The sequence below is a fragment of the Ranitomeya imitator genome, chromosome 6 (assembly GCF_032444005.1).
Source record: "Ranitomeya imitator isolate aRanImi1 chromosome 6, aRanImi1.pri, whole genome shotgun sequence".
NCBI lineage: Eukaryota > Metazoa > Chordata > Amphibia > Anura > Dendrobatidae > Ranitomeya > Ranitomeya imitator.
The window spans coordinates 107,379,546-107,523,724 of NC_091287.1; the positions used below are offsets into that span (position 1 = coordinate 107,379,546).

The 144,179-nt window shown below is 43.8% G+C and overlaps 3 protein-coding genes across 3 annotated transcripts in view; 2 read left to right on the forward strand and 1 right to left on the reverse strand.

Annotated features, from left to right (window-relative positions):
- Positions 1 to 29,012: 29,012 nt before the first annotated feature.
- LOC138642072 (ubiquitin-conjugating enzyme E2 E1) lies at positions 29,013 to 92,677 on the forward strand. The gene is made up of 5 exons (XM_069729988.1): positions 29,013 to 29,515; positions 38,796 to 38,846; positions 62,432 to 62,564; positions 84,299 to 84,446; positions 91,952 to 92,677. The coding sequence occupies exons 1-5, from the start codon at positions 29,352 to 29,354 to the stop codon at positions 92,047 to 92,049; spliced, it is 594 nt and encodes a 197-aa protein (XP_069586089.1). The 5' UTR covers positions 29,013 to 29,351; the 3' UTR covers positions 92,050 to 92,677.
- Positions 92,678 to 103,134: 10,457 nt separating this feature from the next.
- On the reverse strand, positions 103,135 to 118,618 carry NKIRAS1 (NFKB inhibitor interacting Ras like 1). Its single transcript, XM_069732464.1, has 3 exons — positions 118,525 to 118,618; positions 105,187 to 105,428; positions 103,135 to 103,377 (listed from the first exon to the last, which is right to left on the reverse strand). The coding sequence occupies exons 1-3, from the start codon at positions 118,616 to 118,618 to the stop codon at positions 103,135 to 103,137; spliced, it is 579 nt and encodes a 192-aa protein (XP_069588565.1).
- Positions 118,619 to 138,227: 19,609 nt separating this feature from the next.
- The window catches only part of RPL15 (ribosomal protein L15), an 8,089-nt gene continuing 2,137 nt past the window's right edge, over positions 138,228 to 144,179 (forward strand). The window contains exons 1-2 of the mRNA XM_069729989.1: positions 138,228 to 138,436; positions 138,727 to 138,863. Of these exons, the coding sequence (XP_069586090.1) occupies positions 138,265 to 138,436; positions 138,727 to 138,863 (309 nt within the window). The 5' untranslated portion in view covers positions 138,228 to 138,264. The remainder of the gene's footprint in view (positions 138,437 to 138,726; positions 138,864 to 144,179) is intronic.

The following is a 144,179-nucleotide window of genomic DNA, read 5'->3' on the forward strand; positions in this document are numbered from 1 at the left end:
AAGTTGGAGTGTTTTTTTTAGATTTGGCTATCTTAGGAGGATATCTGTTTTTGCAGGTAACTATTACTGTGCAGAATTATTAGCCAACTTAATAAAAATCAAATATATTCCCATCTCACTTGTTTATTTTCACCAGGTAAACCAATATAACTGCACAAAATTTAGAAATAAACATTTCTGACATGCAAAAACAAAACCCCCCAAAATTAGTGACCAATATAGCCACCTTTCTTTATAATGACACTCAGCAGCCTTCCATCCATAGATTCTGTCAGTTGCTTGATCTGTTTACGACCAACATCACGTGCAGCAGCCACCACAGCCTCCCAGACACTGTTCCGAGAGGTGTACTGTTTTCCCATTTTATGAGGGACCACAGGTTCTCTATGGGGTTCAGATCAGGTGAACAAGGGGGCCATGTCATTTTTCCTTCTTTGAGACCTTTACTGGTCATGTTTTTTTGAATGATACCGACTTCTACCTGTACCACTGCTTGAAGAAGTTGTCTTCCAGAAACTGGCAGTAGGTCAGGGAGTTGAGCTTCACTCCATCCTCAACCCAAAAAGGTCCCACAAGTTCATCTTTGATGATGCCAGCCGATACCAGTACCCCACCTCCACCTTGCTGGCGTCTGAGTCGGAGTGAAGCTCTCTGCCCTTTACTGATCCAGCCTCTGGCCCATCCATTTGGCCCATCAAGAGTCACTCTCATTTCATCAGTCCATAAAACCTTTGAAAAGTAAATCTTAAGATATTTCTTGGCCCAGTCTTGACGCTTTATCTTATGTTTCTTGTTCTTACCTTGGCCATGTCCCTGAGTATCGCATACCTTGTGCTTTTTGTTACTCCAGTAACGTTGCAGCTCTGAAATCTGGCAAAACTGTTGGCAAATGGCATCTTGACAGCTTCACGCTTGATTTTCCTCAATTCATGGGCAGTTGTTTTGCGCCTTTTTTGCCCAACATGCTTCTTGCGACCCTGTTGGCTATTTGCCATGAGACGCTTGATTGTTCGGTGATCATGCTTCAAAAGTTTGGCAATTTCAAGACTGCTGCCTCCCTCAGCAAGATATCTCACAATTTTGGACTTTTCAGAGCCCGTCAAGTCTCTCTTTTGACCCATTTTGCCAAAGGAAAGGAAGTTGCCTAATAATTAAGCACACCTTATATAGGGTTTTGATGTCAATAGACAACACCCCTCCTCATTACAGAGATGCACATCAGCTGATTTACTTAATTGGTAGTTGGCTCTCAAGCCTGAACAGCTTGGAGTAGGACATGTATAAAAAGTATCATGTGATCAAAATACAACTTGCCTAATAATTCAGCACACAGTGTAAAGAGGTGGAAATTTGTCAAGCTAAACTCAGTCATGACTTGAACTAGACAATCTAAAGATGTGCCAGATTTATCAAACGAGCATCGACCATTATAAGAAATCTTGTTCGTGTGTTTTCTAGCAGTCTACAAGCTTACAGACAATATCCAACTCAAGCGACTTTTCAGGCAACAGGGCAGCCAATCTCTCAATATACAAGCCTCTTGCACACTTTCACAAATGTACACAGGTAAGGCTTGCATAACACACTATTCACACTTTCACAAATACTGTAAATGGATGCCTCAGGCCCCACAGGCCTTACATTTTCTTTAGCCAGCTTAGTGATGATACTCTGCCAAAACTTCGATCTGCTGCTCTGCTCCTTTTTCAACTTCATGCGCAGCTGCCACTCAAGCACAATGCCACTGCACACAAATTCCAGCTGACTGATAGCTCCTCAGTGGACGATATAAAAGCCTACTTGCTCTCAAAAGTCTCAGCAGCTCTATCAGGCACTTTATTGGCCACTTCATATAGAAGTCTACCAGTCCAATCCAAGTTAGGTACACAAAGTGCTTAGAAGATGGGGTACAAAATTACACAGTATATATACGTTATTGCATATAATCAAATTCCATATGGTCTATATATTCAAACTAAGAATATGTCTCATTTCAGTTGTCAGAAATGAGGCATGCTATACTTTTCTACATAAGAGCAGGGTGTAAAGTTTACCCACCCTTACATGCAGATTGGTGAGGCAAGTTGATGCTTATACGCAGTAAAGCATTGAAACTCTTATATGGGTAATTCATAAGAGCATTGGATGTGATCCCCTATAGATAACTATTAGCTTTGTTTACATACAGTGGGGGAAATAATTATTTGATTCCTTGCTGATTTTGTAAGTTTGCCCACTGACAAAGACATAAACAGTCTATAATTTTAAGGGTAGGTTAATTTTAATATTGAGAGATAGAATAGCAAAAACAAATTCCAGAAAATCACATTGCATAAATATTATAAATTTATGTGCATTTTGCAGAGAGAAATAAGTATTTGATCCCTGACCAACCATTAAGAGTTCTGCTACACACCAGTTAGACGCTTCTAATCAACTCACTACCTGCATTAAAGACAGCAGTCTTATTTAGTCACCTTTATAAAAGACTCCTGTCCACAGACTCAATTAATCAGTCAGACTCTAACCTCTAAAAGATGGGCAAGACCAAACAGCTTTATAAGGATGTCAGGGACAATATCATAGAACTGCACAAAGCCGGAATGGGCTACACAACCATAAGTAAGACGCTGGGTGAGAAGGAGACAACTATTGGTGCAATAATAAGAAAATGGAAGAATTACAAAATGACTGTCAATCGACATCGATCTGGGGCACCATGCAAAATCTCACCTCATGGGGTATCCTTGATCATGAGGAAGATGAGATATCAACCTAAAACTACACGGGGTTAACTTGTTAATGATCTCAAGGCAGGGGGACCACAGTCACCAAGACAGTCATTGGTAACATATTACGCCGTAAAGGTTTAAAATCCTGCAGTGCCCGCAGGATCCCTCTGCTCAAGAAGGCACATGTGCAGGCCCATCTGTAGTTTGCCAATGAACACCTGGATGATACTGTGAGTAATTGGGAGAAGGTGCTGTGGTCAGATTAGACAAAAATTGAGGTCTTTGGTATTAGCTCAACTCGCTGTGTTTGGAGGAAGAGAAATGACCCAAAGAAAACCATCCCCACTGTCAGGCATGGAGGAGGAAACATTATGTTTTGGGGGTGTTTCTCTGCTAGGACAACTTCTGCAAGTCTGCAACTTCTGCACCCCCCGGGTGTTTTCTTCTTGTGGTGTTGGTGTGATGTCATTTATTGATAATGCTCACTGTCAAAAAGTTTTTTCTAATCTGTATCTTCTCCCTTCCAGTTTTATTTCATTGCTTCTCATGTTTCCATGTGCAAATGAGAATAATGATGATCCCTCTACACTGTGACATCCCTTCAGATATTTGTAGAAAGCTATTAAGTCTCCTCTTAGCCTTCTTTTTGATAGCTAAACATCCCCAGATCCTTTAACTGTTCCTCCTGCAGTCCACTCACCATCCTGATAGCTCTTCTCTGAACTGAACTCTCCAATTTTTCGATGTCTTTTTTAAAATGTGGTGCCCAGAACTGGACACAGTATTCCAGATAAGGTCTGAACAAGGACGAGTAGAGGGAGATAAATACTTCACATGATCTTGACTCTAAGCATCTCTTAATACATCCCAGAACTGTGGTTGCCTTTTTTGCTGCTGCATCACACTGTTGACTCTTGTGCATCTGTGATCTATTAGTATACCCAAATCTTTTTCAAAGGAGCTATTACTTAGTTCTATTCCTCCCATTTTCTCCCCGTGGTTGTGTGGGTTTCCTCTAGGAACTCCAGTTTCCTCTCACACTCAAAACGCACACTGATAGGTAATTTAGATTGCTAGCCTCAATGGGGACAGTGATGCAGATGACTGTAAAGTACTGTGGAATGGATGGTGCTATATGAGTGAGTCAAATAAATAAAATTGGTCATGTGTTCAATACTCATTTCACCTGCTGGCCATATATTCTGTATATGTAAAATGTGCTTGTAGTGTATGGTCCAGATACCCATACATATATGTATATATTATTGGACCATGGACCATACACAACTAGCACATTTTACCTTTTGTGTCCCCCCTATTTCCTCACAGAATGTAAGATTCCGAACAGGGCCCTCACTCCTCTTGTTTGAATTGTTGAACACTGTATTGTTGTGAAAAATCTTATATATTTTGTACATGGCCCCTGTGATTTGTAAAGTGCTGCAGAATATGTTGGTATTATAAAAATGTAATCATTATTCTTATTTTACTTTGCACCAACAAGGAAAAGGATAAAAATATTTAAAAAATGCACTAATTGTTCCAAGAGAAACACAGAGTTCACAAGTTAAAACTTTAAGGAACCCTGGCTACACTACATGGAAGTAAGAAAGAGGAAACTATCCCCGGCTGCCTTCAGATTCCTGAGGAGGCACATGCTTAAAAGCCCTCAAATGACTGCAAAAAACCTGCAGTAACATTTCGAGACAAAAGGTGCTGAGGTTTCAGTTTGCATAATAAGGTGCATATTAAATGGTGAAGTTCTCCAAGCCCAACCTCCAAGACTTACATTTTTACTGACCCACATGCATAAGAAGTGTCCAATATTTTGAATCTCATAGAAACAAGCCACATTTGTTTTGGGTTTCTGTACCTTAGAGTGATGAAGCAGAGCTGGAACTATTCGGGCCTAAAGATCACCAGGATGTCTGGAGGAGGAAAAATAAAGTTCATGCTGAAAAGACACCCTGCCTACAGTGAAGAATGGTGGTGGCTCTGGAGCTGCTTTGTTTCTTCTGGTTCTGGAACCTTGCAATGTGTAGAGGGCATATTGAATTCAACCAAGCATAGGGAAATATTAGAATTAAATGGCATGCATGCTGTGAGGAAGCTGAAGCTTGCACATCATTAGATCTTTGAACAGGTCAGTGATCTCAAGAATCTCAAAGTCCCCTAAGGCTTGATTTCAAAAGAAATCCTAGAAGATTCTAGAATGCTCATCAATGTCACCTCACTTCACCCCTTAAGGTACCTTCACACATAACGATATCGTTAAGGATATCGTTGCAACATCACGCTTTTTTGTGACGTAGCAACGATCCCGCTAACGATATCTTTATGTGTGACAGCGACCAACGATAAGGCCCCTGCTGGGAGATCGTTGGTCGTGGGGAATGATCAGGACCTTTTTTTGGTCTAGCGATGTGTTCACCTGTAACCAGGGTAAACATCGGGTAACTAAGTGCAGGGCCGCGCTGTGCTCTGCTTTACGGCCAGCAATGACAGTCAGTGGAGGGAAGCTCTCGGCAGCAGCGCGTGCATTAGCAGCGCTCCTGCCAAAAGCAGTTTTAACCCTGTGGACGCTGGGGGACATGACAGACATCAGAATTTGAGTATGTAGTGTTTTTTTTTTTTTTACTTTTACAATGGTAACCAGGGTAAATATCGGGTTACTAAGCGCGGCTCTGCACTTAGTAACCCGATGTTTACCCTGGTTACCCAGGGACTTCGGCATCGTTGAAGACAGTTTCAACGATGCCGAAGTCTTTCCCCGGATCGTTGGTCGCTGGAGAGAGCTGTCTGTGTGACAGCTCCCCAGCGACCACACAACGACTTACCAACGATCACGGCCAGGTCGTATCGCTGGTCGTGATCGTTGGTAAATCGTTTAGTGTAATGGTACCTTTAGAATATTTTTGGTAGCAGGATTGTAGCAGTTCACTCACCACTTAATACACAATAATTGGTCCTGGTTTGCCTTTTTGCTCTGGGGAAACGCACCCCAAATCCTGGACCTTTCTACTTTTGAAAGCATTTACAACAGATGCATCCAATAAAGGATATTTACATAAATGATAGGTTTTTGCTATACTGACAGCAATGTAATCTATGGATATGAGATATTCTGAATAAATCCAAGTTAATCATCTCCACGTGCCTTTTGGGGTGCAGTTCCTTCCATTCACTAGGGATCCTACCGGCATCTAAAAGCAAAGAGAGTAGAGATCCATTAGGCCGATCTTATACAACAAGATTCATCTTCTTTATGCCAAGAACTGGCATGAAGACAAATTTATGTTTGTCATTTCACAAATATCAATTAAGCTCCAACAAAAATATTTAAAACTTTGTCATATACATTTATTACCAATTTTCACCGACCATCCCTTCCATTTTATATCAGAATATTGGATTGTAAATTGTGGGCTCATGGATAAGGATTGGGGAGGTCTTTATGATATATTTGATGTCTGAGTATATTGTTTGCTTTTTTCATTTAGGCCCACAGAGACCTTTATGAAATTATCTGAAAACACCAGAAGGAATTCAACAAATGATGATCCTACGATATGCCAAAGATGTAAAAAGATCACATTGGTGGAATTGTCTGATCTGTGATCTGAAGCACTCATGAGTTACAGATGTACAGATGTACTCTATAGAGCTCGTTAAGGCACTTTACCCAAATGACATTTGCCTATAGGCTGGAAACCTGTAAGCAAAGTGCTATTGATCTAAATGGTCCTTTTCTTAAAGTGCTGTTGAAAGGGGTTAAGAGCGCTTCAAAGATTTCATGTTCTAGAAATCAGTCCGATATGAGGTTTTCTACTTGCTTGAATGGTACACAGTATCATTGACATATACATTATTATTATTATTATTTATTTATATAGCACCATTGATTCCATGGTGCTGTACATGAGAAGGGGTTACATACAAGTTACAAATATCACATACAGTAAACAAACTAACAATGACGGACTGATACAGACGGGCGAGGACCCTGCCCTTGCGGGCTTACATTCTACAGGATTATGGGGAAGGAGACAGTAGGTTGAGGCTTGCAAGAGCTCCGGTGTTGGTGAGGCGGTAGCTCCGGTGTTGGTGAGGCGGTAGCTCCGGTGTTGGTGAGGCGGTAGCTTCGATAGTGATGAGGCAGCAGCGGTGTCAGTGCAGGCTGTAGGCTTTCCTGAAGAGATGAGTTTTCAGGTTCCGTCTGAAGGATCCGACTGTGGTTGATAGTCGGACGTGTTGGGGCAGAGTGTTCCAGAGGATGGGGGATATTCGGGAGAAGTCTTGGAGGCGATTGGATGAGGAGCGAATAAGTGTGGAGGAGAGAAGGAGGTCTTGGGAGGACCGGAGATCACGTGAGGGAAGATATCGAGAGATTAGTTCAGAGATATATGGAGGAGACAGGTTGTGGATGGCTTTGTAGGTCAGTATTAGCAATTTGAACTGGATACGCTGAGGGAATGGGAGCCAGTGAAGAGATTTGCAGAGGGGGGAAGCGGAGGAGTAGCGAGGAGAGAGATGGATTAGTCGGGCAGCAGAGTTAAGGATGGACTGGAGAGGTGCAAGGGTGTTAGCAGGGAGGCCACAGAAAAGGATGTTGCAGTAGTCAAGGCGGGAAATGATGAGGGCGTGCACAAGCATTTTAGTAGATTGGGGGTTGAGGAAAGGACGGATCCTGGAGATATTTTTGAGCTGGAGGCGACAGGAGGTGGAAAGAGCTTGGATGTGTGGTTTGAAGGACAGGGCAGAGTCGAAGGTTACTCCGAGGCAGCGGACTTCGGGTACAGGGGAAAGCATGATGTCATTCACTGCGATAGATAGGTCAGGTAAGGAAGATTTGTGGGATGGAGGAAAGATGATGAGTTCAGATTTGTCCACATTGAGTTTGAGGAAGCGAGATTCTGGACAGCAGAGCGGTGACGTCTGGGCCAGAGAGGTAGATCTGAGTGTCATCAGCATAGAGGTGGTACTGGAATCCATGGGACTTTACATATTTCCTTATCTAATGTGTATTGTAGAAGGCCTACAAATGGCATACTGAAAACAATTTGACTAGTGTTTCAGGGAATGATATGCCTTACATTAAAGTCAATAGTTCAGAAAAAGCACTAGGCCTAGGTATATGGCACTTCCAATATCAATATAACCAAAGAAGAACATATAAGGAAGTCACACGCCCAATATAAAAGTCCATACAAATGTTATTAATATATTATAACATTAACATACATGTAAATATAATTATAAAAAGGAACACAGACAAAGACACTGCCAACACGGGCATGTACCAAGAATAAGCACCATACAATATAAACAGATATTCAGTATACGTAGAAAACAGCCACTATCATAAATAAATTCACCATTGATATATCCAATAGGGGTGACATAGATCAACGTGCATAAATAAATGCTACTAGATTATACCATCATATTTAAATAAAAATATACGAGCAAAGAATATTTTGTTAAAGAGCGTATACACAATACAAGATTTATCTTGGCTACGTCTACAAAAGGTGCTAGGTGTTCAAAGTACTTAGTGCCTCTGTCAACATTATCCGCTAGCCTCAAAAAATATTTAATGCATGTGTGTCAGTAGCTCCATAACGGTAAAAAAGTGCTATAGTGCAATACATGTATGAATTTATTTATGACTAGATGGCAGCCCGATTCTAAAGAATCGGGAGTCTAGAATCCATATATACTTTATTTATTCAAATGTAAGAATAATACAATTAATAAATAATAGTAAGAAAGAACAAAAAATGGCTGCACTTACCAGCTCTTGACAATTCTTGTTAGCTCTGTGTCATTAGTATCCTTACTATTAGAGCTCATGTTGGCTAAGCTAAACAGCTTTAAGCGTGGTGGTGGCAAACAACAGGTTAATAAGAGGCAGTGTCAGGTAGTAGGAAAATAGCCAGTTAATAATAGGCAATAGTTCTTTGCAGGAATGCAGATATTAATAAATAGGCAGTTTATATTGCAGAGAAATTGCTGGGCAATAATGGACAATGTCCTTATGTGGCAAATAATAGAGCAATATACCCAATGTGGCAAAGAAGAGGTTAATAAACGGCAGTCTCTCAGTATAACAGTCAGTGAATAATAGGCAGTATATGGAGAAAACACCAAACAAAAGTTCAAAATTGGTGTGAAAATGTCACTGAACCACTTCACAACTAAATATATATAGTTTTGGTAAATGGTATTATCATTTTTTTGACGAAATTCGGCAGGAGCTTGAAGAGCAACGTCACTGGGCCCGCCTCCACGCAGTAGAAACTTGCTGTGAGGTAAAAATTCAAAAATCACACCAAAATGGCGGGCGGAGTGTGTCACAGTACGGCACGTTTCTGATTGGTCGCTCGCAGCAGGCGGCAACCAATCAGACACTGGACACTGTTGACGTCACTTATCTCCGGACATTAGCTCTGGACATTAGCTCCGGACATTATCTCCGGACATTAGCTCCGGACAGGAAGTTGGCACAAATTGCAGGAAGTAGTATTCTAGGCAATTATATATTAGATAGTGGCTGTTTTCTACATATACTGAATATCTGTTTATATTGTATGGTGCTTATTCTTGGTACATGCCCGTGTTGGCAGTGTCTTTGTCTGTGTTCCTTTTTATAATTATACTAGCTGAAGAGCCCGGCGTTGCCTGGGCATAGTAAATATCTGTGGTTAGTTATAGCACGTCACTTCTCTTATTTTCCCATCACGCCTCTCATTTTCCCAATCACATCTTTAATTTTCCCCCTCACATCTCTCATTTTCTCCCTCACACCTCTCATTTTCTCCCTCACTCCTCTCATTCCCGCCTAACACTTGTCATTTCAATCTCACATCTGTCATTTTCCGATCACTACACTATTTTCCCTCACTCCTCTCATTTTGCACTCACACCTTTTCATTTTCACCTCACACCTCTCATTTTCACCTCAGTATATACATGTTTGTCATCTCCCTTATATATAGTATACACCTGTATGTCATCTCCTGTATATAGTATATACCTGTATGTCATCTCCCCTGTATATAGTATATACCTGTATGTCATCTCCTCCTATATATAGTATATACCTGTATGTCATCTCCTCCTATATATAGTATATACCTGTATGTCATCTCCTCCTATATATAGTATATATCTGTGTGTCATCTCCTCCTGTATATAGTATATACCTGTATGTCATCTTCTATATATAGCATATACCTGTATATCATCTCCTCCTGTATATAGTATATACCTGTAGGTAATCTGCTCCTGTATATAGTATATACCTGTGTGTCATCTCCTCCTGTATATAGTATATACCTGTATGTCATCTCCTCCTGTATATAGTATGTACCTGTATGTCATCTCCTCCTTTATATAGTATATACCTGTGTGTCATCTCTCCTGTATATAGTATATATCTGTGTGTCATCTCCCCTGTATATAGTATATACCTGTGTGATCTCCTGTATTATACCTCGTTAACACGTTATTTGCTCAGTATTTTTACCTCAGTAATTGTAAGATAATTTGGCAGCCTGATAAATCCCCAGCCAACAGGAAGCCCTCCCCCTGGCAGTATATATTAGCTCACACATACACATAATAGGTTATGTGACTGACAGCTGCTGTATTTCCTATATGGTACATTTGTTGCTCTTGTAGTTTGTCTGCTTATTAATCAGAATTTTATTTTTGAAGGCTAATACCAGACTTGTGTGTGTTTTATGGCGAGTTTCGTTTGTCAAGTTGTGTGTGTTGAGTTGTGTGTGGCGACATGCATGTAGCGACTTTTGTGAGATGAGTTTTGTGTGGCAACATGCGTGTAGCAACTTTTTGTGTGTCGAGTTGCATGTGACAGGTTAGTGTAGCAAGTTGTGTGCAGCAAGTTTTGCGCATGGCGAGTTTTGCGTGTGGTGAGTTTTATGTCTGGTGCCTTTTGAGTATGTGCAAGTTTTGTGTGAGGCAACTTTTGCATGTGTTGCAAATTTTGTGCATGTGGCAATTTTTCCGCATGTGCAAGTTTTGCGTGTGGCGAGTTTTCCATGAGGTGAGTTTTGCACTTGTGGCGAGTTTTGCGTGAGCCTATTTTTTGCATGTGGCGAGTTTTGCGCGTGGTGAGTTTTGAGCGGCGACTTTTGTGTTTCGACTTTTATGTGGCGAGGTTGGTGTATGTGTGGTGAAATGTGTGCTGAGGGTGGTATATGTGTTCAAGCACGTGGTAGTGTGTGGCGCATTTTGTGTGTGTTCATATCCCCATGTGTGGTGAGTATCCCATGTCGGGGTCCCACCTTAGCAACTGTACGGTATATACTCTTTGGCGCCATCGCTCTCACTCTTTAAGTCCCCCTTTTTCACATCTGGCAGCTGTCAATTTGCCTCCAACACTTTTCCTTTCACTTTTCCCCATTATGTAGATAGGGGAAAAATAGTTTGGTGAATTGGAAAGCGCGGAGTTAAAATTTCACCTCACAACATAGCCTATGACGCTCTCAGGGTCCAGACGTGTGACTGTGCAAAATTTTGTGGCTGTAGCTGCGACGCCTCCAACACTTTTCATTTCACTTTTTCCCCATTATGTAGATAGGGGCAAAATTGTTTGGTGAATTGGAAAGTGCGGGGTTAAAATTTCACCTCACAACGTAGCCTATGACGCTCTCAGGGTCCAGACGTGTGACTGTGCAAAATTTTGTTTCTGTAGCTGCGACGCCTCCAACACTTTTCCTTTCACTTTTTTCCCCATTATGTAGATAGGGGCAAAATTGTTTGGTGAATTGGAAAGCGCGGGGTTAAAATTTCGCCTCACAATATAGCCTATGACGCTCTCGGGGTCCAGACGTGTGACTGTGCAAAATTTTGTGGCTGTAGCTGCGACGGTGCAGATGCCAATCCCGGACATACACACATACATACACACACACACACACATTCAGCTTTATATAGTAGATTTACATGTATGTTAATGTTATAATATATTAATAACATTTGTATGGATTTTTATATTGGGCGTGTGACTTCCTTATATGTTCTTCTTTGGTTATATTAAAGTCAATAGGAATGCTGATAAAGCATCAGATTCCCCTCTATGGAATCATATGATAGGGTCACATCCTTAACTTCTGGTGAAGCGTGGAGGCATCAATTCATACACATTCTACTTGTCTGGGTCAGCCTCCACCGAGCAGGTGCGTAATGGCAACCAACGGCCATGGTGGTCTCGCCAGCTGGTGGGACGTCTTCAGAATAAAAAGGGAGAAGTTGTGGAAGAGATGCAGGATCAGGCCATCTCAGTAAGAAATGTCCAGACCTCAGGTGCAATAGGGAAAAAACTCGCTTTTACTGTTATTCAGTACATTGAGCCAACAGCCCCTCATGGTGTGATGACCCCAGCTCTTTTCCGGCATTGTGGAATAGCTCTCCTCACTCCCGCTGCACATAGCACTATACGTGCACTAAAATTTCTCCTCTCAGCCTGGACTTTGGCATCTACAGCACCTCAGGCTTACAGGAAAGTACCTCAGCTCTCTTCCCACTGCTGACAAACAAGGATAGTATCAAGACATCTCTCCTCTGATCGCTAACTGGCGTCCCCTGGCAGTTGGGTACTTCTTGAACAGGGCAGGACACTATGTTCCACGTGGCTGCACAGATTTCACTGTAGTCCTTGACAGCGACCACAGGGAAGGCACTGACTGGCCGCTTTGATCTCCAGCAACGCCACTCAATCCCAGGGGTGCAGGGTTGCTTCCCCTGGCTTATTTCTCCTCTGCCTGTAAAAGGGCACCACATATTTTTGTACAGTTTCTTGTGCAACAAGCCTTTGTCTAAATATCCAATCCAGCTGTCAGATAAAACATGTAGCTGAAATAATGGCCTCACTGACATTTGTTACTTTTTATATCATGTAGTAGCGGAATCTTAACTTTTTAGGATATCATGATGTATGGGCTGCGCTCATGGAAAGAAGATCCAAAGATTTTTTTTGCAGCAAAACCTGCACTCTTGGCACGAAAGAAGCAGCGTCAAAAAGGCATGTTTTTGTGCATTCTTTTATGCGATTTACAGGATCTCAAAATTCAACTTTGCTTCCACCACAGAAGCATGAACACAGGTCACCAATACAAGACATACGGTATGTTCATGAAAAAGTACACACACAAATGTAACAGCTGAGGGAGGTGAATTAAGGCCCCTTCACATTTAGCGACGCTGCAGCGATACCGACAACGATCCGAATCGCTGCAGCGTCGCTGTTTGGTCGCTGGAGAGCTGTCACACAGACCGCTCTCCAGCGACCAACGATGCCGGTAACCAGGGTAAACATCGGGTAACTAAGCGCAGGGCCGCGCTTAGTAACCCGATGTTTACCCTGGTTACCATGCTAAAAGTAAAAAAAAACAAACAGTACATACTTACCTACAGCCGTCTGTCCTCCAGCGCTGCGCTCTGCTTCTCTGCTCTCCTCCTGTACTGTCTGGGAGCCGGAAAGCAGAGCGGTGACGTCACCGCTCTGCTTTCCGGCTCACAGCCAGTACAGGAGGAGTGCAGAGCACAGCGCTGGAGGACAGACGGCTGTAGGTAAGTATCTAGTGTTTGTTTTTTTTTACTTTTAGCATGGTAACCAGGGTAAACATCGGGTTACTAAGCGCGGCCCTGCGCTTAGTTACCCGATGTTTACCCTGGTTACCAGTGAAGACATCGCTGGATCGGTGTCACACACGCCGATCCAGCGATGTCTCCAGGGAGTCCAGCGACGAAATAAAGTTCTGGACTTTATTCAGCGACCAACGATCTCCCAGCAGGGGCCTGATCGTTGGTCGCTGTCACACAGAACGATTTCATTAACGATATCGTTGCTACGTCACAAATAGCAACGATATCGTTAACAATATCGTTATGTGTGATGGTACCTTTAGTTTGGAATAATGTACCTAAGACACTGGCAGTGCATTGAGTTTGTAGGACACTATTTAACTTTCACACTTTGGTCTGCCATTTAGTTGCCCATTGTTCAATCTCATGCCTTGGTCAGCCACAGGCTTTGTTCAATCTCACACCTATGTTGGCCAATGTTTACTTTTTTACACATCACTAATTTTATTAAACTGTACTAATCCCAACTGCCATCTTAGGTGACCAAGACAAGATGGTAAACCTGGAAAAATCACAAAAATAAATGGGTTTCTTATACTGCTGTACTTCCTTTTTTTCGTTACCAATTGTTTTCAATGGGTGAAAAATAAAAAAGTGACATGCTCTATGTCCCCAAAATCATGCAAAGCACAAAATACTGATGACAAAAAACAAACAAACAATGTTTGTGCATGACATTTCTGAAATCTCGTAAGCTTTGCTGGTACTGTAAAACGTAGTCGAAAATTAGCATAACAAAAACCCACATAAAAAAACACAGCAAAAACGCCTAGTGTAAACCTAGCCTAAAAAAGTTTTTTTTTTATTTACTACAAGGAATTTTAGAGGCAGATCAGCGTCTTTCTCACAGTAAAAAAAAACAAATGACCTTTACCTTGAGAAAGTCGCTGGTCCTGCCCCAAAATGCATTGAGGCGAACAACAAACCTTGCTTAAACTCTACAGATGTCCCATTTCGTGAGCACAGTCCAAACAACATCATATTCTCCTCTTTCCCAAACTGCTATCTGGTCGATACTCCTCCACAGCCCATCAGGCTTCTATAGGTGTTGTGTCCTCACACAACCCCTACAGGAGAGCACTACCATCACCCTCACCTCCATTTTGCTCCTTAGGCCATGGTCACACTTGCGAGTTCAATTCGAGAAACTTGCGCATTAAGTCCCGGAACTGCCACCGGCACTCGGGACCGAAACGTGCGGCTGTATGTATTTCTATACAGCTGAACGCTCCAGTCCCAAGTGCCGGCGGCAGTGCCAGGACTTGATGCGAGAGACTCACGCGAGTTTCTCACATTGAACTCGCAAGTGTGACCCCGGCCTTACGGTACTGCCCTATCTGTGTGCCTTTCTCCCATTCAGATCTTCCTAACTTTTTCAGCTGCACACAGCCAAATACTTTGTCCTTGGGGCATCACCTCATTTAGCAATGATAAATACAGAATTCCTGCCCTGGCCATTATAGATACAGCTCCCCATACGCCTGTCTGGCTACTCTGCTGTTTAATAACCAATGGATGGATGTGGAGGTTATGTGACATTGCATTTTAGGACCTCTGGAAACTGAAATATAACCTATCCACGTGAGCTGGTGTAATGGTTACGATACTGGTCGCCACCCAGCTCTCCTGGAAAGAGGTAAACATTGGGCAAGACTCCTTATACATCATTCTTGTGGAATCTGTTCTTATGAATGTTTTTTAAAAGTGTATTCTCGTTTGAAAATGATTCCCTATCCAAGAAACAGGGTATGCCTTCTACTGCACTGGAGGTTTGCCTGTTTGCTGCCAACAACTGAGGCTCTGAAGAGCTCTGTGTGAATGACCTGGCGGTGGATCGTGAACACTGCTAATCCATTCATTCTTAATGGGACCCCCAGGGATAGCCTTGGCCTTCAGCACTCCCATAAGAATGAATAGAACGGCAGTGAACATGATCGACCACCGCTTCATTCACAATAGGCTGTTCAGAGCCCAGTTCTCAGGATCAGTGGGGTCCCAGTCATAGAATCATAGAATTGGAAGGGACCTCCTGGGTCATCTGGTCCAACCCCCTGCTCAAAGCAGGATTCACTAAATCATCCCAGACAGATGTTTGCCCAGCCTCAGTTTGAAGACTTCCATGTAAGGATGTAAGGAGAACTCACCACCTCTCGTGGCAGCCTATTCCACTCATTGATCACCCTGTCAAAAAGTTTCTTCTAATAACTAATCTGTGTCTCCTCCCATTCAGTTTCATCCCATTGCTTCTAGTCTTTGTGCAAATGAGAATAAAGATGATCCTTCTGCAATGTGACAGCCCTTGAGATATTTGTAGTCTAAATAGTCTAAAAAAACTTGGCACTCACTATATCCTTTTGACATCAACTATAATAATGGCTATTGTTTTTATATATTTTCCTGTGCATTATTTGATTCATAATTTGATTTTTTTTTTCTTTTGTACCTATATGTATAAATCCTCACCCTGATAAAAGTTTGTTCTGAAGAAGGTCCAAGGAAGGACCGAAAACATTCAACTATTATTGTCTGGATTTATAATAAATGAACCACTTTTTTCTTAGAATTTTGAGTGCCAAGTTTTTTTAGACTATTGATTACGGGCCGGATACCCTACTTGTGCACCAACAGCATTTCAACAACGGAGTGCCGTGTTTTTCTTATATGACTTGAGATATTTGTAGATAGCTATTAAGTCTCCTCTCAGTCTTCTTTTTTGCAAGTTAAACATTCCCAAATCTTGTAACCGTTCCTAATAGGACATGATTTGCAGACCGGTCACCATTCTGGTCGTTCTTCTCTGAACTTACTCCAGTTTGTTGATTTTTTTTTTTAAATGTGGTGCCCAGAACTGGACACAGTATTCCAGGTGAGGTCTGACCAAAGAGGAGTAGAGGGCAATAATGACTTCACGTGATCTAGACTGTATGCTTCTGTTAATACATTCCAGAATTGCATTTGCCATTTTTGCTGCTGCATCACACTGTTGACTCATGTTAAGTTTATGATCTATTAGTATACCAATGCCTATTGGTATACCCAAGTCAGTGGTCAGACCCCCATTGATTGCAAAGTTGTCCCCAATCCCATGAAAAGGGAATAAATGGATACATTTTAAGCTTGATGATTCCTCTTTAAATCAAAAAGTAGGATCAGATCTTGACATATGATAGGATGAAAGCGATCCAAAAGGAGGGTTGTCCATTTTAAAAGAAATCCGTACAGAAGAGGTGTTACATCTTCTACTCAAATGTTCACATTAAAATTTTTACATCACATTTTGCTTATGCGAAAGACCCATGAGCCAAGATTAAGAATTTGTCAAGAGATTATTAAATAATGATCTATGAACTCTATCCGTTTACTCGTCGTACATGATTGTTAATGGAAATAATTTACCACAGATAAATACACAGGCCTCAATTCATCATTTGCGTTTAAGTTATTTTTTTTCTTTCCATTTCTGCTGGCAAACTTTGTGCCAAACTCTTCAAAATGGGCGCATAATGTTTGTGAATTGGCACAATTCCAAAGATGCTTTTTTTTGGCTTGGCTCTTTTGTGATCATGTTGCACAATCCTTTCAAAAAGCTACGTAAAGTCAAGGCAAAAAAAAAAATAGAAATTATAAACATGCAAATAAAACAAAGTCCCTATTAAAGCCATTTTTATTCCAGATAAAAGCAGTGATGTACCGATCCCATAACGTACAGGAGGCGTAAGCAGAATAGAAAACATGGCAGCTGTACAGAAAAGGACATTGAGTTATCTGATTCATATCAGAAAGATCCTGGCACCAAAACCTGTGCACAGGGAGGTATCAAAGAAACCCAAGTAGCTATTGTGCCATCATCACCCTCTTCTTAGGAACATGTGAACCCAAGGTGGCAAATCAGAGTAAGGCCAGGGTCACACTTGGGAGTTCAATGCGAGAAACTCGTGTGAGTCTCTCGCATTAAGTCCCAGCACTGGCACTCTGGATCGGAGTGTGCAGCTGCATGTATTTCTATGCAACTGAATGCTCTGGCCCCGAGTGCTGGAGGCAGTGCCGGGACTTGATGCAAGAGACTCGCGCAAATTTTTCTCATTGAACTCGCAAGTGTGACTCCGGCCTAACAATTTCAACTGGGGAACAGAGGATCACGCCACCCTTACCTCCCATGAGAAATGGTAGTGGGAAGAGGGAACACAAGTCGCAGGATCATGAAGACAAATGTAATTCTTCCCTACAGAGATCTCCCCGTTATTACAGGAACATTTCAGCTCCATTTGTGCAGACATCTATTTTCTCCTGTAGGAAAAGGCTGAGTGTAGTGTTCAGTATGGGGCAGTGGCACCTCCTCCCTCTCCTCTCATTTCTGCTGAAGACTTTGCCTCTTTCTTTAAACAGAAGATCGATACGATCAGTGAAAGCGCCCAATGCCCCTCTTAGCTTCTCAGCCCTGTTCCTCCAAAACCACCATCTCCACCATGACCGAAGATCAGCTCTCCACCTTCCTGTCAAGATCACACCTCACCACTTGCACGCTTGACCAGCTCCCATCCCACCTCATCCCTAACTTCACCAGTCTTCATCCCAGCTCTAACACACCTCTTTAACCTCTCACTTACAAATGGTGTCTTTCCCTCATCCTTCAAACATGCCTCGATCACACCCATCCTCACCCAGCTATCACCGATATCTCTTCTCCCTTATGCCTCAAAACTACTGGAACAGCATGTCCATCTTGAACTGTCATCCCATCTCTCCTCCTGCTCCCTCTTTGACCGGTTACAATCTGGCTTCCAAATGCATCACTCAACTGAAACTACCCTAACTAAAGTCACCAACGACCTACTAACCGCCAAGAGCAAGTGACACTACTCTGTCCTCCTTCTACTGGACCTGTCTTCTGCCTTCAACACTGTGGATCATTCCCTTCTGCTACAGATTCTCTCATCTCTTGGCGTCACAGACTTGGCCCTATCCTGGATCTCGTCATATCTAACAGACCGGACATTCAGTGTCTCCCTCTCCCACACCACCTCCTCTCCTCTTGTCTGTCGGTGTTCCCCAAGGCTCAGTTCTAGGACTCCTCAGGAAGGAAGGAAACTTCCGAAACACGCGTCGGGGAGGGCGGGATATTGCGTGACTCCCTGCTGCATACCACTACGTACATTACTTTTAGGATGATATTGATTTATGAACTGTTGTTAGTACCATCTGGGGACCTATAACCTATATTATTGTATAGCTGTGGCCATCATGCTGTCTAACTCCACCTATTACTGTGCAGCATTGCTTGTCACTTTTTAGCCATGTTTGTTGTCAATTGATGTTTTTTGTACTAATAAATGTATTTTTTGCAATATATTTTTTATTTACTTTTTGGACTCTGTTCCACTGAAATTTTGCTTGTGGTGTTTTTCCTCTCCTTCAAGCCACATATCCAAGCCCTTGACTCCTCCTGCTGTCTCAAACTCAAAAATATTTTTCGTATCCACGCATTCCTTGACCACGAAACCTCAAAAACACTAGTGCACGGCATTATCATCTCCCGCCTCGACTACTGCAACCTCCTACTCTCTGGGCCCCCTCTATCACTCTGGCACCTCTCCAATCCATCCTACACTCTGCTGCCCGACTAATACACCTATCTCCCCGCTATTCCCCAGCCTCTCCCCTCTGCCAAGCCCTTGACTGACTTCCTATTGTCCAGAGGCTCCAGTTCAAATCCCTAACTATGACATACAAAGCCATCCACAACCTGTCTCCTCCATACATCTGTGACATGGCCTCCTGGTACTTACCTACATGCAACCTTCGATCCTCTCAAAATCTCCTCCTCTACTCCCCTCTCATCTCTTCTTCCCACAACCACATACAAGACTTCTCCCGTGCTTCCCCCATACTGTGGAACTCTCTACCCCAACACATCAGACTCTCACCTACCACGGAAACTTTCAACTAGAACCTGAAGGCCCACCTCTTCTGACAAGCCTACAGCCTGCAGTGATCCTCAACCTACTGAACCGCCACATGCCCATCTCTATCCTCTCCTAGTGTATCCTCACCCATCCCCTGTAGACTGTGAGCCCTCGCGGGCAGGGTCCTCCCTCCTCCTGTACTTGTGTGTGCCTTGTTTTTGCTCATTTTTATTGTACTTGGTTATATTTGCCCCTTTTTATATGTAAAGCGCCATGTAATAAATGGCACTATAAAAATGTCTAATAATAATATAGGACGGACTATGGGGATATTATGGGTGTTTATTAGCGACCCGAATAAATATGTGCCCCCCTCACTACTGTATCCCATGTAGCAACACAACCCAAGGAGAGAAAAAGAGCAGTCTAGAGTCCAGTTATATGCAAATAAACAAATAATCTTTATTGGAAGTAACAGGTGAACAAACAACAAGGAATGGATCAATCTGTTTTCCACTATTAAGGATCTTTATCTTTTCGCCAGGTCATTGCTGTTCAGGAGGTACCATTTTAATAATGAACTACATATGTTATTCCCCACAGAGGAAGTACAGAGTGCACTAAGAATCTTGGAGGAATTGGCGGTGGAGCATCGCCACGATGGAGGTAAGGTTCCTCCATCTATCCGCCCACATTCCAGTAGGTTCCCACCATTATCCTCTTGTACCAACATAGATCTGTTTGTTCGGGTGGTGACGGAGGACCTTAATCACATCCGTAATTTTGTTGTACATGATAATCTTTCAAGGGGTGAGAGGGAAAGATTGCAATTTTTAAAAGATCTGCCGGATGTGGTTATAAAACCAGCAGATAAAGGTGGTAACGTCGTCCTGTGGCCCGTGGAGATGTATGAGAGGCTTACAGACAATTAGATAACAACGTCTGTTATAAAAAACTAACTTATAATCCACTCTCAGCATTTACTGGACAATTAGAGTCCATTATTCAGAGGGCACTACAGGACGACGTTATCACCAATGATCTTGCATTGGCGTTGTTGGTTAAGGAACCAACAATACCAACTTTATATCTACTACCAAAAATACACAAGGGTCTTCCGTCTCCACCCGGCAGACCTATAATCTCGGGTAGAGGGAACCTGCTGGAAAATGTCAACAGGTGGATAGATTTTCACCTCCAGCCACTTGTTACTAGCCTTCCATCCTTCCTGAAAGATACTGGGGACTTACTTCGCAGGGTCGACGGATTGTGTTTAGAGGGTGAGATTCTATTGGTTTCAGCGGATGTGGAATCTCTCTACACCAATATAAGACACAAAGATGGCATTCATGCGGTACGGCATTTTCTGAATACTTCCACACTATCCAGAGGTATGAGAGCGCTTCTGCTGGAGCTTCTAGAGTTCACCCTCACCCACAATTTTTTTGTATTTAAGAGGTCTTTTTACCTGCAGCTCCAGGGCACCGCCATGGGCGCGGCCTTTGCGCCCGCCTATGCCGGGCTCTTCCTGGGGCTGTGGGAGAGGGACCTCCTCCTGTCAGACGAACAGGGATCAATAGACCGTGTCCCTTTGTGGACACGGTATATTGATATCTTCTTCGTCTGGCAGGGCACATCCGTCGACCTTGCGAAGTACATGGTGCTCCTGAACAGCAATGCCATGAATATTCATCTTTCCTTTGTATCTGATGGTGAATCTATTGACTTTCTGGACGTTACAATTAAGAAGGATCATACGGGGATGTTAAATACCGACATCTACCGTAAAAAAACGTCCACAAATACATTACTACATGCCACTTCGGGGCACCCAAAACATATGATCAAATCTATCCCGGTGGGGCAGTTTCTCCATCTCAAACGGATCTGCTCCACTGGGGTAGATTTTGAGAGACGGGCTACTGAGCTTAAGATGCGGTTTAAAGCTTGTGGCTATAGTGGGAGATCAATTAAAAAAATCCTATTTGAGAGCTAAACACACCCCACGCGAGAAGTTACTGTATGGGGCCCCGGACAGTGCTAGGGGACGTAACAATAGTAATGACAGTAAAGTAAGATTCATTACCACCTTCAGTTCGAGGGCTGATGAGGTACGGAGGGTTATAGAAAGGGCATGGTCAATCCTAATGGTGGATCCCACCATGAAAAAATGCCTTCCAACTCGGCCATCAATAACGTTCAGGAGGGCCAGGAACCTTAGGGATCATTTAGTTAGAAGCCATTATGGAAGCCAACGCCCCACAACATTTCTGGATAGATTTAAGCCAGGGCCTGGATGCACTCCGTGTGGTCATTGTGTCGCCTGCCCCAATGCTGAAAGGTGTAATTCCTTTCTTAATTCTAAAGGTTCCAAATTGTATACAATTAGGCAACATATTACGTGTACTACACGATATGTTGTCTACTATGCTACGTGTCCCTGCGGGTTGATCTACGTTGGCTTGACTACCCGCCAACTTAAGGTACGGATCAGGGAACACGTACTTGGGATACAGGCATGCCTTTGGCCACACGGATGGGTCAATGCTCAAAACCCTGCCGACGCATTTCTGGGAGTTTCATGACTGCAATTCATTGTTATTAAAAGTTCAGGGCATCGATGCCCTGAAAATTAACATTAGAGGCGGTCAGCTATCCAAGCGGTTGGGAAAATTAGAGACACAGTGGATATGGCGCCTCCAGACCGTCCAACCGGACGGTCTGAATGAAAATTTATCTTTTGTCCCATATCTATAGTCCGCAGGTTGCTGTGTTTTCCCACCATGGCATCCTTTTCTCGTATGTTTTTATTACATGTTTTTAAAGGATTTTTATATCTTCTCTAGTAATTCTGTTGTGGCATCGTAAGTAGGGGCTATCTATCGAATACTATGAGGATATCAACATCGTTGGACCATGAATTTGCCATCTTCGGTGGATATGAAATTAGTGGGATGTGCACATATGCGGATACATAGATAAAATAATATATATGTATATTTGGATATTATCTCTGTCGTACCATAGTATGTATATTTAGTGGGATCAATATACTGTAATTGTATGGACACTTGTCATGATACTATGTATGAATATCTGCAATGTGTTTATATCGATACCCATGAGATTGATGTCTTACTTTATATGTACAGTAGATATATACATGTCATCTGAGATATACGGTATATGAGATATCCGCATACATTGAATAGTGAAATATGTGCAATGTGTGTCCTCTATTGTATGTTTACATTTATATCATGCCTATCGGTCCTTAGTCGTGGCTTTTTGTAATATGTATTTATATATCCCCTTTTCTTTTGTTCTTCCCTATTTTCATATGTATGTGTTTTATGAATATTTTTGTTGTTCTGTGTTCCACAATATACGATTCGGCCTAATTATGTACCTAATATTTGCTCCGGATATGTGCTTTGTTGCTGCCTCTATGTTATCGAGCTACTGGTAATGGGACATGTCTACCCCAATTGATAGTATGATACTATATGCACTATCACTTAATATATACCGCCATTACTATGCGGTCTTTTATACATTGTATATAGCGGTATCCCTGTCCTATACCAAGATGGCTGCATGATAGAGTCTCCTTTACTAATATGGCGCCGGATCAGCACTATGCGCATGTGTGTGCACGTCATTTCCGGTCTCGGACGCTGCAGGGCTGGTGACCCTGGATCACATGGGCCCATATGTTTCCGGTGTCGCCGCACTGGATGCACTGGTGACTAGTCCTGATGACGCAATAGGATGGGGCTTTTTGGCGCAAATCCGCATTTCCCGGGAGCTATAAATTAAATCCGTGAGTACAATATGTCACCCCTTGAAAAAGGCATCTTCCGAAACGCGCGTCGGGGTGGGCGCGGTAGCGAGTGCACAGTGACCCATATTTCCATCTATGGGTATGTACCATCCTTACATTTATGACTGACTCTGATACATGTGATCTATACTACTTGGCAGCTATATTCTTATATGTATGGTACATTGTCTTTAATATCGGTTATTCATATGTGCACCTACCTGTGCCCTGTTTATGCGTGTTGAGGTTGCCATGGGGGATCCATTCCCTGCTGTTTGTTCACCTGTTACTTCCAATAAAGATTGTTTATTTGCATATAACTGGACTCTAGACTGCTCTTTTTCTCTCCTTGAGTTGTGTTGCCATATTGTATTGCAGTTTGTTCATTAAAGTCCGACCCAGTGCTAGGATTTATTTTACCTTACAGTATCCATATTTATGATTTTGTGTTATATTTACTGGTATGTTTTCTACTATTTATTATTGTATCCCATGTAGGACAGACGGTGGGGGATATTATGGGTGTTATTAGTGATCTGGATAAATATGTGCCCCCCTCACTACTGTATTCCATATAGGACGGATTGTGGTGGATATTATGAGCATTTATAATAGATCCAGATAAATATGTGCCCCCTCAATACTGTATCCCTTGTAGGACGGACTGTGGGGGATATTATGGGTATCTCACCTATTGTATCCTCACCCATCCCTTGTAGATTGTGAGCCCTCGCGGGCAGGGTCCTCTCTCCTACTGTACCAGCTGTGACTTGTATTGTTTAAGATTACTGTACTTGTTTTTACTATGTATACCTCTCCTCACATGTAAAGCGCCATGGAATAAATGACGCTATAATAATAAATAATAATATTTATAAGAGATCCAGATAAATATGTGCCCCTCACTACTGTATCCCTTATAGGATGCACTGCGGTGGACATTATGGGTATTTACTAGTGATCCGGATAAATATGTGCCCCTCACTACTGTATCCCATATAGGTTGGACTGTGGTGGATATTATGGGTATTTATTAGTGATCCGGATAAATATGTGCCCCCCTCACTACTCTATCCCATATAGGACGGACTGTGGGGGATATTATGGGTATTTATTAGTGATCCGGATAAATATGTGCCCCCCTTACTACTATATCCCATATAGGACGGACTGTGGTGGATATTATGGGTGTTTATTAGTGATCTGGATAAATATGTGCCCCCCTCACTACTATATCCCATATAGGACGGACTGTGGTGGATATTATGGGTATTTACCAGTGATCCGGATAAATATGTGCCCCTCTCACTACTCTATCCCATATAGGACGGACTGTGGGGGATATTATGGGTATTTATTAGTGATCCGGATAAATATGTGCCCCCCTCACTACTATATCCCATATAGGACGGACTGTGGTGGATATTATGGGTGTTTATTAGTGATCAGGATAAATATGTGCCCCCCTCACTACTGTATCCCTTATAGGACGGACTGCGGTGGACATTATTGGTATTTACTAGAGATCCAGATAAATATGTGCCCCCTCACTACTGTATACCACATATACCTCTCTGGTCTCAGTCTACCACCCTACCCGTGCCCTCCGCTCCGCTAATGACCTCAAGTTAGCATCCTCAATAATCAGAACCTCCCACTCCCGTCTCCAAGACTTTACATGTGCTGCGCCGATTCTTTGGAATGCACTACCTAGGTTAATACGATTAATCCCCAATCCCCACAGTTTTAAGCGTACCCTAAAAACTCATTTGTTCAGACTGGCCTACCGCCTCAACGCATTAACCTAACGATCCCTGTGTGGCCTATTTAAAAAAAAAAAAAAAAAGCCCTCTGTGTCTGTACTGCTACATACTTAGGCAGTGAACTGGTTCATGCAGCTTTACATGAACACCTGAGCCTTACACTATGGCTGGTCCGAATAACTAAAGCAATTGTTACCATCCACCTCTCGTGTCTCCCCTTTTCCTCATAGTTTGTAAGCTTGCGAGCAGGGCCCTCACTCCTCCTGGGATCTGTTTTGAACTGTATTTCTGTTATGCTGTAATGTCTATTGTCTGTACAAGTCCCCTCTATAATTTGTAAAGCGCTGCGGAATATGTTGGCGCTATATAAATAAAAATTATTATTATTATTAGGATGGACTGCGGTGGATATTATGGGTATTTATTAGTGATCCGGATAAATATGTGCCCCCCTCACTACTGTATCCCATATAGGACGGACTGTGGGGGATATTATGGGTATTTATTAGTGATCCGGATAAATATGTGCCCCCCTCACTACTGTATATCATATAGGATGGACTGTGGGGGATATTATGGGTATTTACCAGTGATTCAGATAAATATGTGCCCCCCTCACTACTGTATCCCATATAGTACAGACTGTGGTGGATATTATGGGTATTTATTAGTGATCCGGATAAATATGTGCCCCCCTCACTACTGTATCCCATATAGTACAGACTGTGGGGGATATTATGGGTATTTATTAGTGATTCAGATAAATATGTGCCCCCTCACTACTGTATGCCATATAGGATGGACTGTGGGGGATATTATGGGTATTTACCAGTGATTCAGATAAATATGTGCCCCCCTCACTACTGTATGCCATATAGGATGGACTGTGGGGGATATTATGGGTATTTATTAGTGATCCGGATAAATATGTGCCCCCCTCACTACTGTATCCCATATAGGACGGACTGTGGGGGATATTATGGGTATTTACCAGTGATTCAGATAAATATGTGCCCCCCTCAATACTGTATCCCATATAGGACGGACTGTGGGGGATATTATGGGTATTTATTAGTGATCCGGATAAATATGTGCCCCCTCACTACTATATCCCATATAGGACGGACTGTGGGGGATATTATGGGTATTTACTAGTGATCCGGATAAATATGTGCCCCCCTCAATACTGTATCCCATATAGGACGGACTGTGGGGGATATTATGGGTATTTATTAGTGATCCGGATAAATATGTGCCCCCTCACTACTCTATCCCATATAGGACGGACTGTGGGGGATATTATGGGTATTTATTAGTGATCCGGATAAATATGTGCCCCCCTCACTACTGTATCCCATATAGTACAGACTGTGGGGGATATTATGGGTATTTATTAGTGATTCAGATAAATATGTGCCCCCTCACTACTGTATGCCATATAGGATGGACTGTGGGGGATATTATGGGTATTTACCAGTGATTCAGATAAATATGTGCCCCCCTCACTACTGTATGCCATATAGGATGGACTGTGGGGGATATTATGGGTATTTATTAGTGATCCGGATAAATATGTGCCCCCCTCACTACTGTATCCCATATAGGACGGACTGTGGGGGATATTATGGGTATTTATTAGTGATCCGGATAAATATGTGCCCCCTCACTACTGTATGCCATATAGGATGGACTGTGGGGGATATTATGGGTATTTACCAGTGATCCGGATAAATATGTGCCCCCCTCACTACTGTATGCCATATAGGATGGACTGTGGGGGATATTATGGGTATTTATTAGTGATCCGGATAAATATGTGCCCCCCTCACTACTGTATCCCATATAGGACAGACTGTGGGGGATATTATGGGTATTTATTAGTGATCCGGATAAATATGTGCCCCCCTCACTACTGTATCCCATATAGGACGGACTGTGGGGGATATTATGGGTATTTACCAGTGATCCGGATAAATATGTGCCCCCCTCACTACTGTATGCCATATAGGATGGACTGTGGTGGATATTATGGGTATTTACCAGTGATTCAGATAAATATGTGCCCCCCTCACTACTGTATATCATATAGGACGGACTGTGGGGGATATTATGGGTATTTATTAGTGATCCGGATAAATATGTGCCCCCTCACTACTGTATGCCATATAGGATGGACTGTGGGGGATATTATGGGTATTTATTAGTGATCCGGATAAATATGTGCCCCCTCACTACTGTATGCCATATAGGATGGACTGTGGGGGATATTATGGGTATTTACCAGTGATCCGGATAAATATGTGCCCCCCTCACTACTGTATATCATATAGGATGGACTGTGGGGGATATTATTGGTATTTACCAGTGATTCAGATAAATATGTGCCCCCCTCACTACTGTATATCATATAGGACGGACTGTGGGGGATATTATGGGTATTTATTAGTGATCCGGATAAATATGTGCCCCCCTCACTACTGTATGCCATATAGGATGGACTGTGGGGGATATTATGGGTATTTACCAGTGATTCAGATAAATATGTGCCCCCCTCACTACTGTATCCCATATAGGACGGACTGTGGTGGATATTATGGGTATTTATTAGTGATCCGGATAAATATGTGCCCCCCTCACTACTGTATGCCATATAGGATGGACTGTGGGGGATATTATGGGTATTTACCAGTGATCCGGATAAATATGTGCCCCCCTCACTACTGTATATCATATAGGATGGACTGTGGGGGATATTATTGGTATTTACCAGTGATTCAGATAAATATGTGCCCCCCTCACTACTGTATATCATATAGGACGGACTGTGGGGGATATTATGGGTATTTATTAGTGATCCGGATAAATATGTGCCCCCTCACTACTGTATCCCATATAGGACGGACTGTGGTGGATATTATGGGTATTTATTAGTGATCCGGATAAATATGTGCCCCCCTCACTACTGTATGCCATATAGGATGGACTGTGGGGGATATTATGGGTATTTACCAGTGATCCGGATAAATATGTGCCCCCCTCACTACTGTATCCCATATAGGACGGACTGTGGGGGATATTATGGGTATTTATTAGTGATCCGGATAAATATGTGCCCCCTCACTACTGTATATCATATAGGACGGACTGTGGGGGATATTATGGGTATTTATTAGTGATCCGGATAAATATGTGCCCCCTCACTACTGTATATCATATAGGACGGACTGTGGGGGATATTATGGGTATTTATTAGTGATCCGGATAAATATGTGCCCCCCTCACTACTGTATATCATATAGGACGGACTGTGGGGGATATTATGGGTATTTACCAGTGATCCGGATAAATATGTGCCCCCTCACTACTGTATATCATATAGGACGGACTGTGGGGGATATTATGGGTATTTACCAGTGATCCGGATAAATATGTGCCCCCTCACTACTGTATGCCATATAGGATGGACTGTGGGGGATATTATGGGTATTTACCAGTGATCCGGATAAATATGTGCCCCCTCACTACTGTATATCATATAGGACGGACTGTGGGGGATATTATGGGTATTTATTAGTGATCCGGATAAATATGTGCCCCCTCACTACTGTATGCCATATAGGACGGACTGTGGGGGATATTATGGGTATTTATTAGTGATCCGGATAAATATGTGCCCCCTCACTACTGTATGCCATATAGGACGGACTGTGGGGGATATTATGGGTATTTATTAGTGATCCGGATAAATATGTGCCCCCTCACTACTGTATATCATATAGGACGGACTGTGGGGGATATTATGGGTATTTATTAGTGATCCGGATAAATATGTGCCCCCCTCACTACTGTATGCCATATAGGACGGACTGTGGGGGATATTATGGGTATTTATTAGTGATCCGGATAAATATGTGCCCCCTCACTACTGTATATCATATAGGACGGACTGTGGGGGATATTATGGGTATTTATTAGTGATCCGGATAAATATGTGCCCCCTCACTACTGTATATCATATAGGACGGACTGTGGGGGATATTGTGGGTATTTACCAGTGATCCGGATAAATATGTGCCCCCTCACTACTGTATATCATATAGGACGGACTGTGGGGGATATTGTGGGTATTTACCAGTGATCCGGATAAATATGTGCCCCCTCACTACTGTATCCCATATAGGATGGACTGTGGGGGATATTATGGGTATTTACCAGTGATCCGGATAAATATGTGCCCCTCTCCCCACTGTTCCCCATACACAGGTGACTGGGGCATATTTTGGGCATTTCCAGTGGCCCCCAGTGCTCAGCAGCCTGTAGCTCCCGGCGGGGGGCTGCTCCCCGCATTGTGCCGGTGTCTCTCCGCCGTACATTGTGGTGTTGGGGTGGGGGAGGATATTACATCTGGTCGCCCTCCTCCTCCTCCTCCTCGCTGCAGGCTGCTGTGTGTGATCTCGCTATGTCGGATGACGATTCCAGGGCCAGCACCAGCTCCTCTTCCTCCAGCGCCTCCAGCCAGCACATAGACCGGGAGCCGGCCAGCCAGCACCACAGCGCCAGGAAGAAGGACAGCAAAGTCAGCATGAGCAAGAACTCCAAACTCCTGTCCACCAGCGCCAAGAGGTAAGGCAGCGGCTAGCCTCCATGCCCAGGATGGCAGCGGGTGATGGTGCCAGGCCGCGCTGGCGAACCTCCTGCTAACAAAGGCTCCTCGGCCACACGGCGCCGGGCACACGGGGACAATGGCCGCGGATCTGCTCCTCGGTACTATCACCGGAGGAAAAAGTGCGGCCCCTTTAAGTCTGGCTTTATCGTCAACAATCCTCGTTAACCCTTTCTGCCCCTTCACCCGGCAAGGAAGGGGTGGCGCGGCTCATTTGCATTCCAGGGTGCCACCCACGACGCCTCATTTACATGTTAGCTTTTGGGGGTGACTGTGTGACTCTGAGCGGTCCTTTATAGGGGGTCTCAGCACAGGGGGCCCCAAAAGCTCTGCAGCTTTGGTGGGGTCGTAAAAGAGCGAGTTATCGGGGAGGAGAGGACGAGGGCTGCGGCGGCCATGATGTGCCCCCCGGGGTGTGTGAGGGGGACATGGGCTGTACTGTGCCCCCGTGTGCAGGGGGCTGACAGGTCGGGGGGATTTATTATCCAGGCAGACAATGCATCTGCCGAGCACTCTGGTAGCAACAATCGTCTGTGGGATGGTGGGGACCCCCCCAGGGAATCTGAGGGGATCGTGATAGAATAGTGGGGAGATAATGGGGTGACACCGTGTAATAGTGGGAGATTATGATATAATGGGGTGATAATCGTGTAATAGTGGGGAGCAGTGGTATATTGGGGTGATCATGTAATAGTGGGGAGAGAATTCTATAATGGGGTGATAGTGGGGGACAATGATATAATAGTGTAATAGTGGGGTAATAATATAATGGGGTGATAATCATGTAATAGTGGGGGACAATGATATGATGGGGTGATAATGGTGTAATAGTCGGGGGACCAAAGATATAATGGTGTAATAGTGGGGGGGGGGGGGAAGACAATCATGTAATGGTGTAATAGTGGGGGGACCAAAGACATAATGGGGTGACATGTAATAGTGGGGTAATAATGATATAACGGGTGTAGTAAAGGGCATTCCTGTCTGGCGTCACCCCGGGCACACCCAGCAGACACTGATTGCACAGATTTCTGTCTGCTGTACCTGGAGATTGGCCACAATTTGTGGGGCACGTGGTGATAATCGGAGGTGGCAGATGCTTCCATGTAATGGCTCAGTCCTGTGATTGCACCCTCGGAGTCCTGTGATCGCACCCTCGGAGTCCTGTGATCGCACCCTCGGAGTCCTGTGATCGCACCCTCGGAGTCCTGTGATCGCACCCTCGGAGTCCTGTGATTGCACCCTCGGAGTCCTGTGATTGCACCCTCGGAGTCCTGTGATTGCACCCTCGGAGTCCTGTGATTGCACCCTCGGAGTCCTGTGATTGCACCCTCGGAGTCCTGTGATCGCACCCTCGGAGTCCTGTGATTGCACCCTCGGAGTCCTGTGATTGCACCCTCGGAGTCCTGTGATTGCACCCTCGGAGTCCTGTGATTGCACCCTCGGAGTCCTGTGATTGCACCCTCGGAGTCCTGTGATTGCACCCTCGGAGTCCTGTGATTGCACCCTCGGTCTCTTCTAATAGGTGCCGTGATGGGATCGGCGGCGGCGTTTTACCATCAGGACCTTACCGGCCTCTTCTATTTCCGGTCTCCCCTCCTACGGGTTTCCTAGAGGCTCCAGCATTATTACTACTCGGGGAGCTGTAATGTCCCTGTGGTCGGTGACATAACAGCAGACCGCACCGAGCTGTCAGATACACGCATGGTTGCTTTACTTTACACTAAGACTTTGGCGCTCACCACACATAAATGTAGAGCAATGTGAAGGATTATTCCCATCGGTAGATGTTTCTCTTTAGGATAGGGGGTAATTTCTGACCGCTGGGCTCTGAAGTGCCCCCTCTGAATGGAGCGGTGGTCAGACATGCACACAACCGCTCCGATCATTGTCTTTGGGACTGTCAGGAAAAGCTGAGCGCTGCACCATCTCCTTAGTCCCATAGAGAATGAGTGGGGAACCCCGGTATATAGAACTGTATACATGTGAAGCTCTGTGGATGGGATACATAGGGCCATGCTTCCATAGCATGAGTGCGGCTGTGTTCTGTATGAGACCACCTACCAGAATTGTCTGACAGCGGCATACCCCTTGGAGAACAAATGGATCGGCTATCTGAAACTGGACTTGCCGGATTCTTCTCTCTCCTGCCATCATCTGTCGGGACCCACATGCACATTAGACTGTCGGCCTATCGCTGAGATCTGCAGGTTCATCCAATGTGTATGGGGCCTTACCGATACACAGTATCGCGTGTCCGCTCAGAGCGTGGAGTCTCCAGCCGGGATTCTCACCTGTTAGTGATCAGGCCCTAAGGACCAGGCTCAGGACGTAGTAGTTCACAAATCCATTGCTCCTTTTACGCTCTCGTTTAGACATTCTCATTTTCAAGCCAATTATAAAATTAAACTGGCTCCAGTAAGAGGCAAACTGGTCGGAGGGTCACTTGTCCGGCTCTGCTTTGCGCACTGAGAGGTTTTGCATTATACAGTTGGAAGAATCTTTTCATTAAAATAATTGATGCTGATCCTCCTCTGATTATTGCTGTCCGGGGGGCTGTGACCTTAGTCTGGAAGTGCGACCCCCCTGTAAGAGGAGCTGAAGACTTTACATGCTTGTATATAGAAAATGAGGATAATTCTAGAATAATGAGCGATATTCTCCTGGAAATGATGGCACGGGGTGAGCGCGCCATGTGCCCCTTCCTGCAGCCTTTATACTAAATAAATCTATTGCACAGAAGAAGGTTATAACCAGTGCAGATCTTTCATAAATGCGTCATCTGCCATTACTCCAACATGCATCGCTCCACTTTTCCAGCAAAGTTCATTTGATAAATGTTATTAGACTACAAAATGACACGCACTGTCCTCTACAGACATTCCCTTTTAGATTGGGGGCTCTTTCACTTAAAGGGGTTGTCCGGTCTTTAAATAAGTGTCCAATCTACGCCACTGCAGAAGTCTGAATCCTGGTGCTGCGCATTGTGCTCACTGTCAGGATTCAACGGTATTGCTGTGAGAGCGGGTGGTCACATGGCTGCAGCTTGCAAGTAGGCAATTTGCATACGTGAGGTCACTTGACAGCTACATGTGCTCCGCCTCTTATTTCATGTCACTGTATGGCTAGTCGGAATGTGACCGTCAGTCACGTGACTGCCCGTTCTAACCATCCACACCGATAAATCCTGACAGCATGGACATTACACACTGTCAGGATTAAAGTCTGCAGTTTTAGAAAAGTGTGACTGCAGACTTTTATCAGAATACCAAACAACCTCTTTTAAAGAGAAGGGTCACTTGCTCCTATATACCTTGAAAACATCCCTGAGCTTTCCCGTTTCTGCCGCCCTGTTGTTTTCTGCTGCGTTGCTCCATTGCAGAGTCATTCACATTAGTTGCTTTTGCAGAGCATTATGTGAAATCTCTGCTTGCAGGCCCTACTGGGCGTGTCTTCAGAGCTGACTCTGGGGGCGGGCACTCGCATTCATCTGGGCATGGTCTAGACTGCGCTAATTACCCTGTGAGCCACGCCCCCTTGAAAAGAACTTAACATTAGCACTCAATAAAAAAGGCCTCTATCTGCAAACGTATGGGGGATTTATTTTAAAAAAAAAGTAAACATCAGGAATATAATAAGAGCAAAAAAAAAGATTATTTTATGAGGAATGCAAATGTTCACTTTATTATGCATTAAAAACCAGGACAAAAGCGGGCAGCAATATGCCATTTTTTTTTTTAAGAAGTTGTCCACTGCTTGGACAACTCCTTGTCATTCCCCACGCTTGGCCCCAATAAAATAAAAAAGCCTATACTCATCTCCTGTGCCGGCGCCGATCCTGTGGTGTCGGCACTCGCTCCCCCCGGGGCTCCCGTACAGTTGTTGTGACATGGGACCCTGGTGGCGTCACGGTCTCCGCCTTCAGACAGATTGAACATGAAGGGGAATTCTGGACTGCAGCTGGTCCCTGACTTCGTCTTCATGTTCGTAAGAAGGCGGAAACAGTGATGCCAGCGCTGATTGTGCGCCGGCACCATGTGTAATGCAACCACACAAAGGCCCCAGGACTGTGAGTGCTTCCACTGCGGTAACGGCCCTGGCACAGGAGGGGAGTATAGGCCTTTCTATTTTATCGGGGCCAAGCGTAGGGTATAAGAAAGGGTTGTCCTAGTAGTGGACAACCCCTTTAATATACACGATACAGTTCCACAGATGTGGACCTTTTATTTACTGTTACTTTTATTTTTTCCAGGGGGTGTGGCTTACAGCTTCCTCTGGGGCGTGTCTTTAGTCTGCTCTGCATTATTACACTGAGCCACGCCCCCTTCATAAAGACCAAATTGGCACTAAATAAAAAGATCAATATTTCTAGAACTTTATGGATGATTAACAAAAAACCAAGAGATTATTCAGAGGAGCAATGGGAATAAAATAAGAATAAAAATTGTCCACTCTTGTGCTGGTGATCGGTCGCCTGTGTCTGGCCACAACAGATTGATAAGCTATCCATAGGATGTCTGTGGGGGCTAACACCCAGAACCCCCCCAATTCCCACACCCGGTCACTTGATTTGCTATGGTGGCTGCGGGCTGTAATCAGTTTTCAGTGTCTCGGGTACTACAGCTCCGCTCCTAGTCTTTCGATGGCCACTACACATTATACGGATCTGCGCTTTGCATCTTTAGTCTAAGCAACGATTTGCAATTTATTAAAGTCCATTTTCTTTTTTTTTTTCTTGTGGTGTTCGCTAATGCTTTTTGTGCCAAATACCTCAAACTGGCTCATGAGTTATGAATTTAGAGCAATATAAAAAATGCTCTTTATTTTCGTCATTAATTGACTTTTCATCACCGAAAGTTGCAAATCCTCCAGAGATCTTACTCCAGCGAGGGGCTGGAGTGAGATGTTAAAAAAAAGTGACATTTGGTGAAAATCGCATTTCATAGATCCATAGATCTGTCTAAAACATCTAGATAAGCATATTAAAATTATATATATTATTGCTATGCTGTAATGTCTATTGTCTGTACAAATCCCCTCTATGATTGTAAAGCGCTGCGGAATATGTTGGTGCTATATAAATAAAATTATTATTATTATTAGGTGTTGAGGGGAAAAAGAAAGACCTCTTAAAAAGTGGCACAAAACATATAGAGGCAAAGGCGTAAAAGCCTAAAACCGCTAAAATGGAAGACATTGATCCAGAATTGTGGCCCTTGGGGCAGATAATAGCCGATTTGTCGGTGGGGTGTTGGACACTCACTGATCTGATTTTAGTGACATAAGCCATGGATAGATCGTCAGAATGAACAACTCCTTTAAGTTCTTACACAAAGCGTGTAAAAAGAGCTGTTAAGACGATTCGCTCACAATCTGTAAATGTCAAACTTTTAGGAAATGGAGCCATGTACTTGGTGATCGTTTGGCAGACACTTTGTTGGACTTCATGTCAGTCATCCAAATGAAGAACATTGGAATCAGTCTCTGCTCCTTAAAGGGGTTGTCCTGGACTAGCCCCTTGTATTTGCATAGTTGATCTGCAGTCCCCCGGTGCAGCCACTACACACTGTACATACTGTTTTATACCATATACTTTAGATTGCACGTTGTCACTGCTCAGTACTGACACACGGGGAGAAGGATAAGTGGCTGACCGTCACTTTCCGCTCATTAGATTGTCGGGAGGCCTTCTCCAGTTATCTGATGTGTGTGCCCGATCCCAGGAGCTAGGTAGACGACGAGCCTAGGGACAGGTTCTGGGCACCTGACTGCCAGCATGTCCCAGTCTAGATCTCCTTTACGTCCCAGGTTTCTCCATATATAATAATGTTTATTTCTGTGGCTCAGGCATATTCCTCAGCTCTTCACATTATATCTACTTTTTATGCGTCCTTACAACTTTCTGACGAGGATCAATGATTGGTGTAGGTGCCACTTGGTTTGTGCCATGTGTGGATGCGTTAGAAGGGACCTTTGGAAACCTCAATAAACCCGCATTACAGTTCACTGCAATATTACTTACACTTTCCCACAACTTGTGTTTAATTTGACGGCATAAACCGGCTCCTGAATCATTTCTAAAGTTTGACCATAGAAGCTGCAAGACTAACACCATTATCTGGCAATTGGCCCAGAATTGTAGCGGAAATCTGCTTGATGAGCCTCCCATATTGAATAATTGTCCCTTTAACAAGTTACGTTATTGAACATTTCAGGCTGCAGCCTTTCCTGGGCAGGGGATATGATCCAGAGGAGGAAAACAGATTGTACCGCAGTTCGGGGGGCATATATACCCTCCCTGAAATCATGGCTGTGAAATCGGGAATCCAAACCTCCGACTTCAATAACACCGACTCCACCAAAATGGGCTCCGACTCCGCGACTCCCAACTCCGCAGCCTTCCTGGAATGATGGGGACCACTCATTGTCTGATTCCAGTGGAAGGGATTAAAAAAATCCACTTGTGGATTTTGCTAGTGATTCTAATGCCTAATTTTGCAGATCTGTCCCAGTATAGCAATGAATGAAACCTGCCATTTCCACAGCAGACGCTGTGTCTTTTAAAATGTATTTTGACCTTTTGTTGTGGAAATTCCAGGCATGCTCTGTGTGAACCCACCGTAAGGCTACCTTCTCACGATGAGTCTTTGATGAGTTTTTGATGTTGCCGATTTTCTAAACCCATTAAGTAAAATAGGTAACTTGCATTTTATTTTAAATGCACAAAGTAAAAACTCGCCCAATCAGGGGAATGTAGGCTTAGGTTACTAGTGTTTAGGGTTTTTTTTTACATGTGTTTACATTTTTGATACTCCGTTTTTTGTTTTTTTAGTATCTTTTGTATATTAGCAGAGTCCACCTCTGCTCCTTAATGGGATTGTTCAGTGCTAACTCCTTTCAAAAGGAGTTAATCTGCAATTCCCACTAACAATTATTAATTTTATTTCTATAGCGCCAACATGTTCTGCAGCACTTTACATTACAGACAGGACTTGTACAGACAAAAAAAGACATAACAGGAAACATATAATCTAACAGATACTCAGAGGAGTGAGTGCCCTTACAGTCTATGAGGAAATAGGGGGGACACAAAAAGGTAAATGGTAAAAAAAATGCTTGTCATGTATAATCCAGCTATCAATATAATAAATAGGGTCTGACTCTGCACATAACACTGTATGAACCAGTCACCAGCCAGACTCTCTGCAAGTACCGACACAGAAGGCTGATCAGTGCATGAAGGCTGTGTAAATACAGTAGATGCTATGAAGGATCAGATACTGCAAATTTAGGAAGGGCAAAACTTGAATAGTTAGCTAACTGAGATGTTGGACCAGTCTTAAGAAATATGTTTTTAGGCCAAGAATAAAACTGGGGGTTTGGGGACTTAATAGATTTTTCGGGGTAGTGCATTTTAAAGAACTTTTGCAGCACGAGAGAAGTTTTGGAGGTAAGAGTGGGAGGTTCAGATTATTGTTAGTCTTAAGGTACCGTCACACTAAGCGACGCTGCAGCGATACCGACAACGATCCGGATCGCTGCAGCGTCGCTGTTTGGTCGCTGGAGAGCTGTCACACAGACAGCTCTCCAGCGACCAACGATCCCGAGGTCCCCGGTAACCAGGGTAAACATCAGGTTACTAAGCGCAGGGCCGCACTTAGTAACCCGATGTTTACCCTGGTTACCATCGTTAAAGTAAAAAAAACAAACGCTACATACTTACCTACCGCTGTCTGTCCTGTCTGTGCTTTCACACATCAGTTTTTGACATCAGTCACAATCCGTCGAATGTTGAAAAAAAAAACAGATCCGTCGCAGATTGTGAAAAACTGATGTGACGGATCCGTTTTTTCGCCGCATCCAACTAGCTGATCCGGCTAATTGGATTCTAAAAAATTCAGAGCATGCTCAGTTAAAAAAACGGAATCCGTTGCCAGATTCCGTCATTTGACGAATCCGGCGCCATAGGCTTTCATTCTAGCAAACGACGGATCCGTTGCTGTCCGTTTTTTTGACGGACACAAAAAAATGTTACTATGTCTGTTTTCTCTGGCCACCGGATAAACAATTTTTTTCAAAATTCACCGGATTGAGACTGATGGCAAAAGACTGATGTGTGAAAGGGGTACAAGGGGAGGAGGGAGAATATATTGCCATCCATATCCCATGATATGTAGCTCTGCATGTGTATGTGTCATGCTGTGACGGTCTTGGTAAGGAAGAGGGGCCTCAACTGGGACCCTTACTTTCCCTGTCCAGGGGCTACTCTTGAAGCAGAGAGGCCTGAGTATCTGACCTTACTAAGTTCCTGTTAAACCCTAATCTGTCCCCTCCCCCATCCCATGAGGCCTGGGACAGATATATAAGGTAAACCAGACACAAAATAATAATAACAAAATAGCGATAACAGAAAGCAACAAACATACAAACACCAAAGGTAAAGAGGTATATAGGGAAGGATTGAAATGTACCAACCAAATGGGAATAGGACAATGAGGACTGCATTCACCCAAAAACAGCACGCAACAATCTCCAGTAACAACAATGGTCTCCAATTCAGCACAGTGTCTCCAAGGAGGTAGGAAGCAAAGCTTTCACTGGCAATGAAGTGAGAGTCTGGCCAGGTTTTATAGGGAGAGGTCATGACCAGATCAGAAGCAACTGAAAATGGAGCTGCAAGTTTCTGACCAGTGTAGAAAGGGCCGTTAACATCTTTCGCAAAAAAGAAAACCAAATCCATTTAATATAGGACACAAAGACACAGGCTAAATGGAAGATTTGCGATTCACAATACATAGTGATCATCCAACCCCAGATCTCCCAGGAGGACGTGACCCACTCATGACCATATGAGATTGTTCTAATCTATGACTTGGTAAGGGCCCACTTGTGGCCAAAACATTATGTCCTGTGCCTTGGATACATCGTGCTGGACTTTTAGGCAATGCTGGTGATTGTTGGAGTTTTTCCAAGAAATCATGGATTTGGAAGGAACGATATACAGTAAATGGCTGTTTAGCGCAGTGGTTCTTGTGCAGAGATCCATAGCTGCCTCTTGTATATACAGTAGAGACCATTAGATGATGGCCTCCGACCACACGATGTGGTTCTGTGTGCTCTGGTGTCTTCAGACTGTGAGACCTTTTAATATGTAAATGATTAATTCTGTCCCCCACAGAGGCTATAGGAGGCGGCTGTCAGTGCCCAAATTCTCACTGTCCTTTTTTATTTTTGGTGCAGGATTCAGAAGGAACTGGCAGATATCACTCTGGACCCTCCTCCCAACTGCAGGTTAGTGGCGGTGACCATTACTCTCCCCCCTCTAAATAACATTGTCCTGTGTGACATTGCTGACTTGCAGAGCAGCTCCTGGTCAGACGAGAGAGCGCTGCTGCTCCAGAAGGTGATGAATTGTCCTTCTACCGTGAGCGGACTGGGATGAAATCATTCAGACCTGCAGCTGCTCGGGTGCATTAAATTATTGTCGCAACCTATAATAATAGTATTAGTGTGTGCATTTATATATAGCCGTATGCAGGGTGTGTGTATATAATACACATGTATCATTATTATCATTATTATATTTTCACTGTTCCATTCCTCCCGTCTTTGTCCTACTGTTTTTCCAGCATGTCAGAAGAACATTTGGAAGATCAGTATGGCTGTAGGTCTCACTCGGGGAAACTCAATAATATTGAATTTTAGAGTTATGGGAAAATTGCTAAAGAATATTGAAATGGTGAAAGTTAAGGTACCTTCACACATAACGATATCGTTAACGATATCGTTGCTTTTTGTGACGTAGCAACGATATCATTAAGGAAATCGTTATGTGTGACAGCGACCCAACGATCAGGCCCCTGCTGGGAGATCGTTGGTCGCTGAGGAAAGTCCAGAACTTTATTTTGTCGCTGGATTTCCCGCTGACATCACTGGATCGGCGTGTGTGACGCCGATCCAGCGATGTCTTCACTGGTAACCAGGGTAAACATCGGGTTACTAAGCGCAGGGCCGCGCTTAGTAACCCGATGCTTACCCTGGTTACCAGCGTAAACGTTAAAAAAACAAACACTACATACTTACCTACTGCTGTCTGTCCCCGGCGCTGTGCTTCTCTGCACTCCTCCTGCATCCTGTGTCAGCGCCGGCCAGCCGGAAAGCAGAGCGGTGACGTCACCACTCTGCTTTCCGGCTGACCGGCGCTGACAGTGCAGAGGAAAGCACAGCGCCGGAGGACAGACAGCTGAAGGTAAGTATGTAGTGTTTGTTTTTTTAACGTTTACGCTGGTAACCATGGTAAACATCAGGTTACTAAGCGCGGCCCTGCGCTTAGTAACCCGATGTTTACCCTGGTTACCGGGGACCTCGGCATCGTTGGTCGCTGGAGAGCTGTCTGTGTGACAGCTCTCCAGCGACCAAACAGCGACGCTGCAGCGATCGACATCGTTGTCGGTATCGCTGCAGCGTCGCTGAGTGTGAAGGTACCTTAACTTTATTTTATGACTTGAGGGGTTTTAAGAGATTATAAGAAAGGTCCACAATACTTTGTATACAAGAGCTGTGTCTTCTAACAAGTCGCACAGATGTGCAGAACACAAAAACAAGTTTTACAGGGAATGTGTCATAATTGATTTGGAGATGTAGAAAATTCTATGTCTGTGTAGGTCATTAAAAGATAATCAGGTTGATTAATTCATGACCCATTCTGAAGTTCTGTATATATGTATCTGCAAGACACATAGCCAGAACTTCACAGTGCTATTTCTTGGTGCTAGAGCATTACCTTGGGATAATAAAGGGATAAACTTGCTACACTACACAGTCATATATATATACCGTATATAGTTTGGGGACGTAAAAGCTTTGACAGGTTCACTTCAATCTAAACTCTCCTAATTATGTATGTAATTGTTTTGGTATTACTGTAGTAGCAAAACGAATGAGATATTGACAAATTTGCAGAACTCCACATGCAGCATATTTTCTTTAATTTTATAGAGTGAAAATATTTTTGTTTTTTCTGTCTAAATTGCAGTACACATACCCAGTGAAATATAAACCCATACATTAAAGTCCAGTCGTTATGTTGCCCAAATGCATAAGAGTTATCAGAAGCTTATTTGCTTTTTTAACCGCTTAGAGTTTAACCGTCCAGGCGGGCCGCGTTCTGCCTTGCGGTGACATTTGAGAACATCACTGCAGAGTAGAGCAGCTACCCTCAATCATACAGCCAAGCTCCTCATAGAGAATGCAGAGATGGTTTATTACGTCTCTGTCTTCTTGATCGCTGTTTAAACATCACTCTACAAGCGCTGGTTGCACAGTAATAGAAAGTGCTACCGGTTCTTCCTCCTTCTGACCCAGTGGTCATGTAATTGCTGGGTGTAGGGCTGGAGCAGGAGCTGCTGGGTCCTATAAGACACATTCAGCTCGGCTATGCAGCCAGGAGGTTGTATTTCCACTGTAACTGGGGCTCATATACCAGCTACAGTTACAGGGGAAATCCGATTTTAAAAAGTATTTACGGTAAATGTTGAAATGCTCCCCATTGGTTTTGGTCGGATCCAAATCACTGTTAATAGCCCTGCCCACTATATATATAAAAATAACTGTTACAAAAATGATTTCAGTGGTCAATATTTTTAAAAAAATGTGAAAAACAGACAAGTATTTCCTTTATTTTCCCACAAATAAAGCCTGATATCAGCAAAAAAAAAAAAGTATGAAAAATAACATACGAATGAAGCCCCAAAAATCATGAAAAAAAAGATGCAGAAATTATTTGAATATTGAAAAAAATAAAGTGCAGCTCTTTATATCGTGATTACGGTGGAAAAAAAAGAAAATGTGCCTGGTCTTGACCTGATTAAATTGAGAACATAAAAAATAAAAGCTGTCAGCCAACCCCTCTATAAATTGTGAATGGTTACCTTCTAGGATCGACCATCAGCCTGGGGGGCTGACTCTTAGCAACCCCACTAATTGGCTAAATGAAGGGACTGCATATCGTACGGCTGATTTGCAGGTTTTTCTGATAAACTTTCAAAGAAATTGTAATATTATTTTTTGACTTTTTTTTATCATAAAAAAACAAACAAACTAGTAAATTACATATATATTTGGTTCTTCTCATAGCATAGTGTGTCCTAAAGGTTAGAACATTAGTAACGATGATTAGTGAACTTCACAATAAAAAAAAATAAGAGTTCCATCCTTTTTAAACCCTATTTATTAGCTAGGTCACATAGTGTGCCCCTTCCTCCCAGCATTGTGATCTTCTGACCATCCATTGTTGGTTTCATGCTTCTGATGATAGAAGCGCACAGAAGTGTTTTATTAGTGAGCTCAGCAGTTCATGACCTGTTTGACAATTGTGCGTCCTACCTACATAATGTAAGGCTTTTTTTCTGTGTGGTTAACTGCTTGCGTTCCACTGATTATGTAGGAAGAAGAACGAGCCTGTAAACTAGGACTCTCATGTCTGTTAGAACATTACATATAATTTTATTTGGCAATCAAAAAAATCTTATAAATGGCAGCAGGCCAGAAGATCATTTTATCGGCCCACCAAACATCACATTGTGGAATTTAATTGTACTCCCTTAATTCCACAGCACTTTACAGACATCATCATCACTGTCCCCACTGGGGCTCACAATCTAGATCCCCTATCAGTATGTCTTTGGAATGTGGGAGGAAACCCCCACAAACACGGGGAGAACATCCAAACTCCTTGCAGATGTCCTTGGTGGGATTTGATTCCAGGATCCCAGCGCTGCAAAGTTGCTGTGCTAACCACTGAGCCATCTTCTTGCCCTGGGCTCATACCAACAAGGGTACTACTATATGGATTTAAACCCACACTGTCATTCCTCATTCTCCATTAGGTGACATCTCTGACATTTGTTTCTGGTTACCGGCAATGAATTCTGAATTTGTGCCAAAGGTTACTGGGTGCAAATCTATGTGATAGTCTGGCATATTTCTTTGATTTTTTTTTTTCAGGGCAACCAAAAAGTAGAAAGTTAAAATTTAATATTGGTTTGCCTTTTCTAGAATTTCCCATAAATCTTTTTTATGGCTGTGTAAGATGAAATATTTGGGATAAGATGTTCATGTACACTTTTATGGTCCGAGGGTAACATTGTCAGATAGAACCAACTCCACGGCCCACAATGAAACATCAGAACATACGGTAAATATCTAATCTGTGCCGATTCAATTTTTAGGACCATCAGGAGTATAGAGGTCCTCTTCTCTTCCGTTCACAATCCAGAAAGGAACAGACCAAGGATTCAACTTTTTCCATTGTAGTTTCTACGAGACACTGACACAGCCGAGTGTTTCCCTTCTCCCATATACTACAATGTTTAAGGCAGCCCTGATAAATGGCCACTTCTTTACTTCATCTGCTCCTTACCTAGATGATGGCGTGGCCACAGACTTTGCCACGCTGTGCACCATTGATGGTGACCCATCCCTACGGTGCTACCTTATACTCCTATACACAGGCTCTGGCAGACATGTATATGACCATATAATTGAGGGCCACTAAGGAAGTCTTCTAGAGCCGAATGTGGCCCCCAGGGCTGCAGGTTTTGCATCCCTGACTTAACATATCCAATGTTCTAAAAAACTATGAAATCCAGAGTGAGTTACTGGAGGACACAGAAGTGGTAATCGTTACGTGGACATGGGTATTGTTATATTTTTGACCAACATCCAAAAACTATTGTAATTCATTACATTTCCTGATCTAGAACTAGTTTTAATTGGATTGTTGCCATGGATACAAAGCGTATTGCTCCTTGATTGCTTGTGGCTAGCATAACCCGATGCCTAACCTCCAAGATTCGGGCTGCTTCTTCCCTCTGGCTTGTTGACCTGTTAACAATTGAAAGTTACAGAGAGCCTGACCCCTGTTCCGTATCCCATTATTGGCTGCTGTCCTGTGATACCCGTGCTGCAGGGTCCCAGAGGCTCCTCCAGGCGTCGCTGAGTGTTGTTCCAGAGGTAGATAGGAAAGGTTAAGAGCTCGTTGGCTCAGTTGTCGCGTGATTTACTCCTTTATTGATGACACATTTTGGTTATTATTCAGTTCTATTAGACTGATTTACAGGAACCAGTGAGGCGGGGAACTAAAGCAGAAGTTTAAATAAATGTATGAAGACTTTACATTTACTAGATCTTGCAATTCTGGACCATCTCACTGTGTTGTATAGGACCTTTCTTATTGGATGACAATGTTTAGTTGTTTAGTGCTAGTCGCAAGCACCATAATATTTTGTCGTATACTTTATGCAGACACTTCAGGACTTTACTGGAGACTTTTCAGGTTTAGCAGGTCTAAATCTGTGCATTGGATCTCAGCTGCACCTTGTCAATTAGATGTACTCTGTAACAACCAGTCTGCCAACTCTGTTTGTTTTTGGCCTAGAGTGCACTGAATTGCAGGTGGAGCTATCGGCAGTACCCATACCACCAATCTCTTCCAAGAATTTCCATTGAGCAGACAGTTCAAAGTATAGCACATGTCATAGTGTGCCTGTCTAATCTGAAAGTGACCTATATTCGTAATGGGGCTTTCCAGGCGGTTCTCCGGTATCTTCCCACACTCCAAAGACATACAGATCGGGAATCTAGATTGTGAGCCCCATTGGGGACGGTGATGATGTCTGTAAAGGTCTGTGGAATTATGGTGCTATATAAGCAAGTACAATAATAATAAATAAAATAAAAAATAGGGGTTTCCCCTTTCAGGAAAGTTTTTCCTATAAGTTCATTAATAATAATAAAAACCTATTCTGAAGTCTCACTTCCCCAGGTCCAGCACTGAGTCCCCATCGCTGCTCCTGGCGTTTGTTGTTATCTACCGCTCTGACGTCACATCAACAGCGCTGCAGATGCCTGAGTTCAACAGCTCCTCTAATGTAGCTGGCACTAGAGGCTCAGAGCTGCTGAGCTCACTGATTGTGTGATTGGAAGCCACAATGTCCCTTTCTAAATCTGTTTCCATTGAACCTCATTTCCCAGTTCAAAAATAAAGAAATTTAAAAAAAATAAAACATATTTGATATTGTCATGTCTATATTGGCTGTAGTGGTAGCCAATCGGTGAGCTCAGCAGCTATGATGAGCGGTTTGTGCCTTCTACATCAGCAGAGCTGCTGTGCTCAGTTGTCTGCAGGTGTGGAGACTTGACACTGGACCTGGGCAGGGTAAATAAAAAATGTTTTTTTTTGTCATTTTTTTTCTCAACTACTAATAGAGCTTATTGGAAAAACCTGTTTAAAGCCTAGCAGTAGGACATGTGATAAATGGACTCTTCTCACTTGGCAACCCTCTGCCTCTCCGGTGGCCTCCGCTGGTCTTTGTTTACTTTTCTGCAGCGTGTCATGCCGCACATCCATGTGACTGCTGCAGACGATCGCTGTCCCCATAGGTCTTGTGCTGTATGTGCTAGTATCAGCATTGCATCTAGTAGCTGATGCCCTCTCAGTCTGCGCCATCCACGGGGTATAACTATGCAATGGATTTATAACTGACCTGCAGACCAGATGTACAGTGACCTCCTGTTGCAGGAAGGATTAAAGGAGTTTGCAACATTAATATTCCTTGGCAGTGAAAAAGATGTATTCTGTGTTGTGCTTTGCCTATGGTGCGTGTGTGTTTCTCATCATTACCCTGGACTTTTATGTTCCACTAGATAGTGGCCCGATTCTAACGCATCGGGTATTCTAGAATATGTATGTATGTACGTCGCGCTGTGAGTGGGGTTTAATTCCGCGCCAATATCGCTGATTGGGCGCGGCCAGCCGGGCGCGACCAATCAGCGAAGCGTGGTTTAAATCCCGCGGCAATATCACTGATTGGTCGCGGCCGGTCACGTAGTATATAGCACAGCCACATAGTATATAGCAGCCACATAGTATATAGCACAGCCACGTAGTATATAGCACAGCGCTGTAGTATATAACACAGCCCACGCAGTATATAGCACAGCCACGTAGTATATTGCACAGTCACGTATATATCAGCCACATAGTATATGACACAGGCTACATAGTATATAGCACAGCCACGTAATATATAGCAGCCACGTAGTATATAACACAGACAGCCACATAGTACATAGCACAGCCAGGTAGTATATAGCACAGCCAGGTAGTATATAGCACAGCCACTTAGTATATAGCAGCCACGTAATATATAGCAGCTACGTAGTATATAACACCACCCACGTAGTATATAGCACAGCCCACGTAGTATATAACACAGGCCACATAGTATATAGCACAGCCTACGTAGTATATAACACAGCCCACGTAGTATATAACACAGCCCACGTAGTATACAGCAGTGTGGGCACCATATCCCTGTGAAAAAAAGAATTAAAATAAAAAATAGTTATATACTCACCGTCCATCGTTGCCTATGCAGCATCAATAGTAAAAATATATAATGTTAAAAATAATAATAAAAAAAAAAATCATGCTATTCTCACCTTCCATCGCCTCCGCAGCTTTCCCGCTCCTCGCGATGCTCTCGGCAGCTTCCATTCCCAGCGATGCATTGCGAAATTACCCAGATGACGTAGTGGTCTCGCGAGACCGCTAAGTCATCTGGGTAATTTCGCAATGCATCTCTAGGAACGGAAGCTGCCGAGAGGAGCGGGAAAGCTGCGGAGGCGATGGAAGGTGAGAATAGCATGATTTTTTATTTTTTTTATTTTTAACATTATATCTTTTTACTATTGATGCTGCATAGGCAGCATCAATAGTAAAAAGTTGGTCCGGGATGAGTCGACACACTGGAACTGACTGGAGGGAAGTAGGGAGGGGGCACTGACTGGACGGAAGTAGGGAGGGGCCAATTCGTGGCCGGACTGTGCCGTGACCAATCAGCGACGCAGGATTTCCATTACAGACAGACAAACAGACGGAAGTACCCCTTAGACGATTACATAGATAGATAAGTGGATTTTCTTAAGAGGATCTCCCACTGATCACTCATTGGTGGTGTTCACTATTCATTGGGTATCAGTGTTTTTATCCTGGGAAGATGAGAATAGATATGGTCTGAATGGAACAAGAACTTTGAGAAGATAACATTTCACTCTTATGGTGCATTGCATCTTGTATCGTGTAATGATTTTATCTTTTTCCGTGCATTGCTTATAACCATGTAGATCTCAGCCGGGGCTCGTTATGGCTGGCCCTAGACATTAGATGGCGTTCGGCCGCGAGCGATTTCTGCTAAACCCCGTATACAAACTCTTGGTTGGCTATGAATGTGTGATCAGTAAGGCAGCGACAGCTTATCTCCAGCGAGTACAAAAGGATCAGGAGTGTAAATTAAAAAATTCCCATACTTTCTTATCAGATGGGCGCTGGCCCCATGGAAATTGACGTGTTTGCCCAATATTCATCAAGGTTGGCGAATACTCTCTTTTTGTACCTACAAAACAAATTCCATTGTTAAGTAATCTTACTCTACTGGGCCCAGTTCAGACTGTGTTTGTGCAGTGCACTCTGGGGTTCCACCCCAGAATTACCCTAAAAGCAGGATTCAGACAAACCCCTGACGTGGCTACAGACTGTAATGATATGAACTGAATTCAAATGAACACAATTTGTGTTTTTTTTTTTGTTTTTTTTTTAAATATCCATTTGTGCAAACGGGTACAAAAACATGGTCTGCAGAAATGCAGTGTGAACAGGGGATTAGATTGACCTCCAGTGGGTGAGGAGGGCAATATTCTTCTTACATTAGATACTGGGGGATCCTGATAAATCACAGAAGAAGCCCAAATATATTAGAGGAGTATAATTAAATATGACTTATGTTCAATCTTCATTTATATGGTACTATCAGTCAGACGCCATTTCCCTTATCTTTTTTTTTTTTAGTGGTATTGGATACTTTTTATAAAAAGAAAACCACTGTATAGTTCAGCTCTTGAATATGGATTTGGCCCTAGGGAATCCCATCTACAGTACCACCTTGACCACTATAACGGTTTCTCTTCAGAGAAATGGTTTACTAGATTTTATAATGAGGCCGAATTGATTTTATATTTCAGTCAGGTTCCCTTTGGCTCATGCATAAGTCCATACATCCACAGAACTCCTTCACTATCTTCAGCACAAATTGGAGAAAAACTGCAGCAATCAATAAGTCTCCATCACCACCGTACAGTGGGCACAACAGATGCACAATGAGGCGTTGCACTGGCATCCACCAGGCTAGCCACTGGGAGGGGGCAAAGGTCACCCCAGGCCAGCCACCGGGAAGGGGCAAAGGTCATCCCAGGCCAGCCACCGAGAGTGAAGGTCAACCCAGGCCAGCCACCAGATGTTGAAGGTCACCCCAGGCCAGCCACCGGATGTTGAAGGTCACCCCAGACCAGGCACTTGGTGACAAAGATCACCACAGGCCAGGCATCGGGTGGTGAAGGTTGCCCCAGGCCAGCCACCGGGAGGGCCAAAGGTCATCTCAGGCCAGCCACCGAGAGGGTGAAGGTCACCCCAGGCCAGCCATTGGATGTTGAACCCCAGACCAGGCACCAGGTGATGAAGGTCACCACAGGCCAGGCATCGGGTAGTGAAGGTCACCCCCAGGCCAGCCACCGGGTGGTGAAGGTTACCCCTGGGAGCATTGCTTCATTGAAATAATGATATGAGTTACACATCTCCTGCTATCACCTATATTGCACAGACTTCTCCCATGCACTTATTGGTCCAGTACTCTGGGCCTTGTCTACACCAGTGGAAGTGGAGCCATATTTGTGGGCTCGGGCATGGAATTATGGGCATTATTATACGAATAGGGACTATTGGTAAAGTACTGTAAAGTGGTAAAGTACTGCATTATTTCTGCACTGCAAGTTTTGGGCCAGCCTTCTTATTACCAGTGTGTTGTGAATTCTGTTGTCAAACTCCCTCCTGTGGTCGTGAATGGTACTTCGGCGAGTTCTGTCTATGGGCTCCCTCTGGTGGCTATGAGTGAAGCTGCTGCTTCTGAGGTTCCTTACACAGGTGACGTGGGTTATCCTTTGGTTGGCTGCTCTATTTAACTCCTCTCAGATCGTTACTCCATGCCAGCTGGCAATGTTTTTGCATTGGTTCAGTTCGCTCCTGGATCTCTCTGGTGACCTGCCTTCTCCTGCAGAAGCTAAGTTCCTGATAGTCATTATTTGTTCATTGCTTTCTTGTCCAGCTGGTTATCATGATTTTGCCTTGCTAGCTGGAAGCTCTGGGATGCAGAGTGGCCCCTCCGCACCGTGAGTCGGTGCGGAGATCTTTTTTGCACACTCTGCGTGGTCTTTTGTAGGTTTTTGTGCTGATCGCAAAGTTACCTTTCCTATCCTCTGTCTATTTAGTAAGTCTGGCCTCCCTTTACTGAAACCTGTTTCATCTCTGCGTTTGTGACTTCCATCTTTACTCACAGTCAATATATGTGGGGGGCTTCCTTTACCTTTGAGGAATTTCTCTGAGGCAAGGTAGGCTTTATTTTCTATCTCTAGGGCTAGCTAGATCTTAGGCTGTGACGAGGCGCTTAGGGAGCGTCAGGAGCGCTCCACGGCTATTTTTTTTTTTTTTTTTTTTTTTAAATAGATTTTTATTGAAAGCGAATATGAACAATACAATTTATGCATTTTCCAGTATATTACAAAATTTTTACATTTTCCAAACCCCCAACAATCCCAACAAAACCCAAACCTCCCCCTCCCCTGACAGCTCATACCCAGTTATACTTTGTTACCAGTATTGATGGCTCTTTGAGCCATTTGAATCACTTATGTCCGCTTGTTCTTTAGCACTCTCTTCCTTTCAGAGGCCCTCATCCTCCCATTTCCCATACCTACTATCCCAGCTCGAGCCACGGAGACCACATTTTATCAAACGTTTCTATTTTCCCACGTCTTTTGTATACCCCCTTTTCCAAATTGAGACCATGTTTAACATATTTCAGGAATTCACCCCTTGTAGGCGGCTCATCCTTGATCCAGTTCCTTGCTATTACCTTCCTTGCCATATATAATAGCCTAGCTATTGCTATCTTCCAGGTGTTATCCACTCTAATTTCCTCTACATGTCCCAGTATACACACTATCGGATCTCTCGGCACTCTGCATTTATACGCCCCTTCCACACGGCTCATTACCACCAACCAGAAAGCAACCAGTCTTGGACATGTCCACATCATGTGGTATATTCCTGCATTCTCAGTCTTACATCTCGGGCATTCAGAGTCAGCACGCAACCCCGCTCTGTGCAACACTTCCGGTGATTTATAGACTCTGTGCAAGATGTACAGCTGCGATAGTCTATACGGCTCGCTCAGTGACACTCGTGGAACCCACTCCAACACCGACTCCCAGGTTTCATCCTCCATTGGGCCTAAATCTCTTTCCCATTTCGCTCTCGCTTTTAGAGGGAAGTCTAGTAAATATGCATGTAGAAGGTCCTTATAAAGGGTGGTAATGACTCCCCTTGTGGACCCTTCCCCACATACGTATTCCAGAACTATGTCCTCCTGGATCTCAATACCACCGCCCTTGTTTTGCGCTTTAAAGGCATGTTTCATCTGAGCATATTGATACTCCCCAGTCGGTCTCAATCCAAACTCCCCCTGCAGCTGCGAAAAGGACTTTAATCCTTGTTGTTGAATTATCTGAGCCACCAAGTGGATTCCTTTGGCCTGCCACTCCGCCAGCACTCCAAGAGCCGCAAACTCAACCAAATTATTATTAAGCCATATCGGTGTAAATTTAGTCAGCCCCGTAACCCCCCGAATATGTCGCAGTCTGGTCCATAATTTATGTATCAAAAACATAGTTGGGTATAATTTCCCCAATACTCCCAAGGAGCCATCCTCCAGACACTGCGCCACCGGTCTTCGGTTTGTCACCCTCTCCATCAAGTGTTGTACCGCACTGGTAGACGCTCCCCGCGCCCAGCCCTTCAAATGCTGGCTCTGGGCTGCAAGAAAATATAACTCAGGATTGGGTAAAGCCAATCCTCCATCTTCCTTGGGTCGCTGAAGCGTCTCCAGGCGAATACGTGGGTACCGCCTCCCCCATATCAGGCTTCTAAAAAGAGCATTAATCTGCCGGAATTTCCCACGTGGAATCCAAACTGGCGCATTATGTAGGACGTAAAGTAATTTGGGCATCAGAACCATTTTAATGAGATTAACCCTACCCACCACCGATAGGTGTAATTTATTCCACGCATCCACTTTTGCTTTAAGGGCGCCCATGAGAGGAGTCAAATTCCTATACAAAAACTCTGTAACTGGCATCGAGATCCATATTCCCAGGTATTTGAAAAGGGATGCCACCTTAAGCCGCCCCTCTCCCAATGGCTCACTTCTGCTCTCCTCCACCCCATCCACCTCGAAGAGGACCGATTTATCCCAATTTATCCTCAATCCCGACAAGGCTCCAAATTTCCCAATGATCTCGATAGCCCCATTCAAGGCTTCATCCGGGTCCGCCAGGAACAGTAAGATGTCATCTGCATATAACGCGATCTTCTCCTCAACACTCCCATATCTGAACCCAGGAACCTCATCTGATTGTCGGATCTTAGCGGCCAGTGGCTCCACAGCTAAGGCAAACAGAAGGGGCGACAGTGGGCAACCCTGCCTCGTACCTCTGGCCAACTTTATAGGCTGAGAAAGTTCCCCATTCACTCTAATTCTAGCTGTTGGTAGTGAATATAACAGTTGAGTCCATGCCACAAATTGCGGACCAATACCCATACACTTCAACACCCGCCAGAGATATCCCCACTCCACACTGTCAAACGCCTTATGGGCATCCAAGGATGCAATAACCCTTCGGCCACAGTTGTCAGACTTCAGCTGTAGGTTCATATGCAGCCTCCGCAGATTAACCGCTGTAGACCTGTCAGGCATAAAACCAGACTGATCCGGATGTACAAGGCTAGCAATGACGCTGGACAAACGGGTAGCTAACACCTTGGCCAAGAGTTTGACATCGATGGTTAACAGAGAGATTGGTCGATATGACTCAGGCTTCCCCAGATCCTTATCCTCCTTCGGAATAACCACTATAATAGCCTCCCTCATAGATGCTGGGAGATACCCTTGGCATCCAGCCTCCTCCAGTACTAACTTTAATCTGGGAATCAGCACTTCCTCCAAACTTTTATAGATTTCGGCTGGTAACCCATCAACCCCAGGTGCCTTCCCATTAGCCATAGACTTCAGCGCCCGACTCAGTTCCTCCTCGGTGATAGGGGCATCGAGGCTCACCCCATCCTCCTCACTCAATTTCGGAAGACCCAGACTCTCAAGGAAAGTCTCCGTATCTCCGGCTGACTCATTGACCCTGGAGGAATATAAGTCCGCGTAAAAGTCCGCAAAGACCTTTATAATTTCAGGTGTTTCAGATACCCTGCTCCCCCCATCTGAAACCAACGAATGTACATACGAGGTACCACGCTGAGCCGCGGCTACCACCGATAGCATGTGTCCCACTGTTTCTCCCTCCTGAAAATAAGCCACCCTCTGAAACTCCCGCTTCCTTTCAGCTTTTCCCAGCAGAATCTTTTCCATACAATTTTGCGCTGTTCTCAACCTTTTCTCTGCCTCAGAAGTCCCCAGCACTACCATCTCGTCCTCTGCGGCTTTCAGCTCCTCCATCGCCACTCTCTCCGCCTCCCTTGTCCTCCTCTTACACCTACTAATGTCTCTAAATAGTAACCCTCTCAGGTACGCTTTCATTGCATCCCAAACAGTTAGAGCATCTGTACTCCCATCATTTAAAGCAAAGAATTCCGTCACCTCCTTCCCTATACCGTCCAAATCAATACTCTGTAACCAGTTAGGATGGATCTTCCATTCTCTCCCACTTGCGGTCCGTGTCCCCAACAACCTAACCTCCACCTCAATTGGACTGTGATCCGAAAGGGCCCTCGGCAGATAACGCACCTCTCCCACCATTGTGTCCAACAGGCGGTTACCCAGCGCCATATCAATTCTGGATAGCGTAGCATGAGCCGGCGAGTAGCACGAGTATCCTCTCTCCCCAACATGTCTAACTCTCCATAGATCAATCATGCCTATTTCACGCACATAGGTACCAAATGTTGTAGTGTGCCCCTCCGACCTGTTCTGGGTGTTCTTATTTTTATCCCAAAAGTCATCACAGATATTGTTCAAATCCCCAATAATTAAGAGTGGTAGTGGTTCCCATCGTTCCACCCTCTCCAACACCTCCCTGATCTTCTTACTTGAATATGGAGGTGGAATATACATTGCCGCCACACACAATCTCACTCCATACAATATACATTGTATCACCACATACTGACCCTCAGCATCCACGCATACTTTCACCTCTTCATACTGCACTCCCACCGGCACCAACACTGACACACCTCTTGAGTACGTCGAAAAGGTAGAGTGATACCCTTTCTGTATCCAACGTCTATTCAGTACGTCCACTTTCTCCTGTATCAAGTGCGTCTCTAGCAAGCATATCATAGAAGCCCGCTGATCCTTCGCATACTGCAAGCTCGCAGCTCTCCTAGATTTATCCGCCAGACCTCTCACATTCCAACTCAAAATCTTAAAGCGGTCCCCTATTATGTGACTCATCATCTTTAGTTATGTCTTTACTCCCCGTTCTGAGCTGTCTAACTTCCCTCCCCACCCTTACCCCTACCCCCCCTCCCCCACACCCCCCAATACTATACATTCTGCCTCTTATCAAGAGTGGGGCACCATCACCCATTGCGAACACTCTTGTTAACGTAACCTTCTCCTTCCGCCTCCCGCTACCGTTTATAACAGAATTCGGCGCAATTCTTAGAAGAACAATATAATTCAACCTGTATTAAATTACAACTGCAAGAAACTAAATAAACTTTTAGTACGCTGCACACCCTTCCTCCCTCGTACTTCTCCGCCGCATCAGCACACCCAGTACATTCCCTGAATAATACCCAGCTCCACCCTCCAACCTTCACATTTCAATTACCAGTGTACTGTCAGTCCATCTCTTTTTCCCCTTTTTGAAAGAATTAAAATACCTCCCGACTAACCCACCCCACATTTTCAATCTCCTTTTCCTTTAAGCTTTTTAGCATTAAGATCTATCCACTGGGTAGCGTCCTCCGGCGTCTGGAAAAAATGAATCTTATCCAGCGCTACCACTCTCAGTCGTGCCGGAAACATCATGGAGTATTGCACTCCCAGTTCTCTCAGCCGTCTCTTGATACCCGTGAACATCATCCGTTGTTTCTGTACCAGGGCGGAATAGTCAGGGTAAATAGCAACTCTTTGACCTCCAATTGTCAGATCCGTCATGCCTCTAGCTTTCCTCAGGATAATGTCTCTGTCTCTGTAGTTTAGGATTTTGGCAAGCATGGTACGGGGATTTGCTCCAGGGACAGGTGGTTTCGGTGGGACCCTGTGGGCTCTTTCTACCGCAAATACTTTTGTCAGTGCTGCATCACCAAAGGTCTCAAGGAGCCAGCTTTCAATATACTCCGTGGGATTCCTCCCCTCAATTTTTTCAGGGACACCCACTATACGAATGTTATTTCTTCTGGACCTGTTCTCCAGATCCTCATTTTTTGCAGCCAGCTCCGATATTGCCTGAGTAAACTTCCTCTCCGCTTTCTGCAGCTGCACTATATGGTCTTCTGCCGTGCTCACTCTTTCCTCCACAGCCCCCACACGTTTGTCAATCTTCTGCAGGGCTGCATTTATCTGGGCTGTATCCCCCTTGACCTCCTGTATCTGCTGGGTCAGGGATTGTTTGCAGGATGATACCAGTGCAAAGACATCTCTAAGGGTGGGCTCTGCTCCTGACTCCTTATCTTCAGATCCCCCTACTACCACCGCCATGTCACCATCCCTGCTCCCCTGTTGTACCTCCTGCTCCTCTGCTGGGCTTTCCTCCTCTCCTTCTGTGTCTGTGTCTGCTCCGGCATCCTCCTCTGCTTTTCCTGTGTTCCCTGCGGCCTCCACTCTAGCAAACTGCTGGAGCTTTGCCGCCGCCGACATTCTCTTCTGGCATGCCGCGTTGTCCTTCTCCGCCTTCTCTCTGGCGTCGGCGCCATCTTGGCTGATCCCAGCCTCGCCGGCTCCTGCATCTCTTTGCCTCCTCCTGGTCATATTTATTGACCTCGAGGCCGCCTCTATTCACCGCCGCACTCCCGGGACTTTCCTGCAGCCGGTAAGCGCCTTGAATCGCCGCTCAGCTGCGGCTTATAAGGATAAATTGAGCGTTAGCAGCGGGAGCGCTCTGTCACACGTCCGCTCACATGGACGTTCAGGCCACGCCCCCTCCACGGCTATTTTTAGTGTGTGTGATAGGATTAGGGCTTGCGGTCAGCAGAGCTCCCACATCCCAGAGCTCGTCCTGTATGAGGTTTAACTATCAGGTCATTCCGGGTGCTCCTAACCACCAGGTCATAACACCAGTGTGCCCAAATTCATACACCAGTGAGTTTTTTCCCCCTCCTTTTTAGCATTAATCATGTCGTCTGTTTTTTATTGTATGCTTACAAAAAACCTGATGGAGCTTTTTCCAAGCCGGTTCCATTGAAAACTAGGAAACACACCGATACAACTCAGATGACATCTGATATGCTGACTATTTTTATTTCTTTCGTTGACCCATTCACTTATGCAAATCGGAACAAACTAGGGCATGGAACAAATGAGTAGCCACGTAGAATACGTCAGTAGAATACACTGAACGCACATGTACCAGAAACATTGACATGTGATTGAAGGAGACTTTCTTTTTATTCTCTATATTTTAGAAAAGATTTTGGTTGTTTAATTTTATCTGCCAACTTAGAGCATTTTGCGTTCAGTCCACATTGTACATTGAAAGAGTCCCCCTGGAAGTTGAGGGTCGACATTTTGTGAAGATGAACATACTTGCACCCAAGATAACCATCCTGACAGATTTACCGTACCTGTTGTTCTTTTCTTTATGCTTCAGCCATTACTCTTTTTGACCATACCTGCCAGCATTCTCAATTTGTACAGTGTCTCGGATAGCCGGTGCAGCTCCATTGTTTGTCTCACGACCACAAGTACTTAAAGTTTCTGTTTGTGGATCTGAATTTCTCAAGCAATACGTCAGCAGTCCCTGTTCTGCTCGTAGGCATTCTTATCTATAATTGCTCCAATATCATTGTACTTTTATTTCAACTTTGAGAACAGAACAGCAGATTTATTAATCGTGTCTAATATATATAGCAGAGTAAACTAGACAGTCGTAAAGTGCTCCAAATTTATCACCGTGGTTATGATTAAGAACACTGTCCGAAACGCGTAATCCCTCATTCACTATTTTAACAGTTTTTAAAGGCATTGTAATAAAATGAAGTTTGTAACGTCCACTCATCCTGATTTTTGATGTCTGTTGCTGAATCTTTTTTGTTTGATTACATTAGATGATAGGCAGGTTCAACGGAGGTTCATCGTTTTGTGGGCCTTAATGTCACATCATTTGTTCGTTGACTTAGATTATGCCTCTCTTCTTCTTTTTTTTTTTGCACCAAAAATTTTGTGCAAATTGTCACATTTTTAGTTACCGTACATTCTCACTTAAGCTGCACTCCATTTTCAAATGTGTCAAATACATCTAAAACATTTTATTTTTGACCAAATTGCATGATAAATGTATAAAAAAATTAAAATTGTGTCTACGTTTTGGTGCAAGTTACACGACAAAGTGACACATCTCCATTAGTATCCACGATTGGTCTAGAAATCAGCGTGACTCACTTATGTGACCCTGGAGATAGCCACCTGCTTATCCTCGTTCGTCTTGGATATCATAAACCTAAAATTCCTGGTAGCCATACTAAGTGACTGTACGACGTGTGTGCATGTTAGACCGGCCACACACAAAAACAAATAGTAGTTGACTGGATGTGTACTTAACCGACAGCCATCTCCCCTCCATCCCCATAAACACTCGGCTTTGCTGAGCTTACCTGTTTATTACAGAGTTTGTTTTTTAAAGCCTTTTTTATTGTTTGCCTATGAACTGCATGGCTGTATTCTTGATTTTCAGCTTGCAATGTAATAATAAGTCCTTTTTTTGTATTGGCTATAAAGTGTTCTGCCTGGTAATGCAATTAATGCAAAAATAATAGAATATCAAAGTTCTTGTACTTGGTTTACTTGCGTTACTATCTTAGGTTTTGGTAACATTCACTTTTTCAGTACATTATACTGTTTTATTATTTAAAAGCTATACACATATTTGACTCAGAATAAATAAATATTTTACTAACTAAATGTAAAGTTTCAGTCTAGAATCTTTCTTTCATGCAATTTCAAAGCTCCCTGCTATGCATTTTATAGCCTGATCCAAGTTTCCAATTTCTCTTGTAGGTGTACAGTTCCCAGAAATATAACCTCTATGTGAGGTCTGTGTATGTCTAGGTTGTTGGTGCCTTCATTACGTCCTGTATCAGGACAGATTCTATCCTGCACTTATTTCTTCTTCATATGCTTTCTTCCTTATCCTTCCTGAGACAGTAGATACTTTCTCCCCTCTCCATACTCTGGATATCTGTGTATAACTACCTCCCATTCCCTGCTGCTATCTTTAACACTGTGAGAGCAGATGACAGATCTAAGCAGGAGCGCTGACTGATTTCAACACAAAATGTGTACCTTTGCAAGGCCCTAAGCTATAGATATAGGAATTGCAGACAGTATGCAGCCGCTAAATGGTAGAACAATTTTAATGAAGATCTTTTAGAAAGTTGCTTAACTTTCGCCTTTCAAAAGTAAATGAGCAATAAAAAATTTAGTGTGAAGGCATATACAGTATTTAAAGAGTGTCATTTTCATTTTGATTGCATAAATTAATAGTACGGATAAAAATAAGCAACTTTTGTATTTTGTCTTATCAGAAAAATGTGCTTCTTTCACCTCCTGGATTGATGTTTAATTTTCAATTCATGGGTAAAATGTATTAAATATTTGTTGAAGTCAGTAGATAGGAGATGAGAGTTGTTGCTTTTAAAATTCTATTGAGGAAGGATTAGCTAGAAGAAGACACATGCATTCTGCTGCAAATTCTCATGAAATAACATTTACAATTCTCCAAAGAACTTTATGAGCACCAACTGCCATCTTCTATCTCAGTTATGGGAAAATCTGTACTCACTAATAACAGATGTCACGCTTGAATTCAGGATCTTGAAAATGAAGGCGAAAGAAACTGATTTCTCTAAGACAAATTGCCACGTTGTTTTTTATTTTCATGTGTACTATTGATTTCTGAACACAAATAAATAAATGTTACTCTTAAGGCTATGTGCACACGTTCAGGAATTCATGCAGAAAATTCCTGTGAAAATCCGGACATTTCTGTGAGATTTCTGCATGAAATCCGCATGCGTTTTTTTGCGCGTTTTTGGCGCGGTTTTGATGCGTTTTTTTCCGGACATTTCCCAATGCATTAGACAGTGGGAAAAGCGCGAAAAAACCGCAAAATTAATGAGCAGGTTCATTATTTTTCCGCAATGCGTTTTTCATGCGGAAAAACGCACATCATGTGCACAGAAATTGCGGATTTCATTAACAATGGTAGGATGCTTAATGTATGCAGATTATTTGCAGTTTTATAGCGTTTTTATAGCGCAAAAACGCTAGAAAACCGCAAATAATCTGCAACGTGTGCACATAGCCTTAAGGTTATGTTCTGGAGGTCAGAATTCAGCATTTGTGTTGTAGCTTCTGTGGTCGACTGCTGAAAAGAAATAGTTGTTATTATTGAAATTATAATATACATGCGTTTACCCATTTCTAGTCTGTGTATACAGTTGTGTGAAAAAGTGTTTGCCCTCTTCTTGATTTCCTTTTTTTTTCATGTTTGTCGCACTTAAATTTTTCAGATCACCAAACAAATTTAAGTATTAGACAAATATAATTAGACAAATATAACACAATTAAACACAAAATGCAGTTTTTAAATGAAGGTCTTTATTATTAAAGGGAAAAAGAAATCCAAACCTACAGGGCCCAGTGTGAAAAAGTGATTGCCCCGCCACCCCTTAAAGCATAAACCACAGTTAAGTTATCACATGTTTGGGAAGCGGAGTTCAAAGTCCCTAGCCATACCCAGGCCTGATTACTGCCACATCTGTTTTCAATCAAGAAATCACTTAAATAGGACCTGCCAAAGTAAAGTATACCAAAAGATCCTCAAAAGCCAATCATCATGCTGCAATCCAAAACAATTCTGGAACAAATAAGAAGCAAAGTAATTGAGATCTATCAGTCTGTAAAAGGTTATAAAGACATTTCTAAATTTTTGGGACTCCAGCGAACCACAGTCAGAGCTATTATCTACATATGGCTAAACATTGAACATTGGTGAACCTTTCCAGGAGTGGCCGGCCAACCAAAATTACCCCCAAGAGCGTAACAACGACTTATCCAAGAGGTCACAAAAGATCCCACAACAGCATCCAAAGAACTACAGCCCTCACTTGCCTCAGTTAAGGTCAATGTTCATGACTCCATAACAAGAAAGAGACTGGACAAAAATGGCCTGCATTGCAGAGTTAAATGACGAAAGCCACTGCTGAGCAATAATAACATAAGGGTTGTTGGAATTTTTGCCAGAAAACATCTTGCTGATCTCCAAGACTTTTCTGTGGACTGACGAGACAAAAGTTGCATTTTTTAGAAGGTATATATCCCATTACATCTGGGGTAGAAGTAACACAACATTTCAGAAAAGCAACATCATACCAACAGTAACATGTGGTGGTTGTGTGATGGTCTAAGGCTGTTTTCGGTCTCAGGATCTAGAAGACTTCCTGTGGTAAATGGAACCATGAATTCTGCTGCCTACCAAAAATTCCTGAAGGAGAATGTCCGGCTATCTGTTTGTGACATCAAGCTGAAGTGCACTTGGGTTATGCAGCAGGACAATGATCCAAAACTCACCAGGAAGTCCACCTCTGAATGGTTTAAGAATAACAAAATTAAGCCTTTGGAGTGGCTTAAGGTACTGTCACACTAGACGATATCGCTAGCGATCCGTGACGTTGCAGCGTCCTCGCTAGCGATATCGTCCAGTGTGACAGGCAGCAGCGATCAGGCCCCTGCTGGGAGATCGCTGGTCGGGGAAGAAAGTCCAGAACTTTATTTCGTCGCTGGACTCCCCGCAGACATCGCTGAATCGGCGTGTGTGACACCGATTCAGCGATGTCTTCGCTGGTAACCAGGGTAAACATCGGGTAACTAAGCGCAGGGCCGCGCTTAGTAACCCGATGTTTACCCTGGTTACCATCCTAAAAGTAAAAAAACAAACACTACATACTTACCTACCGCTGTCTGTCCTCCAGCGCTGTGCTCTGCTCTCCTCCTGCTCTAGCTGTGAGCGTCGGTCAGCCGGAAAGCAGAGCGGTGACGTCACCGCTCTGCTTTCTGGCTGACCGACGCTCACAGCCAGACCAGAGAAGCAGAGCGCCGAGGACAGACAGCGGAAGGTAAGTATGTAGCGTTTGTTTTTTTACTTTTTAGGATGGTTGCTATGTGAGAACTTGTCCTTAGAGGGTTATTCCGAAAATCAGAATGGGATCAAATAATAATGTACAGAAGGTTACTCATTTGTGCTAATGTAACTCATCAGGCTCCAAAAGATGCCCCCACAGGTTATTGGACCCTCCTGTTGCTATTGGATCTGTCCTGCTGTTATTCCTGATCTCATGTTGCGTAGTTTGCAAAGTCACAACATTTTTGCTATTTTCACACCACTTTCCAACAGCTTTGCCGAAGTGTGTGTGGGGGGGGGGGGGTACATATCAAATGCCCTCCCAACAAATTAAATAAACTTGGTGGCGTTTCTTACACCCAAACCGTTACTTCAGGTTCTGACTGGAGTAACATTTCTAGCGAGATGCATACGATTGATACAATGCACCAAATTCACTAAGTGGCGGGCGCCTTTTACTGTATTCAGTGCGTGTTATTTCTGTATGCCCATCGTTTAGACTGGCATACATAATGGCGGTGTTAATGAATTGGAGCCAGGAAGCGCGAATGCACTGCAGAAATGAGCTCCTCTCTGTATGTGTAGGCCCTGAACTGAAGAAACATTAAAGCGCGTGTGTGATTTATCTGCCAGAGAGACAATGAATGAATTAAAAAATATGGAGATGGCACTGCACATGTTCAGCCACCAAAAAAGAGCTACTGGAGGACGACGTGAATAATAAGTAAGTTAGTAAGGTGAGAACGGGAATGAGAGGAGTGAGGAGTGATACTTTTTTGGGTGTATTTACAACTATGTATGATTTTAGCTTTGGAGCTCACCGATCCAACAATGTAATATAGGAATACCCTTTAAGTACAGATAATGAATGTTTCCTTTGCTTGTACTCATAAGTAGCACTTTCTTTGGGCCATTGGTTTCCTGTTGGATTTTTCTTACATGTTCTCTGTCAATTCTCTCTATATTTCTCCTGAAACTGAATCTTCAGTGCAGCATTGCCCGAGTTGTGTCGTTACTGCAAGTCTTGGGTTTCAGGTTTGTGGCAGACTTGAGATTTCCTTGGCATACTTAGAAGAAGTGGCTCAGTGGTTAGCACTGTTGTTTTGCAGTGCTGGGGTCCTGGGTACAAATACCACCAAGGACAATATCTGCAGGCAGTTTGCAAGTCCTCTCCTTGTTATCGTGGGTTTCTTCCCACACTCCAAAGACCAAGATAGGGAATTTACATTGTGAGCCCCAAAAGGGACAGCGAAGATGATGTCTGTAAAGCGCTGTTCATCAATGGAATAAGTGAGTAAAAAAAAAGATTTTGCCGAAAATTCTATATTCATTATTAAATGGCAGCATGGATCTTTCTGTGCCTTCATGTGTTTCCATATGTCTCTAAACGCGAAGATTTATTATCTACTTATGTGTCTAGACTGAGAGTGATTTCGGTGACCACAGCCTCTGTACAATGTGGCAGAGTTAGCCAGGGCTTACTTAAGTGATTTCACTGGAAAACCTCTTTATCAGGATCGGTGGGTAATTGATCCTGCTAGACCTTCATCGATCGGCGTTGGGAATTTTTATCCCCATTGAAAAATGGAGCAGCAGGTTGGACGCCCGACTGTCATGCCATTCGTTCTCTATGGGGCTGTTGGGGAAAAAGCCAAGAGCAATGCTCAACAGCCCCATAGACAATGCATGAAGCAGGAGTTGTACATGCTCAACGCATCTTCATCTAAGGGCACAATTAGATAACTATCGCATCACAATGCTCGAACTGGCCGTCGGCTTTCCTGGCTGCATAGAAATACATGCTGTCACGCTTGAGTCAGGAGAGCCGCCGGCCAGTCCGAGCATTGCAATATGATATACGGCCATCTGACTGCTCTCCAATAGAGATAAAAGTGCCCCATTCTGACAATCAGCCGGAACCCCACCGAGCAAGAAGTTATCACTTATCTTGTGGATAGCTGATGACTTGTTTTCAGTGAACTAGCACTTTTTTTTTAATAAGTTATCACTCCTTATATATTCTTGAATACTTCATGATTTCAGCATGTCTATTCATAGGGGATGTGTGGATTATATAATTATGTAATACAATATGCTTTCTTTTTATTTTTCCTCTGTGAATTGAAAATGGTGCTGCATTACAATCTAGGAATGGGACAAAGGCCATGCTGTAAGAGAAGATCTGCTCTGTCTATAACCTTCTAGATGAGAATGGAGACCACACAGAAATATCAACTGATAACAAATAATTCACAATTATGTAGATTGTACTTAGAAGCTTTAATTAATAAAAATGAATCTACCAGATTATATAGATCCTAATATTTACATATATTATTTTTTTTCCCCATCAGTGCTGGTCCAAAAGGAGACAATATCTATGAATGGAGATCTACTATCCTGGGTCCTCCCGGCTCCGTCTATGAAGGGGGTGTATTTTTCCTTGACATCACATTTACTCCTGAATACCCCTTTAAACCCCCAAAGGTATGTGACTTATGGCCAAACATATAGTGTCTGCGAAACCTCTAGTACTACACTGTGTGCAGAATTATTAGGCAAGTTGTATTTTAATCACATGATGCTTTTTATACATGTTGTCCTACTCCAAGCTGTTCAGGCTTTAGAGCCAACTACCAATTAAGTAAATCAGGTGATGTGCATCTCTGTAATGAGGAGGGGTGTTGTCTAATGACATCAAAACCCTATATAAGGTGTACTTAATTATTAGGCAACTTCCTTTCCTTTGGAAAAATGGGTCAGAAGAGAGATTTGACGGGCTCTGAAAAGTCCAAAATTGTGAGATGTCTTGCAGAGGGATGCAGAAGGCTTGAAATTGCCAAACTTTTGAAGCGTGATCACCAAACAATCAAGCGTTTCATAGCAAATAGCCAACAGGGTCGCAAGAAGAGTATTGGGCAAAAAAGGCGCAAAACAACTGCCCATGAATTGAGGAAAATCAAGTGTGAAGCTGCCAAGATGACATTTGCCACCAGTTTTGCCATATTTCAGAGCTGCAACATTACTGGTGTAACAAAAAGCACAAGGTGTGCGATACTCAGGGACATGGCCAAGGTAAGGAAGGCTGAAAAACGACCACCTTTGAACAAGAAACAAAAGATAAAATGTCAAGACTAGGCCAAGAAATATCTTAAGACTGACTTTTCAAAGGTTTTATGGACTGATGAAATGAGAGTAACTCTTGATGGGCCAGATGGATGGGCCAGAGGCTAGATCAGTAAAGGGCAGAGAGCTCCACTCAGACTCAGACGCCAGCAAGGTGGAGGTGGGGTACTGGTATGGGCTGGTATCATCAAAGATGAACTTGTGGGACCTTTTCGGGTTGAGGATGGAGTGAAGCTCCACTCCCAGACCTACTGCCAGTTTCTGGAAGACAACTTCTTTAAGCAGTGGTACAGGAAGAAGTCGGTATCATTCAAGAAAAACATGATTTTCATGCAGGACAATGCTCCATCACATGCCTCCAACTACTCCACAGCATGGCTGGCCAGTAATGGTCTCAAAGAAGAAGAAATAATGACATGTTCCCCTTGTTCACCTGATCTGATCTCCATAGAGAACCTGTGGTCCCTCATAAAATGTGAGATCTACAGGGAGGGAAAACAGTACACCTCTCGGAACAGTGTCTGGGTGGCGGTGGTGGCTGCTGCACGCAATGTTGATCGTAAACAGATCAAGCAACTGACAGAATCTATGCATGGAAAGCTATTGAGTGTCATCACAAAGAAAGGTGGCTATATTGGTCACAAATTTTGGGGGGGGGGGTTGTTTTTGCATGTCAGAAATGTTTATTTCTAAATTTCGTGCAGTTATATTGGTTTACCTGGTGAAAATAAACAAGTGAGATGGGAATATATTTTGTTTTTATTAAGTTGCCTTATAATTCTGCACAGTAATAGTTACCTGCACAAACAGATATCCTCCTAAGATAGCCAAATCTAAAAAAAAAAACACTCCAACTTCCAAAAATTTTAAGCTTTGATATTTACGAGTCTTTTGGGTTGATTGAGAACATAGTTGTTCATCAATATTAAAATAATCCTGTAAAATACAACTTGCCTAATAGTTCTGCACACAGTGTATACTAGTGTGAGTACGGTAAGTTGTTTTTATTTGTCTAATGTTTGACCTTAGACATCAGAGATGTCGAAAACATAGACGAGGTACAAACCTTTCCATCATGCTTCTCTCTGTTTCTGTTCCACTCCTGTTTTTTTGGGATTGTAAATATTGATGCAAAATACTGATCAAAGCATTCCCTTGTGAAGCGCCCTTAGGCAGGGGTTCACATTATTATGTTATGTTATTATGTTATGCTCACACTGGGCAGATATTCTGCAGGATTTTCTGGGTTCAAAATCTGCAGCATATGCCAATAGTACCAAATCTCCTCAGTTTGGAAAAAACGACTTGTAATCAGCACCATGTCGATTTATTTAGTGTATTTTTACCCCATTTTGTTCAACAGGCAACATGGTGGCGCAGTGGATAGCACTGCAGCCTTGCAGCACTGGAGTCCTGGTTTCAAATCCCACCAAGGACAACATCTGCAAAGAGTTTGTATGTTCTCTCCGTGTTTGCGTGGGTTTCCTCTGGTTTCTCCGGTTTCCTCCTAAATACCAAAGATATACTGATAGGCAATTTAGATTGTGAGCCCCAACAGGGACAGTGATGATAATGTGCAAAACTGTAAAGCGCTGCGGAATATGTTAGCGCTATATAAAAATAAAGATTATTATTATTTATTAACAGGCAAGGTAAAATCTGCAAGGGTCTCAAAATTTAGTGGATTTTGGTGTAAATGACCCCTAAATCCACAGCAAAGTCTGCAACTCCTTTAAAATAAACCACACACTTTGCAAACTTTAAAATTAAGAAATCGAGCACAAAAAAATGCTCTTTTCCTGGTGCTTCCATGGCTTCTGGCCTGGTCCTCCTCCGGGGTCTGAACACGCTGTCCTCCTCTGCCTCCATCCTAAGCACCGGGCAGCAGAGCCCCAGGCGAATCGTTGGTCAGGGGTCGCATTTAGTAAGGATCTGACCACTGCTTTTCCAGACGTCAATATGCCCAACAATGTGAAGTTGGGGAACTTGGGTTTGGCTTCAGGTGTTTCAGACTTTAAACATCCAGATCCAAAGTTACAGCACTGGTGAATGTATTTCCATATCAGTTGTAAGCAATGATATGTTATGTATGACCGATCCTAAGACATAAGATGTAAGAGTGTGGATTCTGGGTGCTTTGGACGGAGGGGGACATATTCCTCAATATTTGAATCTTCACAGGACCCTATGCCGGGTGTGCCCCTGTATACCCTGTCTCTGGAATGCTCTTCTATTCTTTGTTGTGTTATCTCAATGTGACCACTCTAGCCAATCACTGCCTGCAGTGGTCACACAGGACGAGACCTCACTGCAAGAGGCTGGGGGTCTGCAGGAGGCTGGGGGAACGAAAATCAGGCAGTGTAAACATAGCAATCCCATGAGTCTTTATTGTGGTGGTTTTGTTTTTTTAATTTTCACCCAATCCAAAAGCTTGAAATGAGCAAAAAGATTTACACATGGATCCGCAGCTCTTCCAACTGCAAATCGTGGCAGAAATCCAAGTGTCAGCCTGGGCTTTATGGCACAGATTTTCTTACACCATAAAACTTTGTGTGAATATTGCCTTCATTGTAAAATCATTGTCAAAAGCTATTGAATTTCATTAGTAATCCCTAATCAGCCAATCTGTCTTCTTTTACACCGTCATTGAGTTAGGCCTCGCTCACATCAGCGTATAAATCAGATGAGTGCAATCTGATAAAAAAAATTGGATAGCGCTTGTACCAAAGTTATTCAATCAGTCAGTGCTGATCTGCAATTTTTTCCTCTGGTGGAATCGGGATGAGAAAAAAATCGCATCCTGCAAATGACTGTGTATATCGCACGAGACTCACCAATGCAAGTCAGTGGATGCAAGAAAAAAACGGACACCATATGGACCATTCGTATACTGTCCATTTTTTTTCTTGCACACATCTCAAAAGAACCAGCAAACTTCATTAGCCAAGTAGAAAAATTCACAGCTAGAACTCTCAGAATATAATAGATACAAGCAGACAGTAGTTAGATGATCGAATAGATAGATGTCTTCACAAGCCCCATACACATTCCTGTGGGGCACTAAAGGGTTTTTTGCATTATTAAATAAATAATTTGGAGGAAAAAAATACGTCCCCCCCCCAATTTTGATAATTAGCCAAGGTAAAGCAGACAGCTGGGGGCTTATCTTCTGAGGATGGGAAGGTTCCCCTCACTATTGGGCCCTCCCAACCTAAAAATACCAACTTTCACCCCCCAGAATTGGCACATCCATTAGATGTGCTAATTCTGACATTTCACCCTGGCTTTTCCCGATTCCACTGGTGCGGTGAAAATTGGGATAATAGTTTATGGGGTTGATGTCAGCTGTGTAATGTTCACTGTCATCAACCCCATAAACCATTACCCGATTGCCACCGCACTGGGGCAAAGTGCCACAATTGGCACATCTAGGGCATGCGCCATTTCTGGAGTGGCCAATACCCAGGGACCTTCCCAGCCTGATAATATATGCCTGCAGCTGTCTGCTTTACCTGGGATGGTTATCAAAAAATGGGGGGGACCCCACATCATTTTTTTAAATTATTATTATTTACTTATTTAATAGGTTAAATAAAGCTAAAGACCCTTTAGTGCCACATGAGACAGTACAGGGTGCTAGTTTATTTTATGTTGGAGGCTTGTGACATTAAATATTTACAGGATATCTATTTATTCTACATATCTATTCTATAGACCTGTCGATATCTGTATGTAAGATTGCTTTATTAGTTTGTAAACTAGCTTTAAATTACATAGAGATCTACAGTTTGGAAAAGATGATGTTAAAAAAATGCATTGGATATGCATATCATATGCATGTCATAGGGATGCTAGTTGAGCAAAATCGCATTGTAATCGCATGACACTCGTCATAGTTTTCTGGATCAACATCGAGCAATTTGGAGAAAAAAAATACGTCCCCCCCCCAATTTTGATAATTAGCCAAGGTAAAGCAGACAGCTGGGGGCTTATGTTCTGAGGATGGGAAGGTTCCCCTCACTATTGGGCCCTCCCAACCTAAAAATACCAACTTTCACCCCCCAGAATTGGCACATCCATTAGATGTGCTAATTCTGGCATTTCACCCTGGCTTTTCCCGATTCCACTGGTGCCGTGAAAATTGGGATAATAGTTTATGGGGTTGATGTCAGCTGTGTAATGTTCACTGTCATCAACCCCATAAACCATTACCCGATTGCCACCGCACTGGGGCAAAGTGCCACAATTGGCACATCTAGTGCATGCGCCATTTCTGGAGTGGCCAATACCCAGGGACCTTCCCAGCCTGATAATATATGCCTGCAGCTGTCTGCTTTACCTGGGATGGTTATCAAAAAATGGGGGGGACCCCACATCATTTTTTTTAATTATTATTATTTACTTATTTAATAGGTTAAATAAAGCTAAAGACCCTTTAGTGCCACATGAGACAGTACAGGGTGCTAGTTTATTTTATGTTGGAGGCTTGTGACATTAAATATTTACAGGATATCTATTTATTCTACACATCTATTCTATAGACCTGTCGATATCTGTATGTAAGATTGCTTTATTAGTTTGTAAACTAGCTTTAAATTACATAGAGAATTACAGTTTGGAAAAGATGATGTTAAAAAATGCATTGGATATGCATATCATATGCATGTCATACGGATGCTAGGTGAGCAAAATCGCATTGTAATCGCATGACACTCGTCATAGTTTTTCTGGATCAACATCGAGCAATTGTATTATTGTTTTATGCAGATATGAGCGAGGCCTTAAAATGAGCCTCGCCATGGGACTAATAAGAGACTACATTCCCCATATATAGTAACCCTACCCAGTGCCCACCATTTGCCTGCTGCTGTCTCCTTGGCTCGGACCAGCGTTTTTTTCACCGATCTACCAAGATTGCAGTGATTGGAGAAGTGCGGGGAGCAGTCTATACCAGACCTCCCTGCCTTTCCTGTGCTGTGGAGACATGGATCACACTTGTCATTGCACTTTTCCTTACCCCCATATTGGCCATCATGGAAACATAAGGTAAGCGGAGAGCAGTGGAAGCAGCGGGAGGCAGGCATAGGGCACTGGATAGGATGACTATACATACATATATGGAGTCTCTTATCAGGACAAAGTTAAAGGGTCCCTTCAAGTGGTACAATTTTGGCTAGTTGTAGCCACCCCTAGTGAGTGCTCGCTGCATGGGTATTGGTACAGCATCCATCATTCATAGGGTGTCATAAATATGTTTTTCATTAAATTTGATGGCTTTTACTGAATGGCAAGGGTGAGGGTAGGTGGGATTCCAGGTTTAGGAGGTTACCTGAAACTCCCAAGTTTCATGTAAAATGTTGACTTTTCTAACGTGTAAAGCTTCTAATGAGATTCATGGGGAAAAATATATCACTAAAGATGTGGAATAAAGCAAAGGCCATGCTCCATGCCATGTTATAGGACTGGGCTGCGGGTGATCTGCCAGTCTGTGTACTGGCAGCGGGCTGTAAGAGCTAATATCACACACAGAACACGTCAGTAGTACAAAGACATGAATATAAAGAGTTGTCTGAGTAAGGGGTTAACGCCGTATTCCTTCTGCACTGGAGGAATGATTGGGTGATATTGGCGCATTCTGCGATGCCATGGCAGGAGATGTGGGGCTGTTGTCTTTTGTTAAATTACCTGAATAGTAGCAAATTGCATCTAAGTGCAGGTTCATTATCCACATAATACACTGTAATATGAAACAATCCCGTCCGTCCCACCGCAGAAAGCGATCTCCTTGTATAAATATACTGACTAGTGAAGCATTTCACAGCACACTTACAAGTTATTGGATTTTTGCTGCAAGCAAAAAACTACCGTAGCTTCCATCTCTGACACTGCATATTCCTGTTTACCCAGATTTATTTTTATTTTTTTCTTTTAATGAGGAAAAAAATGTTGCAACTGAATTAAGAAGAAATTTTTGTTAGTACTTCGTAGAGCACCTTTGGCTGTTTTGACCTGCTGCTCGTGTGATTAATGGCCAAATACCAGCTTCTGAGGAATCTTTGCTTCTACTTCATGGGCCATAACTCCAGTTCCAGTTCACTAATATTCTTGGGTGGTCAGGAGAGTGGTCTAAAAAGTTAAGAGATTATTGCCTTGCACAAAAAGGAAAAGGATACAAAAAGATAGCAAATGCATTGAATACTCCCAGATATACAGTTAGTAACAGAGTTCACAAGTTCAAAAATAAAGGAACATTGGCTACACTACATGGAAGCAAGAGAAAGCAGAAAATATCACCAACTCCCATCAAATTCTTGATGAGATAGGTGGTCAAAAACCCTTGAGTGACTTCAAAAGGTTTGCAGCAAGATTTAGCACCAACAGACTCGGGAGTATTCAGATAGCACAGTAAGGTACATTCTGAACGCCAAAAGGTCTCCAAGCCTAAACTCCAAGGCATACTCTGTTGACTCAAGAAGATCACTAGACAAGTCGGCTAAAATATGCTCAAAACCTTATAAATAAGCCACAGAAGTTTGGGGTTTCTGCACTGTGGAGCAATTAAACTAAACTCAAATGTTTCAGGCCTATGGCTCAGCTGGATGTCTGGAAACATATTCTGTAAAGTACATCCTACATACAGTGAAGCATGACGGTGCCTTGGTGATGCTCTAAGGCTGCTTTTCTTCCACTGACACTGGAAGCCTGCAGTGTGTAGAGGAAAAGACTGATTCAACAAAATAATAGGAAGTCCTAGGACAAATCATGATGCCTTCTGTGAGGAATCTGATGTTTAGATGACATTGGACCATTCAATAGGAAATGATCCCAAGCATACTTAAAAGTCCACCAAGGCTTGGTTTCAGAAAACAGGTGCTTTACTTGAAATCCATACAAAATCATTGGTGGGCTATTTAGAAGGTGATTGCAGACTATTCAGGAACTGTAGGCCATTGCCCTATAGGAATGCACTAAGATTCCCTAAAATGGTGCAAGAAACTAGTGCCTGGTCATGCATCGCATTTGTCACAGGTCATAATAGCCAAAGGTGCTCTAATAAATACTGAAGACGCTTGTCACTGAAGGGAATCTGTCAGCAGGATTTCAGCCCCCCAACTATTTATTTGTGCATGTTGCATTATTAAAGACAAGTCCAGCAATACCTTAGCATGGTCTGCCTGATGCTCCGTTACTGAGAAATCAGGGTTTAAATTGATATGAAAATAACAATGTTGCACATTGTCTGAGCCAAAGCATTGATCTTTAACCCCTTTACCCCCAAGGGTGGTTTGCACGTTAATGACCGGGCCAATTTTTACAATTCTGACCACTGTCCCTTTATGAGGTTATAACTCTGGAACGCTTCAACAGATCCCAGTGAATCTGACAATGTTTTCTCGTGACATATTGTACTTCATGACAATGGTAAAAATTCTTTGATAGTACCTGCGTTTATTTGTGAAAAAAACGGAAATTTGGCGAAAATTATGAAAATTTCGCAATTTTCCAACTTTGAATTTTTATGCAATTAAATCACAGAGATATGTCACACAAAATACTTAATAAGTAACATTTCCCACATGTCTAGTTTACATCAGCACAATTTTGGAACCAAAATTTTTTTTTGTTAGGGAGTTATAAGGGTGAAAAGTTGACCAGCAATTTCTCATTTCTACAACACCATTTTTTTTAGGGACCACATCTCATTTGAAGTCATTTTGAGGGGTCTATATGATAGAAAATACCCAAGTGTGACACCATTCTAAAAGAAAATACCCAAGTGTGACACCATTCTAAAAACTACACCCCTCAAGGTGCTCAAAACCATATTCAGGAAGTTTATTAACCCTTCTTGTGCTTCACAGGAATTTTTTGAATGTTTAAATAAAAATGAACATTTAACTTTTTTTCACAAAAAATTTAATTCAGCTCCAATTTGTTTTATTTTACCAAGGGTAACAGGAGAAAATGGACCCCAAATATTGTTGTACAATTTGTCCTGAGTACGCCAATACCCCACATGTGGGGGTAAACCACTGTTTGGGCGCATGGCACAGCTCGGAAGCAAAGGAGCGCCATTTGACTTTTCAATGCAAAATTGACTGGAATTGAGATGGGACGCCATGTTTCGTTTGGAGAGCCCCTGATGTGCCTAAACATTGAAACCCCCACAAGTGACACCATTTTGGAAAGTAGACCCCCTAAGGAACTTATCTAGAGGTGTGGTGAGCACTTTGACCCATCAAGTGCTTCACAGAAGTTTATAATGTAGAACCGTAAAAATAAAAAATCATATTTTTTCACAAAAATTATCTTTTCGCCCCCAATTTTTTATTTTTCCAAGGGCAAGAGAAGAAATTGGACCCCAAAAGTTGTTGTACAATTTGTCCTGAGTACGCTGATACCCCATATGTGGGGGTAAACCACTGTTTGGGCGGATGGGAGAGTTCGGAAAGGAAGGAGCGCCGTTTGACTTTTCAATGCAAAATTGACAGGAATTGAGATGAGACGCCATGTTGCGTTTGCAGAGCCCCTAATGTACCTAAATATTAGAAACCCCTCACAAGTGACACCATTTTGGAATGTAGACCCCCTAAGGAACTTATCTAGATGTGTGGTGAACGCTTTGACCCACCAAGGGCTTCACAGAAGTTTATAATGGAGAGCCGTAAAAATAAAACAAACATTTTTTCCCACAAAAATTATTTTTTAGCCCCCAGTTTTGTATTTTCCCGAGGGTAACAGGAGAAATTGGACCCCAAAATTTGTTGTCCAATTTGTCCTGAGTGCGCTGATACCCCATATGTGGGGGGAAACCACTGTTTGGGCACATGGGAGGGCTCGGAAGGGAAGGAGTGCCATTTGAATGCAGACTTAGATGGAATGGTCTGCAGGTGTCACATTGCATTTGCAGAGCCCCTAATGTACCTAAACAGTAGAAACCCCCCACAAGTGACACCATTTTGGAAAGTAGACCCCCTAAGGAACTTATCTAGATGTGTGGTGAGCGCTTTGACCCACCAAGGGCTTCACAGAAGTTTATAATGGAGAGCCGTAAAAATAAAACAAAAATTTTTTCCCACAAAAATTATTTTTTAGCCCCCAGTTTTAAATTTTCCCGAGGGTAACAGGAGAAATTGGACCCGAAAATTTGTTGTCCAATTTGTCCTGAGTGCGCTGATACCCCATATGTTGGGGTAAACCCCTGTTTGGGCACATGGGAGAGCTCGGAAGGGAAGAAGCACTGTTTTACTTTTTCAACGCAGAATTGGCTGGAATTGAGATCGGACGCCATGTCGCGTTTCGAGAGCCCCTGATGTGCCTAAACAGTGGAAACCCCCCAATTATAACTGAAACCCTAATCCAAACACACCCCTAACCCTAATTCCAACGGTAACCCTAACCACACCTCTAACCCTGACACACCCCTAACCCTAATCCAAACCCTATTCCCAACTGTAAATGTAATCTAAACCCTAACTGTAACTTTAGCCCCAACCCAAACTGTAGCCCTAGCCCTAGCTTTAACCCTAGCCCTAACCCTAGCCCTAATGGGAAAATGGAAATAAATACATTTTTTTAATTTTTCCCTAACTAAGAGGGTGATGAAGGGGGGTTTGATTTACTTTTATAGTGGGTTTTTTAGCAGATTGTTATGATTGGCAGCCGTCACACACTGAAAGACGCTTTTTATTGCAAAAAATATTTTTTGCGTTACCACATTTTGAGAGCCATAATTTTTCCATATTTTGGTCCACAGAGTCATGTGAGGTCTTGTTTTTTGCGGGACGAGTTGACGTTTTTATTGGTAACATTTTCGGGCACGTGACATTTTTTGATCGCTTTTTATTCCGATTTTTGTGAGGCAGAATGACCAAAAACCAGCTATTCATGAATTTCTTTTGGGGGAGGCGTTTATACCGTTCCGCGTTTGGTAAAATGGATAAAGCAGTTTTATTCTTCGGGTCAGTACAATTACAGCGACACCTCATTTATATCATTTTTTTATGTTTTGGCGCTTTTATACGATAAAAACTATTTTATAGAAAAAATAATTATTTTTGCATCGCTTTATTCTCAGGACTATGACTTTTTTATTTTTTTGCTGATTATGCTGTATGGTGGCTCGTTTTTTGCGGGACAAGATGATGCTTTCAGCGGTACCATGGTTATTTATATCTGTCCTTTTGATCGCGTGTTATTCCACTTTTTGTTCGGCGGTATGATAATAAAGCGTTGTTTTTTGCCTCGTTTTTTTTTTTCTTACGGTGTTTACTGAAGGGGTTAACTAGTGGGCCAGTTTTATAGGTCGGGCCGTTACGGACGCGGCGATACTAAATATATGTACTTTTATTGTTTTTTTTTATTTATTTAGATAAAGAAATGTATTTATGGGAATAATATTTTTTTTTTTTTTCATTATTTAGGAATATTTTTTTAAATTTTTTTTTACACATTTGGAAATTTTTTTTTTAACTTTTTTACTTTGTCCCGGGGGGGACATCACAGATCGGTGATCTGACAGTGTGCACAGCACTCTGTCAGATCACTGATCTCACTTAGAGCAGTACAGCCTTCACAGTGCCTGCTCTGAGCAGGCGCTGTGAAGCCACCTCCCTCCCTGCAGGACCCGGATCCGCGGCCATCTTGGATCCGGGTCTGGAGCAGGCAGGGAGGGAGGTAAGACCCTTGCAGCAACGCGATCACATCGCGTTGCTGCGGGGGGCTCAGGGAAGCCCGCAGGGAGCCCCCTCCCTGCGCGATGCTTCCCTGCACCGCCGGCACATCGCGATCATCTTTGATCGCGGTGTGCCAGGGGTTAATGTGCCGGGGGCGGTCCGTGACCGCTCCTGGCACATAGTGCCGGATGTCAGCTGCGATAGGCAGCTGACACCCGGCCCCGATCGGCCGCGCTCCCCCCGTGAGCGCCGCCGATCGCGCTGGACGTACTATCCCGTCCGTGGTCATAGGGGCCCACCCCACCTCGACGGGATAGTACGTCCGATGTCAGAAAGGGGTTAAAGAACAGCTCTTATTCATCTAGTACAGAGCCACTCCTGTTCGACTTCGCCTAGTGCTGCTAGATTGACCGTTCTTTTGCTATGGGACTGACCTGTCAATCACCTGGAGTGGTGCTGGATGGTGCTAAGCTAATTTCGCCTTTGCTTATGGTCCCCAGTCAAATCTTTTAAAGTATATTTTCTCTGAAACAGACAGATCATTTAAGTGAAAAAATATACCCCGGTTGCATTGAGCAACCAGATTCTATTCATCCACGTGGTTTAGGCAGCATGAATCAGGTGACAGGGTACCTTTAACCCCTTCCTGACATGTGCGTATTATTACCGGCGCTGAGCCTGTAACTTTCCGGGCACATGACACGTGATCTATACAGCTGACGTGCCCACAACAGCTGAGAGTGGAATCGCGATCCACCTGCGGCTGTTGACTAGTTAAATGCCACTGTCAGTCTCTGACAACGGCATTTAACTCGCGCTTAAAGGAAGTGAGTCTCTGGCTCAGCCCATAAGTGACCCCGTCACATGATCGGCTGGTTGGTTGTCATGGCCAGATTGGCGGCGTTCAAAGCAAGTGAGCATTTCTGCTACACGCAGGCGATCTGATCATCGCCTGTGTGTAGCAGAGGCGATCAAAGTACTGCTACTGACTACTGAAGCATGCAAAAAGTAAATAAAGTTTTTAAAAGCATTAAAAAATATATAAAAGTCCAAATCGGCCCCCTTCCGCCTCATTAAAAATAAAACAATTAAAAAAATCAAATATACATATATTTGTTGTCGCAGCGTTCATAATTGCCTGATCTATAAATATAAAAAAAATTAACACGATCGCTAAATGGCGTGATGAGAAAAAATTTCAAAACGCCAGAATTACGTTTTTTTGGTTGCTGCTACATTGCACTAAAATGCAATAACGGGTGATCAAAACTTTGTATCTACACCAAAATCATATCAATAAAAAAATCAGCTCGGCGCGCAAAAAATAAGCCCTCACCCATTCCCAGATCACGAAAAATGGAGATGCTAAAGGTCTTGGAAAATGGCGCCTTTTCAAATTATTTAACAAATTTGGATTTTTTGTTCACCACTTAAATAAAAAAAGTACCTATACATGTTTGGTGTCTGTGAACTCGTAATGACCTGGAGAATCATAATGGCAGGTCAGTTTTAGCATATAGTGAACAAGGTAAAAAAAATAAAGAGAAAACAACTGTGGGATTGCACTTTTTTGCAATTTCATCGTACTTGGAATTTGTTTCCGTTTTCCAGTACACGATATGGTAAAACCAATGATGTTGTTCAAAAGCACAACTTGTCCTGAAAAAAAAAAAGCCTTCACAGGGCCATATTAACCACAAAATAAAAAAGTTCTGGCTCTGGGAAGAAGGGGAGAAAAAAATGAAAACGCAAAAACGGAAAATGGCCTGGAGGTTAAGATGGGGTTGTCAAGTAGAGGACAACCTGTTTAAAGCTCCATGCTCACCCACTGAGAAAAAGAAAAAGTCAGCAGGAAATGAATACTTGCCTGTTCTGCATTTCCTGTATGGCCCAGAAATAAATGATTTATTCCCTGTATACTTTAAGCGTATTTTCTAGGGATCTCGCTCACATTACTACATTTTCTGTTTGGTGCCCATTCAATCAGTGTGATCCTTCTATTTTGACATAATATTATAGCAGCAAAATGGAGTAAGAAAATCCCAGATATCATAATAAAAACAAGTAGCTTTATTAACATACAAAAATTACAAAGAATTGGACATCAATAAAATTGCAAATATGCACCATAACAGATGGAACTAAGGAAAAACTCCAGCAGTACAGGTGTGCGTGGGGAACACAACGTATTTCCGGGGGTAAAGATATAGCTAGCAGTATACGGCCATAGACGTAATCATATCATAGGATTAAGTCCTGCATATGTCCCCCGCTGTCACAAACAGCACCTTATGGGGTGAATACTGAGACCATCAACAAGTCAATAGTGACCACTGCGTGCTTACCCATATATAAACCGGACAGCTCACCCACTGCACACCAGGAACCCCTTGACGCACGTTTCGCCGCCAAGCTTTTTCAAAAGGGGATACTAGTCAGCTGTTCGAGATGCCTTAATATAGTGCCGAAACCGGAACTGCCGCTGGACTAACGGCGCATGCGCACCTGGGTCCGAGCACCGCATCACCAGCGGCCGTCACCTGATGTGCGAGCATAAAGGCGGAAATCCGCCGTGTGACGTCAGTGCATGCGCACACACCAGTTACAGATAACCGCAGGAGAGGCGGGGATAACCAAACCCAAGGAGCGCATGCGTCCCCAGAGCGGCCATTAAAATGAAGACCAAGGTTGCGGCCATACTGTGGGAGACCCATTAATATACAAACATACTGAAGATGCGGTGGGGGCGGCTAGTGTAACCGAGGCACAACTAATCCCCACCACACTAGTGCACTACAAAAAGGTAAATATACTAACAATGCAAACGTTTCACTTCATTTTTCTGCTGTACAATCTATTTATTCAGTTAAAGGGATGTTTTTAGTTTTAGTTCTGATTCTTGTTTTATGAAAATTATGCAATTCCCTGTTCAGCTTTCTGTATCAATTCCTGTTGGTTATCAACATCTCTGCTTACCCTTATTCAGTTGAAACCTTTAAGGTTTCATTATCATGTGATTTAGATTTGTTTTTATCGAATGACTGCAAACAGAGAAAACCTCCACACAGTTCATTCAGGAAATACGTGACAAAATTGTGTAACTTTTCAGTCTACAAATAAGTTTTCATTCTGCAAAACAGTGCCTGAAATTGGTGGCCAAATCTGCAGCAAAATCATATTTCAGATGATAATAATCTTTATTTTTATATAGCGCTAACATATTCCGCAACGCTTTACAGGTTGCACACATTATCGTTGCTGTTCCCGTTGAGGCTCACAATCTAAAATTCCCTATCAGTATGTCTTTGGAATGTGGGAGGAAACCGGAGCACCCGGAGGAAACCCACGCAAACACAGAGAGAACATACAAACTCTTTGCAGATGTTGTCCTTAGTGGGGCTTGATGGTTCCACAACATATTTGCATACTAAGGCCATGTTCACACTTTGCGTTTTTGCTGGGGGTTGTGTTTTTATGCAAATTAAAAGCTGCTCTCTACAGAAACGGCTATGAGATTTCAGAACTCTCATGCACACACATATTGTTTTATTTTTTCCTGGCTGAATTGGAAAACTGCTGCTTTTTAAAAAACAAACAAACTGCAGTACGTCACTTTTCAGCCTCTTTGCTGCGCTTTTTCACTCATAGGAAGCAATGAGTAAGTGCAAAAACGCCGCAAAAAAAGTTGCCATCAGTATTTGCTGTGTTTTTAGTGGAAAAAACAGGTACTGAAAGATGTGAAACACATTTATTTTGTGAGTTTCTCAAGTTTAACCCCTTAGCGACCGCCGATACGCCTTTTAACGGCGGCCGCTAAGGGTACTTAAACCACAGCGCCGTTAATTAACGGCGCTGTGGAAAAAGTCCATAGCGCCCCCCAGAGGCCGATTGTCTCCGGGGTCTCGGCTGCCGAGGGTAGCCGAGACCCCAGAGAACATGATTCGGGGGGTTTTTAACCCACCCCGCATTTGCGATCGCCGGTAATTAACCGTTTACCGGCGATCGCAAAAAAAAAAAAAAAAAAGCGATCTCTTTTTAATTTCTCTGTCCTCCGATGTGATCGCACATCGGAGGACAGAGAAAAGGGGTCCCAGGTGGCCCCCCAATACTCACCTAGCTCCCCCGATGCTCCTCGTGTCTCCCGGTGGGCGCCGCCATCTTCAAAATGGCGGGCGCATGCGCAGTGCGCCCGCCGGCCGGCACCGGGAGAATCTTTGGGGTCTCGGCTGCCGGGGGTAGCCGATACCCCAAAGAGCACGATCGGGGTCGGTATTACCGACCCCTGTTTTGCGATCGCCGGTAATTAACTGTTTACCGGCGACCGCAAAAAAAAAAAAAAAAAAAGTAAAGTGTAATTCTCTGTCCTCTGATGTGATCGCACATCAGAGGACAGAGAAATAGGGGGATTCGGGGACCCTAGCATACTCACCTAGGTCCCTAGATCCTCTTGCTGCTCCTCCTGGCCGCCGGCAGCAGAACATGGCGGACGCATGCCCAGTGCGCCCGCCATCTGTCTCCATCTGCCGGCCGGCAGGAGAACAGCAGTTGGGGCTAAAATTAGGGTTAGGGGTAGGGTTAGGGTTAGGGGTAGGGTTAGGGGTAGGATTAGGGTTAGGGGTAGGGGTAGGGTTAGGGGTAGGGTTAGGGGAAGGGTTAGGAGTAGGGTTAGGGGTAGGGTTAGGGGTAGGGTTAGGGTTAGGGGAAGGGTTAGGAGTAGGGTTAGGGGTAGGGGTAGGGGTAGGGCTATGGTTAGGACTAGGGTTGGGGCTAAATTTAGGGTTAGGGTTGGGGCTAAATTTAGGGTTAGGGTTGGGGCTAAACTTAGGGTTAGGCTTCTTTCACACTTACGTCGGTACGGGGCCGTCGCAATGCGTCGGCCCGACATACCGACGCACGTTGTGAAAATTGTGCACAACGTGGGCAGCAGCTGTAGTTTTTCAACACATCCGCTGCCCAATCTATGTCCTGGGGAGGAGGGGGCGGAGTTACGGCCACGCATGCGCGGTCAGAAATGGCGGATGCGACGTACAAAAAAACGTTTCATTGAACTTTTTTTGTGCCGACGCTCCGCCAAAACACAACTGATCCAGTGCACGACGGACGCGACGTGTCGCCATCCGTCACGATCCGTCGGCAATACAAGTTTGGGCAAAAAACGCATCCTGCGGGCACATTTGCAGGATCCGTTTCTTGTCCAAAACGACGGATTGCGACGGAATGCCAAACGACGCAAGTGTGAAAGTAGCCTTAGGGCTAGGGTTAGGGTTGGGGCTAAAGTTAGGGCTAGGGTTGGGGCTAAATTTAGGGTTAGAGCTGGGATTAGGGTTAGGGTTTGGATTAGGGTTGGTATTAGGGTTAGGGTTGGCATTAGGGTTACGCTTGGGATTAGGGTTAGGTTTGGGATTAGGGTTAAGGTTAGGGTTGTGATTAGGGGTGTATTGGGATTAGGGTTAGGTTTGAGGTTAGGGTTGAGATTAGGATTAGGGGTGTGTTGGATTTAGGGTTTTGATTAGGGTTATGGTTAGGGTTGACATTAGGGTTGTTTTGGGGTAAGGGTTGTGATTATGGTTAGGGTTAGTGATTAGGATTATGGATGAGGTTGGGATTAGGGTTAGGGGTGTGTTGGGGTTAGGGTTGGAGCTAGAATTGGGGGGTTTCCACTGTTTAGGTACATCAGGGGTTCTCCAAACACGACAGCCAATTTTGCGCTCAAAAAGTCAAATGGTGCTCCCTCCCTTCTGAGCTTTGCCGTGCGCCCAAACAGTGGGTTACCCCCACATATGGGGCATCAGCGTACTCGGGATAAATTGGACAACAACTTCTTGGGTCCAATTTCTCTTGTTACCCTTGTGAAAATAAAAACTTGGAGGCTACAAAATCTTTTTTGTGAAAAAAAAAATATTTTTTATTTTCACGACTCTGCATTCTAAACTTCTGTGAAGCACTTGGGCATTCAAAGTTCTCACCACACATCTAGATAAGTTCCTTGGGGGGTCTAGTTTCCAAAATGGGGTCACTTGTGGGGGGTTACTACAGTTTAGGTACATCAGGGGCTCTGCAATCGCAACATAATGCCCACAGACCATTCTATCAAAGTCTGCATTCCAAAAAGGCGCTCCTTCCCTTCCGAGCTCTGCCGTGCGCCCAAACAGTGGTTTACCCCCACATATGGGGTACCAGCATACTCAGGACAAATTGGACAACAACTTTTGGCGTCCAATTTCTCTTGTTACCCTTGTGAAAATAAAAATTTTGTGGCTAAAAAATCTTTTTTGTGGAAAAAAAAAATATTTTTTATTTTCACGGCTCTGCATTATAAACTTCTGTGAAGCACTTGGGCATTCAAGGTTCTCACCACACATCTAGATAAGTTCCATGGGGGGTCTAGTTTCCAAAATGGGGTCACTTGTGGGGGATTTCTACTGTTTAGGCACATCAGGGGCTCTCCAAACGCGACATGGCGTCCGATCTCAATTCCAGCCAATTCTACATTGAAAAAGTAAAACGGCACTCTTTCTCTTCCAAGCTCTGCGGTGCGCCCAAACAGTGGTTTACCCCCACATATTGGGTATCGACGTACTCAGGAGAAATTGCACAACAACTTTAGTGGTCTAATTTCTCCTGTTACCCTTGTGAAAATAAAAATTTGTGGGCAGAAAGATCATTTTTGTAGAAAAAATGCAATTTTTTTTTTTCACGGCTCTACGTTATAAACTTCTGTGAAGCACATGGGGGTTCAAAGTGCTCGCCACACATCTAGATAAGTTCCTTAAGGGGTCTAGTTTCCAAAATGGTGTCACTTGTGGGGGGTTTCCACTGTTTAGGCACATCAGGGGCTCTCCAAACGCGACATGGCGTCCAATCTCAATTCCAGCCAATTCTACATTGAAAAAGTAAAACGGCACTCCTTCTCTTCCAAGCTCTGCGGTGCGCCCTAACAGTTGTTTACCCCCACATATTGGGTATCAGCGTACTCAGGAGAAATTGCACAACAACTTTTGTGGTCTAATTTCTCCTGTTACCCTTGTGAAAATAAGAATTTGTGGGCGAAAAGATCATTTTTGTGTAAACAAAAGCGATTTTTTATTTTCACGGCTCTACGTTATAAACTTCTGTGAAGCACTTGGGGGTTCAAAGTGCTCACCACACATCTAGATAAGTTCCTTAAGGGGTCTAGTTTCCAAAATGGTGTCACTTGTGGGGAGTTTCCACTGTTTAGGTACATCAGGGGCTCTCTAAATGTGACATGGTGTCCGATCTCAATTCCAGCCAATTCTGCATTGAAAAAGTCAAACGGCGCTCCTTCACTTCTAAGTTCTGCGGTGCGCCCTAACAGTGGTTTACCCCCACATATGGGGTATTGGCGTATTCAGGAGAAATTGCATAACAAAATTTATGGTTACATTTCTGTTTTTACACTTGTGAAAATAAAAAAAATGGTTCTGAATTAAGATGTTTGCAAAAAAAAGTTAAATGTTCATTTTTTCCTTCCACATTGTTTCAGTTCCTGTGAAGCACGTAAAGGGTTAATAAACTTCTTGAATGTGGTTTTGAGAACCTTGAGGGGTGTAGTTTTTAGAATGGTGTCACACTTCATTATTTTCTATCATATAGACCCCTCAAAATGACTTCAAATGTGATGTGGTCCCTAAAAAGAAATGGTGTTGTAAAAATGAGAAATTGCTGGTCAACTTTTAACCCTTATAACTCCCTAACAAAAAAAAGTTTTGTTTCCAAAATTGTGCTGATGTAAAGTAGACATGTGGGAAATGTTATTTATTAACGATTTTTCATGACATATCTCTCTGATTTAAGGGCATAAAAATACAAAGTTTGAAAATTGCAAAATTTTAAAAATTTTCGCCATATTTCCGTTTTTTTCATAAATAATCGCAAGTAATATCGAAGAAATGTTACCACTAACATGAAGTACAATATGTCACGAAAAAACAGTCTCAGAATCAGCGGGATCCGTTGAAGCGTTCCAGAGTTATAACCTCATAAAGTGACAGTGGTCAGAATTGCAAAAATTGGCCTGGTCATTAAGTACCAAATTGGCTCTGTCACTAAGGGGTTAAACCACAAAGTCTTGGTCTCCTCACATGAGATGGCAGCTAGGATTAGTACAGTTTAATTAGTGGTATGTGTAAAGTAAACAATACCTAACCAACTCAATGGCCCTGACCAGTGTGTGAATGTAAACAATACCTGACCAACTCAATGGCCCTGACCAGTGTCTAAAATGTAAACAATACCTGACCAACTCAATGGCCCTGACCAGTGTGTGAATGTAAACAATACCTGACCAACTCAATGGCCCTGACCAGTGTGTAAAATGTAAACAATACCTGATCAACTCAATGGCCCTGACCAGTGTGTAAAATGTAAACAATACCTGACCAACTCAATGGCCCTGACCAGTGTGTGAATGTAAACAATACCTGACCAACTCAATGGCCCTGACCAGTGTGTGAATGTAAACAATACCTGATCAACTCAATGGCCCTCACCAGTGTGTGAATGTAAACAATACCTGATCAACTCAATGGCCCTCGCCAGTGTGTGAATGTAAACAATACCTGATCAACTCAATGGCCCTCAGTGTGTGAATGTAAACAATACCTGATCAACTCAATGGCCCTCACCAGTGTGTGAATGTAAACAATACCTGACCAACTCAATGGCCCTGACCAATGTGAAAAGTAGGAAAAGTAAACAATGCATGACTAACTCAATGGCCCTGACTGACCTATGAAATGCTCTACCAATGTGTTAAGTAAACTATTCCAGACTGATTCAACTCTACCCTCCCCCCCCCCCCCCCCCCCAGTCCCCGCCCGCGGATTTTACATTTGCAATTCTGTATTTTTTCATGAACTTTTGTTGGTTCAGATTCTCAATATTTTTTCAGACATAATTTTTTTTATCAAATTGCCCTTTTTTTTCCCAAAAACGTTTTATGGTGTCACATATGTTTTGCATTGGTGCCCTAACACCTTGCATTGTTCATGCTTATATGGTGGAAGCAAGGTGTGAATGTAAACAATACCTGATCAACTCAATGGCCCTCAGTGTGTGAATGTAAACAATACCTGACCAGCTCAATGGCCCTGACCAATTTGTGAATGTAAACAATACCTGACCAACTCAATGGCCCTGACCAATGTGTGAATATATACCTGACCAACTCAATGGCTGACCAATGTATGAATGTAAACAATACCTGACTAACTCAATGGCTGACCAGTGTGTGAAAGTTAACAAAACCTGACCAACTGAATGGCCAACCAATGTATGAATGTAAACAATACCTGACCAACTCAATGGCCCTGACCAATTTGTGAATGTGAACAATACCTGACCAACTCAATGGCCCTGACCAATGTGTGAATATATACCTGACCAACTCAATGGCTGACCAATGTATGAATGTAAACAATACCTGACTAACTCAATGGCTGACCAGTGTGTGAAAGTTAACAAAACCTGACCAACTGAATGGCCAACCAATGTATGAATGTAAACAATACCTGACCAACTCAATGGCCCTGACCAATGTGAAAAGTAGGAAAAGTAAACAATGCATGACTAACTCAATGGCCCTGACTGACCTATGAAATGCTCTACCAATGTGTTAAGTAAACTATTCCAGACTAATTAATCTCCCTCCCCCCCCCCCCCGTCCCCGCCCGCGGTTTTTACATTTGCAATTCTGTATTTTTTCATGAACTTTTGTTGGTTCAGATTCTCAATATTTTTTCAGACATAATATTTTTTTATCAAATTGCCCTTTTTTTTCCAAAAACGTTTTATGGTGTCACATATGTTTTGCATTGGTGCCCTAACACCTTGCATTGTTCATGCTTATATGGTGGAAGCAAGGTTAAACTTTGGAATCCTAAAAAAATCAGCAAGAAAAGCCACAAAAAAGTCAGTGGAAACATTAAAAATAAGTTATGGGTCTCAGAATGTGGTGACAAAAATATTTTTTTTTTACATTACTGCAATTGTACTGGACCAAAACAATGCCATGACAATTGCAGTTTTAATTGCTAATGTGAACCTACTCTCCAAAGATCCCTAAACTATGAAACTATTTATTAATGAAACCCATGTTTTTTTTTTCTATTTAAACAATTGTTCGTTTGAATTTTGAAATTTAATTCTTACCTCTAAACGGCAAAAAGTGAAGATAACACCTGCAATTATTAAGCTTTACCACAAGAGGTCACTAGACTAAAGCAAAAACTATCTTTTATCCCCCTAGAAGGCTGACTAATCCCATCTATACTAATGCCATCTATACTGGGTTGTGATTTGCAGTTTATCTTGAGAACGTGCATTTATCCTAAATCATTCTTGTATTCCTACTAAAAGTCTATTTCAATTTTATATATATACGGTATTTTTTTTTCCTAGGTGACATTTCGGACAAGAATCTATCACTGTAACATTAACAGCCAAGGTGTCATCTGCCTTGATATCTTGAAAGACAACTGGAGCCCAGCACTAACCATTTCTAAAGTTCTCCTCTCCATCTGCTCTCTGCTCACAGACTGCAATCCTGGTAAGTATCGTCTGAGCGGAGATTGGGGCTACACTAGAGAAAACAATTCTCGTAAAGCTAAGATTATGTTTTAGGGCTCTGTCCGATGGCATGGCCTGGCCACACATCTACTGACCTGAGCGTGACAACTTCATATATTTCTATGTCGTGCTCGGGTCAGGAAATGTGTGGCCCGACCTCAAACTGATCACTGACATCTTAGAGGGCCCTTACTTATACTCCGCGTTGCTTTTGTTAAGACACTTTAGTAAATATTCCTCAAAGTTGTCACTCCAGAATTCTGGCGTAAAAGCTTTGAAAATTTAACGGTTTTGGTGTTTCCCCAGCTCTTATGGCATCCCCTACGCCGGAAATCTGACTCCAGTTCCTGAGTGGAGTAAGCGTTCTGGTGAGGCCACGAAGATGTATGCCACTCATCAGATTTTCATGACTCGGGTGGGTGCCACCTCATCAAGACCAGCATGAACAATGCCAGTCTTGTTGAATCGGCCCCATTAAGTTCCTCATACAGTTTTATTGTTGCCTATGATCCCTCTAGTATTACAGGTGCATGTGACAGTAAGATAATGGAAAATAACGTACCACCATTCAGTGTAAGATCAGAACTCTCTTAATATTGCACATATTTTGGGATTATAACCTGGAACTGCAGGACGTCTGGTTGTTCTGCCCTAATGTAATTACATGTCTCCTAAAAGCAACACTCCGATGCAGACTGGCCTTGTAAATCAAGGCCTATGTAGTGTCCATCTTCTGCTGCTGCACCTTCATTCTGCTCCCTGGTTCAATGTGTTGCAACATGGCCTTTGTTGGGGTCAGATGCCCCTTCCACTTCCCTCTTATAGGACCAGTGCCAATCTTAGAGGTCTGGGGAAGGATGGGTCATGTCTGTTACTTGTAAGAATGCTATCCATAGAGGAGCCATGGACTGCGGCAGCCTTCTTTGGAAGATGCAAACAGAGCTTCAGAACAGCTGAAAACAGGCACAGATCATTTTAAGAGAATGGGACCAGCTAGTTTTACTACCAGTTTGGCTTTTTTTTTTAATTAGGCTTCTTTCACACTTCCGTCGGTACGGGGCCGTTGCTAAGCGTCGGCGCGACTTACCGATGGACGTTGTGAAAATTCGGCACAACGTGGGCAGCGGATGCAGTGTTTCAACGCATCCGCTGCCCATTCTAAAGTCCCGGGGAGGAGGGGCGGAGTCCCGGCCGCGCATGCGCGGTAGGAAATGCAGGACCCGACGTACGAATGAATTTTCGTGACGAGGGTCCGCCAAAACACGACACATCCAGTGCACGACGGACGCGACATATGGCCATACGTCGCGAACTGTCGGCAATACAACTCTATGGGAAAAAAAACGCATCCTGCGGGCACATTTGCAGGATGCGTTTTTTTCTCAAATCTACACATTGCGACGGAGGCCAAACGACGCAAGTGTGAAAGTAGCCAGTTATTCCTTAGGCCACATTCACACACCTTTCTTTTGTCCCAATTTACCATCCATGCATTTGTGTTTTACATTTTTTCGCTGTGTAATGAGTACAAGAAGCTGAAAAGCCCTTTTTTTCATAAGAGGAAAACTGATACCGCACTGATGTCAAAACAAGGATACAACGATCAAAAGCTGGGGCGTGGCTTAGGTGCAGGTGATGTAGGTCGCAAAATGTGCGAGCTCCTGAGGTAACCCTCTAACGCAACATATAACGCAATCTTTTTTGAAATTTTTTTACTTCCATTCATATTTACTTTTATTCAGAAATTTATTGTGCACATTTTGAGACATTTTTCGCCTTAATCGGATAATCCCAGGATTGTTTATCCTGTTTTGAAGATGACAGACTTAAAATGGCATCATCAAACGGCTTGTCCCTGTGAGTGACTCGTTTTCAGAGGTAAAATAAACTACAGGACTACGATTTTTCTTTTTAAACATTGTGTTTTTTATTTTTTATATACATTTGTGTGGATTTATTACATTTTTAAAACAATTCTTGCTTTTAGTGCTTTTTTTCTGGTTTACCTGTTTTACCTGGTGTCTGTGAGGTTGCTATCGTTACCTCAGTAACCTTTATTGCTCTGCTGAAGACATTGTGTTAATTTCTATTAATAACACCACTGGAGGTGTTATTTGGGGTTGCCCCTGGTCATCTGGGGTTTTTTTTTACCCTTTTTTGATTGAATTTGTACCAGGAACATTATCTTTTGAGGGCCCTGTCACGGCCTGTCATAAGTGCTGGTGGTCCGGCATTTTTTCTTTCAGTGATGTCACCGGTATTCGGGCAGTGTGACAAACTACCAAGAAACACCTCCCTCGATATTCCTTAGGTGTGCCCCTAGCCGGGGTTTTTCGCCCCCTTTTGACTATGTTTGGACCTGGCACACCGGGGGTGAAGATTCTGTCAGGGACCGCTCCAGGCGCCATCTTCCTCCATCTCAGTGACGTCACCGTTAATCGGACGGTGTCACAAACTACAACGGATCACCTTCCTTGGGTGTGCCCCTACCCTACCGGGGGGTTTTCACCCCCTTTTAACTGTATTTGCACCTGGCACTCCGGGGGTGAAGCTTCTACCACGGACCGCTCCAGGCCCCATCTTCCTTTGCTTCAGTGACGTCATCGCTGCCTGCGATATTCTTGTAAGTGCTCAAATTGCTTCGGAACCACTTCAGAAAAACTTCCTTCGGGTTGCCCCTTGTAAACCGGGGGGTCTGGGATTTATTTTGCTTCTGTTTTCATTGGGCACATCGCCCGGGAAGATCCTGTCACGGACCGCTGTTTCCATCGGTTCCCCGGCTTCTCCTTCTCTGGCGGTGACTTCACCGCTGACTGAGGCCATCTTCTGGAGGCTACAGAAGATTACAGCTGCTCTGTCTTTGCATAATATTGACTTATTGCTTGCTTGGTTTCATTGAGGGTGTGGAAGGGGTGGGTATTTTTATTGCCTGACAAGGTCTTTTTGGTCCGTTTCCTTTTGACAGTTACTTTTAATAAAGTGGGAGTTGGTTCTGATTAATATAATATTAATAATAATTATATTAAAGCTTATAACAAATTTATATTGTATATTTATATATCTTCCTATTTACATATTAGGTCACTTTTACCTGTATCTTATTGGGAGATAACATTTTAAAGTAAGAGGTTGGTAAAATATATAACAAGTTTCTATGTCATAACCTATACAATATCACATTGTGGTGGGACCTTGTCTTACCTTCAATCACTTTTTTTACAATACCGCTGGACACCATGAGTCATCTCACCTCTAAATTGCCTATGGCTAAATCATCTGGTTCTTCTAGAGCTCAAAAAACAAATTAAGGACCCACGGGCTAATCATGGTTCTTCAAGGGACTCGGTTAGTTTGCTGAGTCCAGTTAAGTCTTGTTCTCCTATTGAGAGAGAGCTCTCACAGTCCTCTGTCAAGGCCCTTTCTCATTCCGCATCCATGCCTAAAGCTTGCTTAGCAGAGCTCAGTGTGGAATTTCCCTCTTCACTCATTCCTACTGAAACCATGGACCTCTCTTCCTCTTCAAAGAGGAAGGGTCCCTTGAGTTGGTGGGGAATGTGGTCCTCCATTACCAATTCTTCGGAAGAGGACTCTACTAATTACTCTCCCAATCCTAGTACAAAAAAGTCCAAACCAAGGACTGAGAAACCATCTGTGTCTTCCCTGTCTTCTTGTAGCTTTCATGATGCAACGTCGCTTGAGGCGTGTATGGATACTCTGGTTGATAAACTTAGCACCAGATTGCATCTTGATATGGACAACCAGACAAAAATATTTCAGGAGAATCTCGAGTTTTTCACTTCTCGGTTGGGTAACCATGAAGTTAGACTGGGAGAATTGGAAAAGACACATGCACTGTCCCTAAAGGAACAGTCTGACTCTAAGGGCTTGTTTTCACTTGCGAGGAACACGTCCATGTCTCCCATGTGGAAACGAAGCTCTGGAGCCGGCACTCCGGAGCGGAGCGTGCAGCTCCATGTGTTGCTATGCGGCCGCACGCTCCGCTCCGGAGTGTCGGCGCCAGAGCTTCGTTTCCACATGCGAGACACGGATGTGTTCCTCGCAAGTGAAAACAAGCCCTAAGTCAGAGATTCGTCAGTTGAAGCTTAAAGGGACACTGTCACCTGAATTTGGAGGGAACAATCGTCAGCCATGGAGGCGGGGTTTTGGGGTTTTTGATTCACCCTTTCCTTACCCGCTGGCTGCATGCTGCAATATTGGATTGAAGTTCATTCTCTGTAGTACATGCCTGCACAAGGCAAGATTGCCTTGCGATGCGATCATTTCCGGCCAGATGGCCGGAAGCGCTGGTTAAATGCCGCTGTCAGCGTTTGACAGTGGCAAATAACTGGTTAATAGCGGCGGGTGAATCGCGATTTCACACGCCGCTATTACGGGCACATGTCAGCTGTTCAAAACAGGAGGATGATTCCCAATCTTTCGGATACGGATCTCATTATAGATCGTATCCATCATCTTCCTAAGCCTCCTTCTGTCCCTAAAGACCTCCCTAGAGATGTTATCATGAAAATTCACTTTTATCATATTAAAGAGAAAATACAAAGCCTGGTCAAAATTAAAGGAGGATTCCCAGAACCCTATCACCATCTTAAGTTGTTTGCTGACCTGTCCAAAGCGACTATTGAGGGTCAGAGGCACTTTAGATCACTCACCTCCATGCTGAGAGAGAAAGGCCTTCCTTACAAGTGGGGTATTCCTTTGAGGCTCACCTTTAATTATAGGGGGAAAAATGCATTTTTTCTTACACCTGAGGAGGGTCTCCTATATTTGAAATCACACGGTGTTATTTCTTCCATTCCTGCATCTACTTCCACAGGTCCAGGCCATGTCACTTGAGCTCAATTTGTCATTTTTTGATTTGCGTACCTGGGTTTTCTAATATTGAATGATATTGTGCTTCTATTATTCACTTGTTCAATCTTCAATATTTGTTATTGGTACTAATGAGGGTTTCCTTGGCCTTGCGCTGCACGGACTTTTCCCCCCGGTACAAGAAGGAGAGCCATTTTCTTGGTTTCCCTCTAATGCTCTAGTACTGTAAAGTTTAAAGTTTGTACTTTTCTTTGTCTATTTAGTCTTGGTAGTGATTTATTTTTCTTGTTACTTTCCAGTCGGTGATTGCCTACTAACGCCAATTTTTTCTTTCTTTTTTTCTCTCATGGTGCTCACTTTGGTTACCTATAGTGTGAGGGGTCTTAATAGCCCGAATAGACGTTTTTTTCTTTCAGAAGGAAATGAATAAATCTGTTGCGGTGTATAAGACGACTGGGCATATAAGACGACCCCCAACTTTTCCATATAAAATATGGAGTTTGGGCTATACTCGCCGTCTTAGACGGGGGTCATCTTATACTCCCAGTCATCTTATACGGCGTGAGCGGTGCGGATGGTTCCCAGGATCTGGAGGAGAGGAGACTTTCCTTCATGCCCTGGGATCCATATTCATGTAAAAAAAAAAGGGATATACTTACCCTCTGACGGCCCACGGCTCTCAGCGGTGCAAGCGGCGGCCTCCGTTCCTAAGGATGCATTGAGCGAAGGACCGTCGATGACATCGCGGTCGTGTGACCGTGACATCATCGAAGGTCCTTCGCTCAATGCATCCTTAGGAACGGAGGCCGCCGCTTTCGCTGCTGAGAGCCGCAGGCCGTCGGAGGGTAAGTATATCCCATATTTTTTATTTTTATTCTTTTTTTTTACATGAATATGGATCCCAGGGCCTCAAGGAGAGTCTCCTCTCCTCCAGATCCTGGGAACCATACAGGACCGCTTGCTGCACACGCCTTTTGAGATGATTTTCAGGGGTTAAAAAGTCGTTTTATACGCCGGAAAATACGGTACATGACATCTTTGATGGTAACAAGTTTGTTTCATTTACCCACCTTAAAGATAGGTTTGGTGTTCCCTCATCGGCTTATATGCAGTTTACTATTTTAAAGGATTTTTTGAGGCCACTGGTGACTGGTCGCCCCTCTTTATCGGAGCCGGCGATTAATATTTTATGCAACTCCAGTCATAGCATATTTTGGTCTACTCAATATATCTACCAGTGGTTTAATAACGATTTCAAAACTATAAAATCACCATACATGAGCAAATGGGAATATACTTTGAATCTTTCTGTAGCTCTAGATGATTGGGAACTGGCCATGTCCTTGACTTATTCTGCCACCATGTCCATGGCTCTTCATGAGTCTTATTTTAAATTTATCTTTAGATGGTATTATTCACCGTCTCGCTTAGCATTTATTAATCCTTCCCATTCCCCTCTCTGCTGGAGGGATTGTGGACATTATGGTAGCCTTTCCCATTTGTTTTGGTTTTGTCCACGTATTAGACCTTTTTGGGATGAAATCTCTTATTTCTATTACGGTATATTAAAACGTTCGGATTTTTCTCTGTCTCCTCAGTTGGCCCTGCTTTCGTTGAATGCAGATCAATTGACTCCACCTTTAAGGAAACTTGTTATACATCTGCTTTTAGTTTCTAAGAATGCTATTGCTTTTTTTTGGAAATCTTCTAAAATACCCTGTTCACAAGAAATTATTGACAAACTGGCTTTGCATAAATCCTATGAAGAAAAATTGGCGTTACTGAATGGCTGCTTTCCTTCCTTTTTGATAAAATGGTCTCGCTGGCTGGAAATATTTCCATAAGAATTTACTGTATTTATCGTTAATTTATTTTATTCTACTTTACAATACCCAGATAGATTAGCGAAATTAGGATTATTTAGTCTAGAAAAAGGACGACTGAGGGGCGATCTAATAACCATGTATAAGTATATAAGGGGACAATACAAATATCTCGCTGAGGATCTGTTTATACCAAGGAAGGTGACGGGCACAAGGGGGCATTCTTTGCGTCTGGAGGAGAGAAGGTTTTTCCACCAACATAGAAGAGGATTCTTTACTGTTAGGGCAGTGAGAATCTGGAATTGCTTGCCTGAGGAGGTGGTGATGGCGAACTCAGTCGAGGGGTTCAAGAGAGGCCTGGATGTCTTCCTGGAGCAGAACAATATTGTATCATACAATTATTAGGTTCTGTAGAAGGACGTAGATCTGGGTATTTATTATGATGGAATATAGGCTGAACTGGATGGACAAATGTCTTTTTTCGGCCTTACTAACTATGTTACTATGTTACTATGTTACTTTTACTTTTATGCTTCATGAATGTTTCATGCCATTGCATTTATGTTAACCTTGCTCTCTCTATGTCTTGTTTTGGTTGAAAATGTTAATTAAATTGTTTGGAAAAACAAGGATCAAAAGCTGATAAAAATGTGGATGTGCAAATGTGACCAAGGAGTGAGACTTCAAATCAAATGCCATAAGAAAGCACACTCTGCACGCAGTCTGTAAGGGGTTAATGTCTAGAACATCTATGGCATGCAGTCACATTTTTCAGTGATTTTTAGGTGGGAGCATCCTGCACCTGTAATGTACATACACTCCTCTTTTGCAGCTGACCCTCTCGTTGGAAGTATCGCCACTCAGTACATGACCAACAGAGCCGAGCATGACCGGATGGCCAGACAGTGGACCAAGAGATACGCTACATAGACGCCCCGTCACGTCCGTGATGGCGAGAGCTGCTTGTTCATTGGGCAATGGAGGGTGGGAGTCTGCAAAGAATAGGTTATTTCTATAACAGATTTTATTCAGTCTTTTATTTCCAGAGAATGTTGTTATTGTAACTTAAGGTATGTTTCTGCAGTAATCGACTGTAGTGCGTCACAGCACAAGTGCGAGATGCTACCTTGTGAGGATTACGAAGAACGGAAAGTTGTTGCCCCCCTATGTTTGTTCTGCGTTCATGTAAGCGATCGAAGCAATTTAATTTTGTACAGTTACCCTGCTTATACGGTAAATGTCTGCGTTCCGTTCTGCTGAGGGATTGAATGAGTAATTTGTGTGTGAGAGATGAGCTGCAGCGCGTGTGTAACATAACCACGTCTCCACCGCCAGGGAATCGGAGCGTCTGGATTCTGGAAACATTTTACACTTTCTATCATTTTCTTCCTTTTTGTATATCGGTAAACTCGGCCGAGAGACTTTAACGGAATCTGTAGTGAAATACCTTAAGCTGTTTAAATGTAAAAGTGAATAAGAATTACTCCGTGGATTGGTTATATGTTGTAGGCTGAAGACGTCTGCATTTGTTACTGTGCTAATAAAAGTGGAAAAATAACGAGAACCGTGTGTATGTTCATTCATAAAGATCCGATAAATCTGTCTTAGGAGTAACACAGAAATCAGATGTATAATTTTTGTTGTTTCTTTTGCCATTTTGGTCTTTCTGAAGCAGACTCCACTGGTCACAGATCCGCACAGGTAGCCTGAACCTGCGACTGGCTCAGATATTGCCATTATTTATCTGCAATAAGGCTGCACAGCCACATGTCACACAACCCGGAAATCAAAGTGTTGCATTACGACATTGCATCTAATTATTTCCTATGGTTTTGCGTAGCGTCCTGTTACACGCATTTCCAAATATGTTGGATTTTCTGTCGCTGGCTGCAAGCTTCACACAACTCACTTGCCATAGGCATCAATGCAGTTTGCATGCGACTTGATTTGGCAACTTTTTAATCGCAAAACCATCGCTTTAGTTCAGATGTTTTTGGTCACCAAGAGCTGTTCTCATGTGACACATGTTGGTGTGTTGCCCCACCTGGCTCCATGTCTCATGCCGGGATCTGCTACATTGACAGGACTCTGGGTATGTTCCTAGTGGATTTTGTTGAAGACATTTTTTTTTCCAAGTAAAAACTATTTTTTTTTTGTTTCAGGAAACATTCCTTAATTGTGGAGTTTTTGGAAAAGCTTTTCTTTTCCAGAAGCTATTTAGAAGAATTTTGGAATTGGGTTTTTTTTTTCTCCTGAAGCGTTCTTTACAGCTGTTTGAAGACCATAGCTAGTTAAGAGAGGTTTCCTTCAGGATCCACTTCAAAGAAGTGAAATGCACTTTTTTTTTTTCTACGAGGTGCTTTTCAAAACCTTTTTCAAGAAAAAAAAAAACTTCCCAAAACTCCTCAAAGATATGTGCACACACCATCTTTTAGACACCAATGTGTTCATTGAGTTTTCCAAAGAGGTATGGTTCAGGAAAACGCCAGATGTTTTTTTCTGGAGGAATTTTCGTTGTCATTTCTTCTGTCTTTCTGGTTCTTCAGACCAGCCTATATAACCTACAAAATTGGCAGCAAGCCAGTGAAGCGACAGAGAAATCATGGTCATATACCGCATACGAGTACAGAACCTGCAGGTATGACCACACATATCAAAATAATTTTTATTTAATGAAAACCTACATAAAAGGATAAAAATGCGGTGATAACATTACATAAAAACTGAACTATAACAAGGCACCTTACGTACAAAGACGATAGGGGAAAAAGAGGTACAGTCACTGCATTTTTCACTATAAATTTTAAGTACCGTAACTATAAAAATTGACTAATGTATTCTGTGATGGTGGTACCTATCAAATATAGTCTGAACGCAAGGTAAGCATAAATAGAAGTAAGAATATCCCAAATGAGTAAAGTTTTAGTAGGGACAAGCAGTAAAATACCTCTGATATCTAATAGACCTAAAACCCTTGGCTTAGAGAGACCCTAGTTATGACGTGCACATTTGTCATGGATCAATCATGTATATAGTGCAAATATATATTATCTTGCAGTGCCTGACGCGTGTTTCGCCATGGCTTCTTCCAGGGGCAGTATGAAGTGAGGATGCAGTAGAAGTTTATGTAGTACTTAATACAGGTATAATGGGAGGTAACTGATTTTCGTGACTGGCTAGGTAGTAATAGGTCAGCAGCCTCACTGGTTAGGGCAGACTATAGATAGAACCTATGAAAACAATACGACAGAGAATCAAATACTTAATGGCCACTGGGTTGGCCATTCTTAAAGGTAATACAGGTGGTGTAGATAAAAAATGCCATCGCCATGTGTCAGGGGGACGCAGTATGCCTTCAACTTGACCGAAAGATGGCCTCGACAAGAAAATAATAGAACACATCGTGCGTTCCACCAGACTGGAAGTGTCACAAGCGGATGCAGTAATGGAACGTAACGTATTCCAACAGATTCCAAAGTCATATAGAGGCCACTATAAGTTTTTTTATATTAATTTTATATCAATCACATCATATCCACCAGATAGGGAAAATATACAGTAATCATATAACTCTTGTTTGCATATTGAATACATTTTAACCAAAACACATTGTAATAATAAATTTCAGAAGTCAAAAAACATTCTAAAGATTAATGATAACATACATAAAACACAAAAAAACAAATAGTGCACAGACAGTCGCACTGAACAGAAAAAAAACAGACAAAAAAAAGGAAATACAGTGGGGTGAAAAACGTGCATATGTTTACGTATACGCACATACGCCATGACGGCACACAAGTCTGCCCCTTATGTAAACTAAAAAGGGGCAGACCGCAATGTTTTTACCGGCTTGTTAATAATTAACGCCTGGAACGGTGAGAGCTGCCTCTTTTCTTTCTGGTAGTATAAAGATGTAATACATTATTCTGCATGAGACAAAGGGCTGATCATGTATGGTAATAGGACTCTCACTGACAACTATTAGAGATGAGTGGATCGATCTGCAAAGGATCGAGTTTGCATCAAATTTCCTGAAATTTGTGGTTTTGAGGGACGATTCAGTTTAAAAAAAATAAAACCAAAAGACTTCCCCCTCACCATTTGTCACACTGCTAATCTCTCTTTGTGTGGTCGCGCTGTCTTCCCCATAATGCCCTGCAGCTAGGACATCTTACAGATTATCATGCCTTGTGCAGGGGTGACCTACCTGGGCCATCACAGGTCAGGTGGTTCACAGTGGAGCAAATTTTATATGTCAGAGTAGTTTTCCATCTTCAGCATATCTGCATATATAAAATTGATCAGATTCTCAGGCAGTAAAGTTGGCGAGTGTCATGCGATTGCTATGCTAGTATGCATTTTTTTTCTCACATAGAATCCAGCTTTTTTTATTGCACCACTGGAATAGTGTTTTAAATGTAAGTCTCTTTCCCCCGTCTCATACTCGCCTTCCGGCGTTTTCGCAGCCATTCCTGTCTGTCTTTGGCGAAAAGTGACCTGCTTGCAATTCGTGTGTCATGGAGCTGCGGGAAGGTCACTTTTTCAATACATCTATGAGAGCCTTGTTCTGGCTGTCATAGATTTGTATTGAGAGTTTGTGATGTTGCTTCTGACTTCCAGCCAGTCAGAAGCTGAGCTCGCAAGATGCACCATGGGACCCGAACGTTTCCAACAAACGGTGAAGACACCCGAGGGTGAGCTTAGATTTAAAGTGCCACTCCAGCGCTGAAAAAAAAAAAAAAAAACAATGCTGGAGTGGTGCTTTAAGATCATCTTTTACATACTATATTAGTATATCTATGTAAGTTAAATCTAGTTATCATAAATAATAAAGCAATCTTATATAAAGAGAAAGATATCGAATATATAAAGGTGTGTGTGTGTGTGTGTATGTATATGTGTATGTATGTCCGGGATTGGCATCTGCACCGTCGCAGCTACAGCCACAAAATTTTGCACAGTCACACGTCTGGACCCCAAGAGCGTCATAGGCTATGTTGTGAGGCGAAATTTAAACCCCGCGCTTTCCAATTCACCAAACAATTTTGCCCCCATCTACATAATGGGGGGAAAAGTGAAAGGAAAAGTGTTGGAGGCGTCGCAGCTACAGCCACAAAATTTTGCACAGTCGGGCGAGTAACAGCCCAGTGACGTCAGACATGTGCAGTGTGAAGTATTGACTGCCGCCGAAAAAGCAAAGTGTCAGGGAAATCCCGGTGCTCATGTACACCAACAGTGACCACTATCTTAAAGGACACAGGAGGCTGCCATAACGTGTGAGTAATTCCATGAAAACACCGCATTGAAGGGAATAAAGGAGACCTGGAAAGCAAAGATGGGAATATCTCTTTTAAGAGAATAGATATATAGTGAAGGACAAATTTCCAGAAATGGAAGTGATATTATATGTTAACTTTATTTTTTTGAGCAGTGTATATACATTTGTGTTCGCAAACATAAGTTAATCACAAAATCTTCTTACTACTTTTTATTTCCATGCATTGGAAACATTGTACACTGGTTTCTAATTCAAAACATGAAGAGAAATGTATTTAATTTTTACCACTTTACGGAGAATTAAAAAAATGAACAATATGTATTATTTTTTAATGACAATTTAGCATTCCTGTGACTCACTAACCTAATATTTGGTTGTATACCCACAGGTTTTTTAGAACTGCTTCACATCTACGTTGTATAGAGTCAACTAACTTCTGGCACCTGTCAACTGTTATTCCAGCCTAGGATGCTTTGACTCAGTAATAAATATGCGGCTCCACCCCTATGGGAGGTGGAGCCGCATATTCATGATTGTAATCATAATTGCTGCAGAGAAGATATGAATCGCGGCTTCAGCACCAGTGGGGGGGACAGCACTTACAGTAGCGCTGTCTCCTGCACGGCACACGGACTGCACACGGACAACGTCCGTGTGCCGTACGTGTTTTACACGGACCCATTGACTTTAATGGGTCCGTGTAATCCGTGCGCTCCCACGAACACTGACATGTCTCCGTGTTTGGCACACGGAGACACGGTCCGCAAAAAAAAAAAAAAAAAATCAATGACATCTGCACAGATGCATTGATTTCACTGTGTCTACGTGTGTCAGTGGCTCCAGTACGTGAGGAAACTGTCACCTCACGTACCGGAGCCACCGACGTGTGAAACCGGCCGAAGAGAATTGTGGACTTGCACAAATCTGGCACATCCTTGGGTACAATTTCAAGATCCCTGAAGGGGCCTTGTCCATCTGTACAAACAATTATATGCAACTACAAACAAAATGGGAATGTCCAGCCATCATACCGCTCAGGAAGCAGACTGGTTCTGTGTCCCAGAGATGAACATGCTTTGGTCCGACATATGCATATCCACACAAGGACAAAAGTAAAAGACCTTGTGAAGATGATGGTGGAAGCTGGTAAGATTGTGTCAACAGTGAAACGAGTACTGTATCAACATGGGCTGAAAGGCCACTCTGCCAGGAAAAAGCCACTACTCCAAAATAAAAAAAAAATAAAAAGAATAAATGTTTGCAAATGCACATAGGAACAAAGACCTTAATTTTTGGAGACATGTCCTGTGGTCTGATTTAGCTAAAATTTAACTTTTTAGGCATAATAACCCTTTTTTCTTCCAAACGGTAACAATGGTCAACGCTTAGAAGCCTAAGAACACCATCCTAACTGTGAAACACGGGGGTGGCACCATCACGTTGTGGGGTTGTTTTGCTGCAGGAGGGACTGGTGCACTTCACAAAAGAGATGACATCATGAGAAAAGAAGATTATGTGGAAATACTGAAGCAACATCTCAAGACATCAGCCAGGAAGTTAAAGCTTGGGCAGAAAATGGGTCTTCCAAATAGACAATGACCCGAAGCATACTGACAAAATAGTAACAAAGTGGCATAAGGATAACAAAGTTATGAAGTCCATCACAAAAGCACTGATATCAATCCTATTGAAAATGTATGGGAAAGCTGAAAAGGCTGCTGCAAGCAAGGTGACCTACAAACCTGGATCAGTTACACTGGTTTTATCAGGAGGAATGGGCCCAAATTCCAACCAACTATTGGGAGAATCTTGTGGAAGGTTTAGGGCCCCTTTCCACTTGTGAGGAAAACGGACGAGTGCAATCCGATAAAAAAAAAAAAAAAAAAAAAAAAAAATCGGATTGCACTCGGACCAATGTTAATCAATATGTGACACTCCATTTGCGATTTTTTTCCCAGCCGAAATTGGACTGAGAAAAATCTGTGTCGGCTGAGAAAAAAAAAAAAAATCGCAGCATGCTGCGTATTGCTGAGATTCTCGGACGAGACTCGCCAATGCAAGTCAATGGGTGCGAGAAAAAAAACGCACAGCACTCGCACCATGCGAGTGCTGTCCGATTTTTACGCACCCGTGTCCTTAGAAAAGCCGGCAATTCAACGCAGAGTACAGTAAAATCACACTGACAGGTTAGATGAGAGTAGATATATACACATAGAATAGGTATATATATATATATATATATATATATATATATATATATATATTTTTATTTATATTTAATGCAGCGCTAGATAGCTTTAAAGCTGGTAATTCAATTACCGGCTTTTGCTTTCTCCTTCACAAACCCGACATGATATGAGACCTGGTTTACATACAGTAAACCATCTCATATCACCATTTTTTTTGCATATTCCACACTACTAATGTTAGTAGTGTGTATATGCAAAATTTGGGCGTTCTAGCTATTATATTTAAGGGTTAAATGGCAGAAAAAATTGGCGTGGGCTCCCGCACAATTTTCTCCGCCAGAGTAGTAAAGCCAGTGACTGAGGGCAGATATTAATAGCCTGGAGAGGGTCCATGGTTATTGGCCCCCCCTGGCTAAAAACACCTGCCCCCAGCCACCCCAGAAAAGGCACATCTGGAAGATGCGCCTATTCTGGCACTTGGCCACTCTCTTCCCATTCCCGTGTAGAGGTGGGATATGGGGTAATGAAGGGTTAATGCCACCTTGCAATTGTAAGGTGACATTAAGCCTAATTAATAATGGAGAGGCGTCAATTATGACACCTATCCATTATTAATCCAATTGAAAGAAAGGGTTAAAAAAATACACACATTATTAAAAATTATTTTAATGAAATAAAAACAAAGGTTGTTGTAATTTTTTATTAACGCCCAATCCACTCAGTGAAGACCCTCGTTCTGTGACAAAAAAAAAAAAAATAATAAACCAACAATATACTTACCTTCCACAGATCTGTAAAGTCCAACGATGTAAATCCTTCTGAAGGGGTTAAAACATTTTGCAGCCAGGAGCTTTGCTAATGCAATGCTACTCGCTGCAAAACCCCGGGGAATGAGTCTAAATATAGATCAATGAGCTATATTTAGCTTCATTTGCGGTGAGGCGCCCTCTGCTGGCTGTTCATAGATCGTGGGAACTTTCCTTGAAAGCCTGGGAAGCCTGTTACAGATCTGTGGAAGGTAAGTATATTGTTGGTTTATTATTATTTTTTTTGTCACAGAACGAGGGTCTTCACTGAGTGGATTGGGCGTTAAATAAAAAATTACAACAACCTTTGTTTTTATTTCATTAAAATAATTTTTAATAATGTGTGTGTGTATTTTTTTAACCCTTTCTTTCAATTGGATTAATAATGGATAGGTGTCATAATTGACGCCTCTCCATTATTAATTAGGCTTAACGTCACCTTACAATTGCAAGGTGGCATTAACCCTTCATTACCCCATATCCCACCGCTACACGGGAATGGGAAGAGAGTGGCCAAGTGCCAGAATAGGCGCATCTTCCAGATGTGCCTTTTCTGGGGTGGCTGGGGGCAGGTGTTTTTAGCCAGGGGGGGGCCAATAACCATGGACCCTCTCCAGGCTATTAATATCTGCCCTCAGTCACTGGCTTTACTACTCTGGCGGAGAAAATTGTGCGGGGGCCCACGCCAATTTTTTCTGCCATTTAACCCTTAAATATAATAGCTAGAACGCCCAAATTTTGCATATACACACTACTAACATTAGTAGTGTGGAATATGCAAAAAAAATGGTGATATGAGATGGTTTACTGTATGTAAACCAGGTCTCATATCATGTCGGGTTTGCGAAGGAGAAAGCAAAAGCCGGTAATTGAATTACCAGCTTTAAAGCTATCTAGCGCTGCATTATATATATATATATATATATATATATATATATATATATATATATATATATATATATATATATATATATACACACCTATTCTATGTGTATATATCTACTCTAATCTAACCTGTCACTGTGATTTTACTGTACTCTGCGCTGAATTACCGGCTTTTCAAAGGAGACCCGTTCGTAAAAATCGGACAGCAATACGGATGTCATACGGATGTTGCAATAAAAAAAAATAAAAAAAATCGTATGACACTCGCATGACTCGCATGGCACTCGCAGACGTTACATCAGTTTTTTCGGTCCGTAAATCGGACCGTTTTTTTCTCACACAAGTGGAAAGGGGCCCTTATTCTGATTTCATGTCAGATATTGAGAAAACATTCATATTTGTCTTTTTATATAGTGTATGTAAACTTCTGGTTTCAACTATATATACGCAAAAGCAATGATGAATCAGCCCAAGTGTTTATTTTAGGTTTGTGCAAGAGATAGAGATATGTCTATCCATGTAAGGAACATAAGTATATAAAAGTGGTACAATGAAAGTAAATATATACATACACTTAAAAATGCATTATACAGTGCAGAAGTGACATTACAGTGAAAAAAAAGAACATATATAAAAAACAGAAAATACAGCCGTGGTACAAAATGATGCTTTATGTGCGTAGAGTTGAATGTGTTATGGGATATGTGATGACAATGTATAAAGTGCACAATAGTAAAATGTGTCACATCCCAGGCCAGAAAGCAGGTGTAATTTTTTGCTTCCCCAGACAATAAGGCACCCTGGCAAAGCTTTATCTTCCTATTGTAATAAGGATGTATACCTGCCAAATCTGATCTAGGCACAAGCCACTTTGAGAAGGGCTCCCATTAACTTCTCAATAACATCACCACCCTGCAGACTGGCCGGGTCACACGCTGCGTGACACCGGAAGTATTTGTTACAGTGAGCCCATGGAGCGTCAGAATGAGGCACCATAGGCTTTAATTGTAAAATCGGCTTCTGGCTCATGCATAGAATGATCCGACTAGTCGGAAATGCGGTGATGTCAGAAGAACAGCGCTGGACACAAGAGAAAGCAGCGGTAGGCGAGTATATTAACACAGACACTTAATAAATAAGAAAGTTAATGGAAGTGCCTCTTTAACTAGACTTATTTTTAGGTGGAAGGGTAACAATTAACATTTTATTGCAACAGATTATTTAATTACAGTTTAGTGGATCAGAGAAAAATAGAGCGATTTGGTGACAGTTTATAGAGGTGACGCCAGGAGACACCATCAGCGGCAGATTTCACGTTGATAGCAGCAGCACCACATCCAGCAGGATAGCCACGCTGTAAAGAAATAAGTCAATTTTACCAGAATGGAATCCGTGCAGCAATATGTAATGGTGACACGGTCGTGTCAGAAAGGTTGGGAGGGGGTGGGGATAAACAGAACTTTATAAAAATCAGACACCATATGTTTTCTTGTAATGCTACATACATTTAGACTGGAGACTCACTAGCAATACAGTGTGCTCCGGAGCCGAGGGCCAGTGCTCTCATTTTCTCATGAGAAAATTTAAATTTCTCAATCTCCTCCATTGTCGGAATCGCACTGCACTAATGTGATGTCCGAGTGCAGTGCGATGTTTCACACGCACCCAGAGACTTATATGGGTGCCTGCAATCCAAATCTTGCATACAGTCACAGCATGCTGTGTTTTTGTTTTCTTTATCCATCCGGAGCAGGGGAAAAAAAACAAAAAACAACAAAACACACACACACACACACTCCTTCATGCTCCTCCTCTGTTTAGATCAGTGTTCCCCAACTCCGCTCCTCGAGAGCCACCAACAGGTCATGTTTTCAGGATTTCCTTAGTATTGCACAGGTGATGGAATTATTGCCTGTGCAGATGATGCAATTATCACCTGTGCAATACTAAGGAAATCCTGAAAACATGACCTGTTGGTGGCTCTTGAGGACCGGAGTTGGGGAACACTGGCTTAGATCCTTCTAATGCTTGGAAGAGTTGGTCCCTTCAGCTGAAAAGCGCTAGTATGAATGATTCCTAATAACAAGCAGCGTTTGTCAGCTGAAGAGCCGTCAATCCAAAGATTCGGAGAGGAGAGCAGTCCCATCTGAGCCTGTGTGGACAGACGGCTGTCGCTCTGACAGCTAGCCCCACCAACAACGTGCTCTCCTCATTTTGACTGGTCCCAGATCGAAAGTAGCAGAGCTGGCACAACAACAGCTGAATATAGGACCCACGCAGAAGCAGCACAGGTAATAAAGTATATTAGAAAAAATGATTGTTAGGAACAGTTAGAACATAAGAGGGGGTGAAATAGTAATGGAAAACCCCTTAAAAAATAAAAAAGTAAAGTACACACTTACAGTGCACCATGGAATATCCAAAAAAGTCTCGACAGTGGCATCTTGGCCCATGCTTATAAGTGAGAAAAGATAATGCCTACTTCACCCCAACTGAAGTAAAAAAAAAAATTAAAAATACAGGAAACCCATAAAATCTGGTGTGAACAGAGCCATGAACTGTAAAGTACACAAATAACTGAATTACAATGTTTGTTGTCGCAAGTCCCATAATGTGACGTCTTAGGAGAAAAACAAGGCCTACACGAGCGGCACTGTAGCTTTATCTTCAGCAATGAAGGACACTGAGCTACAAGTCAAGTGCAATATTATTAATATTATTGTTCAGGAAGCAAAGTGGATACATAAAGTTAAATACTCAGATCATAGAAGAAAAGAAAAAAAAAAAAAAAAAAAAGAACCAAAAACGCAATTCTAGAAAACTTCTATAAAAGCACACAATCTTAACCTTGTTTTTAGTTGTCAGATGATGTGGTCCCCTTACTTTTTCTCCCCGGCAAGGGGAAGGAGGATTTGCATTGGAGCTGATTAAGTTTGTTGGCCAAGAATGTGAAAGGTTCAATCAAGGTCTTTCTGTCTGTAACTGAAACTTCCCAGAGTCGCACTTTTTCACCTCTTGCCCAGTGCAGCGCCATTTCTGTATCTACTTGTCTGTATTCTGCAAGGTCCATCTTATTACCCAAAACAACAAGGGCCATCTTACAAAAAAAAAAAAAAAAAAAAGTCAGCAAAATTACAGTACACGTCTAACTTTGTAAAGTGAAGACAGAGCTATCTTTGCCAGTCATCCAAGGTGTATTCTGTACTTGTATACAACACCTCACCGATCTGTAAAACGCAACCCTCCAATGTGAACAGTGGAGGACACAAAGTCTCCTGCTCTAGCGATTGTGAGGTTCATAGTCATTAAAAATACCGCTTTATATATTTTCTGTACAGAAAACAGCTTCATTTTTAAATACCATAAGCCTTGCAGCATTGGGGTCCTGGGATCAAATCCAACCAAGGACAACATTTGTAAGAGTTGACTTAATGGTAGAAAATTTAGATTGTGAGCCCCGATGGAGACAGTGAGGTCTTTAAAGCGTTGTGGAACATGATGGCACTATACAAGTGAGGAAAATAAATCTACACTGAAAGATATATCTTCAAGGGTCATTATACTTTCAAATGTGAATCACTATTTTAAAAAATAAATAAATATTAGTTTGACATACCCCTGGAAAGAAAGAAATTCTATATAAATTATATATCACTGATTACAAGGTGTCTTGGCCTTTCTGTATAGTGGAGCAGAGGGGGATACAAGAAGTGGGAATGGGTCTCTGGCACTTAAACTGCATACAGGAAGAACAGAGGCAACGGTGAGTGAGGCGCTTGCTGGGGGTGCAAAAAAAAAAAAAAAAGGAGGAAAGGAGTCCCAAATCCTGTAGTGCAGGCAGAATGCAGATGAAAAGAAATAGCCTGCTACAAGATAGATTAAGGGGAATAAATTATATCCGTGAGATATATAATTAGTGCTGTGTGTGGCTTACTGTAAAGTGTATTAAACCTAATAAGTGGGAAAAAAATAAAATAGTTTTCCCCTCCTCCCCCACATTTTGTTGGGTAACCAACAGCAAACAAATCAGACAGCGCGGATATCGGGCAGGGAAGGTCAATGGTTATTGGGGACTTCCGATCCTAAAAATACCAGCCCGCAGCTCCCCAGAAGTGGAGCATCACATGCGAGGCTTCAATTCTGACACTTTGCTTTTGCTCTTCCCGACTGCCCTGGTGCAGTCACAATCATCCATTTACCCCATATCTTTACACATCTTATAACACCTAAAAATCTGTCATTTCTATTCCAGTACATGTCACAGACGGAAAGACGACTGGCATGTCTACTGTTTGTGTGAAACATGTGCGTAACCCCATAGATTATAATGGGTGTGTGGGTATGCGAGTCTCCGGCACGTGTGAAAACCGACGCCACACGTACTGGAAACATGGATGTGTGAAGGAGACCTTAGAGAAATCTGCTTCTTTCCCCAGTTCTCCTCCTGAACCTATCATCCACTCTGAGAACAGCTCAACGCCATCTTCCTTAAAATAAGGCCTCATTCACATGGCAGTTTTTTTGCTTCCGAGTGCGGTACGTCCTTTTCACAGATAATCGTGAAAGTGTGAACAGTCCTGTAGACTTAGTGGTCAGTGCAAAATCAGAGAGACATGTCCGATATTAACAACACAAGTCTATGGGTCTGTGAAGGAAAGGGGGGGGGGGCAAAGGAAAGCACTCAAATGCCATCCGGGTGCTGTCTGTTATTCACAAATTGTTAAACAGGAGGGGGAAGGTCACAATCTTTATTTTTCTCCTCCTATGTATGGGAAAAAAAAAACAAAACAAGAACACAGGACCAAACTATGCGGTCTGAATGAGCCCTAAGGGAACGCCAACACAGTGAGGCTAGGTTCACACTCATACTTGTGCACCACACAACTAACACCATTCATTCATTTACCTCTTTTTTATCCCGGAAACGTTCTATATCTCTTTTAAGATGCTCAACCATTCTGAAGGATTCCAGGCTGTCCACACTGTAGACCAGGATAAAGCCATCCGCAATAGAGAAGTAATGCGCCGGCAGCTCCGTGCCTTCCTGAAGTCCCTGTGTGTCATAAAGGCGCAGCTGCTCCTTCACACCACGCTCGGTTTCCACTGAAGCAATATATACATCTTCCAAGGTTTCAATACTTTCCTGTCCTGTGACAAGCCAAAAATGATATCTCCCATGAAAACAAAAAAACATTTCACAGTTAAAGGGACACGGTCACCTGAATTTGGAGGGAACAATCTTCAGCCATGGAGGCGGGGTTTTTGGGTGTTTGATTCACCCTTTCCTTACCCGCTGGCTGCATGCTGGCTGCAATATTGGATTGAGGTTCATTCTCTGTCCTTCATAGTACACGCCTGCGCTGTGCAAGATTGCTTTGTGCAGGCGTGTACTACGGAGGACAGAGAATGAACTTCAATCCAATATTGCAGCCAGCAGGTAAGGAAAGGGTGAATCAAACACCCAAAAACCCCGCCTCCAGGGCTGAAGATTGTTCCCTCCAAATTCAGGTGATAGTGTCCCTTTAAGATGAACTGAACAGATATATACAGTCAGGGAGAGGACTGGAAACAACAGCCAATAAACAAAATAAAGTTGCACTCTGTAGCGCTAGAGCATGCAAACATGAAGTATATGACATTTTAATTGCATTACTGTTCTAGAAAATTTCAAAGATTGTGAATACTTAGCGCATAGTGCATTGACCAATTCATGTGTACCTGGCAGTCCCGATAAGGCGATTTTCTTTGCTGGGAACCCACCTAATGCGAATCCTCTCTTAGGCTGAAGCCTACATCTATATGGGAAGGTAGGATCCTGCTCAGTAGCATAGCTACCGGGGAGAAGAGGGGGCGGTAGCCCCAGGCCCCACGCCGAGGGAACCCACCCGGAGCTGCTATGCTACTGTAACTGCATCGGTTACATTCTGCAGCAGGGAGAATTGATCTCCCTGCTCTGCTGCCTGGCCGCTACACGGGCCCTGAGCAGGCAGGGGAGCCCGGTGCCAGCAGTGGGCCCCCCGCCCATCATCGCAGGTTAAACTGTATCGGCATCTAGCAGATACAGCTGACCGCATTGATGAGAGGGAGCATTATGCTTCCTCTCCCAGCATCCCCCTCTCTTAGCATCTGACGTCACCGACACTTGCAGGGGCTGTGATGACGTCACTAGCTGGCGCCCGCAGTCTGGAGAAGTGCAGGCGCTCAGAGCAGTGGAGGAACCAGGAGGAAGAGAGAGGGGTATTGCATTTATTTTTTTTATGGGGGTGCATCATGTTACAGAGGCTGCCTATAGTGGATGCAATATACTGTACTGTTGTGAATTCTGCTCTTGGGTTCCCTCCAGTGGTTGTAGGTGGGAATGCAGTTGTCTCTGACTCGCAGTCCTGGCCAGGTGTATCGGATGATTACAATTCTGACTGGGATATTTAGGTGTGCAGGATCCTTTAGCCCTTGCCAGTTGTCAATGTTCCTTGTGAAGTGTTGGATCACTTTCTGGCTTCTCCTGCTTGCTGCCAAATTCAGCAAAGATAAGTGTTTTGTTTTTGTATCTGTGGCACACTGCTGTGTGCTTGTTTCAGTTTTATTCCTGCTCTGTTTGTAGGATTCACTGGAGTTGCAGATCTTTTAGTTAGATGTAGGAAGTTTTTGTATATTCTGCTGACCGCACAGAACTCTGTCCTATCCTGTCCTATCTAGCTAGAGTGGCCTCCTGTGCTAAATCCTGTTTTTCTGCCTGTGTATGTTTTTTTCCTCTCCGACTCACCGCCAATATTTGTGGGGGGCTGTCTATCCTTTGGGGATTTTCTCTGAGGCAAGATAGTATTCCAATTTCCATCTTTAGGGGTATTTAGTCCTCCGGCTGTGACTAGGTGTCTAGGTGTGTTAGGTACACTCCACGGCTACTTCTAGTTGCGGTGTTAAGTTCAGGATTGCGGTCAGTATAGTGACCACTTTCTCCAGTGAAAGTTCTCATGCAGCTCCAAGGTCACCGGATCATAACACTGTACAGGCTGCCTATGGGGGTGCAATATACTATACAAGCTGCCTATGGCGATGCAATATACTATACAGGCTGCCTAAGGATTAATATTATTATACATTTTTATAGCACCTTTAATTCCATGGCGCTTTACATGTGAATACGGGCAAATATAGGAAAATACATTAAACATGAGCAAATAAGGCACACAAGGAGGGAGGACCCTGCCCGCGAGAGCTCACAGTCTGCAGGGGATGGATGATGAAACACTAGGAGAGGGTAGGGCAGGTTGTGTGGCAGTTCAGTAAGTTCAGGATCACTGCAGGCTGTAGGCTTGTCGGAAAAGGTGAGTCTTCAGGTTCTTTTTGAAGGTTTCTATGGTAGGCGAGAGTCTGATGTGTTGGGTTAGAGAGTTCCAGAGTATGGGGGAAGCACGGGAGAAGTCTTGAATGTGGTTGTGGGAAGAAGAAATGAGAGGGGAGTAGAGGAGGTCTTGAGAGGATCGGAGGTTGCGTGTAGGTAGGTACCGGGAGACCATGTCACAGATGTATGGAGGAGACAGGTTGTGGATGGCTTTGTATGTCATTGTGAGGGTTTTGAACTGGAGTCTCTGGGCAATAAGAAGCCAGTGAAGGGCTTGACATAGGGGAGAGGCTGGGGAGTAGCGGGGTGACAGGTAAATTAGTCAGGCAGCAGAGTGTAGGATGGATTGGAGTGGTGCCAGAGTGCTAGAGGGGAGTCAAGAGAGTAGGAGGTTGCAGTAGTCGAGGCGGGAGATGATAAGGGCATGCACTAGCATTTTTGTGGTGTCGCGGTCAAGGAAAGCACGGATCCAGGAAATAATTTTGAGTTGGAGACAGCAGGAGGAGGCAAGGGCTTGGATATGTGGCTTGAAAGAGAGGGCAGAGTCGAGGATCACCCCGAGGCACCGGGCGTGTGGGACTGGGGAAAGTGAGCAGCCATTGACATTGATGGATAGGTCTTTTGGAGGGGGTAGAGCGAGATGGGGGAAAGATGATGAATTCTGTTTTATACATGTTCAGTTGTAGAAAGCGAGCAGAAAAGAAGGCCGAGATAGCAGACAGACCGTGTGGGATTTTGGTAAGGAGGTGAGGGCAGGTCCGGATAGGTAGATCTGCGTGTCATCAGCGTAGAGGTGGTACTGCACACCGTGGGATTCTATGAGCTGTCCCAGGCCAAAAGTGTAGATGGAGAAGAGTAGGGGTCCTAGAACAGAGCCTTGAGGAACACCGACTGACAAGGGGCGAGGTGAGGAGGTGGTGTGGGGAAGGGAGACACTGAATGTTAGGTCTGTCAGATATGACGAGATCCAGGAAAGGGCCAAGTCTGTGATGCCAAGAGATGAGAGGATTTGTAGCAGACGGGAGTGGTCCACAGTGTCGAAGGTAGAAGACATCTCCAGGAGAAGGAGGACAGAGTAGTGTCGCTTGCTCCTGGCAGTTAGTAGGTCATTGCTGACTTTAGTTAGTGCAGTTTCAGTTGAGTGATGGGAACGGAAGCCAGATTGTAACCGATCAAAGAGGGAGCAGGAAGGCTACCTACGTTCACATTAGCGTTGCGCGCCGGTGCGTCGGCGACGCAACGGCGACGCAACGCGCGACGCACCAAAAACGCGCGCAAAAACGCTGCGTTTTGCGACGCGTGCGTTTTTTGACGAAAATCGGACGCACGAAAAATGCAACTTGTTGCATTTTCGTGCGTCCGACGCTAGCGTCGAAAACGACGCACATGTCGAAAAACGCTAACAAAAAAACGCACGCGTCCCCTATGTTAAACATAGGGGCGCGTCGCCGCTGCGTCGCCGCTGCGTCACCGACGCAACAGCGACGCACATTAGCGTAACGCTAATGTGAACGTAGCCGAAGAGAGGTGGGAGGACAGTTCAAGATGGACGTGTTGCTCCGGCAATTTGGAGGCATAAGGGAGAAGAGATATCGGGCGAAAGCTAGACAAAGAGGATGGGTCGAGAGAGGGCTTTTTGAGGATGGGTGTGCTATATACTATATGGATGGGGGTGCTATATACTATACATGCTGCCTATGGGGGTGCATTATACTATGTATACAGGCTTACAGGCTGCCTATGGGTTTGCATTATACTATGTATACAGGCTGCCAATGGGGGTGCATTATACTATACAGGCTAGCTATGGGGGTGCATTATACTATACAGGCTAGCTATGGGGGTGCATTATATTAGGGGCTGCATTATACTATAGAGGCTTTCTATTGGGGTGCATTATATTAGGGTCTGCATTATACTATAGAGTCTCCATATGGGGAGTGCATTATACTATTTGAATGCCAATGGGGAGTGCATTATACTATATTGAAGATTGTCTGGTGCATTATACTATATGGAGGCTATCTAGAGGGTCATCATACAGCGTGGAGATTAGGGTTAGGCCGGGATCACACAAGCGAGAAATAAGTCCGAGTCTCGCAAGGTAATACCTGGCATTGCCGCCGTCACTCAGGAGCGGAGAGTGCGGCCGCATAGCAATACATGCAGCTGCACGCGCCGCTCCAGAGAGACGCAGTGCCGGGTATTACCATGCGTGACTCGGACGTATTTCTCGCATGTGTGATCCCGGCCTTAGAGCTATCAAACAGTTTGGGGGATATTAAGGGGTATGATATAGAGAATATATATATATATATATATATATATATATCTATCTAGGAGCATTAGACTGTATAAGAGCATCATACCGTGTAGAGGGGAGATTTGGGACATTATTAAATATAAAGTGGGCACTTATTGTTATAGGGGGAAGTCAGATTACTGTGACTGTCAAAGGAGCACCCGGAGGGCATTATTACCTTCTAGGGGACAAAATGTGGGCACTGTTTTATAGGGCACTTGCACCCGGCATTACTATATTATAGAGAGTTGCTTTAGAATTTAGAGGGCACAGAATCACACAGCAGGTGCAGTAATAGGGACACATACAGCAGTGGCTCAGCATTGGGGTGTCGGCAGGATGAGGAGTTTGTGCAGGTTGGGAATAGTCCCATTGTGGACAGTGCTGAAAATATGAGACGTGAAATGTGTCTTTTTGTTGCATTCTCGGCCGCAGAGTCCTGTCTGGAAGAAGTTGTGATGTCAGTCTGGGCCAGATCGAAAAGACGGGGAAACTGAACAATTCCATCAGAAAGAACGTCAGCGGTAAGTCATTATCTGTAACTGTACAGTAAACTCTTATATGTTCCTTAGGGCTGGCATTTACCACTGACCATATGGCGGTAATATCAATATTTGTCTTTATATACAGATTGTTTTCAGCAACAGCGTGGTCATCTCCTGAGGTTCTCCTACATCCACTATTAGGGTGCATCACCGAGTTGTAATCAAGGTTACTTGGTTAAGGGCCCACTCAGAAGCTTGGCCCACTCCTGAACCAAAACCCTAGCTATGCCTCGGATCCTGCTGTAATTAAAAACGTCTGAGTGAGTGGTGGAGTGCTCAGTCAGAGAGCTAACAGCAGGATCCTACCTTCCCATATAAATGGAGGATTCACTTTAGGCTGGAGTGACACTAGCGTATGGCATCCGATGCGATAATGACACTCGGCTCCTGCTCTGCTGTGAGTGTGAGCTGAGTGGCAGTGCTCTGTTCGAGGAGGCGGATATCCGAGTGCTGTACGTTGTGTCACTCACACCTATAGACTTGTATATGGGTGCAAGTGAGCCGAGACTCGATGCCATTCGCAGCATGCTGCAATTGTTCTCACATGCAGATTTGGCATGAGAAAATAATCGCTGATGTGAGCTGCCCCATAGAGTAACACTGGGCTGAGATGTTTTATCGCATAGCACTCTGTTGTATTGTACGATAGTGTGATTCCGGCCTTCTGCAGGTTCCCGGCAACGAGAATCGCCGAGTTCACATGAATTGGCCAAATTATGCAATAAGTATTCTCAATTTTTCATATTTTCTAGAGCAATAAAGCAATTCAAATTTAATCTTTGCATGATATAGTGCTACATTGTTTGTTGGTTATATATGGAGATGGCTACTCCTAGTAAGCACCTGTACACTCCTAATTTCTGTTTGGAAGGGACAGTCAGTCCTTTGATATTTCTATGCAACAGCCATTTGACCTATTTTAGAAAACTTGGGTCGGTTCCACGCATCCATGAAACATGGACAGTTCTCGCATGAGAAGATCCGGAATGAATGACAAAAATATTTTTTTTGCAATTGGATTTCATGAAAAACATTCCAGTGTTCAGCTTTTGTGGACTCTTTGTGCCTACACATTTAAAAGGGAACCTGTCACCAGGTTTGACTGCTGTGAGATACGGCCGCCACCTTTCAGGCCTGATATACAGCAATTCATGTGTACCTGAAAGATAAGAAAAAGAGCTTTTAATATACTCATCTATGGGGTGGTCCTGGTCCGGTGCCTCTTCTTCATGTGGAGACAACCCATGGCCAGGCACCCCTCAGGTGATTATAATGAAAGCTCTTTTTCTTATCTTTCAGGTTGAGTTGGGGGTCAGGTATACAGCCTTATAGAATGCTGTATATCAGGCCTGAAAGGTGGTGGCAGTATGTTAAACCTGGTGACAGGTTCGCTTTAACTTTGATGTAGTTTGTGGTCGTAAAACAGCTAAGAGGAGCTCTATTAACAAAAAAAAAAAAAAAGTGGATTCTCAGTTACCTCATTCTTCAATATAGAGGCTGTAGAAGGCACCCTGCAAAATTTCTAAATAAAACCTAATTGCAAAAATTAAAAAAAAACTATAATAATGAAAATTCAAAAAGTAGGCAAGACCTTTAAATCAAATGATACACACTAGACTGCAGCTTGAATATATACATTTTTTTTTTATCTGCAGGTTAACCCCTTCATGACCTTGGGATTTTCCGTTTTTCCGTGTTCGTTTTTCGCTCCCCTCCTTCCCAGAGCCATAACTTTTTTATTTTTCCATCAATATGGCCATGTGAGGGCTTATTTTTTGCTAAATGAGTTGTACTTTTGAACAACATCATTGGTTTTACCATGTCATGTACTAGAAAACGGGAAAAAAAATTGCAAGTGCGGTGAAATTGCAAAAAAAGTGCAATCCCACACTAGTTTTTTGTTTGGCTTTTTTGCTAGGTTCACAAAATGCTACAACTGACCTTCCATTATGATTCTCCAGGTTATTACGAGTTCATAGACACCAAACATGTCTAGGTTCTCTTTTATCCAAGTGGTGAAAAAAAATTCCAAACGTTGCTTAAAAAAAAAAAAAAAAAAAAAAATTGCGCCATGTTACGATACCCGTAGCGTCTCCATTTTTCGTGATCTGGGGTCAGGTGAGGGCTTATTTTTTGCGTTCCAAGCTGATATTAGTATTGATACCATTTTTGTGCAGATACCTTCTTTTGATCACCCGTTATTGCATTTTAATGCAATGTCTATGCGACCAAAAAAAATGTAATTCTGGCATTTCAAATTTTTTTCTCGTTACACCGTTTAGCGATCAGGGTTTTTTTTTTCTTTCCCCCCTTTATTGATAGATCGGGCGATTCTGAAGGCAGTGATACCAAATACGTGTAGGTTTGATTTTTTTTTTTATGGTTTTATTTTGAATGGGGCAAAAGAGGGGGGTAATTTAAACTTTTTTTGCTTGTTTGTTTTTTTTTTACTTTTGCCATGCTTCAATAGCCTCCATGGGAGGCTAGAAGCTGGCACAACTCATCAGATCGCTCCTATGTAGCTGAATTCCTGCATTGCTATGAGCGCCGACCACAGAGTGGGGCTCATAGCAATCCGGCATCAGCAACCATAGAGGTCTCAATGACCTCTATGATTACTATGCAGACGCATTGCTGACCCCCCGATCATGTGACGGGGGTCGGCAATGCGCTCATTTCTGGCCCGATGGCCGGAAGCGCCGGTTGAATGCTGCTGTCAGCGTTTGACAGCGGTATTTAACTAGTTAATAGCGGAGGGTGGATCGCGATTCTACCCGTCGCTATTGCGGGCACATGTCAACTGTTCAAAACAGCTGACATGTCCCGGCTTTGATGCGGGCTTACCGCCGGAGCCCACATCAAAGCGGGGGTTCTGACCTCGGACGTACTATACCGTCCGAGGTCAGAAAGGGGTTAATGGCGCTTTGATCCTGTCTGGTGTCCCCAATTAGAGCCTCAGTGTTTATTCCCCCCCCAGCAGCTTCCAGTCATAGGAGTGACACTGGCATGGTTCAGCCACCGCTCAGTGTAACCGTGCCCTTGGCTGTCAGTCAGTGCCGGGGCTGCAGTTACAGCTGCCACTCTCTACACTGAGTGGTGACTTATGCCGCGCCGCTGCAACCCTTATGACTAAATGCCAAATGCTGCGGGGGGGAATAAAATTCATTACCTCCCGGCATCGGGGGTCTAAGAGCAGGTGCCGGGCAGGTTCAGAATGCCACTATTACTATAAATGCAGGTTAAAAGCTTGATCTCCCCACTTGCATGGTTCCCTCTAAACAAGCCCACATGACTTAACCCCTTAGCGACCGCCGATACGCCTTTTAACGGCGGCCGCTAAGGGTACTTAAACCACAGCGCCGTTAATTAACGGCGCTGTGGAAAAAGTGTATAGCGCCCCCCAGAGTCGGATTTTCTTTGGGGTCTCGGCTGCCGGGGGTAGCCGAGACCCCAGAGAACATGATTCGGGGGGTTTTGTACCCACCCCGCATTTGCGATCGCCGGTAATTAACCGTTTACCGGCGATCGCAAAAAAAACAAAACGCGATCTCTTTTTAATTTCTCTGTCCTCCGATGTGATCGCACATCGGAGGACAGAGAAAAGGGGTCCCAGGTGGCCCCCCAATACTTACCTAGCTCCCCCGGTGCTCCTCGTGTCTCCCGGTGGGCGCCGCCATCTTCAAAATGGCGGGCGCATGCGCAGTGCGCCCGCCGGCCGGCCCCGCGAGAGTCTTTGGGGTCTCGGCTGCCGGGGGTAGCCGAGACCCCAAAGAGCATGATCGGGGTCGGTTTTACCGACCCCTGTTTTGAGATCGCCGGTAATTAACTGTTTACCGGCGACCGCAAAAAAAAAAAAAAAAGTAAAGTGTAATTCTCTGTCCTCTGATGTGATCGCACATCAGAGGACAGAGAAATAGGGGGATTCGGGGACCCTATTATACTCACCTGTGTCCCTGGATCCTCTTGCTGCTCCTCCTGGCCGCCGGCAGAAGAAAATGGCGGGCGCATGCGCAGTGCGCCCGCCATCTGTCTCCATCTGCCGGCCGGCAGGAGAACAGCAGTTGGGGCTAAAAGTAGGGTTAGGGTTAGGGCTAGGGTTAGGGCTAGGGTTAGGGCTAGTGCTAAATTTAGGGTTAGGGTTGGGGCTAAATTTAGGGTTAGGCTTCTTTCACACTTACGTCGGTACGGGGCCGTCGCAATGCGTCGGCCCGACATACCGACGCATGTTGTGAAAATTGTGCACAACGTGGGCAGCAGCTGTAGTTTTTCAACGCAACCGCTGCCCAATCTATGTCCTGGGGAGGAGGGGGCGGAGTTACGGCCACGCATGCGCGGTCAGAAATGGCGGATGCGACGTACAAAAAAACGTTTCATTGAACGTTTTTTTGTGCCGATGGTCCGCCAAAACACAACTGATCCAGTGCACAACGGACGCGACGTGTGGCCATCCGTCACGATCCGTCGGCAATACAAGTCTATGGGCAAAAAAACGCATCCTGCGGGCACATTTGCAGGATCCGATTCTTGTCCAAAACGACGGATTGCAACAGAATGCCAAACGACGCAAGTGTGAAAGTAGCCTTAGGGCTAGGGTTAGGGTTGGGGCTAAAGTTAGGGCTAGGGTTGGGGCTAAAGTTAGGGTTAGAGTTGGGATTAGGGTTAGGGTTTGGATTAGGGTTGGTATTAGGGTTAGGGTTACGCTTGGGATTAGGGTTAGGTTTGGGATTAGGGTTGAGATTAGGATTAGGGGTGTGTTGGATTTAGGGTTTTGATTAGGGTTATGGTTAGGGTTGACATTAGGGTTGTTTTGGGGTAAGGGTTGTGATTATGGTTAGGGTTAGTGATTAGGATTATGGATCAGGTTGGGATTAGGGTTAGGGGTGTGTTGGGGTTAGGGTTGGAGCTAGAATTGGGGGGTTTCCACTGTTTAGGTACATCAGGGGGTCTCCAAACACGACAGCCAATTTTGCGCTCAAAAAGTCAAATGGTGCTCCCTCCCTTCTGAGCTCTGCCGTGCGCCCAAACAGTGGGTTACCCCCACATATGGGGCATCAGCGTACTCGGGATAAATTGGACAACAACTTCTGGGGTCCAATTTCTCTTGTTACCCTTGTGAAAAAAACTTGGGGGCTACAAAATCTTTTTTGTGGAAAAATATATATATTTTTATGACTCTGCATTCTAAACTTCTGTGAAGCACTTGGGCATTCAAAGTTCTCACCACACATCTAGATAAGTTCCTTGGGGGGTCCAGTTTCCAAAATGGGGTCACTTGTGGGGGATTTCTACTGTTTAGGCACATCAGGGGCTCTCCAAACGCGACATGGCGTCCGATCTCAATTCCAGCCAATTCTACATTGAAAAAGTAAAACGGCACTCTTTCTCTTCCAAGCTCTGCGGTGCGCCCAAACAGTGGTTTACCCCCACATATTGGGTATCGACGTACTCAGGAGAAATTGTACAACAACTTTAGTGGTCTAATTTCTCCTGTTACCCTTGTGAAAATAAAAATTTGTGGGCAAAAATATCATTTTTGTAGAAAAAATGCGATTTTTTTTTTTTCACGGCTCTACATTATAAACTTCTGTGAAGCACATGGGGGTTCAAAGTGCTCACCACACATCTAGATATGTTCCTTAAGGGGTCTAGTTTCCAAAATGGGGTCACTTGTGGGGGGTTTCCACTGTTTAGGCACATCAGAGGCTCTCCAAACGCGACATGGCGTCCAATCTCAATTCCAGCCAATTCTACATTGAAAAAGTAAAACGGCGCTCCTTCTCTTCCAAGCTTTGCGGTGCGCCCAAACAGTGGTTTACCCTCACATATGGGGTATCGACGTATTCAGGAGAAATCGCACAACAACTTTTGTGGTCTAATTTCTCCTGTTACCCTTGTGAAAATAAGAATTTGTGGGCGAAAAGATCATTTTTGTGTAAACAAAAGCGATTTTTTATTTTCACGGCTCTACGTTATAAACTTCTGTGAAGCACTTGTGTGGTGAGCACTCTGAACCCCCATCTAGATAAGTTCCTTAAGGGGTCTAGTTTCCAAAATGGTGTCACTTGAGGAGAGTTTCCACTGTTTAGGCACATCAGGGGCTCTCTAAAAGTGACATGGCGTCCGATCTCAATTCCAGCCAATTCTGCATTGAAAAAGTCAAACGGCGCTCCTTCACTTCTAAGTTCTGCGGTGCGCCCAAAAAGTGGTTTACCCCCACATATGGGGTATTGGCGTATTCAGGAGAAATTGCATAACAAAATTTATGGTTACATTTCTGTTTTTACACTTGTGAAAATAAAATAATGGTTCTGAATTAAGATGTTTGCAAAAAAAAGTTAAATGTTCATTTTTTCCTTCCACATTGTTTCAGTTCCTGTGAAGCACGTAAAGGGTTAATAAACTTCTTGAATGTGGTTTTGAGAACCTTGAGGGGTGTAGTTTTTAGAATGGTGTCACACTTCATTATTTTCCATCATATAGACCCCTCAAAATGACTTCAAATGTGATGTGGTCCCTAAAAAAAAATGGTGTTGTAAAAATGAGAAATTGCTGGTCAACTTTTAACCCTTATAACTCCCTAACAAAAAAAAATTTTGTTTCCAAAATTGTGCTGATGTAAAGTAGACATGTGGGAAATGTTATTTATTAACTATTTTTCGTGACATATCTCTCTGATTTAAGGGCATAAAAATACAAAGTTTGAAAATTGCAAAATTTTCGCCATATTTCCGTTTTTTTCATAAATAATCGCAAGTAATATCGAAGAAATGTTACCACTAACATGAAGTACAATATGTCACGAAAAAACAATCTCAGAATCAGCGGGATCCGTTGAAGCGTTCCAGAGTTATAACCTCATAAAGTGACAGTGGTCAGAATTGCAAAAATTGGCCTTAAGTACCAAATTGGCTCTGTCACTAAGGGGTTAAGATAAAACCAAAGCCAGAATATCGATTTGCATTTCCCGAATTATACAACTTGGCAGGATATATGTTAAAATAAAAATTGCTTATCCATTGCGCAAAGCCTGTACGCCAACCCCAATAGGATCCAATTTGAGCATTTTTTTCTTGTACATTAGGACTCTGCCTCTGATGGGTTTCTTTCAGTGCACTCAAAATAGACATACAATGATGGATTTAGATTGATAGATGAGTAGTATGCACTAGAAATTATGAACATATGGGGGAAATTCTTAAGATTGTCATTCTATATGGATAGAAGATAATCCTTTAATTAGGGGCTTCATACTCTGGTGTTTTGTTAAAGAGTCATCAACTATATAAAGCATCGGTGATAATTATTTAGGGATCAATAGAGGTCCATCTGTTGGGACCACTACAGACCCAAGAATGGATCTTTGAAATGCCTGGTGGAACCCCTGCTGATTAGTAAACTAGCTCCTGCCTTTTAGATGGGTGATATGTTAAATGAGGGAAATATCCATTCAATATAAACCTTGCTGGCTTAAGAGACCCCTCATTTATGAGAGGTTTAGTCCCAAAATAATAAAATCATCCACCATTGATGACAAGAGTAGGGCTCTGGAACCTTTGTTTTGAAAAGAACAGAATTGTGCAATGTCATCCATTTTCTATTGGGTTTTTATGCCAAAAAAAAAAAAAAAAAAAAAAGGAAATTCACCAAACGCCATGCTCTTTTAACAGGAATTCCATAGACAATGAATGGAGAAAAGGTCGAGCTTACACACTTCTGGTTCTTTCATGACAAGGTTTCCAGGTCTCCCATAGACGCACTATGATCAATAACTCATCCTCTATCCATAGGATAGGAGATAATTCAGTATTCTGAGTATAGTGTCAATTTGTGCTACAATTTCTGGTTTAAGCTGTAAATAATACATTTGTCAGGCCACGCAACATTTCACTGAATCCACCCAACTCTTGTGATGTCAAAAAGCTGATGATTTATACCCCGTAATTTGAAAACCTGAGATAAAAAAAACCTCAAGACAAAACACACATACAAAGCGGCAACAAATAATGAATTTCTGCAAAAAAACAGAAGAGGACCATTTTGACCTTAAAATCTTACCTATTATGTGTTTTCCATACAGCACCTGCTCAAGGATAGCAGTTTTGCCAACTCCTGCCTGTCCACACACAACTATTCGACTTCCTTTCCCCATTATGAATTAATTCTGTAAGGAAACACACTGAAAATGTATTAAAACCGCAGTGCCATGACACGTACCAGCATGCACTAGTTCCCAATTTCACAGACCCTAGTGTAAGGTCTCATACACAAGACCTGAGTGGCAGCGCACGAGTCCCTATAGGGCCACACTGACAATACTCTGAAGAATAAGGTTTCTAGAGAAGAGCTTCCTGAAGGGGCGGAAGAACCATTGGTGCCCAAGAGGGAAGGGTGCACCATCTCCTCCAAATCAAGTAGAGTTCTACAGTATGGTGACTGGACTGCAAAGTGCCCATATTGTTCAAGGACAGGGGCTTCTTTGGTCTGTATCTGCTCCTGATGCCGCGTGTACCTCCATTTTAAGTCAGAGATACACAGAGATCCAGTAGGTACCCACAGCTTCCTACGTTACTGTATTCAGAATCTGGGTCATAAAGATCCTTAATAGGGCAGATGTGGTTTTAAGATCAATGCATGTGGGGCTTTTACTGTGAATCGTAGACTTCTTTTACACATACTGGGTTTTTTGCGGCCCGTTATTGCAGGCCATATCGCCGCAATTTTCACCGTCTGCCGCAATAACGAACCACAAAAAAAAAAAAAACTTGCGGATCACCGTTTTTCAGGTTTCCAATACTATGGAAATTGTATTGGGAAAAAAAAAAAGGCGCTCTGCAAAACCGGAAGTCACGGTGCACCCCAAAACCAAGCGTCCGTTGTTTTTGCAGCCCCATTGATTTTCAATGGGGGCCGTGTCCATTAGCTGTGAACAAGGTCAAGCAGGCTCGATCTTTTTTCACGGCTGTAAATATGGCCCTCATAGCCATGCAGCACACCGTCAAAATATTGCGGCCCCATAGAAATCTATTGGGGGCCGCAAAACAACAGTATGTGTAAAAGAAGCCTAAGGCTATGTGAATACGTAAATGATTTTTTGTGTTTTTTTGCTACAAAAACGCGATAAAACCGCATACATTAAGCATCCTATTATTAGGCTATGTGCACACGTCCAGAATTGCCACGGACGTTTCCGAAGCAATTCCAGAGCTCCCTGGAAACTCCCCAATTACACTAACCGTAATTAGCTTCCAGAATGCTAGCATTTTCCAAGCGATCTGTAGCATCTGTGTATGCATTGCAAGAATGACCTGTGATGACGTAGCGGATGGTGTCATTCAAAACTACAATTAGTAAAAAAAAAAAAAAAAGGGGGGGGGGAGGGGAAGCAAGTAAACTCTGAGGCCATGTGCACACGTTGCGGATTTACTGCAGATCTGGTGTTTTTTTTTTTTTCACGGAGAAATGCTGCAGATCCACAGGTGATTTACAGTACAATGTAAATCAATAAAAAATAAAATGCTTTGCTAATGGTGTGGAAAATTCCGCACGGAAAACACTGCGGATCAAAAGAAGTAGCATGTCGTTTTTTTGTGCGGATCTGCAGCGTTTTTGTACCCATTCCATTATAGAAATCCACAGGGGTTAAAAAACGCATGAAATCAGAACAAAAAAAACGAATCAAATCCGCACCTGCCTTTTATGCCAAGAGATGCAGAATCCGCACAAAAAATTACAGAGGCAAGTCCGTAATGTGTAAAGAGAAAACAAATCCATGCATCAAATCCTAAACACAGGCAGCAATATGAGACTTTGTTCAGTACATCACAGTGAGCACCAGCATATTCCAGATTATCAATCAAAGCAAACACCTCTTCTACTCAATAGTCAATACCCAAAAAAATATTTCAAAAAGTGTTCCACCATTGCATACCTGCTATCTCATGCACTGCAAGCCCTGCCCCAGCAGCACCCTGCTGTCTGTATATCAGCTTCCTCTGCTTGTTACTCACTTACAATTAACCTTTCATTGGCTATTTATGATAAGTAGGAGTAAAGGCCCCTTCACATTAAGCGACGCTGCAGCGATACCGACAACGATCCGGATCGCTGCAGCGTCGCTGTTTGGTCGCTGGAGAGCTGTCACACAGACCGCTCTCCAGCGACCAACGATGCCGGTAACCAGGGTAAACATCGGGTAACTAAGCGCAGGGCCGCGCTTAGTAACCCGATGTTTACCCTGGTTACCATGCTAAAAGTAAAAAAAAACAAACACTACATACTTACCTACCGCTGTCTGTCCTCCAGCGCTGCGCTCTGCTTCTCTGCTCTCCTCCTGTACTGTCTGTGAGCCGGAAAGCAGAGCGGTGACGTCACCGCTCTGCTTTCCGGCTCACAGCCAGTACAGGAGGAGTGCAGAGCACAGCGCTGGAGGACAGACAGCGGTAGGTAAGTATCTAGTGTTTGTTTTTTTTTAACTTTTAGCATGGTAACCAGGGTAAACATCGGGTTACTAAGCGCGGCCCTGCGCTTAGTTACCCGATGTTTACCCTGGTTACCAGTGAAGACATCGCTGGATCGGTGTCACACACGCCGATCCAGCGATGTCAGCAGGAGTCCAGCGACGAAATAAAGTTCTGGACTTTATTCAGCGACCAACGATCTCCCAGCAGGGGCCTGATCGTTGGTCGCTGTCACACATAACGATTTCATTAACGATATCGTTGCTACGTCACAAATAGCAACGATATCGTTAACAATATCGTTATGTGTGAAGGTACCTTAAGGCTATGTTCCCATAATGAGCTTTTGGTGAGTTTTTGATGTTGTAGATTTTTTTGCACCATTTCTGCATCTATTAAGTAAAATAGGTTACTTGCATTTTTTCAAAAATATGCAACGTAAAAAAAACTCACCAAAAGCTCAACATGGGAATGTAGCCTAAAACTAGGGCTATAGGGAGGCCGCGATCTTTTTTGCATACTTGGGGCATTTTATATGGAGTCATAAAAAATAGTACATATAAATGCTCTTTCACACACTTGTGATCTCAGAATGTAAAAAAAAAAACACATTAAAAAGGCAATTTACTGTGGAGTGTTTTTCTTTATTTTACACAAGTGTTTTTTTTTTCATGCATTTTATGGATCTTGAAAATCCTACTTAAAGTTAACCTAACAGCTGATATGTAAGCAGGTAGCGAGATGCAGTGACGGACGGGAGGCAGAGCAAGAGTTAACAGGTTTATTTACAGGGGATTACACCGCAGGGAGATAGAGGGTTCAACATGGATAACAAGGGTACAATGAACATAGGAGAGTCCAAGAATAGGTTCACATTGCGTTAGTGGGTATCCGCTAATGGAATCCATTACATAGCGCCACTAACGCAATGTAACGGATCCGTTAGCGCACCCATTGACCGCAATGTATCTAACGCATCCCTAACGCATGCCATTTTTGGCATGCGTTAGCGATGTTCCGTTAATCTGTGACGGACCCTGAACGCTGCTTGCAGCGTTTTTGGGTCCGTTCTCACTAGCGCAGATCGGGTGTTTCTGCGCTAGCGCGATCGCTAAACGCGATCCCTTTTTGTACATTGCGTTAACGCAGTCCGTTAGCGTATGCGCTAAATGGACTGCTTTAACGCAATGTGAACCTAGCCTAAGGCTATGTGCACACGTTGCAGATTTGACACTGCGGATCTGCAGCTGTTTTCCATGTGTTGTACAGTACTATGTAAACATATGGAAAAATCCGCAGTGCACATGCTGCCGAAAAAAAACGCATGGAAACGCAGCGGTGTTTATTCCGCAGCATGTCAATTCTTTGTGCGGATTCCGCAGCGGTTTACACCTGCTCCTCAATCGGAATCCGCAGGTGTAAAACCGCAGGTGGAATCCGCACAAAAGCCGCACAAAAACCGTGGTAAATGCGCGCAAATCCGCGGGTAATCCGCTGTGCGGTTTACGTGCAGATTTTGCAAAAGCAGTGCGGAAAAATCCGCACACCAATCTGCAACGTGTGCACATAGCCTGAGAATGACTGCTCAGATAACAACAGTTCCTGTGACGAAGTTGTGTCAGATGCTCCGCAGACTATAACTTCTACTGAGAACTCAATGGTGCCGACAACGGCTGGCGTGGTATCTTTACTAATGGGGTTCAGCAAACAACAATACCTCGTCTTCTCGTGACAGTGGTCGGTCTCCGGTACCTTCCACTGTCCCTAGTCCATATACTGTAGTGGCTACTTAACGGTGAGGGCAGCAGTCCTGTACGAGCCCAGCATAGCTCTGCTAACATACGCTGGTGAAGTCGGGTCACAAGTCTCTGGGCCGACATTCAGTAGTAGGGTTGGGATGTAAATAACAGTCACGCTCCCGGTCCCTTTCAGGCGGCACGCGCACGGTACTCACGATCCTGAAACGTCTGGCATCTGGCTTTATAACGGTCACCGGTCACACACTGCTCGTCTCTCTCTCTCTGGTTCCCGCTGTCGATGGGGGGCGACAGCAGTTGCTGGTCTGTGTGGCTCTGATACTCCCCAGACCCAGCACTCCTCTCTCTGGCTGCTGCAGCACCCGGCTTGGTTCTGCTGGTACGGCTCTGCTCTGCACGGCACTGCTCTGCACGGCACTGCTCTGCAGGCGACGGGGGCTCCTTCTATACGGCCCGTTGCCACGCCGATACTCCCTGATGAGGGAAGCAGAGCACGCCGCTCACCGTTCTGCGCGCTGCTCTCTACACTGCCCTCCTCACTGCTCTGAGCTGGCGTCTGACTGACTTGCTTTGTGTGCTTTTTCTTTTTATGTCTCGGTCGCTGTGTGCCCTTTTTTGGCTCCATCCACCCTCCTGGGTCCAGGTACCCGTGATCTCGTCAACCTCCTTACAGATACATGCTTCCTAATCCACAGGCAGCAGCTGCGCGACTCCAGCCATATATGTTTAACTCTGAGACGCTGCGGTGTTTCAGTGAAAAACATAGTTAAATAGTTGCCGCTGGAGACTAATCAGACAGGCAGGTCCCAGGCGATTTCTCCCCGCCTGCTGCCCTGCATTGACAGTTCTCTGCTAGGGATACTAGATACGTAGTGTACTGTGCTGAACCCCGAACACAAACTTCTTACTATACATCCGTATATCAAAGAATAAACAAATAGTTTTAAAAAAATGACATGGTGTCCCTGTTATTGTTAACCAGCCAAAGGAAAGCAGACAGCTGTGAGCTTTTTTTATGCTGGGAAGTGGCCAATATCCATGGTCCTTACAAGTCTAATAATATCAGCCCCAGCTGTTTGCTTTGCCTTTTCTGGTTATTAAAAATGGGGGGACCCTAAAAAAATGAAATGGGGTCCCCCTATTTTTAAAAGAACAAGGCTTCATAAGTCACTCGCAGTAATGTCACCAAGAGACCCAGCAGAGTACAGCATGAGACCTGCCAGTGGCTGCTGCTCCAGTCTATGGAGCCCCGTCAGTAGTAGGAGTGTCTAACAAACACCTTTTCACTTACCCGTGGGATTGATCAATTGCCAGCATAAGACCAGCTCACAGCTGTCTGCTTTCCCTTGGCTGGTTATTAAAAGTAAGATGGACCCTACTTAATTTTTTTCATTTATTAACAAGTAAACTACAAATACAAGGCACTGCTCTACTACTCCCCTTGGACCTCCGCCTCCTGGTCCAAGATTATTATTATCATTATTATTAATAATTTTGTTATCATATGTTATTTTAAGACATTTCCCTATCCACATTTTTTGCAGGGCAATTGTCCTGCTCTTAGCTCCATTTTGCTACCTTTTTCAGCTCCATAGCCCTTACTATGACCATTTTATAGCACCAAAGTTCAGGTCCCCATTGACTTATATGGGGCGGTTCGGGTCAGAGGTCAAGTTCTGGTACCCGAACCAAAGTTTGGACTCAAGTTTGGCCAAACCCGAACTTCTATGGGTTCGTTCATCCCTAGTCTCTGACTATATGTGCATGAATGGAACCCAGTTGAATAAAACAAATTAGGTGGGCTGCGCTGCTGGAGTAAATCGATTCTTCAACAACGATGATAATAAGGTTTTTTTATACGCAATGCACTGCAACACCGTACCAGTGCCTTTATCAAGTGATAAAAACAAATGTGATTTGTGTTTTTTTTTTCACTTAAGATGCCAGTACAGCGTTAAAACAGGTTGTGAATGAAGAAGCCCTCATTATAATCGTTTTTGAAGAAACCATTTACTGCAGCAGAAAAGATAAGTCTGCAGTCAATGTGTGTGATATGTCCTCCCTGATGTAGACGAGATCTCTATAAATCTCATTCACTGGCTGCCAAATTTTTCCTTTGATGCAGATTTTTGAGACCAAATCTTGTCCTGTTTTAGACCGGCGTCACACCTAAAGTATAAAAATACGTTCCGTTTTTTACGGCCGAGATACGCAGAAATGTTCATGAACAGTGATCCATATGTCATCTGTATTCAATGTGAGGATGCGATTTTTTTCTCCAAAAAGTATCCGTATGGCATCTGTACGGCGAGATTTTCTTGCCGGCTTGCAAAATGGACATATAATGGATCCATGGGCTCAAATATTTGTGAAAACATATATACAGTATATATATGTATATATATACAGTACAGACCAAAAGTTTGGACACACCTTCTCATTTAAAGATATTTCTGTATTTTCATGACTATGAAAATTGTACATTCACACTGAAGGCATCAAAACTATGAATTAACACATGTAGAATTATAATATACATAACAAAAAAAGTGTAAAACAACTGAAAATATGTCTCATATTCTAGGTTTTTCAAAGTAGCCACCTTTTGCTTTGATGACTGATTTGCACACTCTTGGCATTCTCTTGATGAGCTTCAAGAGGTAGTTACCTGGAATGGTCTTCCAGCAATCTTAAAGGAGTTCCCAGAGATGCTTAGCATTTGTTGGCCCTTTTGCCTTCACTCTGCGGTCCAGCTCACCCCAAACCAACTCGATTGGGTTCAGGTCTGGTGACTGTGGAGGCCAGGTCATCTGGCGTAGCACCCCATCACTCTCCTTCTTGGTCAATTAGCCCTTACACAGCCTGGAGGTGTGTTTGTGGTCATTGTCCTGTTGAAAAATAAATGATAGTCCAACTAAACGCAAACTGGATGGAATAGCATGCTGCTGCAAGATGCTGTGGTAGCTATGCCTTTAATTTTGAATAAATCCCCAACAGTGTCACCAGCAAAGCACCCCCACACTATCACACCTCTTCCTCCATGCTTCACGGTGGGAACCAGGCATGTAGAGTCCATCCGTTCACCTTTTCTGCGTCACACAAAGACACAGTGGTTGGAACCAAAGATCTCAAATTTGGACTCATCAGACCAAAGCACAGATTTCCACTCGTCTAATGTCCATTCCTTGTGTTCTTTAGCCCAAACAAGTCTCTTCTGCTTGTTGCCTGTCCTTAGCAGTGGTTTCCTAGCAGCTATTTTACCATGAAGGCCTGCTGCACAAAGTCTCCTCTTAACAGTTGTTGTAGAGATGTGTCTGCTGATAGAACTTTGTGTGGCATTGACCTGGTCTCTAATCTGAGCTGCTGTTAACCTGCGATTTCTGAGGCTGGTGACTCAGATAAACTTATCTTCAGAAGCAGAGGTGACTCTTGGTCTTCCTTTCTTGGGGCGGAACCTCATGTGAGCCAGCTTCTTTGTAGCTCTTGATGGTTTTTGCCACTGCACTTGGGAACACTTTTAAAGTTTTCCCAATTTTTCAGACTGACTAACCTTCATTTCTTAAAGTAATGATTGACACTCGTTTTTCTTTACTTAGCTGCTTTATTCTTTGCATAAAACAAATTCTAACAGTCTATTCTGTAGGACTATCAGCTGTGTATCCACCAGACCTCTGCACAACACAACTGATGGTCCCAACCCCATTTATAAGGCAGGAAATTCCACTTATTAAACCTGACAGGGCACACCTGTGAAGTGAAAACCATTCCCGGTGACTACCTCTCGAAGCTCATCAAGAGAATGCAAAGAGTGTGTGCAAAGCAGTCATCAAAGCAAAAGGTGGCTACTTTGAAGAACCTAGAATATAAGACATATTTTCAGTTGTTTCACACTTTTTTGTTAAGTATATAATTCCACATGTGTTAATTCATAGTTTTGATGCCTTCAGTGTGAACGTACAATTTTCATAGTCATGAAAATACAGAAAAATCTTTAAATGAGAAGGTGTGTCCAAACTTTTGGTCTGTACTGTATATATATATATATATATATATATATATATATATATATATATATATTTATTTATATTTCATACAGAGCTAGATAGCAGAAAAGCCAGTAATTCAATTGTCGACTTTTGCTAAGTCCTTACCAAACCCGACAGGATATGAGACATGGCTTACATATAGTAAACCATTGCATATCCGTTATATTTTTCTATATCCCTCACTAATAATGTTAGCAGTGTGTGTGTGTGTGCAAAATTTGGGAGCAGTAGGTGTTAAATGAAAGGGTTAATTCACGGAAAAAACTGGCGTGGGCTCCCGCGCAATTTTCTCCTCCAGAGAGGGAAAGCCAGTGACTGAGGCAGATATTAATAGCCTAGAGAGGGATCATGGTTATTGCCCCCCCCCCCCCCGGATAACATTGGTCTGAGTGCTATGCATTTTTTTAATACATAGCATCGGTCCGTATTGCGCTCTAGTGTGACTCCGGCCTTAGATTCTCACCCTGGATTTTTAAAAGATGTATTATATGTCACATGTGTAGCAATATCCGCTCATTACACACATGCAGACTTTGTGGCAGATCTTCCCTGGATTTCCAGCAAAATCCATAGAAAGATTTGCAGGAAAATATGCCCCATGTGGATTTAGCATAAGGGTGCATATACCCAGGACGGTCATCGCACAGTTTAAACAAGCTGCCAATCACCCAATCAACGTGCAAAGCGCTTTTTCATGATGCCCGAATGATGGGCAGAATACATCAGAGCCTGGCTGCACAACTTCAGTTAAATGTGTCTTTGAGCACCATTACGCCCCCTTACTTTGCATTCTGGGCAATGTCCCTGATCCTGATTAACCTGCACTTTCCAACAGCAAGTGCTGCCTGAACTCAATTCATAGGACACCGACACTGAAGGATGCTGGCAGCACTCACAGTTTCACTGTAGATGTGTTCACTGTGTGGCGGTGCTCGCAACACGGATACAGTAAGTCCCACAGACTGTGCTCACCAGTCCCAAAGACAATAAATAGAGTAGAGGCTGCACGTGTTCACTTCTGCTGCATTAAGAAGGGGTTCTGAAGCCCCAGTTTTGGGATCACAGGGGTCCCAGTGATCAGACCCACATCGAGCAGCAAGTTATTGCCCATCCCACTATTAGGGGATAACTTGATTTTTTTGGGGGGTATCCCATTAAGACACAAAATAATAGCTTAAAGTAAGCCAAGGGACGGCATAAGTGTATAACTTTATGCAAGATGCGCCAAATCTAACATCATTAGCCAGTGTGATAAATTTGAGGCGTCTCGTAATTAAGGGGGCACTAGTTACAGGAACTGTTTATCACACACTTTTGGACAGTCATTTTTAAGGGTACAATTGTGACACCCCAGGAGTTCGGCTGTCACAGTGGTATTGCCTTCCTCACGGGGAGGGTGATGCCATGCCTGGAGGTGAGGAAAGATCCCTTTAACAGGTAACACATACATGCAACATGTTCTGAATCAAGGCCAGAAGGGGGAGCTCTGATCCAGTTTGTGGGTGGCTCCCCTATATATATTCTGGCCGGAGAAAGAGTTAGAGAGTCCAGGAAGAGAGCTGGGGCCGTGCAGAAGTGAGGATCTGCAGCTCCTGTGAGGAAAGCTGCGGCTGTGCAGACCCGTGGTTCTGCAGCTCGCTTCTGGAAAGGAAAGAGAGAGGAACAGAACAGTTTGTAGAGAGTGAGAAGGAGGAAAGAGCAAAAGAGAAGTGAAGAGCTGGAGGGGAGCTGTGACTGAGCTTCCTCCACGCTGAAGCGCATGAAACCAGTGGCCAGTAGACCAAGGTTGTGGGGGTAACTGTATGCCCCACAGCAGAAACTGGCAGACAGCAGATTGCAAGTCGCCAGTCCTCCATTACATTGAAGGCACAGCAACACATAGAGCCTGGAGTCATCTTAGAGACACCTGTAAAAAGGCTTGAGGTGTCTGCCATGCAGGTAGTGTCCTACCAAAAGGGACAGAGAGAAAGTGAGGACCTTGTGTGAGGCCTTAGGCAGCAAGGAACTGCAACACAGCGCAGAAAGTAAGGCTTCCAACCCCACCTGGCTAGGGAGATTCCAGAATCAGTTCCAGGCCGGCTGGACCACACCAGCACCTGTGATCTGTACCCTGGACTGTGGCTGCCTTACACCAGTAAAATGGTAAAGAGACTGCAGTCTTGTGTCCTCTAGTTCTTTCTGGCTGTTACACCGCCGCTGCCTTGGGGGCCTTCCCATACTCACCAGTCCACGGCGTCCCGGCGCACTTCTGCTTCTCCTGCTACTTCCGGTCTCCTGCGCATTCGTCCTTCCTCTGTCTCTCCTCGGGTGCGCGTGCGCTCCAGATCCTACTGCGCACGCGTGCACAGCACTCGTTGATTCTGCCGCTTCCTCCGCTCCTCTCTATGCCCCTGGAGGACCCTGACCCGGAAGGTACGCTGCCACTCTGCATATCAGGCCACCTCTTCCGTTTGGCGATGCCTGATTATCATTTGTATCCTTACAAGTGACTTTGGCCCCGTGTCTCTCCGCGTTCTGTCTGCAGCCAGCCCTCCGACTTGTTTTTCCTAGCGAGTCTGTCTTTGACTAATCACTGCTCTCTCCTTTGTTTCCTTCCAGCTCCGGTCTGCCTGTGTCTCCTCTCCCTCAGAGTTCCCGTACGTCTGCGCTGTCTCCTGCCCGTACCTTCACCTTGTCCGCTGGTTCGTTTCTCACCTCTCCTAGTACTCCCGTCCCCTGGTCATTACCATCTACTTCCCTGACTCAGTACGTTTGTCTTCCTGTGCCTCTGAGTCCCTGCCTAGCTGTTTCCTTCTTCTTGTCTCTCCTTCCGTTTTCTGTTTTTCCTATTCTCTTTGAGTACCAGCTGCCGTAGCAGTAGTCTCCCCAGGGCCTGCTCCTAGTATTGGGGGTGGTCTACTTGGTCCCCTCGCCCAGGGGAGGTTCGCTGTTGCGGTCCAGTGGGTTCACTTTTAGTATTTTCCCAGCTATTTGCGTAACAGTATAATCAGGCCATGGACCCCGCTGGTACCCCTGTCTCCACTCAAAAGGAACTAGCATTCCTACGGGAGAACCAAACCAGGATCATGGCTTTTTTAAAATTGATGGAATCCCGGTTGTCTGCTCTGCAGCCTTCTGACCCTGCGAACGTCTCCCAATTAGCCAGTCTTCAGCAGGAACTCGCTCAGCAGCGCGATACTCAGGGTCATATTTTAAACTATATGGCCTCTGTAGATAACCGTCTGCTCTCCCTACAAACTGCTGCCTCAGCTTCTGTCCAAGTTCCAGTCTCGCACCCACGTCCTCGTTTGGCTAAACCCCTGCGGTATTGTGGAGATCCCAAATTGTGTCGGGGTTTCCTTAATCAGTGTCAGTTGCACTTCGAATTATTGCCACAACAATACCCCACTGATCGGGCTACGGTGGCTTTTGTGATGTCCCACTTGGAGGGTGAGGCCTTGGCCTGGGTTAATCCCCTCTGGGAGCGTAATGATCCCCTGGTGTCTCAACTTTCCACCTTTTTGGAGACTTTTCGTAAGGTTTTCGATGAGCCAGGTCGGTTAGCCTCTACCACTGAGTCTCTTTTTAGTCTCCACCAGGGTACTCTTTCTGTCGGCCAGTACGCCATTCGTTTTCGTACCTTATCCTCTGAGCTGGGGTGGAACAATGAGGCACTGGTGGGAGCTTTTTGGCGAGATTTACCTGGTCGCATAAAGGATGAGCTGGCGGGTAGAGATACTCCGACTTCCTTGGAGGATCTCATTTCTCTGGCAACCCGTTTTGACTTGCGTTTTCAGGAACGTCACTGTGAATCTGCCAGGGAGAGGAAGCTACCACGTCAATCCTCAACTGCTCGCAGTCCTCCGCGTCTTCCTCAAGCTTCCCCTTCTGCAGTGTCAGCACCGGAACCCATGCAAGTAGACCGTATTAAGCCAGCAGGACAACGCCGTAAAGAAAGACTCGCTCAGGGTCTTTGCTTTTATTGTGGCAGCGCCTCTCATCTTCTATGTTCTTGTCCGGTGAGGCCGGGAAACACCTCCGCCTAGGTCAGGTAAGAGAGGCCTCCCTAGGTGTTAATGATTCCTCTCTACCTTTCACTCTCTCTGTTTTGCTAAATTTTTGTTCTTCTCGCTTTTCTGAGATTGCTTATGCTGATTCTGGAGCAGCAGGCAATTTTATTCAACTTGACACGGTTAGAAGGTTTCAAATTCCTGTCAGATCCTTGGAGTCTCCCTGGCAAATAGCTTCGGTCGACGGAAGACCCCTACGGGAGACCGTTTCCTTGGTCACCGAAGAGGTGGAGCTACAGATCGGAGCCTTACATCGGGAGAAGATAGCCTTTTACGTGCTGCCATCATTGTCTTATACCTTTCTCCTAGGTCTTCCCTGGCTAAGAATTCATGAGCCTGTCCTGGATTGGCAATCCAGAGATGTCCTTCGCTGGGGCCATTCTTGTCAGACTAGATGTTTAAGTCCTGTACAGCCTCTAAGGTCTTCCTGCTCAACCACAGCACCTGCAGCTTTTCCTTCGGCCTATCACTCCTTCGCGGACGTCTTCGACAAGAATGAGGCGGAGAGCTTGCCTCCGCATCGACCATACGATTGCCCGATCGACCTCCTTCCGGGTTCATCTCCGCCCAGAGGTCGAATTTATCCTCTGAATCCTCTTGAATTATTATTATTTATTTATATAGCACCATTAATTCCATGGTGCTGTACATGAGAAGGGGTTACATCAAAATACAAATATCACTTACAGTAAACAAAACTAACAATGACAGACTGATACAGAGGGGGGAGGACCCTGCCCTTGCGGGCTTACTTTCTACAGGATTATGGGGAAGGAGACAGTAGGTCGAGGGTTGCAGTAGCTCCGATGGTGTTGAGGTGGCCGTGTGGTCTTTACAGGCTATAAGCTTCCTTGAAGAGGTGGGTTTTCAGGTTTCTTTTGAAGGATCCAAAAGGGAGAAGGACTTGGGGATCCTAGTTAATGATAAACTTACCTGGAGCAGCCAGTGCCAGGCAGCAGCTGCCAAGGCAACAGGATCATGAGGTGCATTAAAAGAGGTCTGGATACACATGATGAGAGCATTATACTGCCTCTGTACAAATCCCTAGTTAGACCGCACATGGAGTACTGTGTCCAGTTTTGGGCACCGGTGCTCAGGAAGGATATAATGGAACTAGAGAGAGTACAAAGGAGGGCAACAAAATTAATAAACGGGATGGGAGAACTACAATACCCAGATAGATTAGCGAAATTAGGATTATTTAGTCTAGAAAAAAGACGACTGAGGGGCGATCTAATAACCATGTATAAGTATATAAGGGGACAATACAAATATCTTGCTGAGGATCTGTTTATACCAAGGAAGGTGACGGGCACAAGGGGGCATTCTTTGCGTCTGGAGGAGAGAAGTTTTTTCCACCAACATAGCAGAGGATTCTTTACTGTTAGGGCAGTGAGAATCTGGAATTGCTTGCCTGAGGAGGTGGTGATGGCGAACTCAGTCGAGGGGTTCAAGAGAGGCCTGGATGTCTTCCTGGAGCAGAACAATATTGTATCATACAATTATTAGGTTCTGTAGAAGGACGTAGATCTGGGGATTTATTATGATGGAATATAGGCTGAACTGGATGGACAAATGTCTTTTTTCGGCCTTACTTACTAACTAACTATCTAAAAGTAGTGGATAACCAGATGTGTTGGGGCACTGTATTCCAGAGGATGGATGATATTCAGGAGAAGTCTTGGAGGCGATTGGGTAAAGAGCGAATAAGCGTAGAGGAGAGGAGGTCTTGGGAGGACCGGAGATTACGTGAGGGAAGATATTGAGAGATAAGTGTGGAAATATACGGAGGAGAAAGATTATGGATGGCTTTGTTGGTCAGTGTTAGTAATTTAAACTGGATACGCTGGGAAATTGAAAGCCAGTGAAGGGATTTGCAAAGAGGGAAAGCAGAAGTGTAGCGAGGAGAGAGATTAATCAGTCGGGCAGCAGAGTTAAGGATGGACTGGAGGCGTGCGAGAGTGTTAGAAGGTAGGCCACAGAGGAGTATGTTGCAGTAGTCCAGGCAGGAGATGATTAGGGCATGCACGAGCATTTTGGTAGAGTGTGGGTTGAGGAAAGGACAGATTCTGGAAATATTTTTGAGCTGGAGGTGACAGGAGGTGGCGAGATCTTGGATGTGCGGTTTGAAGGACAGGGCAGAGTCAAGGGTCACTCCGAGGCAGCGGATTTTGGGGACAGGGGAAAGTGTGATTTCATTTATTTTGATAGAAAGATCAGGTAGGGAAGATATGCGAGATGGAGGAAAGATAATTAGTTCAGATTTGTCCACATTGAGCTTGAGGAGGCGAGAGGAGATGGAGGATATGGCCGATAGACACTCTGGGATTCTGGAGAGCAGAGAGGTAACATCTGGGCCAGAGAGGTAGATCTGAGTGTCATCGGCATATAGATGGTACTGGAAGCCATAGGACCTTATGAGTTGTCCCAGGCCGAGTGTATAGATTGAGAAGAGTAAGCGTCCTAGGACAGAGCCTTGGGGGACTCCAACAGAGAGGGGGGCGAGATGAAGAGGTAGTATGGGAGTAGGAAACGCTAAATGTGCGGTTGGAAAGGTATGAGGAGATCCAAGATAGGGCAAGGTCTTTGACCCCAAAGGAAGAGAGGATCTGTAGTGGAGGCAGTGGTCAACTGCGTTCTGCAATTCTGGATACTTGCCGAAGCTTTTTAGTGATGTTATTGTGCCAGGGTTGTCTATTGGTTCGTCGCACTCTGCTATGCATGACAGGGGCGACCGTGTCAATAGCTGATGCAAGAGTGGCATTGTAGAAAGCAGTGGCAGTGTCTGTGTCGTGGAGTGAGGATATAGAGGACAGTGGTAGGATAGAGTCAGAGAGTGTGTGGGTGTCTAGGTGTGCAAGGTTCCTGCGTGGGTGCGCATGGTGCTGGACATGGGTGACAGGTGAGGAGGACAGGGATGAGAAAGTGAGTAGATGGTGGTAAGATCGAGAGAGAGGGGAGGTTGTGAAGTTAGATAGGGAGCATAAACGGGTGAAGACCAGGTATAATGTATGTCCGTCTGTGTGGGTGGCTGAGGAGGACTACTGAGTAAGTCCAAAGGATGAAGTAAGGGACAGGAGTTTTGAGGCTGCTGACTGGTGGGTGTCAATGGGGATGTTGAAGTCACCCATGATGATGGTGGGAATGTCAGCAGACAGAAAGTGAAGGAGCCAGGTGGAGAATTGGTCAATAAAGGCAGTGGTTGGGCCCGGAGGTCGGTATATGATGGCCATTTGGAGGTTGTAGGGGGAGTAGATGCGGACAGAGTGGACTTTAAAAGAGGGGAGGATAAGGGAGGGTAGAGGTGGGATTGGGTTAAAGGTACAGTTGTAAGAAACGAGAAGGCCCACTCCTCCACCATGTTTGTTGCCAGGGCGAGGAGTGTGGGTGAAGTGGAGGCCACCATAACATAGTGCATCTCAAGCCATGACCGATTACGTTCAAGAGAATTTGGCCAGAGGTTTTATCCGGAAGTCTTCTTTACCTGCAGGTGCGGGTTTCTTTTTTGTCAAGAAAAAAGATGGAACCCTCCGTCCCTGTATCGACTACCGGGGTCTCAACAGTATAACAATTAAAAATAAGTATCTGCTTCCGCTTATCCCAGAACTTTTTGATCGGCTGCGGGGAGCGCGAATCTTCACCAAGCTAGATCTTCGTGGGACCTATAATCTTATCCGAATCCGTCCCGGAGATGAGTGGAAGACCGCTTTCAACACCAGAGATGGACATTACGAGTACTTGGTCATGCCCTTCGGCCTATGCAATGCTCCCGCAGTATTTCAAGAATTTGTGAATGACATCTTCCGAGATCTTCTGTACTCCTGCGTGGTGGCTTACCTGGACGATATTCTCGTTTACTCTCCAGATTTATCTACCCATAGAAGATACATCCGTCTTGTACTTCTGCGTTTGAGGGAGAATCTTCTTTTTGCTAAACTCGAAAAATGTGCCTTTGAACTGTCTTCTCTTCCGTTTCTGGGTTACATCATCTCTGACTCTGGGTTGTGTATGGATCCAGAAAAGGTGTCCGCTGTGCTCAACTGGCCTTGTCCTCATGGTATCAAGGCAATCCAGCATTTCCTCGGCTTCGCGAATTACTATCGACAGTTCATTCCTCACTTTTCTTCTCTGACCAGACCCATCTCCTCTCTGATTTGCAAAGGATCCAATCCACACGTGTGGTCCTCGGAGGCAAATGATGCTTTTCTGTCCTTGAAACAAGCCTTTGCTACAGCTCTTGTACTACATCGTTCAGAAGTCAATAAACCTTTTATTCTCGAAGTAGACGCCTCTGCTGTTGGTGCTGGAGCAGTACTTTCTCAAAGGTCTTCGTCTGGGTGCCTCGTCACCTGCGGTTTCTTCTCTAAGGCTACGTTCACATTGGCGTTCCGCCAATGTGCGTCGCTGTTGCGCCGGCGACGCAGCGGCGACGCAGCGGCGACGCGCCCCTATGTTTAACATAAGGGACGCGTGCGTCGTTTTGGTGGCGTTTTTCGCCACGTGCGTCGTTTCCGACGCTAGCGTCGGATGCAAGAAAACGCTACATGTAGCATTTTCTGTGCGTCCGATTTTCGTCGGAAAACGACGCACGCGTCGCAAAACGCGCGCGTTTTTGCGCGCGTTTTAGCGTGCGTCGCGCGTTGCGTCGCCGACGCACGGCGGCGCAACGCTAATGTGAACGTAGCCTAAGACTTTCTCCTCGTCTGAACGAAACTATTCCATTGGTGACCGAGAGCTTTTGGCCATCAAACTAGCATTGCAGGAATGGAGGTATCTTTTGGAAAGAGCCATGCATCCGTTCAAGATCTTTACGGACCACAAGAATCTGGCTTACATTCGTTCTGCACAGAGGCTTAATCCCAGGCAAGCTAGATTTTTCTGCTCAGTTTTTGAAAAATCCGCAAGTAAAACGCACTGCATTTTACCTGTGGATTTACCGTTGTTTTTGTGCAGATTTCACCTGCATTTTCACACCTGTGGATTCCAGTTATGGAATAGGTGTAAAATGTTGCGGAATCCGCACAAAGAATTCACATGCTGCGGAAAATAAACTGTACTGTATTTTCCGCAGCATGTGCACTGTGGATTTGGCTTTCCATAGGTTTACATGGTACTGTACACCGCATGGAAAACTGCTGCGAATCCGCAGCATCAAATCCACAACGTGTGCATAGACTGAAAGGGTGTAAAATTCCAGTATTTGGGGGACAAAACCCCACCCATTCATTAGTTTAATTGGCTCTCTGCAAGGGGCATTGTTTTCAACTGTGGGAGAGCACCCTTTCAGGCATGTTATAGCAATGTGTTCACCTGGGGTGAACATATATTTAATAGGGATCCATTTAGAAACCAAGACTTGGATCTTTTTGGTGAGTGCAGCCAAGTGAACCAGATCATCAAAGAGAGCCGGACTGACCACTAATTATTGGGCAGTAAATGGTGGTATTAATATACACTATGTAATTGTATTAGTTAGTAGTATATGGTGGCGGTATTGTATTTGGCAGTGTATGGCGCGATTACGGGTATGTGGTGCTATTATTTGGCAGTAAATTCTGGCATTAATCTACAGTCTATATGGTATTATTTGGCAGTATAGGGTGGCATTAATTAGCCATATATTGAGGTATTATTTGGCAGTATATGGGGGTAGTTGTGCAATGCTAACACCATCTCACAAGTAAAGGTGCTGCACTGCTAGACAATACCAACTATAACCACTGTACTGCACCTTTACCTGTGCATTGCTGATATTTGGCAGCGTAAGAGGTCGGACCACAAGTTCCAGCATTCCCTAAGCGAAGTGTGGACACACCAGTGCTGCTGCACAGAGGTGAGGGGCCGCGTCCACCTCAGAGCAGGTGGAATAGTGTACTATGATGGAGTATTGGGCTGCAGACGGCCCTGTAGTGCTGGAAGGCCGTGGTCGCCCGCTCAGTATTTGGTCAGTATGTCACATAGTATTTTCTGGTTAGCCAGTAAAGGTATCACTCCTAGAATACTTCTGTCATCTTTGGTCAGGAAAGTATTCACATGGACATCAGTACATGGAATCCAAACCCAGGAGTGGGTGATAAACCCAGGAGTGGTGACGTGTTTCCATTCCTGATTTTGGATTACAAATACTGAGGTGTGAATGTGGCCTCACACATAGGCCTCTACCGTCCGCTCCCTGCTGTGTTCTCTGCCTCACTGCTCAGCCAGCACCATATTAGGCTACGTTCACATTAGCGTCGCTGTTGCGTCTGCGACGCAGCGGCGACGCGCCCCTATGTTTAACATAGGGGACGCGTGCGTCTTTTTGCACGCGTTTTCCGACACGTGCGTCGTTTTAGACGCTAGCGTCGGACGCAAGAAAACGCTACAAGTTGCATTTTTCTTGCGTCTGATTTCGTCAAAAAACGACGCACGCGTCGCAAAACGCGCGCGAATTTGCGCGCGTTTGCGCGCGTTTTTCCGTGCGTCGCCGCTGCGTCGCCGACGCAACAGCGACGCGACGCTAATGTGAACGTAGCCTTAGGCTACGTTCACATTAGCGTTGCGCCGCTGTTGCGTCGGCGACGCAGCGGCGACGCAGCGGCGACGCGCCCCTATGTTTAACATAGGGGACGCGTGCGTTTTTTGGGTGGCGTTTTTCGCCACGTGCGTCGTTTCCGACGCTAGCGTCGGACGCAAGAAAATGCAACAAGTTGCATTTTCTGTGCGTCCGATTTTCGTCAAAAACGACGCACGCGTCGCAAAACGCGCGCGTTTGCGCGCGTTTTTCCGTGCGTTGCGTCGCCGACGCAGGGCGGCGCAACGCTAATGTGAACGTAGCCTTACAGATCGGTAATAATAATAAAGACTACAGTTCCCATGAGCCTTTGCCAACAAAACAGGAAGCTGTCATCCTCTCGGCTATGTCATAAGGGATTCTGGGTAATCTCGTCCTTCCTTTCCGGCTGCCGAGCCATCAGGTAATGGACGCTTCCTCTTACACGCCGAGATGTGTATTCTGAATCCGCGTCCATCCTCCCCGTTACACGGCGCTCGGTCACATCTGCGGGGGCTTCTCACCGTCCTCCCCGTGCTGCGCCCCGGCACCGCTCTTGTGCGCGGCTCCACGGCCATGTTACGGGACTTTAGCCCCTGTGTTGGCGGCCGCTCCATGGAGGCCTCTGCGCCCGGGATGGCTGTACGACCGCCTGCAGACCTCGGTGTGTGGTGTCTGCGGTAGCTGATCATACCGCCCGGGCCTCCTGACGGCCATGCGGCTGCACCGGGGACGCAGGACCGGGAGCACTTTACGGCTCAGACGTGATGTACCATAGATCGTGCGCGGAGCTGTGAAAGTATTGGGGGCCTGGATTGGGGATCTATGCATTATTAGTGGGAATGGGGGATCCCTGCAGTATTGGGGATCCATAAAATATTGTGGGTGTCTGGGATGGTCCCTGTGTCCATGTGTGGGGTCCTAAATCCCTGTGTTCTCCCTCAGTTTGCCAGCATGGGTGCCTACAAGTACATGCAGGAGCTATGGAGGAAGAAGCAGTCCGATGTGATGAGGTTCCTCCTGCGCGTCCGCTGCTGGCAGTATCGCCAACTGTCCTCCCTCCACCGCGCTCCACGTCCCACCCGCCCAGACAAGGCACGTAGACTGGGGTACAAGGCCAAGCAAGGTGAGTAACCAAGTGTAGGAAAGCACTATCTTGTCTAGGGGCACGGTAATTTGGGTACCAGCATTGCGCCCCTTCAGCTTCTGGCGGCCTAAGGCAAATGTATGCCGTTCTGGTTGATACGATGACATCCACCATAAAGAGTGAAATCCTGAGGGCTGTGGTGCCTGTGTCCAGGGACTTGGGATCACACCTGAAGGCTTGCATTCTACAGTGATGGCTACTGATATTTGTGTGAGTGTTATATTGACTTACTGAACTCTTCCTAATTTTATTTTTTTTTACCCATCTAGGTTACGTCATCTACCGCATCAGAGTTCGCCGTGGTGGCCGCAAACGCCCAGTGCCCAAGGGTGCAACCTACGGCAAGCCAGTGCACCATGGTGTAAACCAGATCAAGTTTGCTCGCAGCCTGCAATCCGTCGCTGAGGTATGAAGCCGTGAGATATCTAACGTTAACTTGTAAGATGTATTGAAAGTGTACATAAGCTTTTTATGTGTCCTGCTCCAGGATAGGTTAGTAGTTGTAGCTGAAGACTCTGCTTAAAGGGGTTGTCCAGCCTTTGATTGCAGACTTGAGAATCCTCACAGCACACGCACGACACACTGTGAATTCTCAGGGAGCGGGCTAACTTGTCATATTCCATGCATTTATCAAACCCATAAAAAGGCCTGGAAACAACAAAGTCTTGAGCTTGGTTGATGAAATCAGTCTTGTGGTTCTTGAGTAATCTTTATTTTCATTTACTGACATGCTCATGCCTCGGGGCGGCCTGTGTGGGGTCTTCATGTGGTGCTCGGCTTAGGTATTCATCCTGATGGCTTATGACAGGTCAGTGATCCCTCAGTAACCTGCCCCCTATTCTACATGCTGAATATTTATATGGTGAAAAAAAAATAATCACATTCAGTAGGCGGCGGTGCCTGCACTGCAGCATGATCGCATGTATAATATGCATTTAATTAAATTTATATCAGCAAATATTCAGAAAAAAATTCTGCAATCCAATAGATTCTACTACGCAGGCGGCCAATTTTGCTAGAGAAAAAATTTGTCTTCACTAAGATGGTGGCGCCTGCGCAGTAGCATCAGTCGGATCGCCAGCGGCACCATTGTGAGATTTTTTTTTAAATAATATTTTTTTCTGTATAAATATAGATCAGCAAATATATTTATTAATATTATCATCTAACATATTCCGCAGCGCTTTGCATATTATACATGTGATCATGCTGCAGGACAGGTGCCGCCACATGCCTGCTAAAGGTGTGCGTATTTTTTTTGTTTGTTTGTTTGTTTGTTTTTTTCCACTACATATAATATTCAGTATGTAAAATAGGGGACAGGTCAATGAGGGATCAGTGACCTGTCAGCAGGCTGCATTATGAATGGCTAATCAGAGCATCACATGAAGACCCCCCACAGGCCGCCCGGACCACGAGCAAATCATTAAATGAGAATAAAGATTACACAACAACCACAAGACGGATTTCATCAACCAAGGTATCACTGTAATCAGTATAACGGCGCCGACCTGACATTGTCTGTAGGTTACTGTGCAGAATCCTGCTGACAGATTCCCCTTAACGGGAACCTGTCAGCAGGAATATACATGTTAAACTTTATGGGCAGAACGGGACTGTTATGCTGATGTAATTCATACCGTTAGTGTTATTTAAAAAAAAAAAAAAAAAAATTTGCATCCTAGTTTAGGTAAATAATCATGATACATTTTGAATTCCTGAGGGTGGAACTTGTGGGTAGGTTCTCTGGCTCAGAGGGCTCAGCCACGTCCCCTCCGCTACCTCTGCTGCATTCTTGGTTATTTACATTTTGGACTGGCCCCGTTCTAGCTGTCGGCGGCGCTATTGCAGATTCAGCTGGTGGCAGTCTTCATGGAAATGGCGCCTGCGCAGTTTGACCACCAGCGGTCTAGAAAATAGCAGCTCATGCACAGAATGAGATCTCCCGAGAGATCATTCTGCGCATTCCCCACTTCTGGCGCCATTTTCCTGAAGACTGCCGGATATGCTGCAGATAAATTTTGCAGCATGTTTGAATTTTTTTCTAAATCTCATACTCTTTGCTTGCACTGAAAACATTGTGGCACTTCTGCCAGCGAATATGCAGCGGGAAATCCACAATGTTTTTGTACTGTAGGATTTTTGCTTGAAAGGATGGCTTCAGCCTCTTCTGTGCCCAGAATAGGAATGTCTGTCACTTATATGTGGTTACATGCTAGTAATGTTGCGGTTTATGGCTGCCTATTTTATAGTACATGCTGAAAGATGTTAGTACGACTGGGTCGGTGCCATCAAGCATTGTCCTAGTGTGCACCAGCTTTCTGCGTCCCATTTCAGTTACAATTTTGCAGTCAATAAAGGGATAAATTCAGGGCTGTGGAGTCGCTAAGCCAAACCCCTGACTCTGTGATTTCTGACCTCTCAGCACTGCCTCACTACTGAGCATGTACATAAAGTGCAGCACAGAACAAACAACTATAGGACATTTCATAACTTCCCAAACTATGAAATGATGTACAGCTCATCCTGCATTGTACTACTGATCCCAATTTACTATATATTTTAAGAGTCGGTCCATTCTCTACCAGCCCCACCATAATGGACACGGAGTCCACCACAGTCCTGGGGGGGGGTTGAGGTAATCTGGTTCTTTTAAGGTATTTCACAACATGTTTTCTTCAGGCAGCAATGTCAGTTTTTCCAGCAAGAATCTCTTTTTTTTTTTTTTTTTTTTCATGCTTTTTCCATGGTTTTTAACCACTGACTTCTTTGTCTTCTGTACTGGTGTGTTTTTTTTTTTTTTTAACAATGTTTAGCTCCATTTAGCAATGAAAAAACAGCTAGCTGTTTTGATGCCAATAAGCGCTCAAAAAGATGCCCGTGGGCCTTTTCAGCCTTTCCATTCACTTGTATTGTAAAGTATAGAGTTTTCAGGGCAGAAAACCCCCTGAAAAAATGGTTTCACTTTTTAACCGCTTGGCATCTTTGAACACCCGAAGCAGTTATGGCCCTACGCAAGACTTTTTTTTTCTTTTTTTTTTTTTTTCTTCAAAGAAACGAATATTCGTTCTTCAGAGCACTCTGTTACTGCTTTTTCAGACATGTCTCAAAGTGGACATCACAGAAAAAAAAAACACTTTTCCAACCTCAAGTCAGATCATCAATGCACTAGCAGGATGGAGACCCCCATGGTAAATGTGGGGGCAGCACAGGTGCAAAATACTGATGGAAACAGCCACTCACAAACGTACCAATTCATGGAAGGCATGATTGCATAGCCCCTGCTTTGATGTGAGCCCACCTCAAAGCCGTGACATGTCGGCTGTTTTGAACAGCTAATGTACCTGCAATAAACGCGGGAGGAATTGCGATCCACCCACACCTATTATCTAGTTAAATGCAGCTGTTAAACTTTGACAGCGGCATTTAACAAGAAATCCTGGCCAGAAATGCGCGCAATGGTGACCCCTGTCACGTGATCAGGGGTCATTAGTGCATTGGCATGACAACCAGAGGTCTCCTTGAGACCTCTATGGTTGTTGATGCAGGATTGCTGTGAGCGCCACCCTGTGGTTGGCACTCTAGAAAGTCTGCAATTCAGCTACATAGAGGTGATCTGAGCATCCCCTCTATGTAGCAGAGACGATCAAGTTGTGCCAGCTTCTAGTCTCCTATTAAGACTATTGAAGCATGCCAAAAGTTAAAAAAAGGTTTTTAAAAATAAACATACACATATTTGGCATCACAACGTTCAGAATTTCCCAATCAATATAAAAAAAATTAACCTGATCACTAAACGTGTAGCGAGAAAATCAAAACGCCAGAATTAACGTGTTTCTTGGTCGCCGCGACAATGCATTAAAATGAAATAACTGGCGATCAAAAGACGGTACCTGCACCAAAATGGTATAATAAAAAATGACAGCTAGACACACAAAAAATAAGCCCTCGCCCAACCCGAGATCAACATGACATGGTAAAACTAATGGTACTGTTCAAAAGTACAACTTGTCCCGCAAAAAATAAGCCCTCATATGGCCGTATTGACGGAAAAATAAAAAAGTTATGGCTCTGGAAAGTAGGGGAGCGAAAAATGAAAACTCAACCTGAAAAAGGCTCCGGGAGTGAATCTGTTAAAATAATACCTTGGTTGATTAAATCCATCTTGTGTTTGTTGTTTAATCTTTGTAATTTTCAGTAATTGATATGGCTATGCTTTGGGTCGTCCTGTGGGGTGTCTTCAACTGTATGGCTTTTGACAGGTGACTGATCCCTCATTGGCCTGCCACCTACTGTAGTTTACATAAGGAATAATTTATCTTAGGAGGGGGGTGACCCTTCTGCGGGCAGGAGGTGGCACCTAAATCATGATCGCATATGTACTGTGTATAGTTATTAATTATTTTCCATGGTTCTGTACATGAGGGTTACATCAATATACAAATATCACTTACAGTAAACAAACTAACAATGACTGACTGATACAGAGGGAAGAGGACCCTGCCCTTGCGGGCTTACATTCTACAGGATTATGGGGAAGGAGCCAGTAGGTCGGGGGTAGCAGTAGCTCCGATGGTGTTGAGGTGGCCGTGTGGTCTTTACATGGCTGTGAGGTCATTACAGGTTGTAGGCTTCCTTGAAGAGGTGGGTTTTCAGATTTCTTTTGAAGGATCCAAATGTGGTGGATAACCGGACGTGTTGGGGCACAGAATTCCAGAGGATGGGGGATATTCTGGGGAAGTGGTCAACTGTGTGGAAGGCAGAGGACTGGTCTAGGAGGAGTATAGAGAATTGTCTGTTATCTTTGTCTGTAAGTAGGTCATTGGTAATTTTGGTCAGGGCAGTCTCAGTGGAATGGTGGGGACGGAAACCAGATTGTAAGTTGTCAAAGAGAGATACAAAGTGAGAGGAAAGTTCAGTGTGGATGTGCTGCTCAAAGAGTTTAAAAGCAAAGATATGGGGCGATAGCTGAACATTGCGTTCGGATCAAGGGATGGCTTTTTGAGGATAGGTGTGATTGTGGCATGTTTATAAGCAGAGTGGAAGGTACCAGAAGTTAGTGATAGGATAGGTTGAAGAGATGGGTTAGGGATGGGATTAGTGTGGTGATGAGGTGGGGATGAGATGGGATGGGGTCAAGCGCACAAGTGGTGGGGTGTGATTTGGAGGGAAGATAAGCAAGCTCCCCTTCAGTCATTTTGAAGAGGGAAGTTATGGGATTAGGGCATTGGTCTATTATGCAAAGGGGTTGTGGTGGTTTGTCATCAAAGACTTGCCCTGTTTGGTCAATCTTATTTTTGAAATGTGTGGTAAAGTCCTTAACAGAGATTAGGGAACTCTGAGGGGCAGTGGTGGGTGGAGGAGGGAGTTAAGTGTTGAACAACTGTTTGAGGTTGTGGGATAAAGAAGATAGGAGGGATGTTAAATAGGCCTGTTTAGCAGAGGTGAGAGCTGATTTGAATGCGAGTGAAATCTTGCGAATGTGTTTTCTTCCAATGTCTTTCTGCAATTCTGGATACTTGCCAAAGCTTTTTAGTGATGTTGTTGTTCCAGGGTTGTCTATTGATTCGTCGCACTCTGCTATGCATGACAGGGGTGACAGTCGATGGCTGATGCAAGAATGGCAGTGTCGTGGAGTGATGATATGGATGCCAGTAGTAGTATAGTCAGAGAACATGTGGGTGTCAAGGTGTGCGAGGTTTCTGCGGGGCGTGTGCATGTT

Bases quoted from the DNA above. Each gene is read 5' to 3' on its own strand.
- LOC138642072 (XM_069729988.1), top strand. From the start codon at position 29,352: ATGTCGGATGACGATTCCAGGGCCAGCACCAGCTCCTCTTCCTCCAGC. The intron at 38,847-62,431 runs GTTAGTGGCGGT...TTTCCCCATCAG, and splicing joins GACCCTCCTCCCAACTGCAG to TGCTGGTCCAAAAGGAGACA. The intron at 62,565-84,298 runs GTATGTGACTTA...TTTTTTTCCTAG, and splicing joins ACCCCTTTAAACCCCCAAAG to GTGACATTTCGGACAAGAAT.
- NKIRAS1 (XM_069732464.1), bottom strand. From the start codon at position 118,618: ATGGGGAAAGGAAGTCGAATAGTTGTGTGTGGACAGGCAGGAGTTGGC. The intron at 105,429-118,524 runs GTAAGATTTTAA...GGCTTGTCACAG, and splicing joins GTATGGAAAACACATAATAG to GACAGGAAAGTATTGAAACC. The intron at 103,378-105,186 runs GTAAATGAATGA...TTTTTTTGTAAG, and splicing joins GTTTCCGGGATAAAAAAGAG to ATGGCCCTTGTTGTTTTGGG.